Source organism: Epargyreus clarus, unplaced genomic scaffold, assembly GCF_041222505.1.
Source record: "Epargyreus clarus isolate Ecla_fem2 unplaced genomic scaffold, WU_Ecla_fem_2.2 ptg000002l, whole genome shotgun sequence".
NCBI classification, from domain to species: domain Eukaryota; kingdom Metazoa; phylum Arthropoda; class Insecta; order Lepidoptera; family Hesperiidae; genus Epargyreus; species Epargyreus clarus.
The window spans coordinates 9,541,683-9,685,861 of NW_027332210.1; the positions used below are offsets into that span (position 1 = coordinate 9,541,683).

The window sequence follows — 144,179 nt, forward strand, 5'->3', positions numbered from 1 at the left end:
ATAGTTAGTTACGAGTTACTTATTAGTAATATTTGGGAAACAGTGAAACAAATTAGCGGGTTAACTTCTAGTTAGAAGTTATTAGGAGTGGTGTAACTCGACTCGAAGGTCATGTTCGTGTTACGTGATGTATAAATATAAGTATTAACTTTGGGTCTTTAAGTAAGAATAAAAAGTGCTAAAAGATTTAAAACTTAATACAATGACACTATTATTTGTTTTAACAACTCACCAATTTTCAATGAATATTTCATGTGTGATAAAATTAAAATCTACCACAAATAGGATTTGGCTGTGAAATTTGACACATAATTATGTCATATCTTAGATACACTAAGCCATAGTCGAGTCGTAGATTGTTTGCTAGACGTTACTGCTAGAGTCACTAAAGGTAAGTTTGCAAAAAAAGATACTTACGATGTTTACATAAATAGAATAGAATTATCTGTGTCATGCCATGTCTATGACATAAATACACTCAAAGATGAATAAACATCCAGACCGAGAGCTGTTACGGAAATCTAGATGTTCCACTAAGAGGTTTTATGTTATTCATATTTTTATCTACAGATATACGCATGGTATTAATAATCAATCTGTCACATTTTATTTTCTTACCAAAGATAGAAATTTGAAAATGACTATAAAGAAATTGCCAAATTTATTTTGTTGATAATCAAAACTAGATAGATTGATTATTTAAAACGGGCAATAGTAGTTAAACTTCCGTTGCAAACTTCTATCGCCTGACAAGTGGTGTTTGAAATCAGTAGGAAACCATAACAAGTGAATGGACATTGTTACTTAAATAGAAGTAAATAAATTAGTAAGTAAGTACAAAACACGGCACATCGCATGAGAATCGTCAGTCAGAGGTTTATTTTGTTCCGTGACTGAATTTAATGGTTTGTAAAGCCTGTCGTAATATTATATTGTATGCCTAAAATAGCCCATTAATAAAATGTAAGGATAAAAGGTAAGTCACAGGTAAACGTTACTTATCTTTTGTTTGTTTTTGTTTCTTTTACCTTTAAGATTTGGATCTAACACAGATTTAAATAAATTATCTTGATGTTATATTTTTCAATATAAAATAAAAAGGGGCAAATAAGTGCTGTTAAAATAAATTAAAATTTTAAACTTTAGTTTATAAATTGATATCTTTTACTTAGTTAAATAAGTATGAGAAACCTTTAAATAAAGTTAACTATTATTTATATGGTCAAGTTAAAATATAAACTTATAATTTTGAAGAGGAAAGCTTACGGACAATATTTATAAAAAGTACAGTATTACTTATACGATAATATAATAAATAATTTAATCAATTCCTATTGTGATAGTGTTATCACCCGCTATCACTAGAAGCGTTATTGCTATAAGCTAGTCACTTATCAATTTTATTGCTAATGAAATTATTTGAGCAATTATATCTATATTTCTTATATCATACAATTATCCACATACTCATCCATTCTTTATATACAATTTTATGATACACTTCATTGACATAGCTGAAAAAAATAAATGATTTGGATTTAATACAGCGAAATTATTATCCTTACAACGTATTTTATGCTTACAATCGCAATTTTAGAAGTAAAACGAACGAAATCAGCCTTCAAAATGAACACATAACTTTGCTATGTAAAGTAATTTTACCGACTGGAAGGCATATTAATGTTGTATTTCCTTGTGCCTATATTTGCTGATTCTACAATGAGTGCGGTAATATTTCGCTGCAAAATGCTTCACATTAAAATGTTTTATAGTTTTTTAATGGCAAACATCTATAAGGTAATAATGATGATATCTTTTACCCTTATGTAACTGATAGACGGAAAGATATTGTTAAAAGTACTGACTTTATATCTTTTACTTTTTACATTTTATTTAAGTTAGATGTAATATTTGTTAACATGATTCATATAAGGCCTACGTAGTACATTTACTTTTTAATGCTACATTATTTTTTTATGTGATAGGTAAAAATGAATTAATCTATGCCTTATAGGCACATAACTTTGTAAATAAGATGCCTGGGATTTGAATCCCGGTCTTTTGAATCCAAATAACCTGCCATTAGGCTATTGTTAAACTTTGGGACCTAAAAATATAAGTAAAACAAGGTTTTTGATATCTTACGAATAAGTTCGAAGGTTCTATCTATATTAATGAGATACGGTAACATTACATTATTAACGCATGATTAAAACTGCCTTAGAAATTTAAACTAACAAGGAACGTATAAAATAACAAGTCGTTAACTCGAAACTTGGGATTAATTAACAAAGTCATCGAGATTTATGAGTTGAGTAGCAACTTACTACAGTGTTGCGATTTTAGTCGCGACTTCTTATTTTCTATAAGTAACAAAAGGAACTTGTTTAATTACTACTTACTTTTTAAACTAATTTCAATCTACAGTACTTATTTTTTGTGAAAAGAAATTAGCGTTTTTTAGTCGCATCTTAAAACTTAATTGCAAAATTGACTCCTACTATATAATACATTGTGATTATTATTAATACATTAGTTAATACATAATGTTAAACTATACACGTTGCGATTTTAGTCGCAATATTCACTTGCACTTGACATCAATATAAATAAAAGCAGTCTACACGAAATGCGCGTTGCTCGTGTCCTTCCAACAGCTGAAGCAACAAGGCAGCGCGCACATGAGCGTGTTTTTAAACGCGTCTCGAAAGTCGCGGTTGAAATACGCGTAGATGAGAGGGTTTAACGCTGAGTTGAAGTAACCTATCCAGAATAAAACGCCGACAACGACGTCAGGTGTGTCGCACGGCTCGCCACATACGTTTGTTGTTACGTACCTGTAAATAAAAAAATAATTTAGGATTCTTATAGATAATATAATATAGGATAACGCGTATAATAAAATGCTTGTTCTATCAACCCTTTGAGCAACGCAAATACAGTGGACAGGAAAATTTATTGGTATTTATTTACAGAATTATAATCATTTATGGAATTCGTTAAATTGCGAATAATATAAACATAACAAAAATAAAAAATAATAATTTCGAGTTCATGGCCAAGTTCAAAATAAGTTCAAGGAATACCGAAAAATGCTCAAAAAATTCAACAGTAAATGTATTTTTAACCATTCAATAATAAAAATGTGCACATCTTTTTTAACCGACTTCAAAAAGGAGGTGGTCATCAATTCGGCCGGTATCTTTTTTTTTTTATGTATGTACACCAATTACTCCGAAAAATATGATGAGGATTAAATATGATGAGGATTAGAGTGGGTGGAGACAAAATATGTAACTCCTCAACCGATGGGTATAATTGAGTTTTGTTTGAAGATATTTGGTGTAGGTTCTAATGAAATTACAAAGCCAGTTTATCATTGACTATTTAAGGGTCTGATAATGTGGCTCGGAGACAAAATATCTAACTCCTCAACCGATGGGAATAATTGAGTTTTGTTTGAAGATATTTGGTGTAGGTTCTAATGAAATTGCGAAGCCAGTTCATCATTGACTATTTAAGGGTCTGATAATGTGGCTCGGAGACAAAATATGTAACTCCTCAACCGATGGGAATAATTGAGTTGTGTTTGAAAATATTTGGTGTAGGTTCGAATAAAATTGCAAAGCCAGTTCATCATTGACTATTTAAGAGTCTGATAATGTGACTCGGAGACAAAATATGTAACTCCTTAACCGATGGGAATAATTGAGTTGTGTTTGAAGATATTTGGTGTAGGTTCTAACGAAATTGCAAAGCCAGTTCATCATTGACTATTTAAGGGTCTGATAATGTGGCTCGGAGACAAAATATGTAACTCCTTAACCGATAGGAATAACTTAGTTGTGTTTGAAGATATTTGGTGTAAGTTCTAATGAAATTGCAAAGCCAGTTCATCATTGACTATTTAGTTAGGTTAGGTTGGAACATATAAGACAATATAAAACTAAGCGAGCAGGGCGCGGCAGCGCCCTGCGAGCGGGCGGTTCCAATCAATGTAAATTCAGACCTTACCTTAATTCATGATCGCGTTTATACAATTTTATATTGTATTAATAGAAATGTTTTTATGTCATCACTAAAAAAGGGTGAAAAAAAATTTTTCGCTCAATATATTTCGTTGGATAACGATATAACAGCGTGTCTAATATGAGCGCCGACTTCAGAAATATGTACTAAACCAACATTTATTTGAATTATTTTTTACTTTGTAGTACATAGAAGTCGGTTGAATCTTTTGTTAAAAAAATTTTTAACTGTTGTATTTACTGCATTTGATACGCTAAACTACACGATAGTCGGCAATAAAATAACATTTTATTATTTCTATCATCCTAATACATCATATTTTAAATGATTGGATTGATATTCATGGACCTTTAAGGCAATGGATCTATTCCATATTCCGTAGGCAACATTTTAACGTCAAAATATTGACAGAGGTATAAAATTCATGTCTATATTGTACTTATTATTACATAAATATTATATAGACACATTTTTATTACACTGCGATAAAAATAGAAGGTCTCATGTTAGGCATTCTAAACCATCAAAAACTAACTTAAGTCCTCTTACGCACTAACGGTTAACCGCAGGGGTTGCTAACCGGGGTTGCAAGAATCTCTTCATTTTATGACGGTTAAGTGCGTACAATAACAAGCGGTTGCATATTAAAGCTGGAAAAGTGGTTAAAACTAACGGTGTATATCCCCCGTTGGTAACCGCTAGTGCGTAGGAGCGGTAACGGTTGTCTAGGACATTAAAGTACTAAATGTAACAATTTTACTGATATTTTTGTATCAATATATGTAAAAACAAATAGCAGTGATTAAGAAACTCGGCCTCACGACCGCGGGATCCAAGGTTCAAATCCCAGACACGCACCTCTGATTATTCCAAGTTAGGAGTATGTGCGTATTAGGAACTAATTATCACGAACTTTAACGGTGAAAAAAAACAACGTGAGGAATCCTGCTGACCTGAAAGATTTATAAAAAAAAATCTGAAAGGAATATGAAGTTATGAACTCTAGTATACGCACTTAGCCAGCGCGGTGGACTATGACCTAATCATTTTAATTCTGGGAGGAAATCCGTGTAAAGCAGTGGGACAATAATAGGTTGATGATGATCATGATATGTTAAATATATACGCATACTTACCACAGAAAAAATGGTAGCCAACACACAAGAAACGCGCCGACAATGATGCCTAGTGTACGAGCCGCCTTATGTTCTGCGCGCCAAGACTTGCCCGCTGCTCGCAGAGTGGCACCTAAAGAAAATAAAGAGTTAGAACTAGAGAATTGGTATAACGTATAGCCTATGTCACTTCCACAATTTGGACGAGTCCAACAATACCTCATATGTTAAAGTTCGCCCAGCTATATTGGCTGTAGGGTGTGCTAAAACCATATATTTACAGAATATGATGAAAATACCTTACTCTCCGCAGTCGCGTAAAAATAAAAATGAAAGAGCAAGGAAATGGAAGGACTTTCTCCGTCGAACCATATCTAGCTCTATCAGGCTCTATCGTATTTTTAAACGCTTTATATTAGCTTCACTTGTATGTTTGTCAGTGAGTAACGTTTTTCAGTAGAAAGAGATCAACATACTCGTACATTCTTATCTTACCCTGCATGTATGAAAGAATGAAATAGAAAACTTTTCTACTTTTTAGTTGATTTTATCATAAAAGCGAGTTTTTTAGTTTTTTGAACTATATTTATTATTACGTTATTTGTATTAAGTTTTCCTCTATTGAGTTCTGGTTTGTCTCAGGTTCAGACTTAATTTTTAGGTAGTTTATAGTATCAGGAGTTACTTTGCGGAAATCTGATTCTACGACATACTATTGGCGTTGAAAATATCCATACGGTGACTACTCTCTATCAGGTAACCCGTCAGCCATTTGTTAGGTTAACTGTAATAGTAGCGTTTCAAACCATTAGCTTATTACGCATCACTGCTTTTCGCATTAATAATATTAACATATATTTATGTTACAATCATGAGAGTTGAGTTTAATATTTACGTTATCCAAATTAATATCATATTCTGTTCCAAATAACTAAATAATAAATTAAGTAATAAGCGAAATGCAAGTGTGCTGAGCGTTTTGTTAGGTTTCAAAGTAAAATAGGAACAGGGAGGAAGTGGGGTGTAATATTTTAACTAACAGGCCATTTACACCGCGGTACGGTTAGTCGGAACGTTTTGTTTCTGATCCAGTGAGTCGTGTGATTACTTTACACTACATATTTTTCTTCAGTACTTTTAAAGTGACTTTCGGCTCTAGATTTTGGAGATCAAAATTTACGGGACCCGTCACTGGTTAACGAATTGATGTTACGGTAAATTGTAGATTGCATTATCGTGGAAAACCATTTCCAAAAGATTAACATGCCCTGGCAATGTATAATTTCTGCATTATAGACCAATTTCCTAACTTTCACATTAATATAATAGATTTTTATTTTATTTTATTGGATTAAGTATGATTTAATGTAGATATGTGATAGATAAAGTAAAACTTCGTTATGCCAGGACAGATAGAACAATCAATTCTAAAGGCTACACGCACTGCAAATTTTGTTTTTGAAATATAAATTCGTAGGTCTTGTGATTAACCCTTATTCTACGCGCAATCTATAATTCTCATTATATACCTAGATATTTCACGATACAAAATAGAAACAATAAAATCGGATCCGGAAAACGCACGGACAGTGTAAAGGGTCTCTTACTCGAAAGCCACGGAACTAGCGTAACGAGTTTGTGAAAACCGCACGTTTGTTTCGTGCATATGATGCGAAATTCCATTACGTTGAAAATTAAATATTTACGCTTGAAAACCTGCGAAACATATGTTGCTTAATATTTTTGGTTATAATTTTCTTTCTAATGAAACTATGTGGCGAATAAATTAATGTTTGTATACAGTGGTTACTTACTTTTAATATTTGCACGTAACTGTGTAATTTGTGTGTTAAAGATGGTACATTGACACAATAATTTGTGCTTCGGCTTTACTGGCACGAGGAGTCCAACGTTCATATCCTGGGCACACCTCTGATTTTTCAAAGTTATAAGCATATTAGAAATGAATTATCACTTGCTTTAACAGCGAAGGAAAACATCGTGAGGAATTCTGCATACTTGAGAGATTTGAAAAAAGACGTTCTCAACGGTACGTGAAGTCTACCAATACGCACTTGGCCAGCGCGGTGGACTATGGCCTAATCCTCGTTCTGAGAGGAGGCCCGTGCCCAGCAGTGGGACAATAACGGGTTGACAATGACAAAGTAGCGTAGTATAATACACACGTGCGATTGTACTATACAATTTACTCTTATTGTATTATATATGAATACATGTAGGTAACCAGTTATCCGAGTTCCAATTACTACAAAATCGTCCGGTTTGCACAAAATTTGCATACTGTGAACAGTTTGACATTCGGATCACTGCAATTCCGTTACTGATGGCTAGCTAAATTGGTTTAGTTCGAATATACAGTTGTATCTTTCTATACAGTAAAGCTAAATGTCCTCTGCAGTGGGACTAACGTTGAAAAGGTCATTTTAGAAGTGACTTATAAGCATGCAGCCTTCTGATTTTAAGTAATCAGTGCGCGTTTCCTTATTTCGGTGTTTTCGGTTCACTAACATCTCAAGATTATGTAGACGAACGTTTACTGTAGTCGAACTGTAGACGTTTTGAAGGTGGTAGAACCCTTTGTGGTTCGACTCCGGCGGCACCACCGCCACAACTATTTCTACCTAATGACAGCAGTGTTAGGGGCTGCTGTGTTCCGGTTTGAAGAGTGTGGTAAGGGAGACAGACTTTTCCGAGGCTTTCCAGCTTAGTCCTCAGGGGTAGCGGCACATCTGTGGCCGACCTTAGGTAGGATTATCTAAGCCTATCTGGGGTTAATTACAGATGTCCATGGGCGGCAGTGGCCACTTACCATCAGGTGGACTGAATGCTCGTCTGCTACTACTATATTATAAAAAAAGACGAACACGTAGTCTACCTGATGGTAAGTAATGGTACTGTAATACATTAACATCTACAATCAACCTCAGGTAAGATTAGATTCCTACTTGAGGTCGGCCCTAAATGCACCGCTACCCCTGGGGACTAAGCTGGAATACCTTGAAAAAGTATATTCCCTTACAACACCCTTCAAACCGGAAATCAGCAGCGCTTAACGCTGCTGTTATTAGGCAGTAATGAATACGTGATTTTAGTGTTTCAGTTAAACTTTCAGTTATACGAAAGATGACTTAGTGTGGACATTAAGTTGTAACTTCATTTGTGCATTATGGTTTAGTACGCCCCATACTCCCTTAGTTGTAAGGAGAGTTTCGTACCCAGGGATAGGACATAAAAAGGCTGGTAGCTAGCCCTTACTAACTCAATAGAATACCCTTAAATCAATTTGCTTTCAAACAATTCACATTCCCAAATATCGCAAAATCGTTGTCTTGCTCTGTTAGCGTCAAATTTGCATATTGGACTGCTGTGGCCTGGAAATATCGTTAGAGATTTGAATCTTCAGATATGCTTTAGTGCAAAGAATTTACCAATAACATGTAGTATGAAAGAGAACCATTCTACCTTTTTCTAGTGAGAAATAGCGTTTCGGTAGGAAGATATGGGTGTCACTTGATATTATGTGGTGATCGTGGGAGATCTCCTTAGCGGTAATGAATCTGTGATCGAAGACATAATTAAAGCAGTGATAGCTTATCGATTGAAGGCTTGGTCTATAAACCGAGGTCCGGGGTTCGAATATCAGACACTCACCTTAATTTTTTTAAAGTTACGTGTGTATCAGAAATTATCACTTGCCTAAATGATGGAGGAAGACATCTCGAAGAAACTTTTAAACTTGAGTATTCTTTAAGAAAAAAATGCAATGGTGTGTGAAGTGTACCAATTCACTTGACCAGTGCAATGAACTGTATCCTATCTCTTTTGCTCAGAGAGAAGACCCATGCCCAGCAGTGGGACAATGATGAATAGACTACGACCCGTGCATGTATAACCAAATGGTAATAGCATAACACCTCTAGAATTCATTACACTTCACTGTTTCGTAATACGACCTATTTTGAACCACAATACTACACAATAATACATATGTGTGTACAGATATCGGATTGAGGGTAATCCACGATTTATGGTTTGGAGTGACCCGATTGGGAATTGTATAAGTTAAGCACAGTGTGTTCAAGCTTACAAGATGTATCTACTACTATTTTTTATAATATAGGAGTAGCAGACGAGCATGCAGTTCACCTGATGGTAAGTGGCTACTGCCGCCTATGGAGACCTGTAATCAACCACACATAGAATAAGATATTCCTATCTGAGGTTGCCCATAGATGCGCCGCCACTCCTTAGGACTAAGCTGCAACGCGTCGGAAAAGTATGTCTCCCTTACCACAACCTTCAAACTAGAACACAGCAGCGTTTAACAATGCTGTTATGAGACAGAAATAGGTGTGGCGGTGGTGCCGCTGGAGTCGAACTACAAAACGTTTTACCACCTCCCATTTCTTTAAGGTTCTATCTATTTCTTTAAGGTCTATTATGTATAGATCGACTTTATTTCTGGAAAGCCTTTGTAGGGTATAACCTTTTAGTATAAGAATACGCCAATACATCAATGCACACACATGTAGGAGGTTATTTATTGGCATACTCCATCTTCCATTTGATAAACAAATTAACTTCATAATTCACAAATAATGAAACTTAATAAATACTTTAAATTTAAATTATTAAGAAGTAAAACTCTGCTATGTCGAAACCACGACGGCTGGAAAATATAGCATATGGTCACTTTATAGTTTAGACGAATCTCATATGTTAAAATTTGTCAAAGCCATATTTTGTCAAGTTTTTGTGTCATGAGACATACATACATACATACGTTTGGAAAACATTACCCTCTACGTCGGGTAAAAAATAGCTTTCGATCTGTCGGCTATGTCGTTTTTTTGTCGTCCCAATAAAGAAGAGCCCAATATTGGTTTCGCCGAAAAAACTTGAAGACTAATTAGGTGCCATGTTCTGTTACAATTCCAATATTTTTTACAGATAGTTATATGGAGAATTTGAAACAGAGTAAATATGGCAAAAAGTATTCGGTCACTATTGAAAGAACACAAGGGCCATAAGGTTTCTGTAGTGTTCCCGACTCAACGTCGGGATAGTAGTATCACTTAAACCCCATTTGGCTCGCTCACGCACCAACACGCCCGTCCTCACCGACGGTCTAGCATGACTGCCCCCCCCCCCCCACACAGTCCGCTCTCATTCCGTGTCGTATGCGCTAGAGACAAACTACCCACAAGGTGATACACTACAGTTTCCCTTGAAGGGCAGGTATCTTTAGAAAATCCCAAAGGGACCAGGCAACTTTATAATTTAGAAGCATTTTACTTCAAGAAGGGCAATGTATCTGTAATCGACAGATAGGTCTTAATCTACCTCTTCAAACTGTACCTAACGATATACCAAGATACATCAAACAAGTTCCACTTTTAAACAAAGTACACACTCCCGATACCAATTTGGAGCAAATCACGTTACCAATTTTGGAGCAAAACAAATGAACGTTTTGGAAACAAGGGAATCGCACAGCTGCACAATTTACAGATTTCAACCATCTGTACCGAATGCAATCAAAGTGAAACCGATTGTGTTTGTTCTGTAAAACGAAAATTCGAACACGGGCCATCTGATTGATAGATATTTATAGATACAACGGACGGAAAATAAACACACGAAATGAAAATTTCTACAGTGTAGTTCGACTGGGGAAATATCACCACTACACGTGTTTCTCGCATGAGTCAGTTCTATCAACCACAGTAATAAGATTAGATATTTCTACCTGAGGTCGGCCACAGATGCGCCACTACCCCTGAGGACTAAGCTGAAAGCTTCAAAAAAATATGTGTCGCTTGCCACACCCTTCAAACCAGAACACAGCAGCGCTTAACACTGCTGTTATGAGGCAGAAATAGGTGTGGCGGTGGTCCCGCCGGAGTCGTACCACAAAGGGTTCTACCACCTTCAGCCTTATACATAAGGTGACCATCTTAGTCGTCGGGAGCATGGGTAGAATAGCATAACTGTTCTACATGGAATTATACCTACAGGTGTCCGTGAGTGGCAGTGACTATTTACCATCAGAGAGAAGGAGTATATTGTTTAAACCATAGACCTAATCCTACATTGTGAGAGGAAACTAAATTAAAACCGAAACTAAGACAGAAGTTTCTACAACTTTAAAAGTGGTAGTGGTAGAATACAGAAGTGACTAAGACAGAAGTTTATATAACTTCAAACGTGATCTTATATAACTTTAAACGTGGTAGATGTTATGGTTTGATTGCGCGACTACAAGACTTAGTTCCTAAACTTTAGAATTTTGGAACTGTGAAACTCAAGTTTTACAATCCCCACTGGGTTTGTCTTGACGCCATGAGTGAAGATGACAAAGATGCCAAACACCTAATAAAGAAAATAAAAATAGAAATCAAAACTATATTTTATGGAATGGTGAGGATTATACTACCAGCTCGTCAACTAGTCTACAGTATTCAAATCAGCGTTGTATTTAAACAATTTCATAATTAAAATTCCTTTGAAAGTGCTAACTCGCAAATCCGCGATTATATCATTCCAACACGCTGCTTAAAATCTGTTCTATACCTTTGGTTAACTGGAACCTTAATTAATTAAAGATTAACTGATAGAAAACAAGTATCTGAGATTTGAGATGGTGAATGACAACTTGCTAATGGATTGGACGTGTGGTTTATCTAAATAAATTTAAGTAAGTAAGTAATGTTTGTCTGTAATTTCAGAATAGTTTCTTACAATAAATTTTACACTTCGAAGATTTTTTTCTGTATCATGTATTATGTATGTGTAGACATCTGTACGCATCTGTAGCCAACCTCAGGTAGGAATATCTAATCCTATCTGGAGTTGATTACAGATGTCCATGAGCGGCAGTAGCCACTTACCATCAGGTGAACTGCATGCTCCTTTGCTATTCGTATATTATAAAAAAAATACGTCGCTACCTTTGAAGACTAAGCGTCTCGGAAAAGTATGTCTTCCTTGCCACACCTTTCAAACTACAGCAGCGCTTAAAATTGCTGTAATTAGACGGAAATGGATGTGGCGGCGGTACAGCCGGAGTCAACCCACGGTGGATCCTACCACCTTTGGGTCCAGTGCTCACTGCTGTTATTGTACAAAAATGGGTGTGATAGTGATGCCACCAGAGTCGAACCACAAAGTAGGACCCATTATGTCCAGTGCTTCGGACCTTAAAAACGTATGGATTGTCGTACAGCTGTACTAAAAAGATTTTTATAATAGGGAACTGATGACCTCGACCGTTCATAATCAAACAATGCTTTAAATAAAACATCAAGGCCCCAATAAAATGCTTATAAAGGTCGCTTGAAGCAGTTCTCATATGGTTTCATGTATGTTTTTCATGTTGTTCAATGAAATTATATAACATCGTATTATCAGATTCGACGGTAACAATCCATTGTTTATTAAGTATTTCATATGTAAGCTTGGACTTTATAGTATGTATTGTTTCACAATGTATTGTAGAGTTTGGAGAAAGAAACCATGTCGAGCTATCTAAGGTAGCATTAGTACTTGTTTATCGACCTTTAAATAATAAAGCATTTGACATTTTTTCTTACAAAACATTGTGAAATTTTGATCGTTGGTAGTAAAAACTGTATAGATCCATTATTGATAATGGCCAAATATAAGTACGTAGATCATTGAAGTAAGAAACTGGGTTGATGTAACCCTGGTTAAAATATGATGCAAGACTAATTACACAGAGACTTATGGTATGTTCTAAAATATATTGCCCTGAAATACTCCGTAAGCCGCTATTTTAATAATCTGACTTAATAAAGTGAAATCTTTGCCATTAGCCATGCCCTACACCAGAATTGAAGTGGCATTAGTATTAAAGAGGCGGGGTTTACTGATCTATAAAATGTTGTGTATGTATCCAGTGACAAATAGTTATATTTACCTTGAGCATTTAGTTCCGTAGCTGCTTTAGCGAGGTCTCGTGATGCAATTGCAGAGGAACAGCTGGGTCTCCATCCACTGGGCGGTTGTCCACTTGAAGACCTCTTATTCGAACCCCCAGAGCAGTACCCAGAGCTTGCTGTATCACAGCTCACATTCACTGACTTTCGCGGACTAGCTTCTTTACTGGGACATATATCTCCCAACGCTAACACCACTTCTCCTCCGAACTCAGTTTCTTCTGGACCAACTTCTGTAAATGTGCTGTAGTTGGGGCTTATGTCTGACGGCCGTCTATCAGGATGCAAATAGTGTGAATGGTGGGCTGCGTGTGACGTATGTTTTATGTGGACAGAGTTGAGTAGGATATTGGATGAAGTTCTCGTCAGTGCCTCTCTTTGTCGAATTGCTTCCCTAAATATCTTACAATACATTGATATCATCACTAGACTCGGTATCCAGAACGACACACTGGAAGATATGATCGCATAAACCATGTTGGCTTTGAACATACACACATCGGGGTGAGCTTTCCGATACTCCCGATGCTGTTCTGTTGTGTACCACCCCATGAAAATTGGAACGAAACTGATAAAAGCGGGCCACAGCCAGACATTAGCGAGCATGAAGCAGACAGTTCTGTGCGTCATTGTGACAGGGTATTCCAAAGGTCGAACAATTGCATAGTATCTGTCGACAGAAATACAGCAGAGATGGAGAATCGAAGCGCTGGAGAAGTAGACATCGAGGGAGTTGAATACATCACAGACTCGAGGTCCAAAGAGCCAGGTATCCGTTAGCTCAGAACTTGCATTGAATGTCATCGCGCATAAGGCGACGAGCATATCCGCGACAGCGAGACTGACGACGTAGTAGTTCGTGAGAACTCGTAGCTTCCTGTGACGGTGAACCGATATGATGACCAGCGCGTTGCCGAGCAAGGCGCCGAGGATGATGATGATGAAGACCAGGCCTTTGAGGATGAGCACAAGAGTGTGCTCCCAGTGTTCGGGCGCGGCAGGTGGCAGCGTCGAGTGAAGTTCGTCGAGGAACGCTGACTCCGTGCCGCGCCCGCGCGATTCTACCTCTGCACGCAGGGCGCCATCTGCAGACAAAAAGAGGGATTAAACGTCATTAATATTCAAATGCGTTTGTGATAGACACAGTCACGTACCAGTACATGTAAATTATGATCCACGTCATAAAATGAATAAAATATTGGTAAAAAATATTCATCAATGATTTGTCCACAAAATAAAGACAACATTTTTCTTCGATAGTTATTATTTGAATATCAACACGTACGATTTCTATTTGAGGAAAAACACGTACTCAGAAGTGTGATCAACATTGTTGGTTATATTTAGAACATAAATATTAATAAAATGATGGATAAGCTCAGAAATAATAAAATTTTATTCTCATCAAAAAAATATTTTCTTTCCATTCAATGGACGATTAAATTCTTAAGAGCTTTTATCGTTCATTAATGAAATGATTTAATCTTAAGAGATCTTCAGTAAAATTTTAAGTAAGGAAAATATAACGAGATAGATTATACCTTTTATAGGTAATGAATTAATCGGTGAGAGGACTGTAATTGATTTTTGCAGCTCTTAATTGCAAATGAAAAGGGAATTTGAGATTCGAATAATTGTGCTGAACAAACAAATAAAATATGTACAAGTAAACAAAATTTAAGATTGCCTCTTCACAAGCATTTTGAAATCTTGTACAGTAATTAAAACAAAGTCTTAATCAGTCCGTCTTTACGGAATGACCTCAGAACCTCTGAAAGTCTAATTACTAGCCACTACGATTTTTATAATATTGAAGTAGCAAATAAGCATACAGTAGGTACACCTGATGATAAGTGACTTCTACCCATGGACTTCTGTGATTACCCCAGATAAGATAAGATTCTTACCTGAGGTCGACCACAAATGCTTTACTAGCCCTGAGAGCTAAGTTGGAACACCTCGGTTAAGTATATCTCTCTTATCACTCTCTTCCAACCACAAAGGGTTATAGCACATAAATGTACTTAATACTCTAAATTTATACGTGTAAGTTGCATGCTTAATCGCTGAATTATGCACGAACACGAGGGCATGCGGGTAGAATTACGAGGAAACTCTTCATAATTTCAATTCCCGATATCCCTCGACACTTTTGACTCAAGTTTTCCTTAACGACACCCAAATTATTTTTATTCAATGGAGATTTTCTTGAAAGTGTCAAATTTCCAAATTAAATCAGCAATTGCTTTGTGGAAACCTGTAATGATGTGCTGGATTTAATGTATTTCGACACGACGTTGTGGATCAAATGAATCGGGGGCGTCTGTGAATTTGACTCTTGGATTTCAATTTGTTTTTTTTTCATGCTTCGTTTATTTTGCGATCGGCGAAATTTTCCGAAGGTGGCAGTAATCTTTGAAGTTTGAATATGCTACCTACTTTAACTTTACAATCGAGGTTCGTTGCTTCTTAGCTCTATTAACCAGAAAAAAAGTCAACGATTCGATGTATTAATATACCCGTGTGTATGTAACTAGTTGACCCGGCAAACGTTGTGTCGTCATATAAATAGAAAAAATTAGCCGATTCTCAGACCTACTGAATATGCATATAAAATTTGATAAAAATCGTTAAAGCCGTTTCAGAGGTGTACGGTTACTGTTTTGTGACACGAGAATTTAATATATAAGATTTATTTCAGGGTAGGGCCGCGTATTAAAGTTCCTTTAACCCTATGGACATGGTGTCAAACGTGGAAAGGATGCAGCGAATACTGAACATTCTTCCATTTTATTAAAAACCCAGGTTTTAGAAATTGGAGTATGGTAACTTTGTAGGAAGATCCCGATTTCTGCATTAAATCCGTTAGCTGAATTTACAGCATCATATTTAACATAAGTCCAACAGACTTAATATCAAATAACCGAAATATCTACCACAAAAATCAAGGCTTCTAGATTTTTCAAGAAAAAAGGTTTTAATTTGAGTTTTTAATAAAAGCTTTCAGCCGTGAAAAATTCAAGGCAGCGAATAAGAAGTAAAAACTTTTGTAAGTAACTGAAAATAAACCAGTAATTCATCAATTCCTGAGCTTTATTTTGCAGATTATAACTTTTAACGATCTTTGTAGACGCCTGTTTTATTGGAGACGAGTATTTGGATATTTTTTGCTATCTTGGAAGAATGAAAATTATTTATTTATTTTTATAATATAGGAGAAGTAGACGAACATGCAGTCCACCTGATGGTGGTAGATCTGCCAAATAACAGCAGTGTTAAGCGTTGCTGATAAAGGAACCGGTAAAGGAGATACTTTTCCGAGGCCTTCCAGCTGGGTCCTTAGGGGTAGCGACGCATCTGTGGCTGAACTCAGGTAGGAATATCCAATCTTCTTTGAGGTTGATTCCTGATGGCGACAGTAGCTTAACATCAGGTGGGCAGTCCACCTGATGCTCGTCTGCTACTCCTATATTATAACAAAATAGTACAACTTTAATATCCTATTATCTCCTATCGTTATTTAGTGATAGTGAAACAAGTCCTTGAGTCTTTTAATAACTGCGATCAGTAATCGACATTGTAAGGACCTCTACGAGAATTTCCTTCGGCATTTTTCCCAAGAAATAAATACTTTTCTTTCTTTATTTCGGAGATTGAGACAGCCTTGGAAATAGCGTGATTTAAGATTGGCTTTCCGTTCACGCATATTGATACTGTTATATGGAAATTTATGTTTTTAATATACTATCTTCGAAATTATGTTATTAGGTTTCGGCTAAAGAATCTTTTGTTTTTATTCTTGCCGTTCATAAGGCGCGATTGTTTTCTTTGATAATTCATACGGGATTTCTTACACAATCCCTTTATATGCTTGTTTTGTGCTGTTCCATTTTTGTGCCTTGTATTTTTTCTTGTTCGCTCTACTCGTAATTCTTTGCGCATTTTATAAACAGTCTTTACTTTTTTTACTTACTACTGCAAAGTTAATATTTAGCGCCTAATATAATCTTTTTAATATCCTAACCTAATAAGAAGTTGGTTCTTGCCGTTATGAAAACAGGCAGATGAACTATGCTATTATTGTAAAAACAAATAACAAAATATAACTTTTTCATTCCCACAATTTAGACACATCCAAATACACCTCATATTTTAAAATTTAATGAGTGGTTTGGGCTGCAGGCATAGATTAGTAAAGATTACTCACTCCTAACAAAAAAATGTAACCACCGGTTTTGAGAATTGAATAGTTGCGTAAAAAAGTTATGCCACGTAAAAAAGTTATGCCTCCGTGCTAAAATGTCCTTTAAGTATTTGAAATACTTATTTATTTATTATATAAATTACGCAGTATTCGTTATTTATTCGTAACTTTTATCTAAAAATGTTTTTTATTTGTCAAGAATTAAAAAAATACTGACAATTCAGCCGTTTTTGGCTTCATTCAATTTCAAGGCAGCGAAGTATCTTTACTAATCTATGGCTGCAGGGCGTGCCAAATAATGAAACATACATACATACACTTGAACAACATTACCCTCTGCAGTCTGGTAAAAATACCTCCTTAAAAACTTACGGTTGTTGAATACGACGGCTTTTTGTTTCAGACACCCTTGAAATGTCCCTTGAAAATTGCCCCCTGCCCAAATTGTTAGGACCGGACGGTAATGATCCATATTTCAATTTTACTTGTCAATCGCACCACAGACAGACGTATGACGTCAATCCATTGGAATACCTTCCCTGCCACCACTGACCCTGGGGTCAAAGGGTGTATGCCAAGGTCAAGTGGATACTTAGTCGATTTATGTCAACTATGTGTCTTGAGGAAAATTGCCTCTACTAGTTTTGGAAACTTTTTTAGTTCATGCTATTGAAATAAGTTTACTTTTCGTTTTGATTTTTGGTATTTAGGTATTTTATAGGTCTGTACGATTAATGATGATTCTTGTGATTATCCATTAGAAGAAGTTTCTTGTGAAGCTACTTCTAATGGATTTAATTTTTAATCTATAGTCGGATTTAAAAAATTCAACAAGAGGTTATAGAACCCTTTGTGATTTGACTCCGGAGTCACTACCACCACCTCTATTAGTGCCTTATTACGTTTACGCTGGAAGTGCGTAGTAAGGCAAACATACGCCTTTTATCATCAAAACATAAACATCTTATCTGGGGTTTATTATAGATATCCATAGATGGCAGTGACTATGTACAACAGGTCAATTATATGCTCATCTAATACATATATAATATAAATAAACAGAATACATAAAAGCCAATGCCTTTTATAAGTAATTGATGCCAAAGGGATATTCGATCCATCTGATCTGATACATACATAATATAGATAACGGAGCACAGATATGTATAGAACGACAATAGCGTTTTGTCACTAACAGATACGAAACCCATTATCACGTCAATTTGTCGGAAATACACCTGCTCCTCATAGAATTATTTTGACAAAAATAAGGAAATGTGCCAAAATTACATAATAATTTGTAGGACGTGTGAAATTCTTTAGCAAAATGGAGATTTTCTAAACGAGGTGATTATACTCAGAGAGCGGAGCAGAGCTCCACTACTCCTTTTCGGAGCTTGTATATGTGCACAGTGCTTAGGAAACTTCGATATCCTGATTCATGATCATTTAAGGGGCCATTTATTACCATCGTCGCCCACTTCTGGGCACGGGTTTCCTCTCAGTATGAGAAGGATTAGGCCATGGATTACCGCGCTGGCCAAGTGCGTATTGGTAGACTTCACGTAAGTTTGAAAACTTTCTTTAAATATCTTTTAGGTATGTAGGTTTCCTCACAATGTTTTTCTTCACCGTAAAAGTGATAATTAACTTTTAATACGCACATAACTTAGAAAAATCAGAGGTGTGTGCCTGGGACTCAAAACCTGAACCCCACAATCGAAAGGCCATTTTCAACCACTAGGTAGGATCAGAGGACTCCGGTTGCGTTCCATAGGAGATCCCGGAGTCCTCTTGACAACCCTGAGGACGGCCACCGGGGGGGTTTTTGTGCGGTAAGAATCCCACATAACCCCGTGTCGCTCCCACGACACTGGGTACCTTTTGAAGGTTTTCCCACTCGTAAACAAAACAAAAAAGGTAGCCTGCTTAACCTATTATCGAGTTATCGTGATACGCCACACGTTACTTATCTTTATAACCTTCATTCACATATCTGCCATTTCATTTATTTGCTAACACGTCACTACTAACTGTTTGGTTTTTCGATGACGCCAACCGTTAAATCAAAAAGCTAGATCTTATCTGCGTGTCATCTACTCGGCGCTGTGTTTCAACAACCATATCGATTGGTATCGGCCAATCAAAATGCTTTTACTCTAATGGATATCTAAAACCAGGTTCAGGTACAGCAAGAGTTCTACCCAAAGTGGGTCAAATGCATTACTTTTTTTACAATATAGGAGCAGTATACGAGCATGCAGTCCACCTGATGGTAAGTGGCTACTGCCACCCATCTGTAATCAACTCCAGATGAGATTAGATATTCCGATCAGAGGTCGGCCTCAGATGCGCCGCTACCCTGAGAACTAAGCTGGAACGCCTCTAAAAAGTATGTCTCCCTTACCACACCATTCAAACCAGAACACAGCAGCGTTTAACACTGCTGTTATGAGGTAGAAATAGTTGTGGCGTTGGTGCTGCCGGAATCGAACCAGAAAGGGTTCTACCACCTTCAAAACCTGAAGTTTCATGAAGTGGGTCAATGGTATGGCTACCCTTTAACATTTAATTGAGGATTAACTCAGCTTCAAAGGTTAGGAACCACAATAACTCAATATCCCATCGGATGAATTAGTTTGTGGAGGGATTAGGTGGTTGACAAGTTTGATAGGAAGCGGCTTAGTTGCTTTAGCTTAGTTGACTTTAGCTTTAAACATCAAATTGTTTTGTAAACTGTTGCCCAGGCGGATAAAAAATGTACTAAGGTACGTAAAGATCTAAGTAAAAGTAAATATTTTTGCCAAGGAATACTGGAGAGTGTATTAGGACCGTTATTTTTCAGGATATTTAGGTTTTATGATATGTTGTATTACAATATTATAACAGATAGTAGCAAATAATGGTATCCTCAGAGTAATAAGGTGTTTTTTATATTCTTAAAAACATTTAATGTACCCCTTTCATTTTTTGAGATCATGAAAATGTTACTCACAGATATTTTTGAACTTCATTTTGTAAGGTTCTGTAACATTTATAAAAAAAAGAATCCATAGTTCTTTGGTTTCCTCATGGTAATTCCCTTTTAAAAATATTGATAAATTAGCAACTTTATTGCACATATTGGTCTGACGCGCAGAGGGTCCCGGGTTCGATCCCCGGCCAGACAGATATCTAAATGATGAATTTAGATTTCTGTTTCTGGGTCTGGGTTTTTGTGTATTTGTCTATGTGTGTGTCCATGACACCCACGACACACACTGGGATTCCCCCCAGTGTGGGCTGTGAGTGTAGAAAGTATTGCACATAATAATTATTAGTATCAATTTCAATTATCAAAACATTATTATTTCCAAAAAAAATCTCATTGTTCATTGGAAAAACCTTGAAATTTCTGTATTTCTCAAAAGAAACAGTAATTTCTAGGCATGTTCACCTCAAACACAATCTCCTTAACATATATAGATATCGTTATATACTAACAATACGTAAACTAAGGTTTAAGCTGTTCTAACAGTTAAGATGCATCTGTAACATATTATGCAGCCATTAATATATCACTGGTGATATATTGGTCAGTTTAATGGCTAGAAGCGGTATTTGATAGCAGTTGTGGCTTAATTAACTGCTTAAACCGTAATAAGCCGTTAAGCCGCAAATAGTTTGCGGTAAATGCCTATTTTCCGCTTAAACGATTGGAAGATTGATTGATGATTAAATACATATTTGTGATTGTTTTGGACCATTGATTGGAATGATTTATGAATGATCATGATTTTAAGTAAATATAGTTAATTGTGGTGGTTGACATTAAAATATTTTTATGCTGGAAAAGAAAAAAGGGAAATACTTATTTAGTTTTTTTAATACCAATATTTCTATGTGTTGTTGTGTTCTGTTTCTGGAAGTTATGGAAAATACAACGATACGAGTACGTGGCTTTCCTACTTAGTCTTCAGGAATAACAATATATCAGTGATCAACTCAGATAGAACTTTGGTACTACTTCGACAAAATAAAAATAATCTATTTCAAATCAAGATGTAACTGTAGTCCCATTGCTGGGCACGGATCTCCTCTCATAATGAGAAGGATTAGGGTATAATCCACCGCGCGGGCCAAGTGCGTATTGGTAGACTTCACATAGCTTTGAGATTATTTATTTTTATAAATCTCTCGGGCATGCAGGTTTCCTCACGATGTTTTCCTTTACCGTTTAGTTAGTGATAATTAATTTCTAATACGCGTATAACTTTGAGAAATCAGAGGTTGGGATTAGAACCTCGGCCCCTCGATCGAAAGGCCGAGCTTCTTAACCACTAGGCTATCACTGCTTTCTTAAATCGTAAATAAATGTAATCCGTAAACGACATTAAACAAATAAGTAATTGATTTGATCAAACGATATAAAATAATTTACGATGAAACAAGAGAAACAATTAAATAACTACAAATTGGATTACAAGTAGCTGAAACAATTAAATAACTACAAATTGGATTACAAATAGCTGAAACAATTAAATAACTACGAATTGGAACGGATTACACAAGTAGCTCAATAAACGGGTTATATTAAGTGTCATTCCAGTGGAATTGTATTGATACGTTGGCTGGGTGCCAGTACGGGTGTTAATGAAATATATAAGCTTTATAGTCTAAGGTCTGACTGTAATGTTAGTACTTGCATCTGTTTTTTGATCAAATAGATCGTTCAAGTATTTTATTCTAACACATAAATACGCTTCGGCAGGTATGCCTTTGCGCTTCATAGATAGTTATTATTCGAATTAATATTATAAATAAGAATGTGAATCTGTTAGTTTGTTTGCTTAGTATTAAGTACATAACTGATTGTCATGATATTTTGTACACACGCTGTCAGTGGTTCAGAAAAGGTCATAGAATACCTTGAATACTTTTATACCGAAAAATTACCGTTCCCGAGGGATAGATAAAAACCTCTGACAGCAAGCGAAATTGTGGGCAAAAGTTAGCTTATTATAAAATAAGAGAAACAATTAATAACTACAAATTGGATTACAAGTAGCTCAATAAACGGGTTTTATGGTATGGTTTTACGGCGAATACCCTTTTTCTGTATTCTATAAATCAAATCGGTATTTTTTATGCAACTGCCTATTATTTACATAAGCAACGACTGGAGTTAAAAATAAAGAAAAGCTTTTAAGGAAAAGTAACTCATAAAGTTCAATAATTCATAAAGTTCAATGATTGGTGCATATTATTTTGTATTTATTTCCTGTTTGATAAACCGGTAATCTTTTATTCGACTGCCTATTACTTACATAAACATCGACTGAAGTTCACAATAAGCAAGCGCTTATAAAGGCAAATAGATGCCCAATGATGCGCAGGTGAATAAACGATTCTGTGTATACTTTAAACCAAACTGGTAATCCTTTATGCGATTCCCTATTACTCATATAAGCAACGACTGAAGTTAACAATAAGCAAGCGCTTCTAAAGGCAAACTTATTCTCAATGATAGGTGTATATTATTCCTGTATTTATTTTCTGTTTGTTAAACCGGTAATCTTATTTTCCGACTGCCATTTAGTTATATAAGCAACGACGGAAGTTAACAATAAGCAAACGCTTATAAAGGTGATCAAATTCTCAATTATAGGTCAATATTCTTTCTGTATTTATTTCCCTGTTTGTTAAACCGGTAATCTTTTATGCGACTTCCTACTACTTATATAAGGAACGACTTAAGTTAACAATAAGCAAGCACTTATAATCATTCTCTTTATGGATTTGAATATACATATGGTACATACACCAAAATAAGTTTTTTTTAAACTTAAGATTGTCTGTCTGTTTACTCTGGCAAATCTCTGAAATAGTTGGACCGATTTTGACGAGACTTTTATTGACAGGTAGCTGATGTAATAAAGAGTAACTTAGGCTACCTATATTTTAGAACTAACTTTTTATTGTTTGATATTGTAAGATTTCTTTTTAACGTGGGTGAAACCACGGGGCACAGATATTTACTTATATAAGCAACGACTGAAGTTCACAATAAGCAAGCGCTTATAAAGGCAAACAGATGCCCAATGACGCGTGGGTTTCGCGCTCATTGGCTACGCTTATCGGCTGAGCAACAATCTGATTTTGTATAGGACATTAGGTTGTAAACCCTTAATCCTTTAAGCGAAGGGTGGGCTACTGTGCTTATTTGCATGACGAATTGTGGGGTGCTAAATAAAAATAATATTTTTTTAAGCAGTGTTAGTCTAGTGGTTTCGAAATTCACTTTTTCAAAGGGGTCTGGCTTCAATTTCCAGATATTCTCGTTTGTGAAGTTATGCGAGTCTTACAAATTCAGTAGAATGGTAAGCCACTGCCGCCCATGGACATTTGTAATTTAGTCCTTCCGCACAGAGTTGTACCACATTCAAATATATAAATATCCTGCTTTTACCTGCGATTCCGCTCGCTGTCAGTTGATGTCAATAATTGTTTTTTTATATGCCTCGGTAATAATACTTTTTCTGAATAAAAGTACCCTATATCCTTTTCTGGACTTCTGACAACATGCATACAAAGTTTCATGATAATCGGTTCAGTAGTTACGGCGTAAAGACGTAACAAACAAACAAACTCACTCTCGCATTTATAACACTACTTAGGAATAATCAGTTACAATCTATACAGGTGGAGGTATGCGTCAATAATTTGATATTTTATACACATTGGTTAATAACACCCCGCTCGGAGAAAACTGAAGGTCACCCCCACCCCTAGGGATGAACATCTGGACGCCTGCCAGATAGCATTTTTTTATCTCCGCAAACGCCATTTACCATTTACTATGTAGTTTAGAGTGTCTGCTATATTTTAATAATATTTCTTATACTAAACCAATAGATAGTGATTTTCAATTTGTATTAAAAAGAAAATAAGAATATTATATAGTGTTCTTTGAGCATAGAAAACAATACGAATTGGTTTTTGTTGGATCAAAATGAATTTAACCACTATATGAATTATATTTATAGAAAAATTGAGGATTTTTAATTGATAAGATCACATTATTAATAGTTACGAATCATAAAATAATATCGGTTGACGAAAAAAAGCTGAATTGTTTATTTTGAAGTTCGCTCAGTAGTTAAAAGTTGATTGTAATTATACTTTATTTAATTTAATTTCGTATTTTTTTATTTTTTATGAAGCGGTCACAGCTTAGTGGTTGAAACTCAGCCTGTCGATCGAGGGGTCCGAGGTTTGAATCCTAGGCACCTCTGATTCAAAAGTTATGTGCGTATTATAAGTTAATTATCATTTTCTTTAAAGTTGAATGAAAACATCGTCTAAACTTGCATACCTAAGAAATCTTAGGTTCTGTTTGCACGGACGATCTTGCCACGGACGTGTAAGATGTGGAATGAGCTTCCTCCCGAGGTATTTCCGCAGCGCTATGACATGGGGCTCTTCAAAAAAGGTGCAAAAAGAGCTCTCCTTCAAAGCCGGCGATGCATTGGCGACTCCTCTGGTGTTGCAAATGTCCATAGGCGACGTTAACTACTTTCCATCAGGTAGCACGTCTGCTTGACGATATCAGGTTCAAATATAAAAAAAAAATCTTAAAAATATTTTCTCAAAAGATGTGTAATCTTTACCAATTGGGATCTGGCCTGCGCGGTGGACTACTGTCTATTCCTTCTCATTCGGAAAGAAAATCCCTGCTGGGCATGGGTAGGAGGCAGTAGTATTAAGAGGTTGATGATGTGTTATTAGTTATTCATAAATATCTCATACAGGCATACACACACATAGAAAATCACGTCTCTTCAAAATTATTAAGATTATAAGATTATGGCACACGTTGACAACATAACAGTATTTCTAAAGGAAACCTAAAAATAGGCGGAGAAACTTATTTTCCCCTTCCGAGAACTTGTTTTAAGAATGAAAACTACTGCTTCAGAAACTTCCGATTCGAATCTTACTTGAAATTTCTTTACTTTACATGGAATTTCATATTATATTAATACTTCGTGCAAAGTTTGGAACTTTTTAATACTGTCATACAACTAACAGGTAAGCGATGTGTTTCGATTCGCTTGCAAGCAACGAGATAAAAAAATATATATGAATTTGTAATACTCATAATTTTATATTTTGTGCGCCCAAATTTAGTAATTTTATTAAGACAAATTTGTAGTTGAACAAATTAGCTACACAAATATAAATTAGATCACAAAATTTCATCACACATATTTTTTGTTTTCCTCTGTCCTACAATATATAATATTTTCACATTATAAATAATTTATTGAAACTGTGTTATTTCATAAATAATGACATTTATTATTGATTCTTTTATATGATTTGGTTTCCATATTATATGGAAAGGACGAGATAAATATGAATTGGAAATTTTCGTCTGCAATCCGCATACTACAAGTATTAAATATCATTCAGAATAAGAAAAAAATAATATACTTCTTTCTAATACAAGTACCCTTTAAAAAGGTGGTAGTGTTGATGATAGAAGAGCTTTGTAAATACTATTTCAAATTAAAAATTGCACTAGTAACTCACTTTTTACTTGCAGTTACTTCTTTCATCTACTATTCATTTCATCTACTACTACTAATGGTTTATTAATTATATGTTTAAAAAAAATGAAAAAGAGAATAATTATTTTTAAAATTCAAAAAGACAAACCCACTGAGTTTCTTACCGGATCTTCTCAGTAGAGGTCGCGTTGCGATCCGGTAGTAGTTTAAGAAAATTTTGTAACTAACAATTTGTAAGTGCTGCCGTTGGCCTATACAAAATAAATATATTTCATTTTATTACATTTCAACGCTCGTCACTCTCTTGGAGTCAGACAAGTGCCCTAATACGTCGGGAAACATTCTACATGCAGTGTAGGTTTCAGATTTGTCACGTTTGATGCACTAGTTTGAAAATACGTTGGTATCAACCAACGTAAGGAGATTTTTTACGTTAAAACATTATACGTGGTAAATTAATGTTTGGATGTCTTAGTGTGTGGAATCCTTCTTTTTTTTATTATCGAGGGGGAAACCTTCAAAAGGTACCCGACAACGTGGGAGCTACGCCGGGTTATGTGCGATTTTTACCACACTAAAACCCCCCCGGTGGCCGTCCTATGAGCTGCGTAGAGGGCTCCGGAATCTCCGAATGAACGCAACCGGAGTCCTCTTAGCGCATTGCCCCGTCGGGCTCCGCCCAGGTGAGCTTGACGCTCGCCATACCATCTGGTGTGTACGACGGTATGCGACCACACATACCGTCGTCCTTCCCGGGGCCGCTGGTCGGGCGGTTCGAGCTCCCACTCTTGCCGCCCACAACCCCAGAAGCCCCCTTTTAGTCGCCTCTTACGAAAGGCAGGGGATACCGTAGCCCTATTCTGGTCCTGGAACTACAGGGACACAGTGTGTGGAATCCTAGTGCTGAAATAACTCGGGTTGTAGAACTTTGTAGCGCGCAAAGATCTGAGGCTAGCGTAAATCATCTTTAGCTATGGTTGTGTTCCGACCCGGCAGTACGTATTTAAAAAAATATATTGTAACTAACGATATATTGTGCGCCTTAGGCATAGTGCTATTTATTGTATTGAAAAAAAAAACATTTTATTTTATTTTATCTCGACCGATCACAACACATCACGTCTCCTCTCATCACATCATATCCCGTCTTATCACATCTCATCTCATTTCATTGCATCACATTAAGCACATCACATCACATCTCATTTTATTGCATAACGTAAAATTTATTACTTTCGGGCGAATCCAAAACTTCGGCGACATTGACGAATGTACACAGACCTTCTGGTCCGTGGGCGGCCATTTATAAAATCCTGTTTTAAGTGGAAATCGATTGTGTAGGCCTCGCGTGTTAAGTGGAATATCCGTTTGTTATAAGGTTAAGTACAGAATAAAGACATTTCCGGGTTACTTCCCTTATTTTATTGCGGCTCATTAAGTCTATTTTGGTATTACCGTTTTATTTTAAACAAAAATCTTCTTATATATAAAATTCTCGTGTCACAATGTTAGTTACCGTACTCCTTCGAAACGGCTCTACCGATTTTCACCAAATTTTATATGCATATTCGGTAGGTCTGAGAATCGGCTACTATCTATTTTTCATACCCGTAAGTGATGAGGGTTGTTCACCCTTATTTTTTTTTTATTTATATGGCAACATAACGTTTGCGGCGTCAGCTAGTATTTATATAAAGTAGAGGTATTCAATATTTGTCTTCATCAAAAGTAAGTATATAATGAAGACATTGCCGGGATGCTTCCCCATTTTATTGTATCTAATTAAGGTTATTTTGATGCTTAAGAATAATGAATATAATTCACTTTTATTTTGAACAAAGTTATTTTCTCGTATATAAAATTGAATATTGAAATATTAACTTTGTCTCCGTAAGTATACAATGAAAACACTTACGAACCTCTATTTTATTGCGTCTAATTAAGGCTATTTTGGATCTCGGGTGAATTAATATACAGCTTTATTTTAAACCAAGTTAAGTATTTATATAAAATTCAGGACTTAAATATTTGTCTTCATTATAAAGGTGAGTATATAAAGAACACATTTCCGGACCCCTACTTTATTGCGCCTAATTAGGGCTTTCTTAGTTTTCGGGGTAAATCATCAGGTGAAACTGCATGCTCGTCTGTTACTCCTATACTATAAAAAACATCGCTTTTCAATATTGACAAGACATAATATGTAAAGTATTATGTTTGTCAGGTCGTTATCTTCAAAAAGTCTATGGATCCTCGATTATTCATCGATTGCGGTAACCACAACCGAGCTCGGTGACGGCGCCGCTTTCTGAGAAATTTAGGTGTCTAGACTAGGTACTAAGAACTGATTTGTAAGGTTAATTACTAATAAACTTCATAGAAGATCTCTTCCTATAACTAAGGAATAATTGGTGGAAATGAGCACTACATGGTCTAGCAGTACCTACTACCATAAAATTCATCAATCATTTTCTTTCCCACTTCCGAGCACAGATTTTCTCTCAGAATGAAAATCAGGCTAGCCAGTGCATTCATAGAATTCATATCATACAATTTTAAGAACATTTTTACTCTGCAGCAAGCATGTTCCCTCACGATATTTTAGCGTTAAAGCAAATGATAATAATTTCTATTCTAAAAATTCTATACTAGCGTATATAATACCAAGGTATTCTTCGCTGATGTGATATTATATTAAATCGAGCTCGATATTGCCCATCTCAGCGTCTTAAGAAGTCTTGTCTATCGATTACTCATACGATAAGGCAAGCATGGATGGGTGTCGAATGTGAAAATGTATGTGGATTTAAATTAAAATTCAGTCGATATAAAAAGTATTCAAAATGAATTGATGAATACAGACGGTTCTATTCTGTGCCGCGTTTTCGATTTTTTTTGTGTTCATTATGTCGGTGATCAATAAGTAAATTAAACAATTATGTAAAATATAAAATAAAAAAAAACCAATATCGAAACTTATATACGAAGGAAAATTTTATTTTGCTATACAATTAAACCATCTGTGTCAGCGCAATTCTCATTGTTGTGCTTACATTGCACAGAACATTACATTACATCACATCCAATGACAATATTGTGGCTTAGTGTTTGTCATGCTGGACGTTTTGCTTATATTACACAGAAAATAGAACATATTCAATACCAGTATAATTGCTTAGAAATACAGACCGTTATTTTATTTCCAATAGAAATAGGCATGTTTACGTCATGCTACACAATTGTCAGCGCTGTGCTTACATTACATAAGAATGCATCATTATAAATAACAATATTGTAGCTTAGAAATATAGACAGTTATTTATATTTCCATCTGTATCATGCAGCGCACTTCTCAACGATGTGCTTACTCGTACATTACACAGAAAATAGAACGTATTCAATAACAGTATTATTGCTTAGAAATACAGACCGTTATTTTATTTCCAATAGAAATAGGCATATTTACGTCATGCTACACAATTGTCAGCGCTGTGCTTACATTACATTAGAATGCATCATTATAAATAACAATATTGTAGCTTAGAAATATAGACAGTTATTTATATTTCCATCTGTATCATGCAGCGCACTTCTCAACGATGTGCTTACTCGTACATTACACAGAAAATAGAACGTATTCAATAACAGTATTATTGCTTAGAAATACAGACCGTTATTTTATTTCCAATAGAAAAAGGCATATCTGTGTCATGTAGCGCACTTCTCGCCGATGTGCTTACATTAGACAGAAAATAGAACGTATTCAATAACAGTATTATTGCTTAGAAATACAGACCGTTATTTTATTTCCAATAGAAATAGGCATATCTGTGTCGTATAGCGCACTTCTCGACGATATGCTTACATTACACAGAAAATAGAACGTATTCAATAACAGTATTATTGCTTAGAAATACAGACCGTTATTTTATTTCCAATAGAAATAGGCATATCTGTGTCATGTAGCGCACTTCTCGACGATGTGCTTACATTAGACAGAAAATAGAACATATCAATAACAGTATTCTTGCTTAGAAATACAGACCGTTATTTTATTTCCAATAGAAATAGGCACATCTGTGTCGTGTAGCGCACTTCTTGACGATATGCTTACATTAGACAGAAAATAGAACATATCAATAACAGTATTCTTGCTTAGAAATACAGACCGTTATTTTATTTCCAATAGAAATAGGCATATCTGTGTCATGTAGCGCACTTCTCGACGATGTGCTTACATTAGACAGAAAATAGAACATATCAATAACAGTATTCTTGCTTAGAAATACAGACCGTTATTTTATTTCCAATAGAAATAGGCACATCTGTGTCGTATAGCGCACTTCTTGACGATATGCTTACATTACACAGAAAATAGAACGTATTCAATAACAGTATTCTTGCTTAGAAATACAGACCGTTATTTTATTTCCAATAGAAATAGGCATATCTGTGTCGTATAGCGCACTTCTCGACGATATGCTTACATTACACAGAAAATAGAACGTATTCAATAACAGTATTCTTGCTTAGAAATACAGACCGTTATTTTATTTCCAATAGAAATAGGCACATCTGTGTCGTGCAGCGCAATTCTCAGCACTGTGCTTTATCAGCGCTGTACAATAGCACTTGAGTAAATACTCGAATAACTCTTGAATACAATATCAAATGGATGACGTTTCTCAGTGGGGTATTCATTGTTTGGTTTTTAAAGTGTTTTATTGCGATGGGCATTGAAATATCATTCAGAAAACTAAAAGCCGGATACTGTAAATGTAAGTAAAACAATTTAAACATAATGCATGTTTGTAATGTTACAAGTTTAAATATTACAAGTTCAAGTAATATTTATTTGCTGCCGGGATTAAGCATTATAATGTAACAAGCTTACCGGGCAAATGTTGTGTTGCCATATAAATAAAAAAAATGTTAAGGGTGAACCACACTTATCACTGATATGACAAATAGATAGTAGCCGATTCTCAGACTGCATATAAAATTTTGTGAAAATCGGTAAAGCCGTTTCGGAGGAGTACAGTAACTAACATTGTGACACGAGAATTTTATATATAAGTTTATACCGAAAGTATAGCAATCGAGTATTACAATGCGCACAATTGTAATGTTATGGTTTCGAAGATTAAAATAAGGAGTACTGTCATTGTGTGTATGAAATAGCTGGGAAAGCAACAACAACAACGTAATGTTACAATCTCCAACGTTACAATCATGATTGACTTAAAGATTAGTATGCACAGAATGTAACACATAGTGTGTTACATAAGTTAAAACTGTTTTTCTTATATTTAAGCAAGGGCATCGTTTATTTCATTTATTGTAAATTCAGTGAATTTTATGCTTATACATTTTCAATGCCGATAAAGCAATATTTCTGTATTTCTCTCAACTACTTACGGTGCTCAAGGGAATTTCAAAAAGAAATCCAAATACGTCGTTCAATTTCAATTTCGTCTTGTTGATATATGCTAGACATGCAAACACTTGTGTCACTGGTTTGTAGTTTTAAATCAAAGCTTTTAGCGAGAAATAAGAGAAGTGTAAATAAAATATAGGAACTTTCTTTGACAGTTGACCTCTGGAAATGCAATATGAAATGTTTCTTTGGAAGATACGCGAAAATTTTCAGTTTCAAACGGTTTGGAATGACTTGTTGCAAAATTATTTAAATTTCAATTGCAATTAAAAAAGGATTGGAGAAGAAAGATGATTTTCAGTATAGTAATATTGTGTAAGCAGTGACAGCTTATTGATTGAAACGCAGCTTCTCAACTGAGGAGTCCGAGTTTTAAATCCCAGACATCTTTGATTTTTAAAAGTATCAAGTTTGTGTGTATTAGAAATTAATTATTGCTTACCATAACGATGAAGAAAAACTTCGTGAAACTACCTGTGAGATCTTATAAAAAAATCTGATGTGTGTGAATTCTACTCGTACTCGGTCAGTGCAGTGAAATATGGCCTAATCCTTCTCATCCTAAAAGGAGATCGGTGAAATGAAACATTAATAATTTCTTACTGGTACAGACCAGAAATAGGTCGTAGGTTGCCCTAAAGTTCTCAAAGGTGTGATGTGAAGTGCACCTACCCGATCTGGATAAGGTCAAAAGTTTAAAGGAGCCTGAGTGGTTCAACTCCGGTTTAACAACTTCTATATTATACAACTATTACCTCATAATAGTAGTTCCAACCGCTGCTAAGTTTTGATATGAACAGTCTAGGACGTCTACACAATACATTCTTAAAACTTTTTAAGCCGAAACTTTTTAACGAAAATAAAGAGTGGTAGAAATAATTTGGTTCGACTGGGGAAGTACCACTGCCACTATTTGTAACGTGAAACAAGTCCGTGTTTCGATGGACGAGTGTGGATGCCTTACATAATCCCCGCACTCTTGCGACATTGAACGCGCTCATGGATCGTTATCCGAACTGTGATGTGCTTGCTGATGACTGGAAGCTGATCATGTCTGTATGCTTGGAGTTCTATGAGATGTCTGTGTGTTAGATCTGTCTAGTTAGTGTAAGTGGCCTCGGCCATTCTAATTAGATCAATAAAATAAATAAATATGCGGCAATCATCTTATTCCAGAATTGGCAATATATCTTTAGTCTTCAGGTAGCTCTTGTTCTAAACTTAGTTGGTCAGAGATGGGCGACAGTAGCAACTTACCTGCGTTTGACGACCCGCATGGTGGAGCGGTCACCATACCAGTGTAACGCTCAAAGGGTTCCTAGTTCGATCCCCCGTCAGACAGATATCGGAATTATGAATTTGGCCTGGGTCTGGGTACGATACTGAAGACGGCGCTCATATTGGACACGCTCTTTATGTCGCATTCCAACGAAGTATATTGTGCGCCGACTTCATAACTATGTACTAACTAGTTCTGAAGTTTTACCACCATTTATTTGAATTATTTTTTACTTTGTAGTGACATAGAAGTCGGTTCTATTTTTAACACGCTTTTATTAGCTTGGGTTGTATGCAAGTATGTATGTATGTATGTAACTATGTAACGAAATCTTTGATCCCGATTTCTATCCACTTTGAACTTTCAGTTTAATTCAAAATTTTGAAGAACTATCAGAAACCGATGATAATACACGATTTTAATAATTTTATACCATTGTCCTTATCAACATCCTCAGGATTAACGATTTTCGAGGCAAATTTGTTTTGTTTTTTTTTTCGGGTGTACTTGCACAACGAGCTTGCACGTTTTCTACTTCTTTATAAAACTCATGCTCAGTGGGAACAGTAAATTGACAATGTTGCGTAAAAAAGTAATTTATTCTTTGTTATTGAAACGTATCAAATATCTCATTTTGACAAATCCGTGCCTTTGAGATATTTCTGTAGGCTACGATTTATTTTAACCGCTCTTAGTGTCTCGCGACAAAAGATATTTTTCTAAGCCAAAAATACGAATCAAATCTGTAAGTCGTTTTGTGAGATAGGAACAACTTTATTTGACGGAGAATGTATTGAACTATTGTTGTTGTGTTGCTGTTGTTGAAAGGGATTTTCAATAACTAAAGTAGGTATTTCAACGTATTTTAGTAGTTGGGTTCGATTGTACATGTACATACTGTTGTCATACGCCTTTCTATATCAGGGGATCTGTAAGTTTTTTTTAACACGCTTTTATTAGCTTGGGTTGTACGTTTGTATGTATGTATGTCCGTAACAGTAACGGAATCTTTGAGCCCGATTTCTATCCACTTTGAACGTTCAGTTTAATTCAAAATTTTGAAGAATTATCAAAAACCGATGACAATACACGATTTTAATAATTTTGTACCATTGTCCTTATCAATATCCTCAGGATTAACGATTTTCGAGGCGAGAGAAAGCGCCTTATGGAGCGTTCAGGCAAAGTTACTAGATTGATTTTTAGCTTTGGAAAATAATAATGTTATTTCCCTATAACTCAAATGTACTGAAACATATCTATAATGCCATCTTGTAGAATGATTTTTAGGATTCCGTACTCAAAGAATAAAACGAAACCCTCCGATGTCTGTTCGTGAGTCACAGGGCTTTATCTCTTAAACCGTAATAGATAGACACTTGATTTTTTTACAGACAATGCATAATGATGGTCGCTATAACAACAAATACTAAAAATTAATAAAATAAATACAGTTCAAAAAACTAAAAAACACGCTTTTATGATAAAATCAACTAAAAAGTAGAAAATAATTTTCAATCTAGGAATCAATTAAGGAACAGTAAATTGTATAATTGTGGAAAAGGTGTGGGGTGCTTTTCGAAAATTGATAAGTGGAGCACTCCACGCTTTTTTTACAATTATACAATTTACTGTTCCTTAATTGATTCCTAGATTGAAAATTATTTTCTACTTTTTAGTTGATTTTATCATAAAAGCATGTTTTTTAGTTTTTGAACTGTATTTTTATATAGTTTTTTTTATAATATAGAAGTAGCAGACGAGCATGCAATCCAAATGATGATAAGCGGCTTCTGCCGCCTATAGACATCTGTCTCTGATAAGAGTCCAACCTGAAGTCTGCCGCAGGTGCCTTGCTAACCTTAAGGACTAAGTTGAAAGGCCTAGGCTATGTATGTTTCCCTTACTACATCCTTCAAACTGGAATACATCAGCGCTAAACACTGTTGTTAGATAGAATAGATGTGACGGTGGTGCCACCAAGAGACAAACCACAAAGGGTTCACCACACCTTTAAAACGTTGCCGCCAAATTATAAAAGAAAATTACTAACACTTTATATATAAGTTCTTGTCATATAAGTCAATATATGCTTAGTTTAATATAAGCAGCGGGACTCGTTGTATCATATAAGCAAGGGGGATATAGTCGAGATTTTACAACAGCCGGTATGGCTTATCGAGCGTAATGTTTCAATAGGCGCATACAATATGAATATTTTATAGCAAGTATCTTGTCACATTGCAGATGTATACGCGAATTGCGATAAAGTTTAGTAAAGTTAGTTTGTTGAAGTGAAGTTTTCCTTAGTACTGGTTTGATCTAAAATAATAAAGGGACACTGAAAAGTGTAGTATAGAATACTAAAAGGACGTAGTCCCAGTCGTCCCGGGACTAGAATAGGGCTACGGTATCCCCAGCCTGTCGTAAGAGGCGACTTAAAGGGGGCTTCCGGGGTTGCGGGCGGCAAGATTGAGAGGTCGAGCCGTCCGGCAAGCAACTCCGGGAAGGACGGCGGTGTGTGTGGTCGCATTCCGTCGTAAACACCAGACTGTGTGGCGAGTCCTGAAGCTCACCTAGGTGGAGCCCGAAGGGGCAACGCGTTCAGAGGACTCAGGTTGCGTTCCGTAGGAGATCCCGGAGTCCTCTGGGACTTTTAGAGGACGGCTACCGGGGGGGTTTTAGTGTGGTAAGAATCCCACATAACACTGTGTCGCTCCCACGGCACCGGGTACCTTTTGAAGGTTTCCCCCTCGTAAACAAAAAAAAAAGGATACTAAAAGGATGGAATGCAATTGTTACTGTTTTAAAGAGATTGAAGTTGGAAACAAGCGTGCAGTCCGTCTGATGATAAGTCGGTCATCATGGATATCTGTAACCAACTCTATACACAGCTAGCTCACACACACATACACAGCTCTAACCGAAGCTGATCAGAAATGCGTCGTCACTTCCGAGGTCTAAGATGGCCGCATCCTTTGTAAATCAGTCCTTTGTATATCAAAATACAAGGTTTTTATTACAATGTAGGAGTAGCGAACGAGCCTACAGCCCACCTGATCGTAAGTGGTTACTGCCTCCCATGGACATCTATAATCAACCCCAGGTTACATTAGATTTCAATCTGAACTCGGCTACAGACTCGCCGCTACCCCTGATTAGTAATCAGTAAACTGGAATGCCTAGGAAAAGTATGTCTTCCTTACCACACTCTTCAAACCAGAAGACAATAAGCGGTACTGTCTACATTGCTGTTATTAGGCAGAAATAGGTGTGGCGGTGGTGCCGCCGGTCGAACCATAGAGGTTTTTACTACTTAGGTATTTACTCGTTACTCGTTGTTCGCCGTTGTTCGAACAGGTTCTTATCTATTTTAATATACAACAGCGTAAGTGCACGTCGCATGCCGTAGATATTAATTTTGGCATACAATTAATAATACATTCCTCGCTTGATACTCACTACTTGCTCGCCGTTGTTCGAACATTTCCTTATCTATTTTAATATACAACAGCGAAAGTGCACGTCGTATGCCGTAGATATTAATTTTGGCGTACAATTAATAAAACATTCCTCGCTTGATACACACTTATTAGTTTCTCGCTGTTGTTCGAACACGTGGATATCTATTGGAATATATAACAGCGTAAGTGCACACTGCATGCCGTAGATAACGGCGTTTACATACTAAGCGGTGTTAATATGAAGTGTTGAACAAGTCCAATATGTAGGTCAGAGTATTGAAGTGATTTTATGTATTGTTATATAAATAGGACTATTTAAAAAACTTATTTTTTTCTCGAGTGCGGAGGGTAATGTGTTTTATGTGTATGCATTTTTTTTATACAGGCTTAGTAGATGGGCATGCAGTCCATTTCATGGTAAGTGGCTACTGCCGCCCATGGAACTCTGTAATCAACCCAGATACGATTAGATATTCCTACCTGAGGTCGGCCACAGATGCGCCGCTACCCTTAAGGGATAAGCTGGAACGCCTTGGAAAAGTATGGCTACCTTACTACACCCTTAAAACCAGAACACAGCAGCGCTTAACACTGCTGTTATGAGGCAGAAATAGGTGTAGCGGTGGTGCCACCAGTAGAACCACAAAGGGTTCCACCACCTTCGAAACATAATAAGCGGTATTAATATGAAGTCTTGAATAAATCCAATATGTAGGTCAGACTATTGAAGTGATTTATGTACTGTATTACACAAATATGACATTGTTTTAGAAAGCTTTTAAAAAATGAAGCTAATGTTTTTTGCGTATGCTTGTCTATGTATGTTTGTCTTTTTTTTTGCACGTTCTAAGGCTACGGCTCTTACGGCGAACGGTTTGGCGAATTTTAATTCGCACAAATCCGGAAGTCCAATCTGAGACTTCCGGACCACAATAATTCTTTTCTCTTTGAAGTTTTTTATATTACAAGGATGAGTTCTAAGAAGCAATTTTTGAGACCAGAGAGAGATTAGATTAGAGACTAAATTAGAGCGCTTCGGATAAGTAAGTCTCCTTTTCCACACCCTTCGAACCGGAACTCAGCAGCGCTTAATACTGTTGTTATCAGGTAGAATAATTAAGTGTGGCTGTGTAGGTTCCTAAGTCGAAGCAAAAAAGGTCCTATCACCTTTAAAATTTATGACATATAAGTTGGCTAAAAAGACAAATTTTGACTGCACCATCAGGTCTATTAGTAACTTGGTTTTCAAGAATACATAAAAAAATATTTAAATTGGTTGAGTGATATCGATGTTTAACGACTATTAGCATCAGGATCGCTACTCGCAACCATATCACAGTACCTTACATCAAACGAGACTTCTCTATCTCTAAACTTCAAAATTAAAAAAAAAAAATTGTTATATTAATTGGCAGCAAAAATATAATTTACTAGCATTACCATCGCTTCTCGCAATTGTCACAGTAGTACTTAATCTATGGGTAGTACACACACCTTACATCTAACAAGACTTCGGAAAACAAAACTAACTTTAATATTTAAAAATATATATTAAAACTAGCTGACCCGGCAAACGTTGTGTTGCCATATAAATAAAAAAATGTTATGGGTGAACAACCCTTATCACTTACGGGTTTGAAAAATAGACAGAATATTTGAAACTGCGACAGAAGTCTGTCGAATCCAATGTGAAACATTCCAGAATCAACAACTACTTACGAATTAAAAATTAATTAAAAAACCTTTTCCCACGGACTAAATTGTGAATCTAAATCATTCTCAAGTCCCCTTGAACAAACACAACAAATTTCATCAAAATCAGTCCAGTCGTTTAGGAGGAGTTCAGTGACATACACACGCACATAAGAAATATATATATAAAGATTACGGTAATAGGTAATTGCTAATAATATATTAATTCGTAACAAACACATGATGATTCACTAGCTTTACCATCGCTTCTCGCAATTACCACAGTAGAACACACACCTTACATCATAAGACTTCCCAAAACAAAACCCTCTGTAATTCCGTCGGCTGATCTAACATAATAAATCTTGTTCACGCTTCACCGATGACAAATTACGTGGTACGGCAAGCAAAACTATCCCTTAACGAACGTAAGGGCTACCTGAAATGGTTGGCGATAAATTAGTTCTTTCTCACGTAATTACAACGTGAGATGTTTTTATTTTGGTGGTCTATGGTTTTGTAGGTCTATGGTGTGTTTTGTCCCTGTAGTTCCGGGACTAGAATAGGGCCACGGTATCCCCTGCCTGTCGTAGGAGGCGACTAAAAGGGGGCTTCTCGAACCGTCCAGCAAGCGACCCTGGGAAGGATGGCGGTATATGTGGTCGCATACCGTCGTAAACACTACATGGTGTGGGCGGAGCGAAAACTGCTCCCCCAGGGTAGAGCCTGTTGGGCATCGCGCTTGGAGGGCTCCGGTTGTGTTCCATTGGAGATCCCGGAGTTCTCCAACAAGCGTTGAGGACGGCCACCGGGGAGGTTTTAGAGCGGTAAAAATCCCACATAACCCGGCGTCGCCCTCACGTCATCGGGTACCTTTTGAAGGTTTCCCCCTCGAGAAAAAAATATAAAAAAGGTCTATGGTGTGTTTATTTTTTGGGACTAAATTGGAATTACTGGTGTAATGGAAGCTTTTGATTTGAAGGGTATGGTAATTGGTGTCATAACTTGGATTGAAGCTGCAGCTGAGCTTAATACAGTTATTAAAACGGGAAAAAAATATGTGTGCCAGACACTCAATCAATACTTATTTACGTTGTTTTCATTTAATTAATTATTATCATTTTCAAGTAAATTCAAAATTATATCTGCAATAAATATTTTTATTCAATGTCGTATCTTTTTTATTCACTTTCCATTACTTCACTTCGCTTCGTTACACTTCGGTTTGCTTCACTTCACTTCGAGTCACTTAACGTCATTTAACTTCAACTCACTTTACGTCAACGTTATTACACGCCACGTCACTTCATATCATTTATATTGCTACATTCCCCAAAAAAAACTTCCACCTTTGGTTTATATCGCTAATTCAATAACTAAAACGTAAACCTTTACAATTAACTGATGGATTCTTAATATAAAACGGTATAAGATTAGAAGTATAGATTGTTATAAAAATAGTATGCACACGAAACTCACTGGCACGCTAGGTCCGGCCTTGGCCACGGCCTTGGGACCGACGCTAGGGCTGCCAGTCAAAGTTATCAGGCCGCTTTGAAATTTATTCGACAGTTTTAGTTTGAGCACTTAGAAACTTGAGAAAACTCTGGCCATGTGAATGTAATAAATTTAAGTATTAACAGTCGATTCCATTTAAATTATTATTTGGTTATTGGTATCGTTAAGTCACTTTGAACTATTACTTTAAGTATTACATTTTAATTATTACATTACATATATTATCAAAAGAAAAAATAAAACTGTGTATGTATTTTTGATAAACTACATGAAATTTTTAAAGCTATTTTTTACATGGAACGCCAGACATGATGCTTGTTATTTTTAAAGCCCAGCGTTCATTTTTAAAGTTGAACATGAACACTCTTAATAAGTGTATTTATTATTTAGTCCTATTTTTAAAAACTATTGCTAATTACTCACTATGCCTAGCCCTAAGCAAAAGCCCTAAGCCTAAATGATCGTAGAGGCCAAAAGATTAAATACAAACCGATAGGATTGTATCGTAGTGATTGGCATTCTTGGCAACCCTATTCGCTGTCCAATAGGTGTGCATTTTATCGTGACCCTAATTAGCCAACCACAAAAAATAGTAATAAAATAACGTATAAAAAGTAATCAGTAAATAAATTAAACCTAACAAATTGACAGAATAAATATCTATTAGTAAGTATGTACCTTATATTCAGTTAATTTATAAACTTATTATAAGCTAGCAAATTGGCAGAAGAAATATCTATTAGTAAGTAGGTATTTTTTGTTTAATATATAGGAGTAGCAGACGAGCATGCAGTCCACCTGATGGTAAGTGGCTACTGCCGCCCATGGACATCTGTAATCAACCCCAGATAGAATTAGATATTCCTACCTGAGGTCAGCCACAGATGCGCTGCTACCCCAGAGGACTAAGCTGGAACGCCTCGGAAAAGTCTGTCTCCCTTACCACACCCTTCAAACCGGAACACAGCAGCGCCTAACACTGCTGTTATTAGGTAGAAATAGGTGTGGCGGTGGTGCCACCGGAGTCGAACCACAAAGGGTTCTACCACCTTCAAAATACAGTTACGTCGTAATTTGTCAGCTGTTGTGATTTCGATTAAGTTTTATTGTCTTAGTGACGACCCTAGAGTATTTCTTAGCTATAGTTGGACGATATATGGCGCTGTCAACATTTAGTGATATATTTTTTATCAGAACATTCCTGGTCCTGGCAGAGGATAAGATCACTGTATCACTCTTTGACATAAATTTACTTAACATGTATGTATTTTACATTCAAATAATAATATTTCATCATTTTTTTCATTTCGCAGATATAAAAAACCGTCATTGGATCCGTAATTTTCGCCTTCCAACTTCACATTAAAAAAACTAATATGATCCCACATTTTAACTTCCTAGCAAATATTTTTACATATTAAAATTTTTTAATCATAAACATTGAACAAAATATTAAAATTATTTACAATATTATAATAACTTAAACTAAATTAATAAAACAAATAAAAATATTTACAGTAATCAAAAAATAACTAAAAGTTATAATAAATAGAATAAATGAGTCAGATCGCTGCTCCGCGGTAGTGTACCCAAGACACTAGCAGCATTACCTCGTTGTATTGCCAAACTTATTATTACAATATTTTTATATTATTAAAAAAATATAGTTTTACCAAAGGAATTATAAAATATTGTATCCACAGTCGCGTCTACGAAGGCCAGTGAGATCATTGGCATGCAATATCCGCCCTTGGCCCAGCCTTGCCGCGATCGATTCTAACAAAAGAAGTTTAATGTGTTGTAGAAAATTAGTTTTTGATCGATTTCGACATGAAAGAGTTGACATCTAAGTGTTTTTATTCGATATGTGATATTTATGAAGCAATATCTCTTTAATCTTTGTTTGCGATAGGACTATAGAAAAATCTCTTTCTACACTCACAGCCCCGCACTAAAATTCCGTGTGTCGTGGATGCCATGGACACACACAAAAACGTATACACGAAACACCCAGACCCAGAACAGGTATCTAAATTCATCATTAAGATATCTGTCAGAACGGTATGGTGACCGCTCTATCGCATCGCGCAAACATTTTCTATATTATTTTTTTCATTACATTTGCATAAATTAACATTTTATTTTGGTTTAGTTTTAGCTTAAATTATCTTTACCGACTTCAAAAAAGGAACTTATCTAACTGACACGTATGTATAAAATTGGGCCCGCGATATTCTCACATCAATGGTATATATCATCATATTATATGATACCTATCATGTATAAGATGATATATTAGGGCTCCCAAAAATATACTTTTCTTACATAATACACTTATCTTTATATTCTCCAAGAATTTATGATAAACTGAAACAGCCATCTGAAGTGTATCTATCTATAACGGTGAAGGTCAATATGGCGACATTTCGGCAGCCATATTGCCCTTGGCGAATAAAGTTTCTCCATAAAACTATCATTCTTATCTCCAATTAATATTGATGTCTTGATTAAATTGGATTGAACTTAACATATTCTATTGTATATAGCATATATAAGATAAATAATGTAAGTCATTTTTAAGAAGTTTTTCTAAATTAAGTAAATATTAATAAAAGAAAACATTTTACGTGATTTTAAGAAAGAAAACGTCTTAAGAACAATAACCAGAAAAAATATATGTTATGTGTGAAGATTTTTAATAAGCATAAAGTTATTTTAACAAATGAGGTATTGTTAGATTCGTATAAACTGTGGGAGTGACATAGACTATATTTTTAATCAGCCGAGTTTTCGTTTTAAATTAATTAAAATAATAATAAAACTATGCTCACCAAGTACTCATGCTCCAAGAGTATTAGTATTTGTGTCTGTTTCAAGAGTACCCCATCTTTCTCAAGTTTAGCACCATATGTGAACCACAAATAGGACTTTAATCTGACTTGATAAATGTTCACGGGTTCACCACTTAAGATCAAGTGAACTGCAAGTTACTTCTTTACAAAATTACGTAAGCTACTCGAATCTATCCAAACCGTTCTATCAATCGGCTACCGGTGAAGGTCATCCATTCTGGCACGCTACACCGCCCTTGGCAAAGAAAAGTTTCGCCATAAAACTATTATTTTTCTGTCCAACTTTTATTTATCGATGTCTTGATTAAATTGATTTAGTGTCTATAAACTAGTGTGGATATGGTGTTATTATGTCTAAACACGAACACAAATAGTAAACTTGACAAATAGTGAAATGAAAGAAAGGCTTTTTTATAATATAGGAGTAGCAGACGAGCATGCAGTCCACCTGATGGTAAGTGGCTACTGCCGCCCATGGACATCTGTAATCAACCCCAGATAGGATTAGATATTCCTACCTGAGGTCGGCCACAAATGCGCCGCTACCCCTGAGGACTACGCTGGAAAACCTTGGAAAGTATGTCTCCCTTACCACACCCTTCAAAACGGAATACAACAGCGCCTATCACTGCTGTTATCAGGCAGAAATAGGTCTGGCGGTGGTGCCGCCGGAGTCGGACCACAAAGGCTTCTACCACCTTCAAATGGCCTATTGGAAGAGTGGTGAAACATAAAGATCTATTTATTATAAACTAACTAAAAACTAGGTATGCTTGTTTAATTTTTGTAAAAACAAAATCTTGACTGCTTATAAAATAATTTACTGAAAAGAAAGGAAATGTAGCTTATGTCATTCCCACAATCAAATGAATCAAGCGACACCTCATATGTTAAAATCTTTTTGGATTTGGACTTCAGTGCGTGCCAAAGAATGAAACCTACATACATACATACAGACTCGCAAACGCTTGAACAACATTAGCCTACGCAGTCGTGTAATAAACTAAGTAGAACTAACTTCTAATGTCACTTATTTAAAAGCAATGTCCATATTACTTTTCCTCCCCAGTCTTCCCGGGTAAAGATCCCTACAATAATTCTCATTGACCTCTTTCATACATGACTGCGCATATTATGGTGAGGTCAACTGGATTTCCGGTTCCATATGATTGATTTGTATAAATAAATAGCCTACATCTCTCTCTAATAAATTCCGTATTAAATTATATCTTGACCTATGAATAATATAATTATTATTTGAAATGGCGAAGAAGCATGCATGTATAAATTATTTTTATCCGACTGCAAAGTAATATTTTTTGGTTGTATGTATGTATGTATGTATGTCTCATTTGGCACGACCTACAGCTCAAACGGCTTGACGAATTTTAACATATGAGGTGTCTTTGGATTCGTCTAAATCGTGGAAGTTGCTTAGATTATACTTTCATGACCACCATGCCGGTCTGACGCGCAAAGGGTCCCGGGTTCGATCCTTGGCCAGACAGATATATAAAATGATGAATTAAGATTTCTGTTTCTGGGTCTGGGTGTTTGTGTATTTGTCTATGTGTGTGTCCGTGGCACCCACGACACAGGGAATCCTAGTGTGGGGCAGTGAGTGTAGAAAGCGTTTATTTATTATTTATATTTATTATTTCATGCAGTCGGGTTTTATATTAATTGTCAACTTTTCTATCCGATTGGTACATCCAGACTTAAATGCGTTTGAACAAAAGAATACAGAAAAAAACCTTCCGTCATATATTTTGTACTTTATTCCAATTTAAACCAAAGGTTATAGTCCCAAAAATCCCTAAAGAATAAAAAAATAAAAATGATCAAAATAAATTGTGTCGGCGCCACCAAAATCATTTGATTTTGTATCAAACATCGTTTTCCCTATGGGACTATGAATGAAATAACATGAGAATTCCCCTTCGCTTTTCAAATTAATCCGTTATATTTGTAGACGGATTTACAGTAATTACTAACGGCATAATTACTGACGTAAAGCTCAGTAATTAAAGCGGATTGCAATTAACGTGATTGAATCACTACTAAAACTGTAAGATATACGGTTGACGTAGTAAATGAGTACCCGATACTTTTTTATTACATACACGTACGTATATGACACATATACATATTATACGAGTAATTATACATACATTAGTTATCAACCGAAACTTAGTTTTCAGCCAAATTGAAATAGAAACCGAAACTTATTTACGATTAGACAAATGAAATCTTCAACTATCTTCTAGGGCAGCTGGTGTTGTGGCTACCGATGCGGAAATACGCAAACTGCAGAAATATGCTAGTCTCAGTCGAGACTATATATTTCTGCCGTTTGGTGTAGAGACGATGGGGCCGTGGGGTTCTGACGCTCGATCTTTTTTTAAACACCTTTCAAGGCGTTTGATCGAGTGCACCCACGACCAAAGGGCTGGCGCTTACCTCGGGCAAAGAATTAGCTTTGCTATTCAGCGAGGTAATGTCGCCAGCGTTTTGGGGACTCTTCCAAGAGACAACAATTTGGATGAAGCTTATTATATTTAACTATTTTATTATAAGCATTTTTATAGCCTATTTCATATATTATTTTGTACTTTTTTTATTACGTTAATATTGTAAATGTAACTTGTAGAATTATTGAATAAAAAAGATTTAAATGTGTATGACAAATGAAAATTTAATAATTCCCATAAAATAAGAAATTTACAGACTCATAGAAGTTTTTGGACGGGTTATCTAATTTATATATTTAATTCAAAGTTACGTAAAAAAAATTAAAAAAAGTCTTCTGAGACTCGAGATGTCAATGGACTAAAGGTTAATTTCATATGCAAAGTAGATACAAAGCGATTGTTAGTCAAACGCCTGAGTATAGCCACAGTATAGTGTTTATATCCTTATACTGTGGTATAGCCGAATGCAATCGGAAAGTTCACGAACTTCACGCCAAATCCCAGGTAAGCACCTCTGATTTTTCGAAGTTATGTGCGTATTAAAAATTAAATATCACTTGCTGAACGGTGAAGGAAAACATCGTGAGGAAATCTGAATACCTGAGAATTCTTAAAAAAAAAAGTTTTCAAAGGTATGTGAAGTCTACCAATTCGCACTTGGCCAGCGCGGTGGACTATGGCCTTATCCTTTTCATGCAGAGAGGAGACCCGTGCCCAGTAGTGGGACAGTAATGGCTTGATGATGATGATGATGATCGAATCTTGGACAAAACGAATGAACGCAAATACGGCCAGACGGATGATCTTCTCCATAACGAAACACCTTGTGAAGTGGTAGTTATAGAATTAACATTCAAAGTAGTAGTGGTAGTATTAACATTCAAAAAGTGCTCTGTAAAGAACCTATTTTGAATAAAAATAAAATTATTTGATTTGAACGGACGAAGAGAAAAGACGAAACTAACTGAGGTTTCCTGAGGTAACTGAGGTTTCCTGAAGTATTTCCGGAGTGCTATGACATGGGCTCTTCAAAAAAGGTGCAAAAAGCGCTCTACTTCAAAGCCGGCGATGCATTGGCGACTCCTCTGGTGTTCTGACGACGTTGACTACTTTCCATGAGGTAGCACGTCTGCTTTATCGTTAGGCTCAAATATAAAAAAAAAACCTTAATGAACGAGACCCCGCGTAAGATTATGCAATCTCAATGACCACATATATTTAATTGTGATTAATTATTATATTCAAAATTAAATATAGTTCAAAATTCTGAATTAAACTGAACGTTCAAAGTGGATAGAAATCGGGTTCAAAGATTCCGTTACTCTGTTACGTACATACATACATACAACCCAAGCTAATAAAAGCGTGTTAATAAGAATTCATATGTACGTCGTACGTACGTCGAAGAGTTTTCATATAATTTTCTTGTTAATAAAGCTTGTAATACTGACTGACAGACAACGGTTTAAGCCTGTCGGTTTAGACATATGAAATTTTCCTCCTTACATAACGAACTTGGTTAGGCATTAAGAAAACTTTTTTAAATTTTAATAAGGAGAGTTTTATGCGGGATAAAGTTTATATACAGCAGTTATTTACCATCAAGTGGACTGAATACTCGTCTATTACTCGTAGAATAATAATAATTATTATAGTTGAAAAACTAATAAATACGCTAAAATCGCACAAGGAGAATCGTAAATCCTGATTCCTGATGATACTGATGAGGAGAATGGGATAAATTGATTAAAATTGTGTATTGTCATCGGTTTTTGATAATTGTTCAAATTTTTAAATTAATCGGACTGTTCGAAGTGGGTAAAAATCGAGTTCAAAGATTCCGTTACATACATACATATAAGTCAAGCTAATAACAGCGCGGTAAAAATAAACTCAGCTGAGTTATATATACTCTGGATAGACATCTCTGGACTATGGCCTAATCCTTCTCATTATGAGAGGAGACCCGTGCCCAGCAGTGGGACAGTAATGGGTTGATGATGAAGTGAAGACTAAATTAGTTTAAATCTTGAAAATAACAACTATAAAATAAACATATTAAAATAACAAATAAATAAAAATATTAACATATAATAAATATTTAACAACCAACTGTTTAAAAACCTCATATGTTATTTGTTAAGCAGTTTGCTGCAAGGCATTCAACACATACATACACACATACATACATACATAAATACATACAGATACATAACTAAATACGTGAAAAACATTACTCTCCACAGTGGGGTAAAAAGGCATAGCTAACACACCCTATTTACGCAAAGAAAATTGTGTTGACAAACACAATATACCCTTTGCATAAAAGATTTTACCCTCTGTGTATCTTGTCTCACTTGTATCTTTAGATCTCATTTATATTCTGGATTGCTCGACAAGTACGAACATAGACATTTGTATTATGCAGCCAATGATGCAGTGTTATAACTTTATTATATCGTTTAGCTATTTTTTCTATTTGCCTTATCCTACTCCACATTATACTGAGAGAATGAGACATACATACACTAAATAAAAATCAACGGGCTGCACTCCCGGAGTGCCGTCAGAAGTGAAAACTTTCGAAACCTAACCTGAATAATAAAATAAATAAAAAATGAAACTGATACCTATTGACATATTTTTTCCATGCTGACACCGGAAGACATCTTGACTTTTGCAGTTTTCTTGCAAAACGTGTCCTGTACCCTTACCAGGAGTTTTTACGTTTCGACAAGTATGACTGTTTTGGTATTTGTTTACGTATTTGCCCATACAAATTCCAATCAGCGCCCCTAGCGGATTGTGTCAGAACTAGGAAGTCGTACTAACGTGACTAAGTAACGTAAGGGTACTGACGTGACTTTATTTTTTCCAGCCATCACAAAAACTACACAACGCCGCTAAAGAACGTTTTCACTCCAAAAACCTGACCCTCCGCAGTCAGGTAAAATCCTATGATTACCAAGATCAAAGTACCTCCGTCTAGACGATATATTGCTGTGCAGTACTAAGTTTGCTTCTTGATTTTTCAAAAACGCTACGATACTTAATCATTCTTGACTTTTAATCTAATCGAAGCGACGTTCCCAAATTACGGGTGTCTGAAGCTATGGGTGATTTATGGCGAGAATTTGTACGCACGAGAAGTTATTACTCTTTAAATTTTTGCTTCTAGAATAATATATCGAATATTCTTAATATATATAGAATCTTCTATAAGTATCTATAAAACACGTGTGATTGAATGATTGCCTGGTTCATTATCGTAGAAGATAGACGAGTGAAATTTGGTCAATATATTCCTTTTATGACGTTAGCATGGTATGGGTATAGGAATGTTTTTTTGATATTGCACTCCTAACGGGGTTATATAGTGGTTGAATGTTTGCTAATCTACCAATTATAAAGCAAGCTCTATGAAAGGTTTTCCGATCAAAAACAACGAAACGCCTATTTATAACTTACGCGTACTAAATATATAAAAAGCTAGTTATTTCTAAGTCTGATATAGAACCAAGCCGGGACTAAGTTAGGGCTCTAAACTCAAGTCAAGTTTCAGATCAATACTGATACTCAAATCAAGACAGAGAGATTTAGTCTAGATCTAAATCCGGGGTCAAGTACATCTAAATCTGGGTCTGAAACGGGATAAGTCAGAAAAATAAGTCTTTCATTTTAGGACAAATGCTGATGTTGAAAAATTTGAAATGTAAATTTACTTGGTATATTTATGAGATCCCGAATAATCGAGTGGTAAAGTATAGTAACATATAATGTTATAATATATATTTTTCTCAAGATAACATCGTGAGGAAACCTGCATACCTCAGAGATTTATAAAAAAATCTCAAAGGTATGTGAAGTCTACCAATACGCACTTGGCCAGCGCGGTGGACTATGGCCTAATCCTTCTCATTATAAGACCAGCAATGGAAAAGTAATGGGTCGTTGATGATGTTGATTGTTTTTCCATACTTTGTGCCTTAGCTAGGCTTGCCACCAACCTCGCTAAAGTTGTGACGTTCTTTTTACCCGATTACGGAAGGTAATGTTATTCAATCGTATGTATGTACGTTTTGAAGGTGGTATAACCCTTTGTGGTACGACTCCGGCGGCACCACCGCCACACCTATTTCTACCTAATAACAGCAGTGTTAGGCGCCGCTGTGTTCCGGTTTAAAGGGTGTGGTAAGGGAGACAGACTTTTCCGAGGCGTTCCAGCTTGGTCCTCAGGGGTAGCGGCGCATCTGTGGCATACCTCAGGTAGAAATATCTAATCTTATCTGGGGTTGATTACATGTGTCCATGGGTGGCAGAACCCACTTACCATCAGGTGGACTGCATGCTCGTCTGCTGCTCCTATATTATAAAAAAAAATGTATGTATGTGTGTATGTATGTATGTCTCATTCTTTGGCACGTCCTGGAGCCCAAATAGGTTGACGGATTTTAGCATAATACGAGTATGAGGTATCATTGGTATCGTCTAAATTGTTCAAACATAGAAGTAGAATTTTGAGCATCGGGATTGTTTTAATAATATACTCTAGTTAAGGAGTCTTCTTTTAAGAAGCGCTGAATTGAGACTGAATTTAAGAAAGTTTTCTTTAAATTATCCACATTTTTACGGTGAACGATACTTATTTTCTATGATCAGAGCATCGTCTAAACATAACATAGTCTAGACGAAACGGATAATAACAATTTGAAGAAAATCCGTACAAAAATGGTTATTTCATCTAGATTTTCTTATAGAGCTACGATATTGGCTATAATAATATTTAAAGTTATTATTACGTGTATGGCGCGTGTTATTATTTCTAATTTTACTTCTAAGTTCATCATTGTTTTTACTACAATGTTATAATATTGGCCAGAATCATTTTAGCATCGCCTTTATGGTAATTTATCAAAAAATACATGAAGTTGTTAAATATTTTGGCTTTTTGGGTTATGGCTGGTATGGATGGTAACATCTGTGCGTTTATAGCAATTAATTATTTAAATTTTAGAAATCTGAAGTAATATTTCAGAGGAGAAAAAGTTTTTTTATAATTACAATTTGATATTGTTATTAAACGTTTAATTATTGATAATTATTTATTAAAAAGTTTCCCAAACGATTACAATTTTGAAAATGATACTACCTTTTTGTTTAAGTAATCTTCCGCTGTTCACATAACATAATATTAATACACCCGATTGTTACGAATAAAACCTTTTAATGACTTATGAACTCATTGTTAAAGTAATTAAAAGCGTAAGTAATAATTCATCCTCGGTTTCATTATTGTCACTTCGTTAAATGTGTTTACGCGGAAATGAGAAAGTTTTTGTTCCATAAATTTAGTTACAAGCGCTTTGGAACACCGAAGCAGATTGTTTACGTTATTATTAGAACGCCGAAGCAAAATGTTTATGTAATCATTAAACTGAAGTAACTAGAAGCATTTTGTTTATATCATCATTAATATCAGTTGGATTAAAGTCAGTCTCATTCCAGAGTGAGTGAAGTGCAGATTTATAGTTCGTACATGTTCGAGGGCATTTTTATTGCGAAGCACTTTGTTTATGAACTCATTCATTCCCAAAAAGAAGCACATCCTAACATAAGAAGAATCTAGACCGGTTGTAGAAAGGATCTAGGATCTATTATAGTAGCCTGCTACAATTTTTTTTCTATTACGACTCAATAGAAAATCCGAATAATACCAGTTCCTTATACGACGGGCATAAGAAACTTGCATTTTTCGGATTTTCGGTTTCCTTTATTAAAGAAAAATAGTTCAAAAAATAAAGGTTTATGATAGACAGCGAGGGTTTAGTAATAGGGTGCCGCTCTGTCACTTTTGGAACGGAACCCATTAAAGTGTCGCAGCTATCAGGCATGAGAATTAATCGTAGAATCAGAATCCTACATGAATACGACAGAATATACTATATTAAGCGCAAACAGTCAAGGTTAGGAAAGGTCTAACCTCAAGTGTTTATTTCTAGAGTGCTTGTGTAGATCGGCCGAGATTAGGTAATGTTGAGGCTGTATTGATTACGAACAAGTTGGCTTGGACGGTTTGTCAAGTACTAATTAGACCGCTGATCGAAATTAGCTTTGCGATAAATAGTAGTGGAGAGGTTTTACTTGTATTGTGGTCAAATGTTTTGTTCGAACTTGTCAATATAATGAAAATTAGTGATATTTTAAAAGAAACGTACTTAAATATTTGACTTACAAACTATTACAAGAGTTTACTCGTAATGCAAGTTTTCTGTAAATTTAAAGGTAGTAGAAGCCTCTTTGGTTCACCATCGCCACACCTATTTTTGTCCGAACGATAGCTGTGTTCTGGTTTAAAGGGTGTGCTAATAGAGACATACTTTATCGAGGCGGTCCAAAATAGTCATCATAGGTAGCATTGCATCTGTTGCCAATTTCAGACAGGAATCTAATCTTAACTGGGGTTAATTACAAATGTTCATGGGCGGCAGTCGCCACTTACCATCGTTGTGCCGTACCGTCATAGGTGGATTGCACGCTCGCTAAAATATTAAAAATAGTGAAAAGATGTTATTCTTGCTTTTAAGGTACCTGACGTCAACTGAAGATTTATCTCAGCTTGTTCAGGTCGCTCGGCCGGAATTAGGGATGTCGGTTGTAGGTATTGATCTCAGTTAACGCAACCAGGTCAAATGCTCGTATGATCGAAACGAACACTTTTGAATTGGTTAAGAAAACTTGTGATAGGTATTTGGTTTCTTCGCTTGGTGACAGAAGATTTCAGAGTTGTTACACGATATTAAGTTTATATGAAGCACTAAAGTAAAGGTACAGGAAATAAAAAAAAATATTTTAACTTACTTAGCGAAAAAAAACAAATACGCAATAAATGACTACTAAAAGAAATTCCAAATAATTAGCACAAAAAATACGAGTACATCGCTTTCGTTAAGGTCGTGATCTATCGTTTCTTCGTTTGTGACTAAAGATATAAAACTTAATGACACAGCGTGACTTTTAAATAGAGCATCAAGTCCCGATACACGAAATAAAGATGGGAAACTAATTGTAACTTATTTAACGAAAAAGAAAAACAAATACTCAATGAGTTACTTGAAAAAAATCTAAAGTACATAAAATATTTTTATTTTGATCTAATTCAGAACTTTTCCATTTGAGAAGTCGCGTGAAGAGACCACATTTATTAAATTTATATTATTTGATTCTTCTAGAAATGTATCTCTAAGGCCGTACATCACTAACGGTTGCGTACTGCTTTGGTTTAGCCTGAGATGTGACAGCGGTAGGGTCTCAAGTAATCCAATCCAATATTGTTCAGGATTGGTTCTACCCAAATCACTTGAACAAAAATGTATTAATAAAACTTCGCTCCCACATACAAAATTTTCTATCGAAGAAATTTTCCAGACAAGAAAAGAGTAAATAAAAGTTTAACATCAGTAGTTTAGTCTAGACGGCAAAAATAAGCAAGAAAATTACATCGCAATACATGGAAAAGTTTCTTTGCAGAGTTATCTATCTGTTTCTTAAATTTATTTTTATTCTCCATTATGTTTACTTTAACGTGTATAAATTTAATATACGTTCAACCTGTCTAGGTTTTTCCTTACGTTCCTTTCTTACTCGTATGTTTTACTGCGTTTTTTAATTATAATGCCAGCTACGCTAAATATGTCTAGGTTATAAGTATGCCACATCCCATAAAGTCCTGTTTTTGTAAAAGCCAAAATATCGCGCAAAGATACAATCAAAAATCTTTTTGTAGAGGATAAATCTTACAATTAAAATGGGAAATAACATTTCATACATTACAATAGAGACCACCCGAAAACAAAATACGTGTCAATATTAAAATTGACCATTTAATATACATTTAAATTTAGGGGCACGTACACCTCTAGTATATTTATCACCTAGTTATTACTAAACACGACTTTAATTATACACTAAAAATTTCAAGCAACACTTAAAATTGACCAAATTCTAATAAATGTTACACTCGCGTGCGAATTTAAATAACTAGCACTCGACATTCTTGGAACTAAGAACTTGTTTACCGTTAAATAAGAATTTCTACCTTTAAAGTACTTTAAAGTTAGAAACAAAAATTATATTGTGTAAACATCAAATAAATCCTTATTTGTCTTCTAAGTATTTTTAAGTGTGAATTAAATTTTATATCTAAGTTACAGCCCCTCAGGGGAAAGATGTTCAAAAATCTTTTCTTCGAGCTCGTCTACTTTGTATTGGGAATTTCTGTGTAAATTTTATATCGTTCTGTATTCCTACACCACAAATTTAATTAACTACACCAAAACATATTACCCTGTCACAATAGCACTCGGTCAAACCTCATTTTTTCTATCACAATGGTAGACAGCGTCGGTATTGCCCATTCCTTTCACAATAGAAAAAGTTTCGCAGTGTTCCCTATACTAATATTATAAATGTGACTTTGTTTATTGTGCTTTTGTTCTACTTTCACGGTTCGTCATCAAATCAATCTTCAACACGAAATAGTCATGGCAGAATTTGTACGTAAAAATATTTTTGTAGAAGGTTGAATAATATTACTCGTACATTATGTTCTTGGTATCTAAGGAGTAACTGTCTTCAACTCCTATTTATATCTACGGATAGTGTAGTGTACTGAAGTGTTAATGTATAACAGTTTGAAGGGCGTGGTATGGGAAACATACTTATACGAGGCATTCAATTTAGTCCAAGGATTGCATTAATGGCTAACATCAGGTAGGACTATAATATTATCTATGGTTGATTACAGATATCCATGGGCGGCAGTACTTAGACACTTACCATCAGGTGCACTGTACTTTCGTTTGGTACATCTATATTATTAAAAAATCAGTATGAGATAAAGCCGCTGACCATTTTCCAATGTTCATAGTTCAGCACAGTACCACGAGTACTTTAAGGGATTTACAGAAGAATAGACCACAATACCTGTAGCCCATTTGTGGTATTAACGTCTGAAGCCATTGAAATCTTGCAATACGTGGAACATTTCTTTTCAGGTATTAGTATTCTTTAAATGTATTTTTTGTGCGAATATGGACCTTAGAATGAGAAGGGATTAAGGACGCCTGTGTCTACTGCCAAGATCCAAAGTGCGAAACAGATATACTTCACACACTTAACATTTTTTTTAGAGAATTCTCAGGCATGTAGGTTTCCACACTATGTTACCATTTACTGTAAATACACGCAGATAATTCATTTCTAACATACACATAGCTACGTATTCGTACCCAGGGTTCCAAAACACCCCATGAGGTTATTACACTTTCCTAAAAGTCCTTCATAAGTTATGACACGAAGTTTCCGAAACTATAACTTATTTACAAAACTTTAGCCATATGCGCCGAAAACATTCAGTAGAGGTAAAAACAATTTAGGTAAATTCAATTACTGGCCAGGTAGGTAAAAGGTAAGGTTGGGAAGGTAAGCTAAAGTCAATTTTCAATACGATATCCCCTTCATCCGGGACCAGACGGCACGATATTCGACACCACACACGCAAAATTGAATTTCTATTCTGGAGCAGGTTATTAGGTTTTGGTCTATTACCATATTCCTTAGGTGAGCTACTGGCCTAGTTTAATTTGAAGGTGGTAGAACCCTTCGAGGTTCGAGTGTGAAGCAATTCTGTGTTTCGATGGAAGGTAGTGGATGCCGGTTGATCGATGTGGCAACCATCTTAGCCCGTAGGTGGCATTTTTGATTAGTTCGAGTATCAGGCTTAAAATATGTTCTATTTAAAGTTGGTTGAAAATGTACCTGGGCGGCAGTGACTACTTACCATCAGGTAGGTTGCATGCTCCTTTGTAAGTATAAAAATAAATCTGGGTTCAGTCATCGAGTCAGTGACTTGTGCCCAGCAGTCGGACAGTTATATGTTGAAGATATAAATAGATAAATAATAGTATATATACTCGTAGATAATGAATCGAAATATTGTCAATAAAGACATTAAAAAATAGTGTCGTACTAAGAACCCGTACATATCAAATTTTCATTCCGCGATAATTTAGTCTAAAATCTCAGTATACACAGATAAATGTTTACTTATATCACAACTTGACACAATTTCAAGATTAAAGTGCTAGAATGCTAAAATTAAAAATAAAAACATCTTCATAACGTAAAAGTCGCTGAGATAAAGCTCGACAACTTACTTTTAATTTTATTTTTAAGCACCCTTCGCTTGAGTGTGAAATTTACTACCGTCTTTGCTTCATACAAATTATAACGCGAATCTTAAACGATTTTCACACGGGAAAATCTCGCTTATTTATTTATGAGAGGAGATTCCGTTTATGCGGCGCTCCGTGACTCGTTAAGATCTGACTTATGTTATTATTTATTCATATATTTTTTATTTAATAATTTGCTTGTTTCTTTATTCGTGTATTCATAATTAGTGATTAATCAAAGTTTTGGTTTCGGTCAAGTTTCGGGCAAAAAGTCATTTCGGTCAGAATACGGCCGAACTTTTCGGCTTAGCCGGAACTCTGTGTTCATATTTATATATTTTTAATTAAAAAAATATTTTTTATATCGTTACTAAAACCCTATTGATTAAAAAAACATAAATTAATGGAAGTAACTGATAGGTCAGTAAATCACTAAATTCCAGGTAATTGTAAACATGTTATTTCTTCTTCATTATGACACAATGTCTTCAAAAGTTCGGGTCTGTATCGGCCAAAATTAGGACAGTTCCGGTCGATCACTTTTATTACTTCCGTTATTCATTCATTCATTATTAATCCATAATTAATGAATTATGGAATTCAATTCATCCATCAATTCACCAATTTAATTATTTGTTCATTCATTTGTTTTATTACTCATTCAATTTTCCATTCCCTCATCAATATATTCATTAATTTGTTCCAACATTTATTAATTGGAATCTACACAAATTATATCGTTTAGTGGTAATATTTCATTAATGATTAGGTTACAATAAAACCGATTTAATATAAATACCCAAATGAGATACGCGAGTTGAGACGTGACTGTTAGTGACTTAATGGTGTCAGGGAATTAACCTAAACTCTGGTTTAAGACCGGTATGGGCTCTTCTTTATTGAGACGACACGACAGCGGCATGGTAACGACAACAGCAATAACATAAGTGTCAGTGTGACACTAGCGAACGACAATATGTGTGACGTCCGAGTCGGTAAGAGTATGACGATATCGTGCCGGCATCACAAAAATTGCATGTGTATGCACAAACACAACCAGTGGATTTGTTTGTGCTTTCTTCTTCACATAATAAGTAACAAAATCAATTATCCTTGTGACTTAATAAATTCGTTTAAGAGTCAAACTTCTACCGTGCCGTGTCGGTGTCGATCAAAAATTACAAAATAACTGTCGGTGTCGTGCTCGACAATGTATCGTATCGCCCTGAGGAAAAACACTACGCTCTACGCTCACAGCCCCGCACTAGGATTCCCTCTATTGTGGGTGCCATGGACACACAGAGACAAATACACAAACACCCAGACCCAGAAACAGAAACCTTAATTCATAATTTAGATATCTGACTGGCCGTTGATCGAACCCGGGACCCTTTGCGCGTCAGACCGGTATGGTGACTGTTTAGAAGGAGTTCTATATGTGTATAAGAAGATATTATAGTCTTTGGTTTTGTCTTTGACTTTTAAAAATATCATATTGATTTTTTCTTGTTTTAAGAGTTCGAAATAATAAAGATCGGGACCAGTAAATGGAGATTGGATTTGGAGTAAAGGCGGAAATTTGAAGATCTGCTCTGGGTCATCGTATGTTTAAACCATACTTAATGTGAAGAAAATAGGCCTCAAGAGTTGGTTCTTCATTTTCTTTTGATTTCCACCCAACACTCATGTAATACTTACCATTAGTAGTTTCATGTTTAATGTTTACGGTTACACACCATTATTGTAAAAGTCAGTTATATTTACAATTGTAAATTCTGTCAAAATAATTACACTTACAATTGTTTTGTAAATGACGTCAAATAAGCCGATATTACATTATTTGGTCGTATTATATGTGTTAGTCGGTAACGTTGACAACTGATCAGGTGTTGTAATTGTTCATTATTTTAGGTAAGATTATATTTATATTACAAATTGTAATCGAATTTTCAGGTTGTCTCCATACTGGTCTCCCAAGATGCCTCTCAAAGTGCTTGTCAAAAAGCGAGCTAGTTATAAAAGGCAGTTAACCTTATTTTCAGAATTTATTAAAACTTTAGATGCTTCTTCATTGGACTCTTCTGAGATAAACGAATTGCAGATTCGAGTCAATCGGATGGAAACTTTATTCGAAAGGTACGATGAGGTACAGTTGGCCATCGAATGTCATGAAGATGACTTGGATCAGCAAATTATTGAACGTAATGATTTTGAAAATTTATATTATAAACTAATTTCTCAGGCAAAACAAATTATTAATAATTGTACTAAGGCTGAATGTACAGCAATTGAAGTAGGTCATGTTAGTGTTCGCAATAATATTAAATTACCTATTATTCAATTACCAAAATTTAGTGGCTCTTATGACAATTGGATGGAGTTCCATGATACATTTTTAAGCCTTATTCACAAGAATGACGATATAGACAACATTAGTAAGTTTCATTATTTGAGAGCTTCGTTGGAGGGTTCTGCTGCTATAGTCATTCAATCTATTGAATTCTCATCTGTCAACTATTCAATAGCTTGGCAGTCACTATGTGAACGTTATGAGAACAAAAGGATTTTAATTCAGAATCATGTATCCGCGTTATTTAATTTAGAAGCTTTCGGTAAGGAATCGTCATTTAATTTAAAACGCCTCATAGATCAAACAAATAAACATTTGCGTTCATTAGAGTCCTTAGGAGAACCAACCGTGCACTGGGATACACTCCTCATTCACATTATTACCCGTAAGCTTGACAATAAGACTTACCGTGAATGGGAGGAATTCAAAAGTAATTTTAGTCGAGATACCAAAATAACATTAGATATCTTTCTTAACTTTATTAAAAACCGTTCTGATTTACTCGAAACAATTGAAATGTCATCTGCCTCTAACACAAAGGTTTCAAACTTTACAGGCACCAATAAAACGAATACTAAAATGAAAACTTTCATTTCGGTTTCTGATAATTGTAACAAAAATAGTTCTCAACCTTTTAAATATTGTCCCAAGTGCAAGGGCGATCATAGGTTAATTCATTGCCCTGAATTCCTTGCTCTTTCTAATGAGTCTAGGCTTCAGTTACTACCTCAATACAAAGTAATTATGTTTTAATTGCTTTAATTTTGGTCATTATGCAAATAATTGTAATAAACCAGGTTGTAAAGTTTGCCGTCGAAAGCACAATGTACTGGTGCATGTATCCAAGATCGATAAAAGCGCTAGTAAAGCAAGTTCGTTTGATAATTCACTGAGCTTAGCTAATAATATTAATGTGTCTAATACCCCTTTACAGCAATTGTCTTCTCTACCGCCTGCGGTGCAAGCTAACTTATATTTAGCTGCTAGCGTCGATGAGGTTCCTCACTCTCATGTGTTGTTGTCAACCGCGTTAATTAAAGTATTAGGACGAGATAATAAATACCATGTTGTTCGTGCCTTATTAGACAACGGTAGCACATCATGTCTAATGACTGAGAGTATTTTTGAGAAGTTAGGGCTGCCAGTCAAAAATGTGAACAATTCTGTATTAGGTATTAATAATATTACTTCGAAAGTTAATAAGTTATGTCGGTTGAATATAACATCTTTAGATAATAGTTTTTCTTCTGATATACAATGCTTTGTTTTGTCATCGTTGACTAATTATATACCTTGTAGACAAGTTAATTTGTCAAATATTAATATTCCTTCGAATATTTGTCTTGCAGATCCTCATTTTTACGCGCCGGCTCCTGTTGATATTATTATCGGCGCTGATGTATTTTGGGAGATTTTAGGATCACGAAGACTTAAGTTAGGAGACGATCAACCAATACTCTGTGATACAAGACTTGGATGGCTTGTATCAGGTCCCATTAAAAGTGGCCATGTATTGTCGTCTCAAATTAAATGTAATTTTACAAATGTAACCTCTGATGAATGTGCAGATTAATTTAGTAAGCTTCAGAGTCAACTTAGTAGGTTTTGGCAAATCGAGGAAGTTAGTGTAGGTTCTCATTATTCTCGCGAAGAAAAGTTGTGTGAAAATCATTTCATATCAAATACTACACGTCTGAAAGATGGTCGTTTTTGTGTAAGAATACCTCTCAAACAATCATCTGATTTAATGGGTGATTCTTGGTCTCGAGCTAAGCTGTTTTCTTTCATTGGAACGTAGACTTAAAGCTAAACCTCAATTTTCTCAAATGTATGAGGAATTTATGTCGGAGTATGAAGCTTTAGGTCATATGACTAAATGTCAATCCATTGGTCCGATGACAGATGGGTATTACATACCTCATCATGGTGTTTTGCGTGAATCGAGTACTACTACTAAGTTGAGAGTAGTTTTTAATGCTAGTAGTCCCACTACTACGGGAATTTCGTTTAACCAACTTCAAATGGTTGGACCTGTAGTACAGGATGATTTATTGGCTATTATTCTTCGTTTTAGACAACATAAATATGTTATTGTAGCTGATGTAGAGAAAATGTATCGTCAGGTATGTGTGCACCCAGATGATCGACATCTACAACAAATTGTTTGGCGTGACGATCCGTCAAGTCAACTCCAAGTTTATCAATTGAATACCGTCACCTATGGTACGGCCAGCGCTCCATTCTTAGCGACGCGGTGTTTAAAACAATTGGGCTTGGAGAGTACAGACAAGAAGGTATCCGATGCTATTATTCATGATTTCTATGTTGACTATTAATGAAATTCGTATTCCACGTCGTGTCATTTATAATTCACCAAAACTATTGAATTTCATATTTTTTCTGATGCGTCGGAACGTGCATACGGTGCATGTCTGTATGTACGTAGCATTAGTGATGAAGGTGAGGTCTTAGTGCGTCTATTGGTGGCTAAAAGTCGTGTAGCTCCTCTCAAGTCGATGACTATACCCAGACTTGAGCTCTGTGGTGCATTAATTGGCACTCGGCTTTATGAAAAGGCCATTGCATCATTACGACTTCAAGTCGCACGTACAGTCTTCTGGACAGATTCCACTATTGTTTAGCATGGTTACAAACCGTACCAAATAAGTTGCAAGTTTTTGTCCGCAATAGAGTCGTGGATATTTTAGATAAAACCGGGAACTGTCAGTGGAGACATGTACCTACAGACCAAAACCCCGCGGATTACATATCTCGCGGAGTTGATATCGCATCGATTTCCACTCTAGACAAGTGGTGGTCAGGCCCATCATTTCTTTCGGAAGATATGTCATTGTGGCCGTCTAATCATTCTTACATGAATTGTGACACATTACCAGAATTGAAAGTAAATGTCGTTTTACATGGTACTGTTATTGTCAATCAAATAGATGTTGGTAGAGTTATTCAATTTGAGAGATTTTCAAATTATTTGAGACTTCAGCGCACTGTAGCATTTGTATTAAGGTTTATTAGTGGTTGCAGGAAACAATTAGTCTCAGGCACCCTCAGTTGTGAGGAGCTACAGTCAGCGTTACATTTAATCATTCAGATGTCTCAAAATGAATCTTTCCCTGAGTATAAAATGTTACTTCGTAATCAAGAATTGCCTAAGAAAAGTCCATTACTTAAGTTTAATGTTTTTCTCGACGACAATAAAATAATGCGAGTAGGTGGTCGTCTTAAAAATTCAAATTATTCCTACGATAAAAAATACCCTATTATTATACAGTCCGCTTATCAATTTACTAAAATATTATTTAATTTTGAACATAAACGATTAATGCATGCAGGGCCGCAGTTATTATTAGCTTCTATTAGAGAACAGGATTGGCCTATAGGTGGTCGTAATTTAGCCAGAAAATGTTGCCGTAATTGTGTACGTTGTTGTCGATTCAAAGGAAAAACTATATCTCCTATAATGGGTAACTTACCGCAGCAGCGCCTTCTAGCAGGCTTTCCTTTTGAAAGCGTTGGCTTAGACTACGCAGGTCCAATTCAGTCTATTTCACGTCAAGGTCGTGGAAGTAGGCGTGTTAAAGTCTATATCGCCATTTTTGTATGTTTCACTACAAAGGCTATTCATCTAGAATTAGTAGGCGACTTGACTAGTAACACTTTTTTAATGGGATTGCGTAGATTTATTTCGCGGCGAGGTAAACCTAAACATATTTTTTTTCGGACAACGGTACTTCATTTGTCGGAGCTTATAACGATCTGTCTAAATTCTTAAAAGATAACTGCAATTCTTTATCTGAGGAAATGGCCAATGAAGGAATTAAATTTTATTTTATACCCGCGTATTCTCCTCATTTTGCTGGCCTTGCGGAGGCTGGTGTGAAGTCAACAAAGCATCATTTGGTCAGAGTGTTGGGAAATTGTCATTTAACATATGAAGAGCTTAACACTACTCTAACTCAAATTGAGGCAATACTAAACTCCCGGCCATTGACACCGCTCTCACCAGACCCCGAAGACATGATGCCTTTAACTCCAGGACATTTTTTAATTGGACGTCCGTTGACATCTCTGCCTTCACAGGACTATCAGGAACGTCCTACAACTTCGTTATCTCGCTTCCAACGAATTGAACAATTACGCCAGCACTTTTGGGCTCGTTGGAGTAAGGAGTACATCTCAGAGCTTCAACTTCGTTCTAAGTGGCGATCGAGTAAGGGTGCTACTCTCAAATTAAATTCCCTGGTTCTTCTGAAAGAAGAGAATTTATCACCCTTACATTGGAAGCTTGGTCGAGTGGTTGCAGTATACCCTGGAGCAGACGGCGTTTCCAGAGTTGCAGATATTAAAACTGTCAGTATAAAAAGCGTTCTGCAGCGCAGATCGTTCTGTAAGATTTGCCCTCTCCCAGAAGATAAGGAGGGTTGAAAGACATCCTTTCAACGCCCGGGGGCATGTTTAGAAGGAGTTCTACATGTTATAAGAAGATATTATAGTCTTTGGTTTTGTCTTTGACTTTGTCTTTGACTTTTAAAAATATTATATTGATTTTTTCTTGTTTTAAGAGTTCGAAATAAAAATGGATTCAGCGACAGTTTGACATGTTTGTCTTCTTTTAATATTTTTTATAAATCCCCAACATATATCATCATATTATATGATACCTATCATATATTATATATTAGGGTTCCCAAAAATATACTTTTCTTATATGAAACATTTATCTTTATATTCTCCAAGACTTAATGATAAACTGAAACAGTCATCTGAAGTGTATCTATAACGGTGAAGGTCAATATGGCGACATTTTGGCAGCCATATTGCCCTTGGCGAATAAAGTTTCTCCATAAAACTATCATTCTTATCTCCAATTGATATTGATGTCTTGATTAAATTGGATTGAACTTAACATATTCTATTGTATATAGCATATATAAGATAAATAATGTAAGTAATTCGTAAGAAGTTTCTCTAAATTAAGTAAATATTAATAAAAGAAAACATTTTACGTGATTTTAAGAAAGAAAACGTCCTAATAACAATGATAAGAAAAATATATGTTATGTGTGAAGATTTTTAATAAACATAAAGTTATTTTAACAAATGAGGTATTGTTAGATTCGTATAAACTGTGGGAGTGACATAGGCTATATATTTAATCAGCCGAGTTTTCGTTTTAAATAAATTAAAATAATAATAAAACTATGCTCACCAAGTGCTCATGCTCTAAGAGTGTATTAGTATTTGTGTCTGTTTCAAGAGTACCCCATCTTTCTCAAGTTTAGCACCATGAATCACAAATAGGACTTTAATCTGGGTTGATAAATATCCACGGGTCCACCATTTACGATCAAGTGAACTGCAAGCCACTTCTTTATAAAATTACGTAAGCTACTCGAATCTATCCAAACCGTTCTATCAATCGGCTACCGGTGAAGGTCATCCATTCTGGCACGCTACACCGCCCTTGGCAAAGAAAAGTTTCGCCATAAAACTATTATTTTTCTGTCTAACTTTTATTTATCGATGTCTTGATTAAATTGATTTAGAGTCTATAAAGTAGTGTGGATATGGTAGATATTATTATGACGAAACACGAACACAAATAGTAAACTTGACAAATAGTGAACTGAAAGAAAGGCTCTTTTATAATATAGGAGTAGCAGACCAGCATGCAGTCCACCTGATGGTAAGTGGCTACTGCCGCCCATGGACATCTGTAATCAACCCCAGATAGGATTAGATATTCCTACCTGAGGTCGGCCACAAATGCGCCGCTACCCCTGAGGACTACGCTGGAAAACCTTGGAAAGTATGTCTCCCTTACCACACCCTTCAAAACGGAACACAACAGCGCCTATCACTGCTGTTATCAGGCAGAAATAGGTGTGGCGGTGGTGCCGCCGGAGTCGGACCACAAAGGCTTCTACCACCTTCAAATAGCCTATTGGAAGAGTGGTGAAACATAAAGATCTATTTATTATAAACTAACTAAAAACTAGGTATGCTTGTTTAATTTTTGTAAAAACAAAATCTTGACTGCTTATAAAATAATTTACTGAAAAGAAAGGAAATGTAGCTTATGTCATTCCCACAATCAAATGAATCAAGAGACACCTCATATGTTAAAATCTTTCAAGTAATTTGGACTTCAGTGCGTGCCAAAGAATGAAACATACATACAGACATACAGACTCGCAAACGCTCGAACAACATTAGTCTACGCAGTCGTGTAATAAACTAAGTAGAACTAACTTCTAATGTCACTTATTTAAAAGCAATGTCCATATTACTTTTCCTCCCCAGTCTTCCCGGGTAAAGATCCCTACAACAATTCTCATTGACCTCTTTCATACATGACTGCGCATATTATGGTGAGGTCAAACTGGATTTCCGGTTCCATATGATTGATTTGTATAAATAAATAGCCTACATCTCTCTCTAATAAATGCCGTGTTAACTTATATCTTGGCCTATGAATAATAAATTTATTATTTAAAGTGACGAAGTAGACATATATAAAATATTTTTATCCAACTGCAAATTAATATTTTTGAGTGTATGTACGTATGTCTCATTTGACACGCTCTACAGCTCAAACGGCATGATGAATTTTAACATATGAGGTATCGTTGGATTCGTCTAAATCGTGGAAGTTGCTTAGATTATACTTTCATGACGACCCGCGTGGCGGAGCGGTCACCATGCTGGTCTGACGCGCAAAGGGTCCCGGGTTCGGTCCTTGGCCAGACAGATATATAAAATGATGAATTAAGATTTCTGTTTCTAGGTCTGGGTGTTTGTGTATTTGTCTATGTGTGTGTTCATGGCAACCACGACACAGGGAATCCTAGTGTAGAAAGCGTTTATTTATTATTTATATTTATTATTTCATGCATTTCGGGTTTCATATTAATTATCAAATTTTCTATCCGATTGGTACAGCCAGACTTAAATGCGTTTGAACAAAAGAATACAGAAAAAAAGTTTCCGTTGTGTATTTTATACTTTATTCCAATTTAAACCTCACTTAATACAAGGTTATAGTCCCAAAATCCCTAAAGAATAAAAAATAAAAATGACCAAAATAAATTGTGTCGGCGCCACCAAAATTGAATTTATATCAAACATCGTTTTCCCTATGGGACTATGAATGAAACAACATGAGAATTCCCCTTCGCTTTTCAAATTAATCCGTTATATTTGTAGACGGATTTACAGTAATTACTAGTAGCATAATTACTGACGTAAAGCTCAGTAATTAAAGCGGATTGCAATTAACGTGATTGAATCACTACTAAAACTAAGATATATGGTTGAAGTAGTAAATGAGTACCCGATACATTTTATATTACATACACGTACGTATATGACACATATATATTATACGAGTAATTATACATACATTAGTTATCAACTGAATTTTGGTTTTTAGCCAAACTAAAATAGAAACCGAAACTTATTTACGATTAGACAAATGAAAATTTCATAATTCCCATAAAATAAGAGATTAACAGACTCATAGAAGTTTTTGGACGGGTTATCTAATTTATATATTTAATTCAAAGTTACGTAAAAAAAATTAAAAAAAGTCTTCTGAGACTCGAGATGTCAATGGACTAAAGGTTAATTTCATATGCAAAGTAGATACAAAACGATTGCAATCGGAAAGTTCACGAACTTCACGCAATTTTTTTTTTGGCCGAAGCTTCGGTCAAAACTGCACTTTTGGTTGAAACATTGCTGAAACCGAAACTTTGGTCGGTCACTAACAAACACACACAATCACGCAAGCAAGCAAGTACGCACGATCGCGAGGGAATGATCGAATCTTATCGAATATAGCAGTGATAGCTTAGTGGTTAAGGAACTCGGACCTCTGATTTTTCGAAGTTATGTGCGTATAACTTCGAAAAATCAGAGGTCCGAGTTCCTTAACCACTAAGCTAGAAATTAGTTCCGAGTTAGAAATTAATTATCACTTTCTTAAAACGGTGAAGGAAAACATCGTGAGGAAACCTGAATACCTAAGAACAATACGAATTCTTAAAAAAAAACGTTTTCAAAGGTATGTGAATACTACCAATTCGCACTTGGCCAGCGCAGTGGATTATGGCCTTATCCTTTTCATGCAGAGAGGAGTCCCGTGCCCAGAAGTGGGACAGTAATGGCTTGATGATGATCGAATCTTGGACAAAACGGATAAACGCAAATACAGCCAGACGGATGAACTTCTCCATAACGAAACACCTTGTGAAGTGGTAGTTGTATTAACATTCAAAAAGTGTTCTGTAAAGACCCTACTTTGAATAATAATAAAATTATTTGATTTGAACGGACGAAGAGAAAAGACGAAACTAACTGAGGTTTCCTGAGGTAACTGAGGTTTCCTGAGGTATTTCCGGAGCGCTATGACATGGGCTCTTCAAAAAAGGTGCAAAAAGCGCTCTACTTCAAAGCCGGCGATGCATTGGCGACTCCTCTGGTGTTCTGACGTTGACTACTTTCCATGAGGTAGCACGTCTGCTTTATCGTTAGGCTAATGAACGAGACCCCGCGTAAGATTAAGCAATCTCAATGACCACATATATTTAATTGTGATTAATTATTATATTCAAAATTAAATATAGTTCAAAATTCTGATTTAAACTGAACTTTCAAAGTGGATAGAAATCGGGTTCAAAGATTCCGTTACTCTATTACCTACATACATACATACAACCCAAGCTAATAAAAGCGTGTTAATAAGAATTCATATTATTATTTTACGTCGAAGAGTTTTCATATAATTTTCTTGTTAATAAAGCTTGTAATACTGACTGACAGACAACGGTTTAAGCCTGTCGGTTTAGACATATGAAATTTTCCTCCTACATAACGAACTTGGTTAGGTATTAAGAAAACATTTTTAAATTTTAATATGGAGAGTTTTATGCGGGGTAAAGTTTATGGACGGCAATAACTTACCATCAGGTGGTTGCCTTTCTGGTCTATTACTTGTAGAATAATAATTATAATTATAGTTGAAAAACTAATAACCACGCTAAAATCGCACAAGGAAAATCGTTAATCCTGATTCCTGATGATACTGATGAGGAGAATGGGATAAAATGATTAAAATTGTGTATTGTCGTCGGTTTTTGATAATTGTTCAAAATTTTAAATTAATCGAACTGTTCGAAGTGGGTAAAAATCGAGTTCAAAGATTCCGTTACATACATACATATAGGTCAAGCTAATAACAGCGCGGTAAAAATAATCTCAGCTGAGTTATATATACTCTGGATCATTGGACATCTCTGGACTATGGCCTAATCCTTCTCATTATGAGAGGAGACCCATGCCCAGCAGTGGGACAGTAATGGGTGGATGATGAAGTGGGAACTAAATTAGTTTAAATCTTGAAAATAAGAACTATAAAATAAACATATTAAAATAACAAATAAATAAAAATATTAACATATAATAAATATTTAACAACCAACTGTTTAAAAACCTCATATGTTATTTGTTAACACATACATACACACATACATACATACATAAATACATACAGGTACATAACTAAATACGTGAAAAACATTACTCTCCACAGTGGGGTAAAAAAGCATAGCTAACACATCCTATTTACGCAAAGAAAATTGTGTTGACAAACACAATATACCCTTTGCATAAAAGATTTTACCCTCTGTGTATCTTGTCTCACTTGTATCTTTAGATCTCATTTATATTCTGAATTGCTCGACAACTAAGAACATAGACATTTGTATTATGCAGCCAATGATGCAGTGTTATAACTTTATTATATCGTTTAGCTATTTTTTCTATTTGCCTTATCCTACTCCACATTATACTGAGAGAATGAGATATACATACACTAAATAAAAATAAACGGGCTGCACTCCCGGGTGCCGGCAGAAGTGAAAACTTTCGAAACCTAACCTGAATAATAAAATAAATAAAAAATGAAACTGATACCCATTGACATATTTTTTCCATGCTGACACCGGAAGACATCTTGACTTTTGCAGTTTTCTTGCAAAACGTGTCCTGTACCCTTACCAGGAGTTTTTACGTTTCGACAAATATGACTGTTTTGGTATTTGCTTACGTATTTGCCCATACAAATTCCAATCAGCGCCCCTAGCGGATTGTGTCAGAACTAGGAAGTCGTACTAACGTGACTAAGTAACGTAAGGGTACAGACGTGACTTTATTTTTTTCCAGCCATCACAAAAACTACACAACGCCGCTAAAGAACGTTTTCACTCCAAAAACCTGATCCTCCGCAGCCAGGTAAAATCCTAGGATTAACAAGATCAAAGTACCTCCGTCTAGACGATATATTGCTGTGCAGTACTAAGTTTGCTTCTTGATTTTTCAAAAACGCTACGATACTTAATCATTCTTGACTTTTAATCTAATCGAAGCGACGTTCCCAAATTACGGGTGTCTGAAGCTATGGGTGATTTATGGCGAGAATTTGTACGCACGAGAAGTTATTACTCTTTAAATTTTTGCTTCTAGAATAAAATATCGAATCTAATAAAATCACACGTGTTTTATAAATATATATAGAATCTTCTATAAGTATTTATAAAACACGTGTGATTTTGTTATACTCTGTAATAAATTGCAAGTATTCAGTAATCAAGGAACACATTTTAATAACATGTAACTAACACATGAATCTGGATATAGTACAAAAATATTGCAAAACATATATTTGTTATATAAAGTAAATAAAGAATATTCGATTATTTTCTTGTTTTTCTTGTTAAATATCCCTATTATATTTTATATTAAATAGGCGGCATCTGCTGTCAAACGTCAGAGTGCGTTTTGTTATTTCAGGTTCGTATTTTATTAGTATTATATCGTAATTTAGGAAATCTACCTTTTTATGTATAATTATGAATAAAGATTTGAAAAGGGCATAATATTACTTAAGCTAACACCATTAAAGTGTAATTAATAATTTATTTGACAATATTAAACATGAATCAGTTTTGTTGAAATGCAAAAACAGAACGCTTCAGAGGGACACATTTGCTTACTGAAGATAAGGAATCTATCTGACTGTAACTTTAACTGGCGTTGCGTTGGCGTTTTTATTGAGACGACAGTAACAGATAGTTTGAATGTCACAGAAAAACTCTGGTAGCTAACTGAGTTTAACTGTTAGTAGATTATTGAGATAGACGCGTGAAATTTGGTCAATATATTCCTTTTACGACGTAAGCATGGTATGGAACAAAAGGAATGTTTTTTTGATATTGCACTCCTAACGGGGTTATATAGGGGTTGAATGTTTGATAATCTACCAATTATGAAGCAAGCTCTATGAAAGGCTTTCCGATCAAAAATAATGAAACGCCTATTTCACCGATTTTTGGAAAATCAACCCATAGTTTATGTTATTTTATTTTATCACTTACGCGTACTAAATATATAAAAAGCTAGTTATTTCTAAGTCTGATATAGAACCAAGCCGGGACTAAGTTAGGGCTCTAAACCTAAGTCAAGTTTCAGATCAATACTGATACTTAAATCAAGACAGAGAGATTTAGTCTAGATCTAAATCCGGGGTCAAGTACATCTAAATATGGGTCTGAAACGGGATAAGTCAGAAAAATAAGTCTTTCATTTTAGGACAAATGCTGATGTTGAAAAATTTGAAATGTAAATTTACTTGGTATATTTATGAGATCCCGAATAATCGAGTGGTAAAGTATAGTAACATATTATGTTATAATATATATTTTTCTCAAGATAACATCGTGAGGAAACCTGCATACCTCAGAGATTTATAAAAAAATCTCAAAGGTATGTGAAGTCTACCAATACGCATTTGGCCAGCGCGGTGGACTATGGCCTAATCCTTTTCATTATAAGAGGACCAGCAATGGAAAAGTAATGGGTCGTTGATGATGTGGTTTTTTTTATATACTTTGTGCCTTAGCTAGGCTTGCCACCAACCTCGCTAAAGTTGTGAAGTTCTTTTTACCCGATTACGGAAGGTAATGTTATTCAATCGTATTTATGTACGTTTTGAAGGTGGTATAACCCTTTGTGGTACGACTCCGGCGGCACCACCGCCACACCTATTTCTACCTAATAACAGCAGTGTTAGGCGCTGCTGTGTTCCGGTTTGAAGGGTGTGGTAAGGGAGACAGACTTTTCCGAGGCGTTCCAGCTCCTCCAGGTCCTCAGGGGTAGCGGCGCATCTGTGGCCTACCTCAGGTAGAAATATCTAATCTTATCTGGGGTTGATTACATATGTCCATGGGTGGCAGTAGCCACTTACCATCCAGGTCCAGTCCAGGTGGACTGCATGCTCGTCTGCTGCTCCTATATTATAAAAAAAATGTATGTATGTGTGTATGTATGTATGTCTTCTTTTCTTTTAAGAAGCGCTGAATTGAGACTGAATTTAAGAAAGTTTTCTTTAAATTATCCACATTTTTACGGCGAACGATACTTATTTTCTATGATCAGAGTATCGTCTAAACATAACATAGTCTAGACGAAACGGATAATAACAATTTGAAGAAAATCCGTACAAAAATGGTTATTTCATCTAGATTTTCTTATAGAGCTACGATATTGGCTATTATAATATTTAAAGTTATTATTACGTGTATGGCGCGTGTTATTAATTCTAATTTTACTTCTAAGTTCATCATTGTTTTTACTACAATGTTATAATATTGGCCAGAATCATTTTAGCATCGCCTTTATGGTAATTTATCAAAAAATACATGAAGTTGTTAAATATTTTGGCTTTTTGGGTTATGGCTGGAATGGATGGTAATATCTGTGCGTTTATGGCAATTAATTATTTAAATTTTAGAAATCTGAAGTAATATTTCAGAGGAGAAAAAGTGTTTTTATAATTACAATTTGATATTGTTATTAAACGTTTAATTATTGATAATTATTTATTAAAAAGTTTCCCAAACGATTACAATTTTGAAAATGATACTACCTTTTTGTTTAAGTAATCTTCCGCTGTTCACATAACATAATATTAGTACACCCGATTGTTACGAATAAAACCTTTTAATGACTTATAAACTCATTGTTAAAGTAATTAAAAGCGTAAGTAATAATTCATCCGCGGTTTCATTATTGTCACTTCGTTAAATGTGTTTACGCGGAAATGAGAAAGTTTTTGTTCCATAAATTTAGTTACAAGCGCTTTGGAACACCGAAGCAGATTGTTTATGTTATTATTAGAACGCCGAAGCAAAATGTTTATGTAATCATTAAACTGAAGTAATTAGAAGCATTTTGTTTATATCATCATTAATATCAGTTGGATTAGTCAGTCTCATTCCAGAGTGAGTGAAGTGCAGATTTATAGTTCGTACATGTTCGAGGGCATTTTTATTGCGAAGCACCTTGTTTATGCTCATACATCATCATTGTATATACTCATTCATTCCCAAAAAGTTGCACATCCTAACATAAGAAGAATCTAGACCGGTTGTAGAAAGGATCTAGGATCTATTATAGTAGCCTGCTACATTTTCTTTCTATTACGACTCAATAGACAATCCGAATAATTCCAGTTCTTTATACGACGGGCATAAGAAACTTGCATTTTTCGGATTTTCGGTTTCCTTTATTAAAGAAAAATAGTTAAAAAAATAGAGGTCTATGATAGACAGCGAGGGTTTAGTAACATGGTGCCGCTCTGTCACTTTTGGCATGGAACCCATTAAAGTGTCGCAGCTATCAGGCATGAGAATTAATCGTAGAATCAGAATCCTACATGAATACGACAGAATATACTATATTAAGCGCAAACAGTCAAGGTTAGGAAAGGTCTAACCTCAAGTGTTTATTTCTAGAGTGCTTGTGTAGATCGGCCGAGATTAGGTAATGTTGAGGCTGTATTGATTACGAACAAGTTGGCTTGGACGGTTTGTCAAGTACTAATTAGACCGCTGATCGAAATTAGCTTTGCGATAAATAGTAGTGGAGAGGTTTTACTTGTATTGTGGTCAAATGTTTTGTTCGAACTTGTCAATATAATGAAAATGAGTGATATTTTTAAAGAAACGTACTTAAATATTTGACTTACAAACTATTACAAGAGTTTACTCGTAATACAAGTTTTTTGTAAATTTAAAGGAAGTAGAAATCTCTGTGGTTTGGCACCACCGTTTCAACCATAAATAGGTAAGCGTCAGTGTAATGAACATGAGTGATATTTTAAAAAAGCGTACTTAAATATTTAACTTCCAAACTATTACAAGAGTTTAATACAAATTTTCTGTAAATTTAAAGGAAGTAGAAGCCTCTGTGGTTCACCATCGCCACACCTATTTTTGTCCGAACGATAGCTGTGTAAAACGCTTCTGTGTTCTGGTTTAAAGGGTGTGCTAATAGAGACATACTTTATCGAGGCGGTCCAATATAGTCATCATAGGTAGCATTGCATGTGTTGCCAATTTCAGACAGGAATCTAATCTTAACTGGGGTTAATTACAAATGTTCATGGGCGGCAGTCGCCACTTACCATCAGGTGTATGCTTGCTGCTTTAATATTATAAAAAATAGTCAAAAGATGTTATTCTTGCTTTTAAGATACCTGACGTCAACTGAAGATTTATCTCAGCTTGTTCAGGTCGCTCGGCCGGAATTAGGGATGTCGGTTGTAGGTATTGATCTCAGTTAACGCAACCAGGTCAAATGCTCGTATGATCGAAACGAACACTTTTGAATTGGTTAAGAAAAATTGTGATATTGAGTTGTGTGGTTGGTTTCTTCGCTTAGTGACGGAAGATTTAAAGAGTTGTTACACGATATTAAGTTTATATGAAGCACTAAAGGTACAGGAAATAAAGAAAAATATTTTAACTTACTTAGCGAAAAAAAAACAAATACGCAATAAATGACTACTAAAAGAAATTACAAATAATTAGCGCAAAAAATACGAGTACATCGCTTTCGTTAAGGTCGTGATCTATCGTTTCTTCGTTTGTGACTAAAGATATAAAACTTGATGATACAGCGTGACTTTTAAATAGAACATCAAGTCCCGATACACGAAATAAAGATGGGAAACTAATTGTAACTTATTTAACGAAAAAGAAAAACAAATACTCAATGAGTTACTTGAAAAAAATCTAAAGTACATAAAATATTTTTATTTTGATCTAATTCAGAACTTTTCCATTTGAGAAGTCGCGTGAAGAGACCACATTGATTAAATTTATATTATTTGATTCTTCTAGAAATGTATCTCTAAGGCCGTAGATCACTAACGTTTGCGTACTGCTTTGGTTTAGCCTGAGATGTGACAGCGGTAGGGTCTCAAGTAATCCAATCCAATATTGTTCAGGATTGGTTCTACCCAAATCACTCGAACAAAAATGTATTAATAAAACTTCGCTCCCACATACAAAATTTTCTATCGATGAAATTTTCCAGACAAGAAAAGAGTAAATAAAAGTTTAACATCAGTAGTTTAGTCTAGACGGTAAAAATAAGCAAGAAAATTACATCGCAAAACATGGAAAAGTTTCTTTGCAGAGTTATCTATCTGTTTCTTAAATTTATTGTATTGTCCATTATGTTTACTTTAACATGCATAAATTTAAATTTAAATATTTCTAGGTTATAACTATGCCACATCCCATAAAGTCCTGTTTTTTGTAAAAGCCAAAATATCGCGCAAAGATACAATCAAAAATCTTTTTGTAGAGGATAAATCTTACAATTAAAATGGGAAATAACATTTCATACATTACAATAGAGACCACCCGAAAACAAAAAAATACGTGTCAATTTTAAAATTGACCATTTAATATACATTTAAATTTAGGGGCACGTACACCTCTAGTATATTTATCACCTAGTTATTACTAAACACGACTTTAATTATACACTAAAAAATTCAAGCAACACTTAAAATTTACCAAATTCTAATAAATGTTACACTCGCGTGCGAATTTAAATAACTAGCACTCGACATTCTTGGAACTAACTAAGAACTTGTTTACCGTTAAATAAGAATTTCTAGCTTTTAAGTACTTTAAAGTTAGAAACAAAAATTATATTGTGTAAACATCAAATAAATCCTTATTTGTCTTCTGAGTATTTTTAAGTGTGAATTAAATTTTATATCTAAGTTGCAGCCCTTCAGGGGATAGATGTTCAAAAATATTTTCTTAGAGCTCATCTTCTTTGTATTGGGAATTTCTGTGCAAATTTTATATCGTCCTGTATTCCTACACCACAAATTTAATTTACTACACCAAAACATATTACCCTGTCACAATAGCACTCGGTCAAACCTCATTTTTTCTATCACAATGGTAGACAGCGTCGGTATTTCCCATTCCTTTCACAATAGAAAAAGTTTCGCAGTGTTCCGTATACTAATATTATAAATGTGACTTTGTTTATTGTGCTTTTGTTCTACTTTCACGGCTCGTCATCAAATCAATCTTCAACACGAAATAGTCATGGCAGAATTTGTACGTAAAAATATTTTTGAAAAAGGTTGAATGATATTACTTGTACATTATGTTCTTGGTATCTAAGGAGTAATTGTCTTCAACACCTATTTATATCTACTGATAGTGTAGTGTACTGAAGTGTTAATGTATAACCGTTTGAAGGGCGTGGTATGGGAAACATACTTATACGAGGCATAGACATATACGTAGTCCAAGGATTTCACTAATGGCTAACATCAGGTAGGACTCTAATATTATCTATGGTTGATTACAGACATCCATGGGCGGCAGTACTTAGCCACTTACAATCAGGTGCACTGTACTTTCGTTTGGTACATCTATATTATTAAAAAATCAGTATGAGATAAAGCCGCTGACCATTTTCCAATGTCCATAGTTCATGACAGTGCTACGAGTACTTTAAGAGATTTACAGAAGAATAGACCACAATGCCCATTTGTGGTATTAACGTATGAAGCCATTGAAATCTTGCAATACGTGGAACATTTCTTTTCAGGTATTAGTATTCTTTAAATGTATTTTTTGTGCGATTATGGACCTTAGAATGAGAAGGGATTAAGGTTGCCTGTGTCTACTGCCAAGATCCAAAGTGCGAAACAGATATACTTCACACACCTAACAATTTTTTTAGAGAATTCTCAGGCATGTAGGTTTCCTCACTATATTACAATTTACTGTGAATGCACGCAGATAATTCATTTCTAACACGCACATAACTACGTTACTAGTGATTTATGCTTTAACCGTATCCGTACCCAGGGTTCCAAAAAACACCCCATGAGGTTATTACACTTTCCTAAAAGTCCTTCATAAGTTATGACACGAAGTTAAGTTCCGAAACTATAAGTTATTTGTAAAACTTTGGCCATACGAGTATGCGCCGAAAACATTCAGTAAGGGTAAAAACAATTTAGGTAAATTCAATTACAGGCCAGGTAGGTAAAAGGTAAGGGGAAGGTAAGCTAAAGTCAATTTTCAATACGATATCCCCTTCATCCGGGACCAGACGGCACGATATTCGACACCACACACGCAAAATTGAATTTATATTCTGGAGCAGGTTATTAGGTTTTGGTCTATTACCATATTCCTTAGGTGAGCTACTGGCCTAGTTTAATTTGAAGGTGGTAGAACCCTTTGTGGTTCTAGTGTGAAGCAATTCTGTGTTTCGATGGAAGGTGGATGCCGGTTGATTGATGTGGCAACCATCTTAGCCCGTAGGTGGCATTTTTCATTAGTTCGAGTACCAGGCTTATCTTATATATAAAATTCTCGTGTCACAATGTTAGTTACCGTACTCCTCCGAAACGGCTTTACCGATTTTCACCAAATTTTATATGCATATTAAGTAGGTCTGAGAATCGGCTACTATCTATTTTTTATACCCCTAAGTGATAAGGGCTGTTCACCCTTAACATTTTTTTATTTATACGGCAACACAACGTTTGCCGGGTCAGCTAGTAATATGTATTACATGGGCGGCAGTGCCTACTTACCATCAGGTAGGCTGCATGCTTTGTAACTACAATGGTATAAAAATAAATGTGGGTTCAGTTAGCGAGTCAGTGATTTGTGCCCAGCAGTGGGACAGTTACATGTTGATGAAGTTTATAACATAAGATAAATAAAAACACCTATCGTAAGTATAGTCCACGTAAAATTGCTAGTCTGCTCTGAATATAGAAATGAATCGCGTCCCCATATCAAATTGTATGACTCCACCTGCTCGCAACAACTTCAGAGCGGACTAGCAGTTTGGCGCGAAGTATACCCGTTACATATTAAATTTTCATTTCGCGATAATTTTGTCTAAAAATTACATTATACACAGATAAATGTTTACTTATATCACAACTTGACACAATTTCAAGATTAAAGTGCTAGAATGCTAAAATTAAAAATAAAAACATCTTCATAACGTAAAAGTCTCTGAGATAAAGCTCGACAACTTACTTTTAATTTTATTTTTAAGCGCCCTTCGCTTGAGTGTGAAATTTACTACCGTCTTTGCTTCATAAAAATTATAACGCGAATCTTAAACGATTTTCACACGGGAAAATCTCGCTTGTTTATTTATGAGAGGAGATTCCGTTTATGCGGCGCCCCGTGACTCTTGAAGATCTGACGTATGTTATTATTTATTAATATATTTTTCATTTAATAATTTGCTTGTTTCTTTAATTGTGTATTCATAATTAGTGATTAATCAAAGTTTTGGTTTCGGCCAAGTTCCGGCCAAAAAGTCGTTTCAGCCAGAAATCGGCCGAACTTTTCGGCTAAGCCAGAACATACATTTGTGAGCTCTCGGGTCTCTCGTGTCTGTGTAATTAAAAATATTTTTCATTTTGTTACAATATTTATTGATTAAATATAATTGTAGTTTAAAAACTAAAAACCACGCTAAAATCGCACACGGAAAATCGTTAATCCTTCCTGACTAGGATAAAATTAAAATCGTGTATTGTCATCGGTTCTTGATAATTGTTCAAAATTTTAACTTAATCGGACCGTTCAAAGTAGGTAAAAATCGAGTTCAAGGTTTCCGTTACATATACACATGCTTGGGTGGCATACATAGATGCCACCCAAGCTAATAAAAGCGTGGTAAAAACGTTAATTAATAGAGGTAACTGATATGTCAGTAAATTTCTAAATTCTAGGCAATTGTATACATTTTCAACGTCTTCAAAAATTTGGTTCGATTCCGGCCAAAATTAGGACAGTTCCAGTCGATCACTTTTATCATTTCCGTTATTCATTCATTCATAATTCCATAATTAATGAATTATGGAATTCAATTCATCCATCAATTCACTAATTTAATTATTTGTTCATTCATTTGCTTTATTACTCATTCAATTTTTCATTCCCTCATTAATATATTTGTTATTCGTTCCAGCATTTATTCATTGGAATCTACAAAAAATATTTAACTTAGTGGTAATAATTATTTCATTAATGATTAGGTTATAATAAAACCGATTTAATATAAGTACCCAAATGAGATTCGCGAGTTGAGAAGTGACATGAGACGTCAATCAAATAATCAATATAACAATGACTGTTAGTGACTTAATGGTGTTAGGGAATTAACCTAAACTCTGGTTTAAGACCGGTATGGGCTATTCTTTATTGAGACGACACGACACCGGCATGGTAACGACAACAGCAATAACATAAGTGTCAGTGTGACACTAGCGAACGACAATATGTATGACGTCCGAGTCGGTAAGAGTATGACGGTATCGTGCCGGCATCACAAAAATTGCATGTGTATGCACAAACACAACCAGTGGATTTGTTTGTGCTTTCTTCTTCACATAATAAATAAACGAAATCAATTATAATTATCCTTGTGACTTAATAAATTCGTTTAAGAGTCAAACTTCTACCGTGCCGTGTCGGTGTCGATCAAAAATTACAAAATAACTGTCGGTGTCGTGCTCGACAATGTATCGTATCGCCCTGAGGAAAAACACTATGCTCTACGCTCACAGCCCCGCACTAGGATTCCCTTTATCGTGGGTGCCATGGAGACAAATACACAAACACCCAGACCCAGAAACAGAAACCTAAATTCATAATTTAGATATCTGACTGGCCGGGGATCGAACCCGGGACCCTTTGCGCGTCAGACCGGTATGGTGACCGCTCCGCCACGCGGGTCGTCGATAAGTCGGGGTCGTCACATAAAAATACAGTTTACATACCAGCAGTCGTGTCACTAAGGAAAACCGTCCTCAGCCAATATTTAACTAATTTTATTACACTCAGCTCCCCTCTACAACCCCATTTTATGGGGGTGCGTTAAGAGGCCGTCTACACCATGTGTTTGAGTTAAGGGATTTTATAGCCCTAATGGTTTTTCCGTGAGCTTGCGCTATCGTGTTTGTTCATACTATTTATATACATGTCGGAGAAAGAGTCAGAGTTATTTAATATAGCTTTAGCTATACTGTTACTTTAGTATTTTAGTAATGTTATTGGTACTTGATCAATCGAAGAATTAATTGATTTAAATTATAATTAACATTCATTGTATAGCTTTCGTATTAGAATCAGAGCAGAGACTTTTAAGAGGTCTCTAGTGGAGTCGAGGTATGTGGCGGCGCGGTGGGAAAACATTGATAAGAACTGATGTGAGTGATCGAGGTGGATCATTATTTCGTTGTGCTTTGGAGCGTGTAGTCTCTACCTTGAACCTGCTGCTCAAATCCTTTGTTTGTAATAGTAGTAGTATAGTATATCTATTTTGTAAATCTGAAGTAATAAATGTTAAGAACAATAAATACTGTGATTACTGTATTTGTGCCTGCATCTACCCTATGACAACGCCCACAAAACCCATAGACTCTATCAATGATGTCGATGAGAGCCATCTTTCTCCGACATACATATAAATAGATTGTCACGTTTGCTTGTGATTACAAAAAAAAAATTTCAACTCTTTTTTATATGTGAAATAGCAAATGAGAGTGTTATTCGCCTCATGGTAAGTGGCTACTACCGCCCATGGACATCCGTAATCAATCTCAGATAGGATTAGATATTCCTACCAGAGGTCGGCTACAGATGTCCCGCTACCCCTGAAGACTAAGCTGGAACGCCTCAGAAAAGTATGTCTCTCTTACCACATCCTCCAACCGAAACGCTCAGGTGAATGCATACTAATCTGCTACGCTTATATTATAAAAAATATCAGGTAAATAATTATTTTTTGTCATAATATATTTTATCAGTCATGTACAATGTCTAATATGAATAAATATTCTTCAGAGTCTCACTTTAAAAGAATCTTCAAACAAATCAAGACTTTCGAATATGACTTACAAAACATAACTTTCTGATAACACGAGTTCATATTCGAAAAGTTTAAGAATTAGACTGAATTTTCACGCTTAAATTCCACAAAAGTTATATTATGATGAAAATGTAGGCCATATTTTCTTCATTTGTCACAAATATCAGTTTTGTTCTTTTAACTTTGTTCTTTCAAAGTTCGCGAGGCGTAGAGATTAAACAAGTGAAAATGGTACTCTTTGTGTCTCTTTGCAAAGTTTGTTTGTAATTTTTCAAGTTATGTCTCTTTAATATTATTGTGATAGGTTAATAAAAAATCTTTATATAAAATAGGAGTAGCAGACGAGCATGTACTACACCTGATGGTATGTGACAACTGCCGCCCATGGACATCTGTAATCAAACCCAGATAGGATTAGATATTCAGCCTGAAGTCGGTCACAGATGCACCACTACCCCTGAGGACTACGCTGGAATGCCTCGGAAAAGTATGTCTCCGTTACCACACCCTTCAAACCACAACACAGCAGCGCTTAATACTGCTGTCTTTAAGCAGAAATAGGTGTGGCGGTGCCGCTGGAGTCGAACTACAATGGGATCTACCACCATCAAATACCAGGTATCTATAGAAGCAATTGAATTGAGAGAGCCATAGGCCACCGCGCTAGCCAAGGGCGGATGAGTTATGGATGACTTCATACACCCGTGATATTTTTTTTAATTCTCAATATAATTTCTTTGTCATTTAAGCAATAATAATCGAGCATTTTTTATGCGCACATAACTTTGTATACTCTGCGGTGATTACCTGGCTTACGAAATTGCGAAAAAAACAAACAGGAATGTTTTTGGTATTTTTGTTCCATTTAATTTTGAAAATGGCTCAATCAAATTCGAATTTGATGGGACTGACATTGTCGAATACTATTTCTAGAGAGTCACATAAACATCGCTTTTACTTTCTTTAACCCGTAAATATCTAACACCTGTGTATCAAAATAAATATGTGCACGGGGGTGCGAAAGGCCTTTTTAAATAAATCAGATATAACCCGTTATGTACTACTTGCCAAACCAGGCGTGAATAGTCTGTTCATGCAAACCCTATTCCGTTGGAAGCAGTATTTCCGTCAACCGGTTGTTCATTGTGGTTCAGTCTAAGATATTCTAGAGCCTAGTCCAAGTCAAAGGCGCACGCGGGCTTACAGAAATTACTAAAAAAATCAAAAGAAAAAAATATTTTTAAAAACAAGCTTTTATTACCTATTTAATAAAAATAACTAAACAACATAAATTATTTAAACCTGATGTATTTAATATATCTGTTATTATGTCAGACACATTTTTTATAAATAAGAACCTGTTATTAATCGAGGTAACAAATAAAAAAAAAATCTGAAATGTTTTTGTGTTTATCACTAACTTTACGATGTAGATCTGTAAGAATTTCTATATTTTGTAATTTTGTGTATTTATTGAATTAATAAAGATCAATTAATAAATAAATAAGTAATGGTTTTTGAAATGAACTTGGACAACACAAATATGTCGTAAGCAAGATTCCAGCCCTTTGTTTGGGCAGCTCTGTCCTAGACAATCTTAATGTACGGTCTTCGTTAGTTCTGATTTATGATTCAAGGTTTCCTTCTCGGTTGTTGCTTACATATTAGATAAGAAATTGTATTGTGGTTAGTTACTAGTTCTAAACTAATCATTAATTATTCAAAATTTCTTATAGATTTAAAAAAGCGTTTATCGATTGGTTAACGTTTATGGAGAATTTACTGTTTAAGTCTGAGAGAAGACCCGTGCCCAGAAGTGAGATAAAAATGGGTTACTAATAATTTTAAAAGTATCATAATATATATTTTTATCGGTTCGAAAGCCTAAAAAGTCCATAAGACTGGAACCTATAAGTAGATTTTAAGCTCGTTAAATTACAAAATAAGCCGTTTCATTATCTCATATGTATTTTGTTAATTTTTAATTTTGAATAATTACGGTTTTTTCTGAATGAATTTTGTAAACGATTAAACCAAATTTAACGAGTCTTTTATTATTAAACTGTTAAAGGTACGTAATAGGTTCAGGGTAGGTAACTTACAAGTAGTAATGTTGTAGTATAATCTGAACCCTGCAAATATCTATGTGCAAAAGAAAAAAATAACCGTCAGGGGTCCGCGAGACCCGATCAAATATAAATCAGACATAACCCGTTCAGTTGTACTACTTACTTATTCAGGCGTTAATATCTATTTATACAAACGCTACTCCACTGAAACCGCTGATGTCCATTGTGTCGGTCTAAGATCTAGAATTTATGTTCTGAGCTAGCTAGTTTTGATTTATGTTACAGTTACTCGATGCCTACAGTCCAACATCTTATAATTATATTAAGTGTTGGTTTAATATACACTAGGGTAAATTTTACAAATGGGTCGTCAGGTCTAAATTGCAATCTGAATTCTGCGAAAAATGCTGAAAGGAGTTATGAGGCCGATTTTAATAAAAACTAAAACTGCATCATTACATTTCAAATGTATTTCCCTGCCCGGGAATCGAACAATCATTTTGAAAAAAAAACACACACCCTGTATTAATTCTACATCGGATAATGTCGCTTATAAGGATAAATCTGCGAAGTAACGATGAATGACAAACTAAAGAAAAAGGCTCATTTTGAAGAAAACATAATTACTTTCATACATTTTCAAGTCTTGTCTTGCTTTTGATACACAATATTTATACGAATCCAATGACACCTCATATTATGTTAAAATCCGTCAAGTCGTTTGAGCTGTAGTGTATGCCGAAATTGTAAATTAATTTTTATGTATAGGCCTACAATGGCACTTACAAATTGTCAGTGACAATATATTTTCTTAAACTACTACCGGATCGGAACGCGACCTCAACTGGGATGATCTGGTAAGAAACTCAGCGGGTTTGTCTTTTCTTAGCTTGGCTTGTATCTATCTATGTATGTATGTAACGGAATCTTTGAACATAATTTTCACCAACTTCCACAAGTCTGATTAATTTGAAACTTTGCACACTGCATTTTACTGCGGTTCATTACTATTCTCTCATAGATAATTGCCAATAGAATGATTGTAACATTTAAAATATCAAGCACCCCACGCTTTTTACAATTTTACGTATCATTCATCATCACCCCAACGTCATCTATTGTTGTTTCATATAACTAAGTATTGTTGAAAATAATAAAATGAATAAAAACAAGTAAAAATGAACATTTGGTGGTACGGCAGCCTCCATGTGCGAGTTAGACTCGTACTTGGCGAATTTTTTTAAACTATTATTTATTTTCCATAATAATTATGACTCTTTTTTTAGAAAATGAGACAAACATATGCTCGAAAAACATTACCCTCCGTAGTTTAAAAATTACAATCCTGCGAACACAAAATACATCATTTTCAACTATTCCACGTATTAAATAAGGTACAAGCGAGATTTAATCCCAAAATGTCTAGTTTTGCGGTTGTGGTAGCCTTAGTAATGCGGTGGGAACTTTAATTTACATTTAACCAATGCGAGGGAATCGGTTAGTATTCCTGTCAGCAACTCAGAATATTGTACTAACAAAGGAATTAGGTATTCTAACTAGAATAATAAATTAAGAGGTGGTAGACGCCTTTGTCGTTCGATTTTGAAGGTATCTTCTCGATATTATTAGTAAGCGCTGTTCTGGTTTCAAGCGTTTGGTTAAATAATTTCATAATACGAAGCGTTTCAATTTAGTTCTCAAGTGTGGAATTAGTCTGTGTTTGACTTAAGTTTTCTTCTTTATAATAGTAGTAGCAACGACTATGTGATGTGGCTACGGTCACCCATGTTAATCTGTAATCAACCTCCGATAAGATTAAAATCCTACTTTAGATCGGCCACATGGCGATACCTTAATTCGCAAATCAGCCAACTACACTTTTTGTCAAAAAATTTTTTTTAATTCATTTTGATTTCGTCCAACGCCATTTACTTTAAAATAAATAAAAATACAAACATTTTACTTACATACATATGTATTTCTACCCTTGAGGACTAAGTTGGAACCCCTCGGAAAAATATGTCTTCATTATTGTACTAACAAAGGAATTAGGTATTCTAACTAGAATAATAAATTAAGAGGTGGTAGACGCCTTTGTCTTTCGATGTCGAAGGTATCTTGTAGATGTTATTAGTAAGCGCTGTTCTAGTTTGAGGCGTTTGGTTCAATAGTTAGGTAATACGAAGCGTTTCAATTTAGTTTCACAAGTGTGGAATTAGTCTGTGATTGATTTAAGCTGTCTTTTTATAATAATAGTAGAAATGACTATGTAATCGATCTGTTGTGAAGTGGTTACTGCCGCCCAAGTTAATCTGTAATCAACCCCTGATAAGATTAAAATCCTACTCTAGATCAGCCGCAGATGTATACTAATCTTGAGAATTAAGTCGGAACGCCTCGGAAAATAATGTCTTCATTATTGTACTTACAAAGTCATTAGGTATTCTAACTAGAATAATAAATTAGAAGGTGGTAGACGCCTTTGTCAATCGATTTCGAAGGTATCTTGTCGATGTTATTAGTAAGCGCTGTTCTAGTTTGAAGCATTTGGTTCAATAGTTTGGTAATACGAAGCGTTCCAACTTAGTTCTTAAGGGTGCAATGGTGTGTGATTGATTGAAAATGTCTTTTTTATAATAGTAATATTAGGTTTCAACTACTATTGTATTGTTGTTGTAGTGTGTAGTGTGTAGTGGCTACTGTCGCCCAGGTTGATCTGTAATCAAGCGCCGACAACATTGGAGTCCTAACTTAGATCGGCCACAAATATATTTCTACCGTCAATGACTAAACTGGAACGCCTCGGATAAGTTTGTCTTCCTAATTGCATTCTGAAAACAGATGTGTAAATAGGTGTGGCGGTGGTTCCTCCCGAGGAAACACTAAGGGTCCTGCCACTTTCAAAGTTCAATTAGTGGAAGTGAGCTAAGCGGGAATCTTTGAAATCATATCGGTAAATTTCGTCAGATGTCTAACCTAATGTTAGACATCATCATCACAGTGTAAAAACCCGACACCTTATTACACTTAGAGAAGGGTAATTATTTAAACATAATTTCATTTTCATTTATATACTGAAGGCCTATTTGAAAAATTCACCCTGTATACACAATGCACACATGACGCGACTATTTTAGTACTGAGAAGTGGCACACTATCTGTACTTGTGTTCAGGCAGGTTATGTTGAGTTGATTACAAATCTCCTTGTGGGACAGTGACCAGTTACTATCAGATGGCCTGCATACTCGTTTGCTATTTCAGTCTTATAAAAATAAAGAGAATACTGTCATGGTCAGTAAAAATCAGTATCACGGCACTACACCGAAGAAAATCAAACAAAAAAACGTTGTGACCGAAGTGCTATTGAATAGCCTTTCAAAGACTTTTCATCGTGTCTCGAACAGAACTCTCTGAGGTCTAATGAACCAATGGCTCCCAGTTTTCCCGTTTTTATAATAAAACTAAGGATTTTTTGAAAGACAAACGAAATCGCCAAATAGATATTTTTGAATTTTCTTTTCTATGAAAGTCGTCTAATTATTTGCTTTAATGAATATTTAAAAATGTTTTTTACTGAAATTAATGAGCGTTATTTGTACGTTACAAAAATTATTCACTTTTAAAGTCAAAATTAAGATTTTAAATGTGAAAGCTTTTAAGTCATAGAATCATTTAATTAAAATTATATAATGGGTGTTAGCTAAAAATATTATAGCCGTTGATTGATTGATATGAAGCTTGATTTGAGACGTAAAATTTGAACATATAGGTATGTTCAAATTTTACGTCTCAAATCAAGTATTCATCATCATCATCATCAACTCATTACTGTCCCGCTGGGCACAGGTTTCCTCTCAGAGTCAGAAGGATTAGGCCATAGTCATCCGCGCTGGCCAAGTGCGAAATGATAGACTTCACATACCTTTGAGAACTTTTTTCAATTCAAGTATAAGCAAGCCCACAAAAAGATTTTGAATGTGAGTACGTAAAAATATTGTTAAGCAATCTTATATAGATGTTTTAGGGAATATTTTTATAATATCAAATGAACTAACTGTGCATCTGATATTACACTTCGTCTGTAACTCACCCAACATACGAGAAGTCTCGTATGAGGTTGATACAGATACCAATTAGAATTGATTGAAGACTTATTATTTGAATTACTACTTAAATACCGGTTTGACGCGCAAACGGTTTCGGGTTCGAATATCAAACATATATGTTCTGGGTCTGGGTGTTTGTGTAGTCTTTGTGTGTGTCCGCGGCACCCACACTACAATCTACAGTCCTAGTATAGAGCTGTGAGAAGAAAGCGTTTAAACTAGAACTCTGCTGTTATAAAGCAGACATAAGGGTAGCGGAGACTCGCGTTCTATTTTCTCAGAATTTTCTTCAACTTACGAGTCTATTTGATTTCTTCATCTACATTTCTTGCCTTTCAATTAATTTCATACCGGAACAATAAAACGAAGTTAACTGTTTCGTCTGAATAATAAATGGCCACTTAGCGCGATGAATTATGCAAATCTCGTGAAAAGGACTTTTTATTCCACACGTAGGATTCGTTTTAATCTGAGGTTAATACTAATATAAATTTAATCTCTTGATTAACGGTCGACAAAACCATCGTGAGTTTTTAAGTAGAACTCTTGGTGGCCACACATACCGCCATCATTCCCAGGGTAGTTTACTGGTCGGTTCGAGCTCCCACTCTTGCCGCCCGCAACCCTGGAAGCTCCCTTGTAGTTGCCTCTTACGACAGGCAGGGGATACCGTAGCCCTATTCTAGTCCTGGAACTACAAGGACAGACATAACATCTCCTAAATGAATTTAGATAGATGTGAGTCTTTGTATCTGTGTCTTCGTCTATGTATGTCCACTGCATCCACAACACAGGGAATCCTAGCGTGGAGCTATGAGTGTACAAAGCATCTTTAATGGGTAGTAAGGTTCCTTAAACCTTGATGCAGACCGTGTGAAAAGGGAGAACTTCCAACACTCTTCGGGATCTTGCCAGTAGCTTTCTCTACCAATCTGCATCGGAGCAGCGTGGAGTCTGCTCCAGGTCTCCCACAGATGTGGGCAAAGATCAGTGCCCAGCAGTCGGCACACTCACACACTATTATAAAGCAGAAATAGACGTGATAATGGCACTCTAGAAATCCAAGTGTGAAGCTATGAACAGCGACAGCATCTTTTAGTTTTTTTGCTATGAGACTCAATGAACTGAAAAATCTAGGACGAGTACATGTATGCATATGAGATGTGCTGTATGTCTATTTTTGAACGAGATAGATATACTTGTACCATGCGTTTTTACTTAGTGCTCATTGCTAGCAATGCATCTGGAGGCGACCTTAGGTAGGACTATTACCTTATCTGGGGTTGATTTTCTTTTATAGTATAAGAGTAGCAGGCGAGCATGCAGTCTACCTGATGATACGTGGCTACTACCGCCCATGGATATCTGCAATCAACCCCAGATAAGAATAACTTACTACCTTAGTTCGCACACAGATGCGCCGATATCCTTGACTAAACTGGAACGCCTTGGAAAAGTATGTCTCCTTTACGACACCCTTTAAACCAGAACACAACAGCGTTTAACACTGCTGTTATTAGGAAAAAAATAGTGTGGAGAACAAATTTAATTTCTATTTGTAATAACCTCAGATTAAAACGAATCCTATGCCCCTACAAGTGGAAATAAAAGCAGGTGTAGCGGTGGCGACGCCGAAGTCGAACCACATCGGATTCTACCACCTGTGTGTACCTGTATACCTGTATGTAAAGCAATGTCAAGCTTATAAAAACTTGGTAAAAATTGAACTATTTAACAACACTACCACAACTGTAACTTGAGTTACACGTGTTAAGCTTACTTTGTCATTTGAATACAATTTGATTACTAGACCTCATTTCAAAGGCATTGTTCAAGTTCTTAGTAAGAAACAAGAGTTAACGTTAATTGTATTTTGCGACGACGATTGCAACAAGTGCAGCCTAATTACTTGGGCACGTGTAACTGACTTGTCTGATTGGAAATGGATTAAATTATTTTTTTAAATTAAACGCTTTCTACACTCACAGCCTCACACTAGGATTCCCTGTATCGTGGGTGCTATGGACACACACAGAGACAAATACACAAACACCCAGACCCAGAAACAGAAACTAAATTCATCATTTAGATATCTGTCTGGCCGGGGATCGAACCCGGGACTCTCTGCGCGTCAGACCGGCATGGTGACCGCACCGCCACGCGGTTCGTCGGGTTAATATGAAGTTATAAGCGAACTTGAGACAATGAGATATTTTATTTTGTAAATCGATCAAGCGTGAGTTGGGCTCGCGCCATAAAACCCGAACAGAACAAAACACGACACGATTTTTATTTTATTTTTTATGTATGTATAAGTATACATACATAAATACATACTGCCTTATCATTAAGTAATGATAAGGCAGACGGGCTACCTGATGGAAAGCAGTCACCGTCGCCTATGGACATTAGCAACGCCAGAGGAGTCGCCAATGCATCGCCGGCCTTGATGTCGAGTTCTAACCGACTTCCCAAAGGACGAGAGGTTATCTATTCGTCGCGTATACATATAATTAAATTATAACTAGACCTTATTTCACAGCATTGTTCAAGTTCTTAGTAAAAAGAAACAAGAGTGAAAGTTAATTGTATTTTACAACGTCGTGAGTATTGCAACAAGACTAATTTCTTGGGCACGTGTAACTGACTTGTCTGATTGCAAATTGATTAATATGAAGCGATAAGCGACCATTTAGGTTTATGTTTAGGTTTAATAATAATAATCATTTATTTCAGACAATATAAACAAAGATACAAAAGTATAATTGAATACAGAGGTCCATATCATATATACCTTACAGACTAACATACATACTAATATATACTTATAACTTTAAGAATCTTTATTTTTCATAAGACTTTTACGTCGCTAAGAATGAAAAACTTAAAAATAATTATAATTATTATATGTGTCCGGTATGCCTGGTTTTATCTGGAGCCGATAACAGATAAGTTGCTCGTCTTGAGAACCAAGATACCATATAATTATGTAAGTACACAAAATTGGCAGGCAACGGACAGCAGTGACCGTAAGGTGGAATACAAAAAAAAACAAAAATCAAAATGTTTTATTAAAAATTAGTCTTTACAGACGTTTTTGGACGTCACAAATGTTCACGTCATAACGCACATCCTTTCATCTTAGAATCTTTCAATTTAAATCAAAAGCTCTTTTCTCAATCTCGGTAAAAAAACTACCTTATTAATCAGGGCCAGTTTTAGGTGGGACTCGGCCATATTTCAGTCTGTATATCGCTGTAGTATGCCAATTTATGTTACCAATTTGTATAATCATATAATTTGTATGACAGAATAATTTGATCGTAAAATTATATCACGAACAGGCAAGCCGCCTTTGAGATTAAATGTAGTGTGTAATTATGATGATGCTGAACAAACAAAAAGCACGCCCAGTAATTTTTGTGTACATTTTGTATATACAATAAATAATTCAATGTTTATTACATTAGTATTTCCTGAGTTGTAGCTACGTACATAATATTTAAATAGTAGAATCAATATTCTACGATCCGTCACCACCAAATTTTATATAGATTTCCATTTGTGGTAGTTTCCACTTATTATCAAGTGTATTGCATTTTACCAGACCTTGTATTGGCTCGGCTTGTATATGCTCTTCATCACCTGAAGGCTAAGCGTGGTTTGTAAGACTTCATACACCCTTGAGAACTTTTCTAACTCTCAAACGTGCTCTAACCATTAGCCGACTTTTTGGAGACTATTATCAGGTTGAAAATATAATAAACTAAAATATTACAAAAGTTCAAAACTAAAGCCGACAAATCCCAAATTTTAATGAACCCCATTCTCTTTCAGATCGAAGCCATAACGAACTATAAAGCTGGATAGATAAGGATATTCCTTTCAAATTCAAATTTGACTCAAAGAGCGTACTTCAATTAATTCAGAGATAAAATTGTTCTGTCGGCAATTAGAAATTGTGCGGAATCTGAATAGAACCCAGTATTTTAAGGCAGTACCAACTCATTGTTCGGGTAATGTCGTTAGGGATTCGTTTAAGTCACTCGCAGCCTTTGATCGTAATTGTGTTATATGTTGGAATAATTCTATTAATATGTGTAGATTCTCATTCACATTTATGGTGTAGAACCCATTGTGGTTCGTCGCTAATGGACGTTTGTAATCAACCCTAGATAGGATTAGATATTCCTGAGGTCGGTCATAGATGCGCCACTACCGCTGAGGTCTAAGCTGGAACGCGTCGGAAAAATATATCTCCCTTACCACACCTTTCAAGCCAGGACATAGCAGCGCTTAATGCTGTTGTTATGAAGCAGAAATAGACGTAGCGGTGATGCCGCCGGAGTTTAACCAAAAAGGGTTCTACCACCTAAATTAAGTGCGAACATAGACTTTCATTGCGAAATAAAAAAAGAATTCTAAATTTACGTAAATTTGACATACAACTTTTTTTATCGGTACGTTCTTGATATTTAAAAATAATGGTCTTAACAACCTATATTTAAAAAAAATGGTTAGATTCAATATGCCAATAGTATTTATATACTACATATATCCTTAATTAATTCCATACGAATAATACAAAACACCATTTATTGACTCCTACGGGGTAAGTAGACCAGAGTGGATTACATACAATATAACATTTGTAGGACCCTAAGGGGCAAACAGACCATAACTCTGCGAACTTAATTTGCTTCTTAATTAAAGCATCTGTTTATGTAGAGCGTTTAATGGAATTGATGAATGAGTATGTGGTATGATCTGTATAGCGTCATGGTCAGGTATACTATGTTTGACCGGCCATAATATACCAGTGTGGTCAGGCTTCCTTTAAATAATCTTTATTAAAAATCTATGACAATGTTATCTACAATACTCAAGAACCTAGCGATAAAATATTAGACCATAAATATATAATATAATAACATTAAAAAAAATGTTATTTTGTTTTATCAACTTTCTGAATAAAATGAATCGCATTATAAATTAATATAAGCGGAACTTTGAAATATAATGTAAAATGTAACATTTATTCAAATTTAAATGAGTATCTGTACTATCTGTAAATGTAACGTATTTTAAATGTAATACATTTATATGTAGTATGTTATGTAATAGTAACTTTAATGGACATGTGTAGAAGCCGAAAGAAGTTGACATTTCATTGTAATACTCACGATTTATACTCATTTTCTTAAGGCTTTTATCTTCTATGTAAAACATTGTGTAGATACTTATGTAGTATGTAGTTTGTATATAAATGATGGCACTTCTATCTTTTCTAGTTCTAAAACAATATATTACAAAATAAATACATATATTTACAAATAACACACGTGTGTACATATATAAGTATAAATACCGAACACTACATAAAATAATATGTAACACCTTGAGTATAATATTAAAATGTAATAAAGTATAATATTAAATATTTATAAATTTCGAAATGTAGAAATATTTATATCTAATGTAAATTAAGTAATAATTATATTGAAATAAAAAAACATGAAAAATAATATTTTATTTTTATTTTTAAGGCTCCGTATAATTCTAAAACGTAATGCAAATTAATTTAAAGTTATAATATTATAACAAATATCAAAAAGAAAAATGATAAAACAAATTCTATTTACAATTAAGTATGCGTCAAAATCCACAGATAAACTTTCGCAAAAGTTTTAACAAGAGTTCAAACTACACTTCACGAACAACTAACCGCATATAAGGTTTATACTACGACCAAAATAAGTAAAACGTGTTCAAAATTTATATTAAAGGTCTCGGAAACAAAATTGAGTCATTTCCGACAGAATAATCATCATACCTTCATCCAATCCCAAATATCCGCTCCCATTCCCTCTCACTATGATATTGTACGTTGGGTGTTCGGCCAAAAACTTATCCACTTTTTACATTACAATATTCACTTTACATAAAACGATACTATATTCACTCATACCCGTAATTTACGAAATGTAATATTACAACCGAATATCGTAGCCGTAGACGTGCTACGGACGGGAGCTACGAGCGAGCACTGCCGTAGTCGTGCTACGCGTCTACGACGTAGGCCGTCTCATTCGTTCCGTATGAATTAACGTATGTTTGTCCCTGTCACTAAATACGGTATCTCAATAGTGGATGTACCCTACTGTTTGTTGAAGGCTTCAGTGCGAATCATTGTTGCCATTTTGGCGTTAAGAATTTTCTTTTGTTGAGCGCGTGTGATTGTGTACGTGCAGAAGGGTTCATATGGTTGTCACGTTCAATATTGCTGTAAGGGTATAAGAAGAAAAGTATTAGACATTTTATAAATATTACTTTTATATCAAAAGCAAATACTCATACATAACAGACCTTATAAATAATATATAATTGATTGTAATAATTATTTTTTCTCAGCGCTATATAAATCCTTGTATTTATAAAATTAATAAAAAATAAATTGATTCAGAAGATTCAGAAGATACATAGTCTTATAACGGGTGCTTAAATATTTTCGTAAGCTGTTGTAACGTAGCAGATTTATAAAAAATCAGCAAACAATTTCTACAATATACAAGAAATAAAACAATAATTAACAAAACAAAATAAAATTCGCAAATCTAAAAAGACAACTGTAATTAACAAATGAAACAATGAAACAAAACAACGAATGAAAAAACAATTCCAGTACAGAATCAAACAAAAGCCGAAGAGGTAAAAAGAAAAATAAAATAATAAATATTATTCATAAATAGAAGAAAAATCGATTATATTTAATAAAAGAATGAGGCAAACAATAAAGAGATCCAGTAAATTTTCCTTGATAAACTAAGAAATTAAAAAAAAGAATAAATGAATAAATAAAACAAACACACCGAGTATTGACGTGAAACAAGGCTCGAGTATTTCAAAGTGACTATCTGGGAACCGCTGCCGAGCGCTCGAAACGCTTAATTAATCTGGTTAGTTACAATTGCGAGTTGTACGAGTGTCTATATAAAGTTATTTTATTTTGTGTATGAATTAACGTATTACTGTTTAAGTATAATTTGCAATTTATTGTGTGTGATATGTGTTTTTTATGACATAGAAGTTATAAGCGGTAGTGGCATTCCTGTTATAGAAGCCCGTGACATCAATGGGTATTTTTGATAAACCCGAGATTTAAGGACCGTTCATGTTAGGATGTCATTGGTGTTCAAAGATAGTGCACAAGACAGTAAAAAAAATATCTTGCAGCCCCCATTTTTTTCCTTATACTATTTTTATAATATTGAAGTATAAGTAAAATGAGCATGTAGTCCACCGGATAGTAAGTAGTTAATACCACCCATGGGCATCTCTATTATTTGGGTTTGACATATAATCAACCCCAGATGAGATTAGATTTTGACCAGAGATTGGGCACAGATGTGTTGCTACCCCTGAGGATTAAGTTGATATCTCGGATAAGTATGTTTCTTACCACACCCTTCTAAGCGGAACACAGTAGCGTTTAACACTGCTGTTAATCAAAAATAGGTGTGACAGTGGGGCTAGCGGAGTTGAACCACAAAATATTCTACTACCCTATAAATATTCTATAAAACATACTGGGAGAAAAGTCTGGAAAGTAATATAGAAGTTATTGTTTTATACTTTCACACACCAAGAGCGAAGTAAAGCTTCTGTCACGTCCCTCCATTAAATGAGAAGTCAGATGTCAGCTTGGCTTTGTATCACGTTGTGGAGTGTACGGGATATAGAAGTAACAGTACAAAAATATTATTCTTGTCTTATTTCGTAAAAAAAATAGTCAGATTTAGTTGATATTTAAGAAAAAATTGTCAATCGTCTTGGACTTAGATAAATGGTATTTTTTTTTATAATTCGTATATTTTGATATCCTGCACATATTGCGTCCTAATCAGTCATAGTAATTCATGATGTTATGATGACAAACCTCGGATTTACAATTACGATACCGAATTTTAAATCACTATACTAGCTTAGTTTAAAACCAATCATATTATAAACAAAATAAAAAGCTACCAGGCAAACTAAAAATCATGAAAATCGGCTGATAAACAGAAGAGAAAAATCTTAATTGTTTTATCTTAACAAACATTGATAGCCTAGGTTAAGAAATTCGGCCTCTTGATCGAGAAGTTCCAGGTCTCAGGCACGCACCTCTGATTTATCATAGTCATGTCATCATCATCATCATCAACAGCCCATTACTGTCCCACTGCTGGGCACGGGTCTCCCCTCATAATGAATTCTAATTCTGAGAGAGGACCCATGCCCAGCAGTGGGAGTACTAAAGGGTTGATGATGATGATTTTATCATAACCTATTTAAATGATGATGATAAATTTAAACCCAATCTTTATTTACGTAGTTAAACTATAAGTTTTAACTATTCTCATTATACCGAGTCGAAGTCAGGGCCGACTCATAATCTCAGGCATATTTTATTCATAGCCTTCGGTCCGTCACAGAAAGTGCATTAAGCGCGGCGAGAGCTTTCAGGCTTTTGAGCTTTTTCATGAATGTCTTTGAAGATTTTTAAAGATGCAAAACGAAATATCTGTGATGAATTCAAAAGGTTATAGAAATGATTTTACATTACTGATACGCATATTTTTTATTTTTCTCCGAATGTATGTATGTATGTATGAATGAATGTATGTATGTTTGTTTCGAAGGTGAACCTTGTGAACCTTTTTGGTTTTATCTACCGTCATACGTTTTTATGCTTTACAACAGCAGTGTTAAACGCTGCTGTGTTCCGATTAGAAGGGTGCGGTTAGGGAGACATACTTTTCCTAAGCGTTCCAAATTAGTCCTCAGAGGTCGCGACGCATGTGTGGTCAATCTCAAGTAAGAATCTAATCTTATCTGGGTTTGATTATAGATTTTTTTCATATTTAAACCTAAACGATGAGGCAGATTACCTGATGGAAAGCAGTCACCGTCGCCAAAGGACATTTGCAACACCAGAGGAATCGCCGGCTTTGGAGGAGAGCTCTTTTTTACACCTTTTTTGAAGAGCCCCATGCCATGTCATAGACATTCATGGACGACAGTTGTTAATAATTCAGATATACTGTATGCTCGTTATTACATTATTATAAAAAAAAATCTAAAGAATTAGTAAACGAGAATGTAGTCTACCTGATGGTAAATGGCTACTACTGCTACACGTTAAGCTGCTGTAAGTTATTTGCTCATTATACACCACCGTAAAAACACACACGGTCGAAATCTACCATAGTTGTGAAATATTTGCTGAAAAGCTCACTTTAAATGCTACTTACGCCCACGCGTCAATCAACAGATGTTTCTACTGGAAAGGAATAGTTAATGTACTTGTCTCACCACAAGCGGTTAAGCTTTAAGCGATATTTGCTACTGGAAAAGTAGTAGATAGCTAAGTCCTAATGAGGATTAAGGCAGTTAGTTTGTAACAACGATGCTTATTGGATGGTGGAGTGGTGATAGCTTACCAGCTAGCCAGCCAAGTTTCCTATGGGCTTAACCACAAAATGTAATCTAGACGTATGGCCGTGCGTCCACCAAATTCAAGGAATGCTCATTTATTATAAAAGTTTAGTTAAATATTCGGCGAACGACTGTTAATCAATCCAATGTTGCCTTTCAAAAATTAACATTTGACAACTTTTGCGCACTAGATTTTGTTAAATTAGGAAAAAATGTATACATTGAATATAACTAACAAGAGTTAATCCATCTCTTTCTATCTATTCTATCATACTTGACCAATACCTAATTATATTTTCTCGGTTCCTAAAACATTCGCTTATAGCTTCTCTCTATCGATGAATAGCATACCTTACATCTTTCTTTTCACTTCCAACTAGTATTTCTGAAGCAAGCAAAGAATGGAAATGCATTTCATGCTGTTTTGCATCATGAGTACACACTTGGAGCGTTGCTTCAAAACCCAAGCTGAAAATGTAACTTGAAAATTGTCTACCGATTTATCTTTCTTTAAATGGTTTTGTATATTATTTTATTTATTTTATAATATAGGAGTAGCAGACGAGCATACAGTCCACCTGATGTCAAGTGGCTACTGCCGCCCACGGACATCTGTAATAAATCCCAGATAGGATTAGATATTCCTACCTGAGGTCGGCCACAGGTGCGCCGCTAACCCTGAGGACTAAGCTGGAACGCCTCGGAAAAGTATGTCTCCCTTACCACACCCGTCAAACCAGAACACAGCAGTGTTTAACACTGCTCTTATCAGGCAGAAATAGGTGTGTTGGTGGTGCCACCGAACCACAAAGGGTTCTACCACCTTTAAATTTTAAAGTTATATATGTTTCAAAGTTGCGGAAAAATATTTGTGATTTTAAAAGTAGGTACACACTGTCATGTAGTCATGTAGATATAGTCATCAAGTCATTACTGTCACACTGCTAAGTTACCTCTTAAAGTGAGCGAGGTTTAGGACATAAACCACCAAATGCGGATTGGTTGATTTCACGCGACCTTCAAAAATTTTCTTAAAAAGGTAGTAGGTATTTAGTAGTTTCTTCACGATATTAACCGTCGCCGTTTAAGTAAATAATCATTAATTTCTAACGAATTAATGATATTTCATGTGAATCATTAATAATTAATTAAATTAATTTATTTAATTCATTCAATTCATGCGATTTCAACAGGTTTTATGACCTAAGATTAATATGTAAAACATTGATGTTATTTTTTTATTTGTTTTTATTGCTTTTGTACATTCTAATTGTTATTGATTTTTAATGTTTACATTTTGTTGTATATTGTGTGTTTTATTATATTTCTGCAATAAAACGTTTTGTTCGTCTATTTCAGTTAATATGATAATAATTGGTGATTAATTTCTAAATTAATAATGATAATTTTAAAGTAATATAAAACGGCGTATTTAATTCGTAATAAAAATAATAAAAAGTACTTAACTAATCTTTATCGATATAAAATTAGTTAAGGTTGGTTAGTTAAGTGGTAAAATAACATTTTTAACTGTTTTGAAAAATCATACAAGGTCAGTGATCCGAACGTAAACTTGCTAAAGGTTCTTGTGAAAATTATTATTAATTGACTCCCTATGTCAATAACATCGCTTAATTTGATTATAGGTAAAATTTAAACCATAATACAATTATCGTAACCCTTAATTGAGAACTATAATTCACTCCGATGGCTTACTAGCCTAGAATTGATTGGTAAATTTTGCAATTACTTAGTGAGTAATTATAGATTTATTAGATTTTTTCAAAACATATATTTACGAGAGAATTATTATAAAACACTACTAGTTCCTGCGGCTTCGCCCGCGTTTTGAAAAAAAATAACATCACATACATATAGCTGAAAAATTGTACGTTCATTGGAATGAGTGCCGACATCGATCGAAAGTTAGTCGTACGAACTCAGAAACCTTTGGCTCATGCACAACAACTTTGCTAAAGATCATCACATGATAAAATGCATAGTTTACGATTCTATAAAGGACGTACAGACTAACATTCATTTATCTTTATATATATATATATATATATATTTATTATGTGTGTGTGTATGTCACTGAACTCCTCCTAAACGACTGGACTGATTTTGATGAAATTTGTTGTGTGTGTTCAAGGGGACTTGAGAATGGCTTAGATTCACAACTTAGTCCGTGGGAAAAGGTTTTTTTAATTAATTTTTAATTCGTAAGTAGTTGTTGATTTTGGAATGTTTCACATTGGATTCGACAGACTTCGCTATCATCGCAGTTTCAAATATTATATCTATTTTTCAAACCCGTAAGTGATAAGGGTTGTTCACCCTTTACATTTTTTTATTTATATGGCAACACAACGTTTGCCGGGTCAGCTAGTATAATATATAGAAAAAGCAGAATGGTTTAAAATATAGCCTATGTCATCCTACAATTAAAATGAATCCAACGACACCTAATATGTTGAAATTAGTCATGCCACCTGCCATGTCAAAGATTAAAACATACTTAATAGTGTAGAACCCTTCGTGGTTCGACTCCGACGGCACCACCGCCCCACCTATGTCTGCCTTACAACAGCAGTGTTAAGCGCTGCTGTGTTCTGGTTTGAAGGGTGTGGTAAGAGAGACATACTTTTACGAGGCGTTCTAGCTTAGTCCTCAGGGGTAGCGGCGCATCTGTGACCGACCTCCGGTACGAATATCTAATCCTGTCTGGGGTCGATTACAGATGTCCATGGGCGGCAGTAGCCACTTACCATCAGGTGGACTGCATGCTCGTCTGCTACTCCATATTATAAAAAAATACATGCATATGCGAGCAAAAATACAAAAATAGTTTTATTTCATTTAAAATGAACAATATCGTATCATTATTGGTAGCCTTAAGGCTTTTGTACAATAGCGATTTTATGCTGGCGTAGCCTCAAATAGCTGTCTAAATGAATTTCAGCTTATTCCGTTAAGCAGAAATATTTTCAGCATACAATATTGTGTTATGCTGCCTTTATTAATTTTGTGGTTGAAAAATTTCAGTTTTCATGAAGCTGAAAAGAAAGAAATGAAATCTTGTAGTATCGTAATGTTATCTTTTTAAATTCAATAAGCATTAATTATTCACGATGTTTAGGGTTCTTACAATTTTTTTGTGCATTACAAATTAAATGTTACATATATTATATGGTTGTAATCATAGATAGGTATAGATATGTCACCGCCTTGTAGTTGAAGGAAGCCATCAAATGACAGCCTTAAAACGGCTGATAGAAGCGTCAGCCGTTAAAAGGCTGTCATGGTGTAATTTACGCAGAGCAATGCCAACATGCTCAGTATATGTTTTTAATATTTTTCAAACATGAAAGTAGATGACAGTGACAATTTCAATTGTCAAAACTGCTTACATTTTCTTGTTAGGAGTGAGTAATCTTTACTAATCTATGGTTGTAAGAATATGTTGGTGTGTTTAAGTCGAGATACCAATATGGTGGTCATTAGGCGTATTGGTAAGTTTCGAAAGATTAATTATATACAATTTTGCTATTTGGTTACCTATATACATTTTAATTTTATAAGTATTTAATCATCATCATCAACCTATTACTGTCTCACTGCCGGGCACGGGTCTTCTCTCAGAATGAGAAGGATTAGGCCATAGTCCACCGCGCTGGCCTAGTGCATATTGGTTCACTTCACATACCTTTGATATTTTTTTTAATAAATCTCTTAGATGTGCATGTTTCCTCACGACGTTTTCTTTCACCGTTTAAGCAAGTAACAATTAATTTCTAATATGCACTTTGAAAAATCAGAGGCGTGCCTGAGATTTGAACCTCGGACCCCTCGATCGAGAGACTGAGTTTCTTAACCACTAGGCTATCACTGCTTTTTATATTATTTAATATATTCATCTAATTTCAATAATTGTTATATGCCACGAAATAGTAATACTTGAACTATGCTATAAAGTCGTACATTAAAAAAACCTCTTTGCTAGACGTTTCTATTTCCAGCCATTTCCAAGAAAACTAAGCTTATTACGTGTCATAAAATATTTTATATTTATAATGATTCCTTTACACACAAGATGTTTGTATCATAGTAGAAAATGCAGTTTAAAATATAATCCCCCTTTTCACAGCTTAGTTCAAAAATACCAGCCGTGTCTCGATCGATCAACTAATTAATAGTTAATAATGGATTGCTCTCCTGTGCTGTACTTTGTGGTAAGGGAGACTGCATTCAATGAACCATTTTCTCATTTAAATATAGTGACGGAGCCTAAAATAATTAATGTCTAATTAGTTTGAATGTCAATAAGAGTTAATGCCCTCAACTAACTGGTATAGTCGTAGAGGGCGTCGCGACGCATCTCCGGCCAACCTCTGGTAGGAATATGTAATCCTGGCTGGGGTTGATTACAGATGTCTATGGGCGGCACTAGCCATTTACCATCAGGTGGACTGCATGCTCGTCTGGTACTTCTACATTATAAAAAAACATGTCAGGCAGGAGGTCCCGCTAAGAGGACTCCGGTTGCGTTCCTTTGGAGATCCCGGAGTCCCCTACGCAGCGCCGAGGACGGCCACTGGGGGGTTTTAGTGCGGTAAGAATCCCACATAACCCCTCGCTCCCACGGCATAGGGTACCTTTTGAAGGTTTCCCCCTCGTAAACAAAAAAAAAAGGAGGTCGGTGAAACAGAGTCTCTGAATACTTCATTTTCAACCCATAACTGTGGCAGTGCTGGGCATGGGTCAGGAATAAATATAATAACGAGTAGACTACTCACACTTTTGAAACCTTTATAGGAACTATGGAACGTTAAGTTTTTTCACGATATATTTTCGTAGTTATAGCAAGTGATGATTAATCTAAATATATATAACTCAAAGGTGACTGACTGACATAGTGATCTATCAACGCACAGCCCAAACCACTGGACGGATCGGGCTGAAATTTGGCATGCAGGTAGATGTTTTGATGAATTCTACCCCGAAGGGGATAAAATAGGGGACGAAAGTTTATATAAATGTTCTTAGTTAATAATATTACTTCGTAACGCGAGCGAAGCCGCGGGCAAAAGCTCGTCTAATATAGGCTTATGTTTGAAGCTCCAAATCGCCGATTGATAAGGCGGTTTCGACCGCCAAGACATCACCGCATCATGCCGTACCCACGTAGTAATAAAAAGTAATCAAATATTATATTTTACAACACTATATATATTATAGTTTTCTATATTTAAAAGACTTAAAACCACAGAAAATTCAAATTTTTAGCTTTCTATTATTTCTATACGATACAGGTATATATAGATATATTGTATTTTGTACCGAAATATTGAAATTCTATAGCAAACCTCAATTGTTAGAGTGCCTCATTAGTGGTGTCAAAGTATTCACAAAAGATAAAATAAAAGGAAAGCCCAAAACTAGTCCGTATCTTTTGAAGCAAAATCTCTAGGATAATGATGTCAAGTGATATCTTGCCCTTTGATTATATAAAGAACTTTCCAGAAATATATAATGATATTTTTAGACGGGTCTTGTTTAGAACTGCGTGAAGAAGCGGTGAGGCGTGATTTTGAAGGTGGCAGAACTCATTGTGGTTCGAATCCGGAGACATCATCGTCACACCTATTTCTGCCTTAACTGTAGTGTTAAGCGCTGCTGTGTTCTGGTTTGAAGGATGTGGTAAGGGAGACATACTTTTCCGAGGCGTTCCAGCTTAGTCCTCAGGGGTAGCGGTGCATCTTTGGCCGACCTCAGGTAGGAATATCTAATCCTATCTAGGGTTGATTACTGATATCCATGAGCGGCAGTAGCCATTCACCATAAGGTAGACTGCATGCTTGTCTGCTACTCCTATATAATAAAAAAAAACAACTTCGAAGGCACCATTGCCACACCAACTTTTCTTGTGACAGCAATGTTAAGCGCTGCTGTGTTTAGGATTGAAGAAAATGGTTAGACATGCCGTTTTTTTATTCGCGGCATTCCATCTTAGTCCGGGGTAACAACACATTTGTGGCCGACCTCAGATAGAGCTCAGACTTTAATTCGTCGGGGATTTATTATAAATCTCCAGGCGGTAGTAACCACTTACCATTAGGTGGGCTGCATGCTCATTTGCTCAAACGCAGGCGACGATAACATTCGAATTATTACGAATTTTGAAAATTTCTTTGACTTAATATGCATGAAAGATGCCCGCGGTTCCGCCAACTCACTGTACCCACATCATGTCGGTGTCGATAGTCATTTGTCACTGAATTGTACGAATATCTTGAGAGAATATGTGAATATGTGCGATAGGTAGAAAAATCCACTTATCGTGAGTACTCGTTACATATAAAATATAAGTAATGTAAGATTTTTCCGATTGAGGAGGGTAATGTTTTTCGGGCGTATATTTCTACCTAATAACAGCAGCGTTAGCCGCTGCAGTGTTCCGGTTTGAAGGGTGTGGTAAGGGAGACAGACTTTTCCGAGGCGTTTCAGCTTAGTCCTCAGGGGTAGCGGCGCATCTGCGGCTGACCTCAGGTAGGAATATCGAATCCTATCTGGCGTTGATTACAGATGTCCATGGGCGGCAGTAGCCACTTACCATCAGGTGGACTGCATGCTCGTCTGCTACTCTTATATTATAAAAAAAGGATATATGTATGTATATGTATGTATGTATGAATGTCTCAGTCCTTGGCAAGCCCTGCAGGCCAAAAGGCTTGACGGAATTTCATTAGTTGTGGTTGGATGCCTCTAAATTGTAGGAGTAACCGGAACAGTGGTCTATAGTTTTAAGCATTCGATTTTTTTTTTATTTTTTGTATTACACTTTATTGACCAATAAAAACAAGTGGTACAATAGGCGGACTTAATGCTAAGTAGCATTTTCTACCAGTTAACCTTAAGGATGTGCAGAAAATATAAAGGCGGCACAAAATACATTTAAATATTAAAATAATTAAAAGAAGAAAAAATATATAAAAATAGGAAAAAAACAGAAAAGGATAGAAAGAGAAAGTCAAACATGATTATTGTTATTTTTTATATTTCTTTAGTTTTGTTATTCTGTATTGTCGTAGTTCCGATACGGTCCACGAGGGCGCTGTATCAGCGAATTAGTAAACGTTGAACGTTTTCGAGCACACGTAAAAACTCATACTAAGGGTAGAGCACCGCTTCACACAAAGGCAGATATGACTGACAGCTATGCCACCGAAATCGAGAAACGAAGGGTTTTGCCGTCTCTTAAAATGAATTTAAATATTCTTTTGTACCGAACCACGTGCGTTAATGTTTTTTAGTGATGATTTTAGATTTTATGTTCTACTACCTTCAAAATTTCTGTTCTGAGTCTGGGCATTTGTATGTATCGAAGGCATCAACGACACAGGTAATCCTAGTGTAGGGCTGTGAGTGTACAAAGCGTCTAATTTTTACTGATTAACAATTTGTCAAAAAACAATTTACTACTAAAATCGAAGTACCATATCCTTTCAAGAATATATAACCTTAAAAACATAGTCTGTGCATGTATCGCATCGTCATCATACCCACATCATGTAATGTGTCGAAGGCTCCACCATTTGTCACTTCCCTAGCGAGCTTTCTGTACTCTTCTGAAAGGAAAATGCGAATTAAAACTCGAGTATGTGCAAATACTTGGAAGTGATGGGGTTTAAGATGCTGCGAGTGTGGAAGGGATGTTTGAGTATGGAATATATTGAAGGAAGGAGTTTTGACCAGGACCCTTACCATGAGATTTTACGTTTTGACAAATAGTAAATAGTAAATTCTCAGATACATTGTCCGCGTCTTCTCTCTAAGCTCTCCTTTAGAATACCCGTCAACATGCCTCGCAAACCGATTCAACTCTTCGTACCTCCCCATTGTAAAACTAAATTGGGATCAAACTCTCCTATTGCAAGACTGTCCATACTCTATAATAAGCGTAGTGAATCCACAGACATCGACATTAATAATATGTGTCTAGCTGCTTTTAGGAAGGCTGTATCTAAATTATAATTAGTGTTTCAATTTAATGTTTAATTTACTTGTACTATTTTTTTTTCTCTTTTTTGTGTTGTTTTAGTTTTTGGTTTATAAAGTTTGTTATTCTATTTTCATTACCACGTTTAGATCTGTATTGCATGTGATTTTTACCTCTAAGTGGTTGTACATTTATTGCTTGTATTGTAACTAGATTTAATTTAAAAATATGTATAATGTTACAACCGTTGGTGAACTTAATAAAATAAATAAATAAATAAATAAATATGACTGTTTTAGTATTTATTTACGTATTGTCCATACAATTTCCAATCAGCGCCCCTAGCGGATTGTATCAGAACTATAGTGTCAGTAACGTAACATTAAATGTCTAAATTGACAAAATGGCGCTTTATGTTTTGTCTCTCTTTTTTGCAAACATGTGAGGCAGACTAAAAGACTTGAGCACTTACTTATTGTTACGTTTACTCAGTCTACTAAGCAAACGGAAGATAATAATGGATTGATTAAACGTAACGTAAAATTGTGGGATGTTTTGAAAACTCATAGTAAGGGTACAAAATATTTACGTTATGTTTAGGTATAAACAGTTTAGCGTTTATGTATGTTATTTTGGACTAACCAATAGAGAGACATAAAAATTGCGTGAGTCAATGTGTTGGTATAAGAAGAAACTATTAAATAACAAAAAATAAAAAAAAACCATTAGTAGATTTGTATATATCCATATCACATCGCAATGACGTCACATCATATCGTATTCGTATCGCATCGAACCGTATTATATTATACTAGTTGACCCGGCAAACGTTGTGTTGCCATATACATAAAAAATGTTAAGGGTGAAGGTGGTAGAACCCTTTGTGGTTCGACTCCGCCGGCACCACCGCCACACCTATTTAATAATAGCCGCCTAATAACAGCAGTGCTAGGCGCTTCTGTGTTCCGTTTTGAAGGGTGTGGTAAGGGAGACATACTTTTCCGAGGCGTTCCAGCTTAGTAGTAGCGGTAGTAAGCGCATCTGTGGCCGACCTCAGCTAGGAATATTTGATCCTATCTGGGATTGTTTACAGATGTCCATGGGCGGCAGTAGCCACTTACCATCAGGTGGACTGCATGCTCGTCTGCTACTCCTATATTATGTAAAAAAAAACCCTTATCACTTAGGAGTATGAAAAATAGATAGTATCCGATTCTCAGACCTACTGAATATGCTTATAAAATTTGGTGAAAATCGGTAAAGCCGATTCGGAGGAGTACGGTAACTAACATTGTGACACGAAAATTTTATGTATAAGATTTGTAAATGGATAATAATCGTAAGATATTCTTATCGAAACATATCTTCGCAGCCTAACTTTTGCAGTTTAATCTTTACATCAATACTATCTTCCACATACCACTCTCGAAAATACTACGTCACGGTAGTGACCGTTGTCCTTAGCAAATAAAAATTAACTTTTAAACCATAGATTACTAAAGATACTTCGCCGCCTTGAAATTGAATGAAGCCACAAACGGCTTATTTTAGTAAGATCTTTTTTTGAAATCTTGACAAATAGAAACATTTTTAGAGAAAATTTACGAATAAATAACTAATACTACGTAATTTACGTAATAAATAAATAATTATTTCAAATATTTTAGGGACATTTTAGCACGGGGACGTGGCGAAACTTTTTTACGCTACTATTTCAATTCTTAAAACTGGGTACATTTTTTTGTTAGGAGTGAGTAATCTTTACTAATCCATGTTTTAAACTACTAATATCATATTCCGCGCAAATTCAGTTTTCGATTACAAAATTTTACAGCTCAGCTGATCTCGTGGATGACCTACAAGCAAGCACTTCCGAGACAATGAAGCGAAGGCTACATCCAAGTTCAAGCAACGCAAGGGCGAGTTAATGAAATATGCAAAGTGGCGAATAATCAATGCAGTTACTGTTATAGCAGGAACTTGGTACACTTGTGGAGTTTCCATCGCTATTTGGGATGCGAAGGGAAATGTGGTATGGTGAAGGGTAATTTCGCGTAGGCATGTATTTTTGTGTGTATCTGTGTATGTGTGTGTATATATGTGTGTGTATGCTTGTATGTGTGTATATATGTCTCATTCTGTAGTCCAAACGACTTGATGAATTCTAACATATGAGGTGTCGTTGGATTCGTCTAAATTGTAGGAGTGACATAGGCTATGTTTTTGAGCAGTCGCTTTTTTTTTATTAATTTAATTTAATTAATAATTTTCAATGTTTATAATAATGGTATTATAACAGCAGTGTTAAGCGTTGTGTTGTTTATTGGAGGGTATGCGAGAGAAGTTGTAATCGACTTTAGATAGGACTCAAATCCTATTTGGAGTTAATCACAGATAGCCATAGGTCACAGTGATCACTTACCATTAATTGGACTATATGCTAACTTCCTTATTTTAATTTTGAAAATACGTTTCATATAAGTTACGTTACTACGAACGTAAACTTTAAGGTTTTAATTTTCCTTCTATTATTAGCTACTACAATTCTACGAAATGTTAAGGTTAATTGTACGTTCATGTTTGGTAAGGAAGGAGGTAGGCGTTTAAATTATTCACATTGAGACATGTAATAAACGCAGAATTTTCTTGCCGTAGGTGGTAGGAAATCAACAACAGGTGTACAATAACATTTGCAATTCGAAATTAGATTTTAAAATAGCATGAGAACATCGTTTAATTTTAAATAATGATTATGAATCACAAATTAAATTACTAAGCAGTATAATTTTCTCTTTTATTTTAATTAACTTCTTTTTTTTTGTAAAAATTGTTGAAATTTGGGCAAAATAAAGGACCTTTTAAGTTATATCTAATCAATTTAATATTAATTTTACTTATCTTAGTGTATACCACGTAATATGGCATAAATGAGAAAATATAAAAGACTAATAATAAATTATGCGTACTGGAAAAGCTATAGCTCAATCCTAAAGTAGATAATTTGAAAAAAGAAAAGACATAAAATATACTATTTATTAGATTCCATGAATCAATGTTATGGAGGTCAATTCTAAGTTCCAGTGATGGTAGTAAGGGCAAGCGTAATGAAATATTCATGAAGGCCTCGTATATGGAACGCCTTCGAATTTTAAAATATCAATTTTATAATGAAAATCGTGTATTAAAATTAATTTTGTAAATTGTTATTCAGAATTTATTAAATTGAAGTGTAATTTTTCTTTTTAAAAATCCAGACTAATATGTACCTAAGGGCGTATTTTTAAATTTTATTAAATTGTATTAAAGCTTTCTGTGTTTGTGCTTAAAGTTCCGAAATTTTACTTTTTACCACGCTTTTATTGGCTTGACCTGTAGGTATGTATGTATGTAACGGAATCTTTGAACTCGATTTTTACCCACTTTGAACGGTTCGATTAATTAAAAAATTTGGACAATTTTCAAGAACCGATGGTAATACATGGTTTTAATAATTTTATCCCATTCTTCTCACCAGGAACGTCAGAATTTAGGATTAACTATTCCTTTGTTAAATTTTAGCATGGTTTTTAGTTTATAAACCATAATTAATATAACTAAATAGGTAACCATTATCACATAATCTATGTGTACTAGTTTAATGTAACATAAAACAGCCGTATAAGTAATAACACAAAATCTTGAATGTTATACTACTCTACACAGTATTTAAATAGTAGCAGCATATTTCCCTTATTCCATATTTAAAACCTCTTCTTGCTTTTTGAAACGCTATTTTAAGCGCTACATTTGAATTTTCACGGCTGATATTCAGTAAACTAGGTTTATACAATGCTTTAGCCACCAGGGGTTACAGTTTTCCGCGGTTCTACGTATTTCCCACTGAAATATATGTTGAAATTTTGTTAATACGTTACTTTGTTCAAAATTGTTCAGAATTTTGGACAATATTGCAAATGCAAATTATTCATATTGTTCTGTAAGTTAACATTTATATCCAGTGAGGTTATTCGAAATTCATGTTTGAACACAATACTTAATGAGAATTCGTAACATTTTAATGATTCTGAAATTTTATAGCATATTTATAAATTTTAAATATATTATTTAGTACAATACCGAAAGAGCTGCCAATGAAAAATATCCATTTTTGCATTAATTTACTTGTTGTGTTAAGTTTTGTTTATGGCTTTTTACATTGTATAGAAATAGTATAGGGCTCCACCTAATGGTAAGTGGGTATTGCCACCCATGAACATCTGCAATAAATAGTTAATTGTATCAGGCGTTACTTTGCGGAAATCCATGCTATTAAGTTAAGATTAAAACTACTTCGCAACAATAGCTAAGCGATTAACCGTCGTAGAGTCAACTTACCCTGATGATGCTCCGTTTTGGAGCGAAACACGTGTTGGTGGTGGTATGTATGGTGGTGTATATTTTTAATTTTTGCATCTGCATGCATCCTTTGAGGGAGGGAGGGTGGTACATACTGCATGGTTTAAAATATATACCATTATACATATTTGTAGCGGATTGTTGCGAAGTAGTTTTAATCTTAACTTAATCTGCAATAAAAGCCAGATTAGATTAGATTCCTATCAAAAATCGGCTACAGATGCGATGCGTTGCTAGGAATAAATTGCAACGTCTCGGATATGTATGTCACCCATATCACGCTTTTCAAACCGGAACATAGTAGCGGTACTGCTCTTAATAGGTAGAATTACGTAAGGCAGGGTCCCTTCGGAGTCGAACCACAAAGGACCCTGTAAGTGACAATTTAATGTTTAATTGGGAAAACGACTAGTATCCCATAGAATCAAATTAAATATTTTCTAGTTGGCATGTGTATTATTTTGTAAAAAAAGAAACAAATAAAATTAAACAACTGCCCAAAATCGTTGATCATCCTGTCAATTAGTTTCATAAACAAATTTAAAAAATAAAATTTTGAAATTCGGCTACGAAGTGTTCATATCAATCAAAATTGAAAGATATTTAATTTAAAGTTTCTAATGGAGGGTCTTTATTAAATTAATATTTTGTATGTAATGGTCTCACCATTAACCAATGTTATCGAATACAAAGGCTTCGAAAATTCAATAACTATATAGATTTTTTTAAGATTCTACAAATTATGAAATTTACAAAATTATAAAATTTTATACACATTTTCTGCGTTCGTTTTTAATTAAATATATTTTTTAAAGTAATTATTTGTAGAGCCTTAAAATATGCTTTAAAAATTTAAAATTATAACCTATACGAAACGAAAGTAGCTCCTGACATTAATAATTATTTCAATAGGCAACTCATCATAATTGTATTCAGTTTTGGTGAAGTACTCGTATTTTTGAAAATACACCTTGAAACAGACGGTCAAAGAAAATGGCGTGTTTTCTGGACCTCATACTACACATTTTACACATTATCGCTTGGGGATGACGTCCGGAAATGATATTTTCGGGACGAAGTCTTATTACTTTAAAAACTAATTTTCGTCTGGAGGTCGAAACTCAACCATGATCACTATAGAAAATTTTATTTAATCTAACATCAGTGATGGTCTAGTGGTTGCAACTTGGCCTCTCGATCGGGGGTCCGACAGTCAAATCCCAGGCATCTCTGATTTTTCGAAGTTATATGCCTTTTAGAATATATTATCACTTTATTAAACGGCGAAGGGATTATCCTGAGGAAACCTATACAACTTATCGACCTAAAAAAAGTTCTCAAAGTTATGTGTAATCTACCAATACGCACTGGGCCAGTGGGGTGGACTTTGACCTAATCTTTCTCATTCAAAATGAGCAGACCCGTGCTCAACAGTGGGACAGTAATGGGTTGACGACAACATATTATTATGAACGGCTACAAAAAATCTATTGACAAACAAAAACGAAAAAAATGCTACGAATTGCAGTACGCCCAGTATTCAAAATTATATGAAAGATAACTCGAGAGCTCTCTAAACTAAAGAGTTATTACGACAACAAAATACTTGATTACTTTAAAATATGTCATTCCTACGATTTAAATGAATCTAACGACACTTTACATGAGTGTTGATATTGATAAAAACAATATTTAAAATTCTTCAAGTCATTTAGTTTGTAAAGTGTGCAGATGAACCAGAGAGATATAAGCCAAACCTACCTACTGCCTACTGCAAAAGGTGTGCGAATTCTACCAATCGCATTGGAAACTGGTGTACTATATGCCAAAAACCTACTGATTTTGAAAAAAGGACAGGACAGGACAGTGGGACAATAACAAGTTAATGATGATCCAAATGTATTTATAGCCTCCCAAAATCTCTAAATCTAATAAAATCAATGATTTTCCATTCCGCCTTTGTTAGAGATAACTTAATTCCAAAATCAAAGTAAAACATGAAGATTTCAAAACATTTTATGCCGCGCGAATAAAATTTTATTACCAACTCACAATTTTAAAATAAATTTTCAAATTGAAAGCATATACTCTGTTCCAAGGGAATAAATTTCAAATTTGTCCAGATTACGTTTTCGTCGAAGGAAATGACGCTAGTCTGTGATCGAGAGTTGAACCTTTAAGGAAAAGTAAATTGACTCTTAAGACGATTAAAACAAAGATCAAAAATATTTAAATCCGCTAAATGTCAAGGAGGGAAGTCAAGTTTTCTGAGTTACATACAATTGAGGGATTGAATATAAAGATAAAGGCTTTGAATTTGAAGGCTTGTGCTTTCGCTGACCAATGGTTAGGAAATTTTCATGTATTAGGTTTGTGCTTAAGGTTCCGAAGAATATGTTGAATACGATACAATTGTTTATTTTCCAGAATTTTAGTTTTCCAATTTATTATTATTAAAGCAGTGATAGCCTAGTGGTTAAGAAACTCGGCCTTCTCGATCGAGGGGTCTGAGTTTCAAATCCCAGACACGCACCTCTGATTTTTCAAAGTTATGTGCGTATTAGAAATTAATTATCATTTGCTAAAACGGTGAAGGAAAACACCGTGAGGAAACCTGCATATCTAAGAGATTTATAAAAAAAATCTCAAAGGTATGTGAAGTCTACCAATATGCATTTGGCCAGCACGGTGGACTATGGCCTAATCCTTCTCATTCTGAGAGACCCGTGCCCAGCAGTGGGACAGTAATGGGTTGATGACGATGATGATGATGATGATGTACTGAGACGCTATCAATTTTCTGCTTCTCTTCTAAAAATAAGTTTTAGTACTTTCTAGAATATGCTACCAAATAGCTGCAAACCCAACGGACTAAATATTCAAACTTGTGCCTCTAATTATTCAACGTTAGGGCGTCTCTTTAAACGGGTAGTTTAATTTAGTCTAAAACTTTAGCCCTGTCAGTTTAGTGCCGTTAGTGACGTCTGACTAAATTAGCCAAAGTTTATCATTATGGTAATTAAGAGAAAGGATAAAAGTTTGGCTTTGGGACAACACTATTACTTATCTTTTTTTGCCTTATGACATCTTTAAGCGCTGCTGTGTTTTGGTTTTAAGGGTTGAAACTTGGCTTCTCAATTGAGCGCTTAAGTTATGTGCGTTTTAGAAATTAACCATCTCTCACGTAAATTTAGAAAACCATCGTAAGCTTAAAGACGACGGGAAGGTTACTCTAATATAAGATGTTATAACTTAGTCTCCAGGGTTATGGTAGGGGAGCCCACGATGCTAAATGTGAAGAAACTCGAGCGTCAATGGGACCTATACGACTGTGTAGATTAGACATTAGAATAAAGAAAAGGTTATATGATATTTTTCGATTCAGCGGGGGGCTTTCTTATTCTGACGATTTGAAAAAAAAATGTAAGAGAATGTATAAAGAATAATGTATTTTCCTAAAAATGAGCCTTTTCCTTTAGTTTGTGATGCATCATTACTTCCCAGGGATTCATGCTAATAAGTAACACTATCAGATAGCATAATAATACAGGATTTTTTTTTCAAAATGACTTTTTTCACTACTTCGACGTGTGGTAATCGGCAGGTTATGATGTTTCCCGTTTTCTAGCATTATTTCCTTTATATTAAAAAGAAAATTGACCACGCTCGAGCATGTCCAGTGATCGATTTTTTTGATTCTGCAAACCCCGAACAAAGAAAGCTCATTTATGGTTTAGGATACTCTATAGGGTGTAAGGTGTCTCCCATATCTTAGTCTGACGCGACCGAGACACTACCAAAATCCCCTCTTGGGCTCCCCAAATATTAGTAACGTATTTGTGACCTTAGTACGACTCTAATCCTATTTGGCGCTAGTGTTAATTACCATCAGGTGGACTTTGTACCTAACTTCTACGTATACTTCACAAAATAACTGCAAATTCGTACTGGAACAGGGTGGCGCAGTGTGCTCAAAATTAGTTAATTTACATTTATTACCCAAACCCCGGAATAAAAGAAGATTGAGTAATAAAAAATACAATTTACGTATATTTCCCGGATATAGATATATGAATTCTATCTCCCTTGAATAGCACCATTATTCTCGACATTTACTCTTTCCTCTTTCAGTCTCAGACCAAAATATTGTAGATACACAGCCTTTCAAATAAGATATTAAGGCGTAATAAATTTGCGTAATATACAAGAATTACGCATGCATACAATACAAATCATGCTGATTCAGTACAAATCATAATGTTTAATGAGTTACAATATTTTATGATATTAGAAAACAAATTTATTTTATGCGGACATTGCTTTTGATATTTGTATATTTTAACCAGATGTTCTTTTTTACGTTATTCTTATTTTAAAGTAGGTACTGTAATTTATGTCACTTATTATTATAATTAGCGACTATTTAGTGCAATTGCTATCCATGTTAATTGACAAAATAAATAAAACCTAAATGACAACAATTCGCATAACCAACGAAGCCATTCCGGCGCTCACTCATCAATGCAACTTACATAAATTCGAGGCGGTATCTTTCTTTTTGGTCTCAGTCCCCATTTCGTCAGCGCTAAATCGAAACAAAACAAATAAATTTCCGTCTACACTGCTATTCACTTCTCTTTCGTAAACTTTAAATTGGAAAGCGTGGTTAATAGCCTTTTGGAAACGAAAAGAGGAATTTAATAATGAAGTTTCCTTGGAGCTTATACGGGAGCTTCCATTTTCAATAAAATCGATTTCTGATTGCATGCTATTCTGTTTTATTGTTCTTTAAACTCGATATTGACATTCAATTCATTTTTAATTCGTGTTTATTTTGACGGTAACAGATTCGGCTTTTTCGAGTGTAAAAAAATTTAATGTAGTGTAAGGGATTGGCCCTTAAATTGTCTAAGGACAGGAGTAGAGTTACAGTATCTCCTAATTATCGTAAGGTGCTTCCAGAGTTGCGGGAAACGCTTCTTACCCTCACAGCCCCACACTAGGATTCCCTGTACCATGGGCGCCATGCACATACACAGAGACAAACACCCAGACCCAGAAACAGAAATCTAAATTCATCATGTAGAAATCTGTCTGGCCAGGGATCGAACCCGGGACCCTCTGCGCGTCAGACCGGCATGGTGACCGCTCCGCCACGCAGGTCGTCAAACAACAAACAACAACAACAAACAAAACAAGAGTAGAAGCTCTAACTGCCAAAGCGACCGTTAAGTGCGATGGTATGTGTGACGTATCGTAATACCTGAAAGTGGTGTGAGCGTAAATGCTCACTAAGGCAGAGCCCGACCGGCACGGCACTCGGAGGAATCCGGTCGCGTTCCTTAGTAGATACTGAATCCTCTTCGTAACGCTGAAGAACACAGCAGAGTTTAAGTGGGTAAAAATCCTACAAAATTCTTGTCACTATGCCGGCACACATATATACCTAATGCATTGCCATATCTAAGATGGTCTAAGGGTAATAACATACGACAGAAAACTAATATAGGAGTGATCACGACCGATGACAAAACACGATCATAAAACGAATTGACTAATCAAATACATATTAGTACTTTTAACACGCTTTTAATAACTTGGGTTGTATGTTTGTATGTATGTATGTACGTAACAGTAACGGAATCTTTGAACCCGATTTCTATCCACTTTGAACGTTCAGCTTAATTCAAAATTTTGAAAAATTATCAAAAACCAATGACAATACACGATTTTAATAATTTTCTACCATTGTCCTTATCAACATCCTCAGGATTAACGATTTTCGAGGCGCGAGAAAGCACCTTATGGAGAGTTCACGCAAAGTTACTAGATTGATTTTTAGCTTTGGAAAATAATAATGTTATTTCCCTATAACTCAAATGTACTGAAACATATCTATAATGCCATCTTGTAGAATGATTTTTAGGATTCCGTACTCAAAGGATAAAATGAAACCCTCCGCTGTCTGTTCGTGAGTCACAGGGCTTTATCTCTTAAACCGTAATAGATAGACATTTGATTTTTTTACAGACGATGCATAATGATGGTCGCTATAACAAGAAATACTAAAAATTAATAAAATAAATATAGTTCAAGAAACTAAAAAACACGGGGTGCTTTTTGAAAATTAATAGTGTAGCACTCAACGCTTTTTCACAATTATACAATTTACTGTTCCTTAATTCCTAGATTGAAAATATTTTCTACTTTTTTATCATAAAAGCGTGTTTTTTATTTTTTTGAACTATATTTATTTAGAAAAAGTAATGCCTGGGATACGAACCTCGGAACTCGTACATACCTTACAAAATAACATAAGTTTTATATGTCAGTATAGTTGAACAGTTTATTCTTAACAGATCACAGACCCTAAGGGTTACTTGCGGTTTCCCGACCCTCGGGCATTCGGACATCAAACGAAAAATACTGTGTACCTTTGAAATAACTTTTAGTTTTGCCGCGGTTTGGCTTTCAATCATCTTTGATTGCAGCTTTTATTAAGTTACCGCTAAAGCTTTATTTATACAAGTTACTGTGCTTTGTAAAGTTAACGTGGTATTTTTTTTCATTAACCCATTACTGTCCCACTGCTGGGCACGGGTCTCCTCTCATAATTAGAAGGATTAGGCCATAGTCCACCGCACTGGCCAAGTGCGTATTGGCAGACTTCACATAAATTTGAGTTCTTTTTTTATAAATCTCTCAGGTATGCAGGTTTCCTCACGATTTTCCTTCACCGTTTAGCAAGTGATAATTAATTTCTAATTCCTAATACGCACATAACTTTGAAAAATCAGAAGTGCGTGCCTAGGATTTGAATCTCGGATCCTTCGATCGAGTGGCCGAGTTTCTTAACCACTAGGCTATTACTGCTTATTTTTAAGTTAGAAGTAGTAAGTTAGAAGTAGAAGAAGTATTATTTTTAAATTAGATTTAATTTAAGAAATTAAATAACAATTGTGATATACATGTATTGAAAAAAAATAAGACTGACATAGTATTTCGAGCATGAATGCTGACGGTAAGTGGCCACTGTCGTCCATGGACATCTGTAATCAACCCCAGATAGGATTAGATATTCCTACCCGAGGTCGGTCACGGATGCGCCGCTGCCCCTGAGGACTAAGTTGGAACGCCTCGGAAAAGTATGTCTCCCTTACTACACTACCACACATATTGACCATTTAAATTGAAGAAAATTTCTTTTTTAATCTATGTGTCTATTATTCAAGCAAATAAAATAATTCGCCAAGTACAAGTAGAATTCTCACATGGAGGCTTCCGTGCCACTAAATGTTCATATTTTTTTATTCATTTCATTTCATTCATTCATTCAAATATTTATTCATTTTATTATTTTCGACAATACTTAGTTATATGAAATAACAATAGATGGCGTTGGGGTGACGATGAATGATACGTAATAAACGTATAATAAAATTAAATAAACTGTATTTAAATATGTTTTATAGTTCTTATTTGTATTTATTATAAAACCAGTTATAGTATTAAACGGATTGTTAACATTTCAACCATCTTCCTAGTACGGTTTAACAGTTAGATCGAAAAATGCCGAAAATACCGGTTTGTTTTATGGAGACCCCCTTTAATATTCAACTTTTTTAATTTTTAGTATTTGTTGTTATAGCGGCCACCGTTATGCATCCTCTGTAAAAAATGCATGTGTTTATCTGTTACGGTTCCGGAGATGACAGACGACAGACGTAGTCCCTGTGACAGAGACAGACGGACAGACAGCGAAGTCTTAGTAATAGGTTTCCGTTTTTACCCTGTGGGTACGGAACCCTAAAAACGGTTAAAGGAATTTGGTTTAATTCGTAAACTTGTTATTGCAAAATGTAAGACAATAATTGGGTACTTGACAGTTATAACAATAAAATATGAAATATGTTGGATATGATAGCTTATAAGTAAACATAAATTATGCAGTATTTCGTTTATTTTTTAATACGTTCTAAGTATTTTAATTTTTAAAAAGAAATTTTCGATTTTTTATCTGTGGATTTTTAATCCCAAAACGGCGACAGTGCTGCCTCTAATGTCATGTGACGTCACTACATCGAAACCAAACAAGACAAAATACAAATAATAAAAATAATAATTAAATCGTTTGCTGTTAGAGTTGGTTGAATTTATAATATGTTGTGAACCAAAATGAAGCCATACTATATTAAAGCTGATAGCGTGAACCTGCTTAAAGAATCTCCATATATGCAGTGCAATAAATCAAAATGGATACAAAAACTTCCGTGAGATAACCTATGGAAATATCAAATAAACAACGTAAGTAAAACATTCTTTATATTTACATTTAATCATATCGGACAATTAAAACATTTCTTAACTGACTTCAGACAGAAGAAAGGTTGTCTTCAAGTGATTATTAAGATTTTTTTAAATATACTTATATTCTTATGTGAACTGTTTTAAGGTTATTAATTGGTTATATTTATATTTACAGATCTTCCCGACAATCGTATAGTGACGACGTTATAGAGTATGTGCAGTTTAAGAGGAAGGCAAGTTTGTGTTTATGAAAAGTAAAAGTTGTCCTGAACACAAGGTACATCAATGGAAATGAAAATGTGATGACTGTCCTGCCTAGAAGAAGTGAGGAGCCAAAAGTTTCGAAAGTGGGCACCAGTCTGAAATACATAAAGTAAAGTACACGGGAAATAGTACTTCTTTACTTGCGTAACCTACCCAACAAGATGAAGGAAGAAAAGTGACCATACAGTTCCTAATTCCTATTATTGCATTGCAATTAAATTCTGAAAATGACAGTGATAAAAATATATATCCATTTGTTACGGAAAATAATTTTAGTAATGAAGAAAAGCAGACACGCAAGCAGCACAAAAATTTAGCTTAGGTGATCTGTAGTAATTATTGTAACTGTAACATATGATAAATACACTCCTTTGCAAAAAAAACGGGCGGGTTTGATTTTTTAACATTATTGGTAATAATTTAGTTCTTCAGAGGTTTTAATAGCCAAACTATGTTACTGGCACTTAATAAAGAGTCTGGGTATGAAAAAAAGTTCATTCCAAATTCAAAACTTTTGTTTTTTAAATTATTAATCCCTTTTTCATTTTGTGACACTTTTCGCGGGTTTGCGGTTAAAAGGTTATCAAGCAACTAAAAGTAACTTTTCGTTATTTTTAGTACAACAATTTATGTTTATCGCATAATTCTGCCTTATTGTGACTTAAAACAGATATCTTTGTGTCTATCGTAATGGCAGAAAAAGCAATGAGAGCTAGTAAAATTATAGCGCTGCTGGAAGAGGGGTGTAGCCAATGTTACGTCTCACAGCGGTTAAACGTGAGTCGTTCAACCGTACAAAGAACCTGGACTCGATACCAAGAGACAGGTTCCGTTCAGAGAAGGCAAGGTTCTGGGAGAAAACGTTGCACACAGCCGCGAGACGATCGCTTTTTAGTGACTCAGGCGCTGAGGAACCGCAAATGCAGTTACATAGACCTCAAAAGAAACCTTGAAGAGGTACGAGGAGCACAAGTTAGCCTATGGACTGTGAGGAGAAGACTTTTAGCTGCTGATATACGTAGTCGACGACCAGCGCGGGCCCCCAAGTTACTCCGTGAGCACCGGATTGCGCGGTTGAGGTTCGCTAGAAATTGCCTATCTTGGACACCAGGTAACTGGAGTAGCGTACTCTTCTCCGATGAGGCTCGAATTTGTCTGCATGGTGAGGACCGACGTCGGCGAGTGTTACGAAGACCAGGGGAACGCTATGCCGATGTGTGTTTTGAAGAAATCACCCCTTATGGTGGAGGGTCCGTTATGTTTTGGGCGGGCGTAACTTCCAACTATCGTACCGAGATAGTATTCATAGAAAATGGCTCACTAAATGCGCATAGGTACATAACAGAAATCCTTTCTCAAAATGCACAACCCGCACTGACTGTAATTGGTGAAGATGCCATTTACATGGACGATAATGCTCGGGCCCACCGTTCTGGCGACGTAGATGCTTATATGCAAGAGGTCGGTATTCGTCGTTTGGATTGGCCAGCGCGGAGCCCCGACCTTAACCCCATTGAGCATGTTTGGGACCTCCTAAAAAGGCGAGTACGATCTGTCCAACCACCTCCACAAAACATCAGAGAGCTTAAACGTGTAATCTCGACTGAGTGGGAACACATTCCACAGGACACCATCAAAAGCCTGGTGGGAAGCATGCCAAGACGATTACATGCCGTAATCGCTGCAAGAGGAGGTCATACTCGTTATTAATTTTTATTTTTTAATGTCTCTTTTATTAAAATACCATAAAAATACTCGTAGTCTTAATTTCATTATACCCATAAAAATGTCCATTTTAACACGGCTCTCTGTTTACATTGACTAAAACACCGATACCAGGATAAAAGTGTTAAAAAACTAGATTCTCATTGATAATAAGAAATTTCTAGTCATCCAAGCTAATGACATACTAAAAATATAATAATATTTACCCATAGAAAAGCTAAGGTAAAGTGTGTGTGTAAGGTGCCCGTTTTTTTTGCAAAGGAGTTTATATACAAAAGTTCTACTGTGTGTACTCACTAATAGAACCATATAATCCAAATAAACAAAGAAATCGGTTAATAAAATACTAATATTAGCAAATCATGTATTTTTAATTATACAGTCCTGTAACTTAATCAGTGCACATGCACCATCAATAATAACACAGTCATGAAATATTTTAATTGTGTCCTATTAATTACAGAATGGGCCCTTAAAATAGAATTCTCATAGACGTCTTATAATTCTATTCTTATCATAGACATCTATATAATATATTAAATATATGAATACTTCCACTTGCTGTTTTGTTTTGATTACGTCCCGTTCCAATGATTTGGAATTGACGAATCACTCGAGAGTTACTAAATTTATTCCTTTTTTTCAATAATACTTCTCTTACATAGATAGTATAAAATGTCATTGCTTGCAAACAGAGGATTTAAACATATAAGAATCTGCAAGTTCTTTAACGTTTATGAGATTTGGGTTTAGGAACTTGTATAAGCAAATTTGTTAGGATATTTAGCGATCGTACTTGAACACATCGTCACTGCACATGCCTTGTAATTTGACATTCTTGCAATTGTACTAATAAAAGTTAAATAATTCCCAAGATTTCCCCTGAAGTATGTGTAGTGTCGAAGTTTATTTCTATATTTTCAATGTGTTGACGTCACTCTACGAAATGACACTTGACCGCCTGTTTTGGCGTAACGTTCCGTTTACCGTAATAAAAATATGTTTTTTATTAATATATAGCCCTTTTTTCGAAAAAATGATCAATGAAAGGCATATATAATACGTATATGAATTCATTAAAACAGTTTCCCAAAAAGTGTCAAGTAGCCAATTTAGTAAATAATAAATAAAAACATAAATAAAAAGCACTTCGTTAACTATCTTACTGTATTTTAACTCAGTAATTAATCCTGAACTTTAAAACTCGTGTTGGTTTAACTGGGTGAAGTTTTAATTAAACTTTTTCTAAGATGAAGTGTTGTTGCAGAGCCCTACAGCTGTTTTTCTATGCAATTATTTTGTTTTAATTAATGATACAAGCATCTTAGACGTCTCACTTAATTGTCTTATGAATTGAAGTAACTTGCATGCAGTCCATCTGATGGTTCATGACCACTGCTACTCATTTTTTATAATATAGGTGTAGCAGACGAGCACGCAGTCCATCTGATGGTAAGTGGCTACTGCCGCCCATGGACATCTATAATCAACCCCAGGATTAGATATTCTTACCCGAGGTGGGCCATTAAAGCGCTGCTACCCCCGAGGACTAAGCTGGAACGCCTCGATGGTCACGGACATTTATAACTAACTCCATATGGAACAGCGGTTCTACCTAAAGCTGATTGCATATGCGTTGGCACTCCTGAGGAACGTATTACTTACAAGCTTAAAAGACTTTAAAGGTGGTACAACCCTCTTTGGTTCGACTCCGGCGGCATTACTGCCACAGGTATTTTCTTTGTCCCTGTAGTCCCGGGACTAGAATAGGGCTACGGTATCCCCTGCCTATTGTAAGAGGCGACTAAAATGAGGCTTCCGGGGTTACGGGCGGCAAGAGTGGGAGCTCGAACCGTCCAGCAAGCAACCCCGAGAAGGACGGCGGTACGTGTGGTCGCTTCTCATCGTAAACACCAGATGGTGTGGGAGGAACGGAAATTGTTCCCCCAGGGCAGAGCCCGATCGGAGCATCGCGCTTGGAGGACTCCGGTTGTGTTCCGTCAGAGATCCCGGAGTTCTCCACCAAGCGTCGAGTACGGCTACCGGGGGGTTTTAGTGCGGTAAAAATCCCACATAACCCGGCGCCGCTCCCACGTCGTCGGGTACCTTTTGAAGGTTTCCCCTCGTAAACAAAAAAAAAGGTATTTCTGCTTAAAAACAGTAATTTTAAACGTTGCTGTTTTTTGTTTGAAGGGTATTGTAAGGGAGACAAAAAGTATATCCAAGGCATTACAGCTTAACCCGCAAGAGTAGCGGTGCGTCAGTGGCCGAGTTCGCCCAGGAATCTAACCTAGTCAGGGTAGATAACAGGTGTCTACGGGCCGCAGTAGCCACTTACAATCAGGTGGACTGCATGCTCGTCTGCTACTCGTATATTATAAAAAATCGTGTTGATTCTACCACATTTTCGAATATCAAATTAAAAAACCAAAAATGGCCAACATGGCTATTTATAATGTTATCGTACTAAACATAAAAATACTAAAAATATCTGGGCTCTACCATTCTCTTGACCTTTTTTGTCTCGCCCTTTAAGAATCCACTCAATATTATATTAAGATCCCATCACTCAAAGTATAAGGGTCTGAAAAATTATGGGGTCTGACAGCTTGTTTATTCAAAGATATATTGACATGCGAATATTTCATAAGAATTTCCCCAAAGCGGTAGGGTCCCAAAGCCATTCGAATACATATTTTGTAATATGACATATTTCCTAACTTTATATGGCTATAAAATTGTTATACCGTGTCGTCCTGCTAAGGAATAAACGATATTTTAAACGATAATTAAATTTGGAGGTAGAACCCTTTGTGGTTCGACTGCGGCGACACCACCGCCACACCTATTTCTGCCTAATAACAGCAGTGTTAGGCTGCTGTGTTTCGTTTTGAAGGGTGTGGTAAGGGAGACATACTTTTCTGAGGCGTTCCAGCTTAGTCCTCAGGGGTAGCGGCGCATCTGTAGCCGACCACAGGTAGGAATATCCAACCCTATCTGTGGTTGATTACAGATGTCCATGGGCGGCAGTAGCCACTTACCATCAGGAGGACTGCATGCTCATCTGCTACTCCATATTATATTAAAAAAATAAAAAAGGGAGACATACTTTTTCGAGACGTTCCAAATAGCTTTCAAAGGTGGCAAGGCATTTGTAGCCAACCTCGGGTCGGATTTACTCGTATCTTACGTGGGGTTGATTATAGATATCCATGAACGGTAGTAGCCACTAAACAACAGATGAACTGCATTAACGTTTGCTACGTCTATCTTATATATAAAATTATCGTGTCACAATGTTAGTTACCGTACTCCTCTGAAAGGGCTTTACCGATTTTCACTGAATTTTATATGCATATTCAGTAGGTCTGAAAATCGGCTACTATCTATTTTTCATACTCCTAAGTGACAAGGGTTGTTCACCCTTAATTTTTTTTTATTTATATGGCAACACAACGTTTGCCGGGTCAGCTAGTATTATATAAATGGCACGACAGCTCAAGTCGTCTCATAAAATATTCTCTGCAACGGTAGTTACTTGTTAAATTTCACTTAATGGCACTTTTAGTGTGGTTATTATATGCTCAGTTAACAATATCTACTTGATGACAAGAACACAAAGCGAAGCTCGGTCACTTAAATAGTATAATAATATTTTATTACTTTAATTAAGCAAAATTAAATACCATGAAAAGTTAAACTTTACAAATCGCATTTAATTCAAATACAAAGTTTTAAATTTGATTCGCAAATGTATTTTAAAATCTGTTGTTAAAACTTTTTGCGGTACTTTGTATCTACACTAAAATAAAACTTTGTTTCAATAATATAACCACATTTTGAAATAACTGTGGACACAGTCCTGCGTCATTAAATTGCATGCAGTGAAAATGTAATTTTCGGCAATTTGCAAGAGCTGCGGTTACTAGCTCTGAACGTTACAAATAAATTTAACGAATTGTATATAGTGTTGTATCTGCTCTATAAACTTTCTGGTTATGCGCTGTGCGTTATCGTTAAAATGTTAACGTATTAGGCTTCAAATAGTTGAAACTGTTTGCAGTTTATTCGACATCACTTATTCATTCTTCGACAATTGCCTGACTGGTTTATGCAATTGCAATTGTATTTTATGTGATTTAAAATCTGTTAAGATAAGTATTTTAGGTATTTTGTAGCAACACTAAAATAAAATCATATTTCTATTACCACTTTCAAATAATTGACACATCCATGGATCATGAAATTTCATGCAGTGAAAATTTAATTTCCAGTAAGTTGAAAGAGCTGTGGTTATTACAAGCTATTTGTGTTAACGCTGCAACGGAACATTGAGAATAATTTAAACGAGTTGTTAAATTGTGTTGTAACTACTCTATAAATTTTCTCATTATTCGTTATCTATCTGTTTAAGCTACAAGTGGCTTAGCAGTTTCTAATTTATTGAATGGGCCTCAGAAGTGTATTCCAGCCAAAAAGAGAATTTCTTACAATCTTATAGGTATAAATAATTTATGACTCTAGATCTGCCAGTGTTGATCACTAACGCGTGTTGTCTACCTGTCACTAACACCAACTTTTTTTTGTAATATAGGAGTAGCAGACGAGCATGCAGTCCACCTGATGGTAAGTGGTTACTGCCACCCATGGACATATGTAATCAACCCCAGATAGGATACGATATTTCTACCTGAGGTCGGCCACAGATGCGCTGCCACTCCTGAGGACTAAGCTTGAACGTCTCGGAAAAGTATGTCTTCCTTACCACACCCTTCAAACCAGAACACAGCAGCGGTTAACACTGCTGTTATGAGGCCGAAATAGGTGTGGCGGTGGTGCCGCCGGAGTCGAACCACAATTCTACCTTCAAAAATAATTTTATTAATAATAAATCTTCCAATTTTCGTCTACCAAGGATCGAAATTTGACATTTTCTGCCTATTCAAATTCGAACCGAACAGTAAGTCCTAATAAAGCCTACATTTGATACGCGAATTAATATTGCAGTACTAAAACAAACACATTATGTCTACTAGTTACGTTATATGTGTGAGAAAGAGAACTTACCCTTGTTGATTTAAACGAAGTGTTAATTTACTTCAAACTTCAATGTGTAGCAAGTGTGGTTAAGAAAGCGGATATATTCTCGAAACATGGACTTAAATCATTGATGCCATTTGTCATAGAGTGTAACGAAGTTTTGATATTTTTGTTTAGACAGTACAGTCACTAAAGAATACTTATGGACACGAAAAATATAAAAGAATAATAGAATTTGTAAAATGTATTTTTATATTTTAATTATTATATCATTGGCCATATACGAGTATGTTATTGTTTGTAAAAATGTTGAGGAGGGTAAAGGAAAAAAAATACGCTTTTTAACCGACTGCTAAGTGTAATGTAACGTTTTTTTAATACACGGCTGTAACATTATTTTAAAAACATATGAGATGTCCTTTGATTCGTCCAAATTGTGGGAGTGATACTTGCTTTATTTTTAATCAATTGTTTTGTATAAAGTTAAATACTTTACTCATACACCATACGCGTTAAGATTTCCTCAATTTTTAATGCCAAGGTCACATAGCTTCTCTCTGAAAAATATGTTCCACTGTATCGCATTAAATTTTACGTCAAGTTATGTTTCTATTTTTTAACCGACTTCAAAAAGGAGTTGGTTATCAATTCGGCCGGTATATTTTTTTTTTTTTTTTTATTGAAGTCGTATCCATACAATCTAACTCTTTGTTTCCAAAGCAAACTTTACACGCGCGTGTTAAATTACACTGAACGTGTTATCGCTGAACTTGTCCTGAACACGTGTAGTGCAATGTTGTTTTATTAAGTCCTAACTTGTCTAATGAATACGGGATTCAGGATACCTGTTAGAGTTTTATGTCAAAAATCCTATGCATGTTAAAAATATTATGTCACAAAGCGTCATTTTTTTATAATATAGGAGTAGCAAACGAACATGCAGTCCACCTGATGGTAAGTGGCTACTGCCGCTCATGGAGATCTGTAATCAAACCCAGATAGGATTAGATATTCCTACCTGATGTCGGTCACAGATGTACCGCTACTCCTGAGGACTAATCAGGAATGCCTCGGAAAAGTATGTCTCCCTCACAACCTTTTGACCTAGAACACAGTACGCTTAACACTGCTATATAGAAATAGGTGTAGCGGTGGTGCCACTGGGGTCAAACCGCAAAGGGTTCTACCACCTTCAAAAAGTCTGTATTATGGAGCTTTTATTTAAAGCCTTATGTCGACATCCATACAACGTTATATGCAAGCGAAACTGAAGTGCTTTCCACAATTCTGAGAAAACTTTCTACTGTATTATGTTTACCTGTTTACCTCTTAAAATAAAAATCTTAGGCCAAAGCTTATTTTGCTGCATCAAGCTAATATAAATGTATGAGTCGATATCGACATTTCTATCCACAACTTTGCTATAAATATATAAAATATAAATAAATGTATGACTTTGGAATGATACAAGACTTCTTATGATTTGTAAAACAAAGCTATGTAATTGGGCAGTAGCTACTTATCATGTGGTGGACTGCATGCCTTAAAAATAGCCTATATTACTCCCACATTTTAGACGAATCCAACGATACCTCATTTATGTTAAAATTCGTCAACCTGTTTTGACTGAAGGATACACTAATGAATAATACATATATGCACACATGTGTACATACTAAAAACTTTATACTCCCTAGTCTGATAAAAAATATAAAAAGAAATGTTTGATGAATAAGAATTCATAATTTAATTACAACATAAAAAATGAATAACTTAACCTACAACTGTAATAACAAAGTAATGAACTATGCAAAAAGCTCCAATAAAGCTCCCGTTCACCTTGACTCTGACCCTGAGAGCAGACAGAGAGGCGTCGGGAAACTCTGCCAAGTTTCCTCGTGTACCTCAGATCAAAAATGAAAGACTGTACAAATCATTAATTTCTGTCATCTTAATTTATTTATAGTATAAGAGTAGCAGACGAACATGCAGTCCACCTTATACTAAGTGGCTACTGCCGCTCATGGACATTTGTAATCAACCCTAGATATGATTAGATATTCCTACCTGAGGACTACGGACTAAGCTGGAACGCCTCGGAAAAGTATGTCTCCCTTACCACACCTTTCAAATCAGAACACAGCAGCGCTTAACACTGCTGTTATGAGGCAGATATAGGTGTGACGATGGTGCCGCCGGAGTCGAACCACAAAGGGTTCTACCACCTTCAAATATTATGAGATTACATATCTCTAATAAAATAGAAAGCTACCAAAATTGTATTCATCTTAAAGAATTAATGTCTTTGTGTCTTTAATAAATATTGAAGACCAAATTTTGATTTTGTGTGGATAATGGTACATACAATTCAATAGGAAGTATAGGAAGATAGATTCGAGGATTCTTTACTTCTTCTTCTTTGTCGTTACACTCTTGGCAGAGCGAATGTGGTCATAATGTCCCTTTTCTTTCCTGGGGGCCTGATATAGCTCACGATGTCTAGTCATTTCTCGCGACTAGCCGATATTGTGCGCTCATGACATGGGCCGTCCACAGCTGACGTGATTTGGTCAGTCCATCGCGTGGGTGACCTCGTGCTCTGATGCAGCTGATAAATTTAAATAACTATTTTGGAAGAATATATCTAAAAAAATTAACGGGTTGCACTCCGGGAATGCCTGCAGAAGTGAAAACTTTAATAATATCATTGTACATTTTTGATATTTTGGAATGGTTAGGGAATAATTTAGCACGAATTGCTTTAATTATCAGTATAAAAATACTATCATTTATGTGGTAAAATACAATATTCATTTATTGCGCTATCGTACACAAACATAAATTTATACACTAGCTGACCCGGCAAACGTTGTGTTGCCATATAAATAAAAAATGTTTAGGGTGAACAATCCTTATCATTTAGGCGTATGAAAAATAGATAGTAGCCGATTCTCAGACCTACTGAATATGCATATAAAATCTGGTGAAAATCGGTAAAGCCGTTTCGGAGGACGGTAACTAACATTGGGACGCGAGATTATTATATACAAAATTAAAAAAATAATACTTTAGAACTACGAGTATTATAATGTCTTACGAATTTTCGATCAGGTCACGTGTCTTGACGCGAGTTTAACATTTTTTACTCATCACAAAAAGTGCGCAACGCTGTTAAAGTTTTCACTTCAATAATTCTAGGAATAAAATATCCAAATAAGATCTATGTTAGTCAATGTAGTAAATGTTTCAATTCACCTCGACAATGCCCCTGACTCTCTGCGGTGTGTAGACAAGATGGCGTCGCATCCCGCTGCCAAAGTTTCATGGTTGTTATGGAGGTTTTCCGACTTTTCTGTAACAAATGCTGAGTTGAGCTCTATTTATAGAATCGCAGTTTTTGGCACGTGTAACCTAATATGCTTTGAAAGCTTATCACGATTGTATTAAACAATTTAGCCAGTGAATCTTCTGTGGTTGACCTGAGGTAGCAATATCTAATCCTATTTGGGATTGACTACAGATAGCCACTTACCATCAGGTGGGCTGTATAGTCGTCTGCTACTCTTACATTATAAAAAAATTGTAATCAACCCCAGATATGATACATTCCTATCTTAGGTCGGCTTCAGACGTATAGCTACCTTGAGGATCAAGTTGAAATGCCTCAGATAAGTAACTTCCTTACCATACCCTTCAAACCAGAACACAGCAGCGCTTAACACTGATGTTATTAGGCAGAAACGTTGGCATTGATGGCCCCTGAGTCGAACTATAAAGGGTTCTACCACCTCCAAAAATGTACTACGAACTACTGTTTTCATTGGCTTATCAATCAAAACTCTCTATGAATCAAAGTAACACAACACAAATCATCATTAGCAAGAACCCTAAAATTAAGTCTTCATCGTGTGCAAAAGCCTTAAATCGTCAAACAGACGCGTACAATGAGTCTTTGTTCTGCAAAATATTGTTCTCCAGATAGAACAATGGTATCACAATACAACGAATGCATGAAAGCATTCGTCGCTTTAATTACTGTTTAATAAGGCGGCTAGGCTAGTCATTTAATGGGCGGTGAAAGTGAAAGTTCTGCGAATTTGTAGATAGTAAATTTGCACGTCCATTTTGCTTAGAAGCAGGAATTTCAAAAGAAATGAGATAAAGAATGGTTTTCTACGGATTTTTCTTGTTTCATGGTTCGACTTGCCTTTTCGTTTAATGGGTAAGGGAGATAAAATGACTCTAAATATTCTTCCTTCGTATAAGTCTATGGCCTTCGGTAGGACTCAAATCCCGAGGTTGATTACCAGCTCCCGAGACTACTTTTTTTAAAAGAGTTGTGTCTCCATAACGAAACACCTTGTGAAGTGGTGGTAGTTGTATTGACATTCAAAAAGCGCTCTGTAAAGAACCTATTTTGAATAAAAAAATTGATTTGATTTGATTTGATTTGATACTATTTTAATATCAGGTGGACTGCATTTTTCTAATAATACTGTAATAGACAGTTATTTCATGTGTGTGAGTGAAACGCGCGTGTGGGCGTAAGCAGGTAATAAGAACTGACAGACTAATCTAATTGCTTAAAATATTTATTTATTTATTATATTGTGTCACTCACACAATTTAGACGAATTCAACGACACCTCATATGTTAAATGGTCAAGCCGTTTGGGCTATATGCCATGCCAATAAATGAGACATACATACATATACACACACAGAACATTACCCTCCGCATTCGGCTAAAAAGAGTGATATTTAGAAAACTTTATAGCAATTAAGCTTTGAAAGCTTCGCGGTCGATAAAACGCACTTTAGCAAGAACAACATTGAAATCAGAATTGACTTTTTAAAAAGCTTACCCGGCGCTCCCCCGGGGTCATTCAATTTGTTTCCGAGATTCCACTTAATCATGTTACTTTGTGACATTTGAAGTCAGTTTTGTTGAAATATAATCTAGAATTATGATCCGAAACATTTTATTTATCTAGTAAATAATAGACGGCATTCAATAATATGTTACAAAAACGAAAGTGCTACAATGAAGAGCAAGTTTTTAGTTAATTTACTACTGGATCTTTCTAATTCACTGATTGGAACGAATCTTTATATTATCCTAAATTACATAATCCTAAATTGCTGAGAAATTTGTTTATTATTCAGCTTTTTATTATTTAGGATTATTAGATGAACATGCAGTCCACCTGATGGTAAGTGACTACTGCCGCCCTTGGACATATGTAATCAACCACAGATAAGATTAGATTCATACTTGAGATCGGTTACAGATACGCCGCTACCCCTGAGAAGAAAGTAATGACTCGGAAAAGGATGACTCCCTTACCACACCCTTTAAACCAGAACACAGCAGCGCTTGATACGGTTATTAGGTAGTAATCGGTGTGGCGGTGGTGCCGTTGTCGAACACAATTTTCCACCTTCAATCGCTGTCGTTTAAGCTTAAACAAAGTTCCTTAAAAGCATTTTCTCAAATACTCAGAGTTTTTAAGTCCTTACATTCACTAAGTTCCCTAGAGAGTCATTCGATTTGTTCCCCTTAGTTTGTTCTAAGTGATTCCGGCCAAAACAAGATTTTGAGGAAAAACAACTGGGATTGAAATGGAATGTTCCTGTAATACATTTACGTCCTTACTTTTGCCCGAAGATATCTAATCTTCATCGTTAACTTAGTTCTTTACTCCACGATACAAGTTTTATAGCCATAATTTATAAAAGCAGTGATATCCTAGCGGATGGAACTCGGACTCTCGATCGAAAGGTCCGAAATTCGAATCCCAGGCATGCACATGCACCTTATTTTGGAAAGTTATATGTTGTGTATTAGAAATTAATTATCACTTGCTTTAACGGTAAAGAAAAACATCGGGAAGAATAGAACATACCTGAGAGATTTAAAAAAAAAATTCTTCACGGTATAGTAAGTCTACTAATGGCCATTGCGGTAGACTATGGCCTAACCCTTCTCATTCTGAGAGGAGACCCGCGCCCAGTAGTTGGACAGTAATGCGCTGTCGACTGTAGTTTATTACGTCCAACAAGTGCAAGATTATTCTAAATCCCTCCCTGAGCAATGAGACAGTACTAGGTTGACGACGAAAGCAAATAGATTTAGTAGTGTCAACACAGTCAAACCGCAGAAAACTCTTTTACCTCTCAATTCTCATTGAAGTCAATGTTTGAAAACTGTTGCACAATTTAATATTAATTAAATACTGAAGTTTGATCAGGACAAAGAAGAAATGAAAAGAGATGGTCCGAATCCAATTAGCGGAGGTTTGGTGCGGTTCGTCGGTTCTCAGTCAAAAAGGACTTTCTACGAAGTTAACCGCAAAATTTTTTGCCCTCCTTTTGTAGATAGGAGGGAAATTTGGAACGAATCCCTGAAATCTTTAAGGGTATTAATGTAAAGGCTATCAAATGACAACCGCAAACAGAATTATATTTTGTCGACTATATCATTGTTAAGACAGGTCGAAACAGAGTTATATTCGGAATTATGGTCCACCTGATAAGTCATTATTGAATACCGTTAATTTTTTAAATTGATACTGAATCCTATTCTGAATTTTACTTGTAGAATTTCACAAATTGCTTCCTTTCTGCTTGTAGTATGTCATGCTGGGAATATATCAGCATTACATATTGCTGCTATAACAGGTGAAATAGGCTGCAATAACGGATGGTGTGGTTTACCGGTTGATTTACTTATTATGTGGGACCGTCTTAGTTCTTGAGAGTGGCAAAACATCTACGATCGGCTTCATGTTTCTACATGACTTTCTCCCCAGTTCTATATGGAACTGGTTGCAGTGACAACTTATCATTAGAAGTACTTTCGTCAAATAATCTAGAGGAAATGGTGAAATCCACCTGTAATTGTTACATTGCGCCATCACTGCTCTATCCGTTCTTGCGTAAAAATAACAGTGTGAAGTACAGTTGAACCACTTGGTTTCTTGGCACAGGATTTATTCAGAGGGTTACGAGGTAACTGGGTTATCGAGTGCAGGGTTAACTGCTGAGCCAAGTGACATTGCCAATGTCTTGTTATGATGACCGTGACACAGCTAAAGATTTTGAAAATGACCTTTATCTCTTTAATTAATATAGCGGTATTGGCAGATAAGCTTCTTGGGGTATCGGCAATTCGCGTTTTGGAAATTACAGCTGCATCAAATTTTGGCGATTCGTATTCGATCGTCGAAATGCACGTTTTATAGATAGCAGTGAGTGTATACAGTTCAGTTCCTAAATCGAGCTTCAAAAAGTTTTGCAACTGTAGCATGTTGAAGGTAGTAGAACTCTTTGTGGTTCGACTCCTGCCACACCTATATCTGCCTCTTAACAGCAGTGTTAAGTGCTGCAGTGTTTTGAAGGGAGAAATACTTTTCCAAGTCGTTCCAGTAACCACTTACCATAAGGTGGACTGCAGCTCGTCTGCTACTCCCACATCCGCATCTAGCTCTCTAAATAAACTGGATGATCGATCGCCGAAATTAAATCATGTTCGCAGGAGCGCATATTGAATAAAGCAACTGTTATTTCTACTTTGGCTTAGAAGCAACATTTGTTGTACATTACTTTTGGGGATGTGTTAAGCGGAAAACTAGTAAGGTGGCGACCAGTTTGTCTTTATGTTAAGTAATACATTGGTATTAAATTTTAGGTAGGACTGTTCTATGTAGAGTCAATTACATAACTTCGTATTGAAGTTTGGAAATGACGTTTGCCGATTTTATTATCACAAAGAAGGAACTATAGTCCATATAATATTACAAACTTTTATTATAAACTCATTTCTACTTTCAAAATAAATGGCCATGATTCTCATCAACCAGCCCTTGAGCTGAAGGTAAATCTTCAACGTAATAAAATCTATCTGCATTTGTTCCAAAACTCGAACCTTCTGATTTGAGGCTTATCGCTGAAGTGCATTGCGGGGAGACGATTGCCAAAACCAAAGTTCAAGGGCATGGATAGGGTGACAGTGATCTTTATATTTTTGAGTTAGAAAATTTCAAATTTGGAACCAATTAGAAGAAGCAACGCATCTGTGGGCTTTAAAGATAAAGATAAAGATAAAGATAATTTATTTGCTTTGAACAGTGAGAAAAGTTGTTACATACAATATTAATAGTCTCTTATTCAGCCTTTTCAAGCATGCAAATTGAATTAAATGAAATGAAATTACATTATATAAAATTAAATTAAATCAAATTAAATTAACTATACAACCCACATTAAATTAAATGGTTTGAAATTTTAATTATTTAGATTAAATTATTATACATTATACAAGGGAATACATTAATTACAATTAATTTAAATGTCAACATCATCATTCAAAAATTCTTTTATATCATAATAAACTGCTGTCAAGAGAAATTGTTTCAGTTTTATTCTAAATTTATTTATTGGCAGTTTTTTGACATAGTCAGGTATTTTATTAAATATTTTAACACACATGCCATATGCATTTCGTTGAAGCAATGAAGTACGTTGTGGTCTATCCAAAACTAGTCTTTGAGTATTTCTAGTGCTGCGTGCATAAACTTGATCTGCTGTTTTAAACAGATTTGTATGTTTTCTTACAAACATGCATACTTCCAAAATGTACATACTAGTCAATGTTAGTATTTTAAGTTTTTGAAATAATGGTTTACACGGCTCATGTGGGGGAACACCTAATATCGCTCGAATACATTTTTTTTGAGCTATAAATACTCTTTGTATATGTGCAGATGAGCCCCATAGTAACAACCCGTATCTGAGATTCGAGGCTATGTAACCGTGATATGCCAGAAGTGCTATCTCAGTTGATGCAGATTGTTGGAGCCTAAAAAGGACATATCTAAATCTATTGAGTTTATTGCAAACCATTTCTATATGATTATACCAGGTTAGACAAGAATCGACCGTTATACCTAGAAATGTGCTATTTTGTACTTCTTTTATTGAGCTTCCTTTGTAATTTATGTTTAGATTTATGTCACGTTTATTTTTGGTCTTGAATCTGATATAATTAGTTTTAGATAGGTTAATATTTAAATTATTATTTGTCAGCCATTTTATTATTACGTCAATAGTTTTGTTAATGTCATATTCAAATTTATTAGTGTCAAAATTACTTTTAGATGTTATAATAATGGAGATGTCATCCGCAAAAAGTATACTACGATGCAATGTTACATTGGGAAGGTCATTGATATATAAGAGAAAAAGTAAGGGCCCTAGTACACTTCCTTGAGGTACGCCACGATTGACATACTTGTAGGATGATTTATATTTTATTAGCTCGTTATTTTCATTTATATTTGTTATTTCAACACATTGTAATCGTTCGGTAATATAAGAAACCATCCATTGTAGCGCATGCCCTCTTATTCCACATTTCTCGAGTTTATGTATTAATATATCATGAGAAACAGAGTCAAAGGCTTTGGACATATCAAGAAATAGAACGATTACATCTTGTTTCATGTCAAGTTTTTTTATAATTTCATTTATCAGATTAAATCCTGCTAACGTGGTTGATTTATTTTTTTGGAATCCATTTTGATCACAATTAATAACATTATTTTTTGTCCAGTAGTTGTCTATCCTAGTGTACATGCATTTTTCGAATATTTTTGCAAATATTGGTGCTAGAGTTATTGGCCTGTAATTATCTAGACTTGTTTTGTCACCTTTTTTGAATATTGGCTTTACTACTGATCTTTGAGTTATCATTACGTCATTATTAGGCATGTGTCTCCTCTCAGAATGAGAAATATTACGGCTATATAGTACCGGGTTTACCGTGCTAGCCAAGTGCGTATTGGTAGACTTCGCATCCCTCTAGTCAACTCACTACTACCACCATTAGGTTTTTTTTTCTCATATTAACGTCACAAAAAAATCCAGAACATCTTCACAAAATGTATGTACATGGTCACACTATTCCAATGTACCATCGCCAACAGAGGATGAGTCGGTTAAGCGAACGTAACTTAAGTTATTGGCATGCGATTCTAGCGCTTAAGACAGGGCTATAGATGGTAAATTGGCATACAGAGTATACTCTATTAAAATGTTAAGTTGTAATATATCCGGCATATTGACATACGAGCATAAGTTTGAAGGTGATAAAACCCTTTGTGGTTTGAGGCACTACCGTCATATCTCAACCTAATAACAAACAGTGTCAAGTGTTGCTATGTTCCGGTTTGAAGGGTGTGGTAAGGGAAACTTTCTACGAGGCGTTCCAACTTAGTCCTCAGGGAAATGTATATGTGGCCAACGTCATGTAGCCATCTAATCTGATCTAAGGGGCAAACTTTGTATGCATTTTGAAGTGTATTGAACCTGTCGTTTTTACGTGACGGTGATAAATATTCACTCTAATCCTTATGCTTTAGCGCTAGAAGTATTATATCAAAGAATATTATTAAGCTATTGCATAGCTTTTATCGCGGGCTTTGAGCGCGGCGACCGAATCGAGAAATTCCGTAACGAAAATAAGTAACACCTTTCAACAACTCGGTTGCCTGGAGACTTGATATCCAACTATCAAGTCTCCAGGCAACCGAGTTGTTGACTGTCAATAGAAAAATATGGATATAATTGAATAAAGTATTATTTTACATTCCTTATTATTTTATTTGATATTGGCGACGAGATGTCGAATGAACTAAAAAATACGTGTGGCACTCGGAGACTGCCGCGGTAAAGCTATTGCATAGCATTTTTTATGCTGTGAAAACGCTCAGAAGGAATTCCAGAAATACAATATATTCTTCCATAATCATCAACATTTACATTAATACATCTTTATCCACTATTTTATCATATCTCCATTATATAAGACATTGCAAATATCAGCTGACATTTCATAACTCCAAGCAAGACTGAACATTCTAAAATATAAAATAGAAAAGTATTTAATAAGTGACATAAAGTATTAACAACCAGCAATATAAATGGATCAATGCGATGTGCCTATGACATTTGGCCGAATGTTACAGGTACATCGCATTTTTCATTAATAAATGCACTTTGTTTATTCATATTTAGAACACTTTGTACACAAATTATTTGTACCCTAAATCATAATGGCGTTTTGATTTTGTGCTGTCAAGTCTGTCAGTTGTAATTGTACGTTTAAAAATAACAAACACTCTTTTACGTTATTTTATCAATCCAGAATTCAACATAGCTTATGTTGATAAAACATATTATTTGGATAATATGGTAATATAATTTTGAATTTTATAATGGGAATATAAAATATACTTCACGCAATTTTAAGATTTCTGCACGGATTATAAAAAAATGTGTATTACTGCCATCTGTGTTCAAGTTGACGAATTAAGGTTATCAAATAAAATAATAAGGAATGTAAAATAATACTTTATTCAATTATATCCATATTTTTCTATTGACAGTCAACAACTCGGTTGCCTGGAGACTTGATAACCAACAGTCCTCCACCGCTATTTTCACTTACACCACCAGGGGCGCCGGCAGCATTTGGTCAAGGTGACGGCGCACCAGTATGCCATTTTCAGTTCTAACTTCATAATGGAGTCTACCTAATCTTCGGATGACGACTCCGAACTCCCATTTAACTCTTGGGTTGGTGTAACTGCGGACTTGTACCTTATCACCTTGTCCGAACTCCTGCGTTGGCGGTGCATTGTAATGTAATCTGGATAGTGGGGCGGATTTCTTAAATAAGGCATGCATATAGGTTCTTAGTGTTCTTACCTCTCTGCCGAACATTAACTGATAAGGTGATAACTCTTTTGTATTAGGTGTACGTCTCAAGCGTGCCTTGACAGTTAACAGTTTATCAAATAAACTTCCGCTCTTGCTGATATAAAAGAACATTCAGGTATTAGCCGATTATTTTCTTTTTGTACATTAAAAATTTAAATTTTAGCTTTGTATATATTTCTTCAAATTCGTACCTGTATTTTATTTCCTCTTCTAAATTTTCTTCTTCTGTAAGCCATTCAATTTTTTCTTGAATCGCGTAGAATTTGTTCAAATTTTCTTGTAAAGAATTCAGTCGTATATTTATTTCTTCAATGTCAATTTTTTCTATTCCCGAAATGTAATTTTCGGTTCGTTTCATTAACCCACATAATGTGGCTCGTATTTCCTTATTGTTTTTTAGTTCATTCGACATTCGTCGCCAATATCAAATAAAATAATAAGGAATGTAAAATAATACTTTATTCAATTATATCCATATTTTTCTATTGACAGTCAACAACTCGGTTGCCTGGAGACTTGATAGTTGGATATCAAGTCTCCAGGCAACCGAGTTGTTGAAAGGTGTTACTTATTTTCGTTACGGAATTTCTCGATTCGGTCGCCGCGCTCAAAGCCCGCGATAAAAGCTATGCAATAGCTTAAAAACAATAAGGAAATACGAGCCACATTACGTGGGTTAATGAAACGAACCGAAAATTACATTTCGGGAATAGAAAAAATTGACATTGAAGAAATAAATATACGACTGAATTCTTTACAAGAAAATTTGAACAAATTCTACGCGATTCAAGAAAAAATTGAATGGCTTACAGAAGAAGAAAATTTAGAAGAGGAAATAAAATACAGGTACGAATTTGAAGAAATATATACAAAGCTAAAATTTAAATTTTTGAATGTACAAAAAGAAAATAATCGGCTAATACCTGAATGTTCTTTTATATCAGCAAGAGCGGAAGTTTTTTGATAAACTGTTAACTGTCAAGGCACGCTTGAGACGTAGTACACCTAATACAAAAGAGTTATCACCTTATCAGTTAATGTTCGGCAGAGAGGTAAGAACCTATATGCCTGCCTTATTTAAGAAATCCGCCCCACTATCCAGATTACATTACAATGCACCGCCAACGCAGGAGTTCGGACAAGGTGATAAGGTACAAGTCCGCAGTTACACCAACCCAAGAGTTAAATGGGAGTTCGGAGTCGTCATCCGAAGATTAGGTAGACTCCATTATGAAGTCAGAACTGAAAATGGCATACTGGTGCGCCGTCACCTTGACCAAATGCTGCCGGCGCCCCTGGTGGTGTAAGTGAAAATAGCGGTGGAGGACTGTTGGATATCAAGTCTCCAGGCAACCGAGTTGTTGACTGTCAATAGAAAAATATGGATATAATTGAATAAAGTATTATTTTACATTCCTTATTATTTTATTTGATAACCTTAATTCGTCAACTTGAACACAGATGGCAGTAATACACATTTTTTTATAATCCGTGCAGAAATCTTAAAATTGCGTGAAGTATATTTTATATTCCATTATAAAATTCAAAATTATATTACCATATTATCCAAATAATATGTTTTATCAACATAAGCTATGTTGAATTCTGGATTGATAAAATAACGTAAAAGAGTGTTTGTTATTTTTAAACGTACAATTACAACTGACAGACTTGACAGCACAAAATCAAAACGCCATTATGATTTATGGTACAAATAATTTGTGTACAAAGTGTTTTAAATATGAATAAACAAAGTGCATTTATTAATGAAAAATGCGATGTACCTGTAACATTCAGCCAAATGTCACAGGCACATCGCATTGATCCATTTATATTGCTGGTTGTTAATACTTTACGTCACTTATTAAATACTTTTCTATTTTATATTTTAGAATGTTCAGTCTTGCTTGGAGTTATGAAATGTCAGCTAATATTTACAATGTCTTATATAATAGAGATATGATAAAATAGTGGATAAAGATGTATTAATGTAAATGTTGATGATTATGGAAGAATATATTGTATTTCTGGAATTCCCTCTGAGCGTTTTCATAGCATAAAAAATGCTATGCAATAGCTTTACCGCGGCAGTCTCCGAGTGCCACACGTATTTTTTTTAAATTACAGCCTACCTAAGAATTTAAACAGAATAACTTATGCCAATAATAATTGTAATTTAAAATGGCATTTCTATTTCCTTCTCGCTCACTTTCTCTAATATGTGAGCGAAAAAAATGCTGTTATTTTGAATACATTCTTTATTGCAACAAGTGGTACTCATAAACATTCTGAGCATGAAGCAATTTTTTTTGACAAATGACTGTCGACTACATGCTTAATACAGTCACGTTTTGCAAAGTTGTCCAAGGTACCCACATTCATTCGTATTCGTATGAAATCTTCTTGGGTAACAAGTTTAAATAAAGGTTCGGTGAAACTAACGCGAACTTTGTCGCTACAAGAATATACTTTTAAGAAAAATTGTATAAGTATTATATTATTATTATTCATCTGGCTCATTTTTTCGATCGTTTTCGAGTTTAGCGATTTAATTTAATTAGTAGTATAACTTAAAGAAATTGAAAAATTAATTTAGTGAATAGTAGAAGGATAATAATTAGACGCATTGAAGGATATAATGAGTATATAAGGCGTTCTAGCTTACGAATAGTCCACAGTAGGAGCACGGAAACACTGGTCAACCATAGGATTCTAATATTATAATCAATTCCAGATTAGAAAGTGGATTCCACATACTATTAATAAAAATACGTCCTCATTTTTCCCGACAGCGGAGGGTAATGATTTTCGAACGTATGCACAATGCACATATGTGTATGTCGCATTCTTTCGCACACCCTAAATCTCAAAGAGCAAATTTTTTTTAATTTTATTGTGTAAAGCATTTAGTACACTAGGTCAATAACAATACATACAGTTCAATTAAATGCTACATTTACAGGTGTTACACATGTCAAACATAAATAATAGTTAGGATTAATAATAAAGTATTAAAGGTAACTGATATTGAGATTAAGACGAATGCAATTATGTCGAAATTAACAATCAATAATAATAATAATAATCAAGTCATTATATAATAATAATAATAATAAGGAAAATTATGACAATTTTTATCATCAAAGTACTCTTTAATCGTATAGAAGCATTTTTTAGCTGGCTAATTTTTGACTAAATTCCTGAATTTTATATAGTTGTGGCCTTTAAAGTCATCCGGAATTTTATTATATATGTTAATAGCCATATTAAAACTATTTTTGGCAGTCACTGATAGTTTTGTCATGGGTCGATATAATCTATGGATGTTCAGTGTCCGCGCTTTCCGAGTGTACATATTTTTCTCTTCCTGGAAGAGTACTTTGTGTTTGTAGACGAACGAACAGACGTCTAAAATGTATAAACATGTTAGGGTTAATATTTTGTATTTCAGAAATAATGGGCGGCATGAGTCTGCTTTTTATTGCATTTTAAAGAGAGTTTCATAAAAAAACAGTATAAGAAATATCCTTTCCGCTTGAAGTTAGCGTTCAGTTGAACAGAGCTTTAACAGCATCGTTAAAAATATTGCACACTGAAACCCAAAATAGAGTTTTAACACAATATAAAAACTTCGGGAACGAAATGGCAACCATTTCCATTTTGTGTGGAAGATAAAAAGTACTTATTGCATTTCTCGATTTCATTACGAATTCATTATTTTAATTGCAGTTTCTGAAATATTTTATCGTGTAATATGAAGGAGCTTTTTGAAAATATAATGTATATTGGATATTTAAATTAATATTTCTGATTTACGGTTGTATTAATGTGTAAAAATATTATTTATTTACTGGTTTTTTGCATAGTATAACTTTTTTACAGTATCTTGTACCCCTTGCTTCGTTCGATAAGATGACGTACTCATATGTGTGTTTTAAGGTAGGGACAAATATGTATCCCGCGTCGAACAAATGCGTATTGGTAGACTTCACATACCTTTGAAAATTTTTGTAAGATTGCTCAGGTACGCAGATAATTAATTTCTGATACGCACATAACTTTTCAATATCAGTGCGTGCCTGAGAATTGAACCTTGAATCCCTCGATCAAAAGACCGAGTTTCTTAACCACTAGGCTATCTTACCTTTTACTCTAAAATCATGGAATAAAGAAATTAAAACAGCGAAAATGTGCCTAAGAAAGAATTGCTAGCGTTCATAACGTGACGTCACTAACACTGGTTCGATTTGTTCCATACAAATTAAAAATACAGACTAATATATAAACGTTGTTCATGCCTATAATTGGCACTCATACGAACCTTATATTATTAATACTACTATAGTGTACTTTTAAGTACTATATAATGTATTGTGTGTGTTGCTGTTGGCATGTAAATAAATAAATAAATAAATAAACACTGAACTTGGTTTGGACGTGTTCCAACTCATAAATATTTAACCAGCAAGGTTACTCCAAGTTGTAGTCAATGGCCACGCAATCTACTTGGTATTTAGCCTGTATTTTTAGCCTGGATTAAGTTACTCAAAGCACTGCGTGGAACGTAAAAATCTAGACGAAAGTATTGTGTAGTCATAAAAATTTAGACAGAAATTCCCTGGGAGCTATGACGTCATAGTCATATATGAAGTTAAGGAGTTGTATGGGTTGTCCTTGTAGTTCCGAGACCAGAATAGGGCTACGGTATCCCCTGCCTGTAGTAAGAGGCGACTAAAAGGGAGCTTCCGGGGTTGTAGGCGGCAAGATTGGGAGGTCAGCCGTCCGGCAAGCAACTTTGGGAAGGACGGCGGTGTGTGTGGTCGCATACCGTTGTAATTACCAAATGTGTGGCGTGACCTGAAGCTCACTGAGAGGCGGAGCCCGAAAGAGCAACGCGTTCAGAGGCCTCTGGTTGCGTTCCGTAGGAGATCCCGGAGTCCTCTTGGCAACGTAGAGGACGGCCACGGGTTTTAGTGTGGTAAGAATCCCACGTAACACTGTGTTTCCCACGGCACCGGGTACCTAGTACCTAGTATGGGAGTGGTATCTTAAAGGTGGTAGAACCCTTTGTGGTTCGACTTCGGCGGCACCACCGCCATACCTATTTCTACCTCATAGCAGCAGTGTCAAGCGCTGCTATGTCCTGGTCTGAAGGGTGTGATAAGGGATTCATACTTTTCCGAGGCGTTCCAGCATAGTCCTCACGGGTAGTAGCGTACCTGTGGCCGACCTCAGGTATAAATATCTATACCTACCTGGGGTTGATTACAGATGTCCATGGGCGGCAGTTACTTACCATCAGGTGGACCGCATCTGGTCTGCTATTCCTATATTATATAAAAAACACCTCCCTGTTCAAACCATACTTTTCTATCACATTTCATTTGCTGCTTCAATGGTTAAAAAATACTGCTTCATTTTTCACTCTTTGCTTTCAAGCCTTAAAAAGTCAAAGAATTAACGTAAGATAATTAGCAGCCATCAGCTGACCCGTGACGTCAGCTTAACGAAGCCTTTCTGGACGTATTCCAACTGGCAAATTGCAGTCAAGGGTGATTTGGAGGGTTGTGTATAATTCTCTCTTTAATAATATTGTTTGTTACATTTGATCTTGATGTAACACATGTATTTGTACATTTGACATGTTACATTTGAGCAAACAACCAATTGCTGTCCCACTGCTGGGCAGAAGTCTCCTCTCACTGTGAAAGGGGAGTAGGCTATAGTCCGTCGTTCTGGCTAAGTGCAAATTAACTTCATGACATGACATAAAGACATGTGAAGACTTTATGTCATGTCATGTATTCCATGTCGTTTATGACATGTAGAAATTAATTATCACCTGCTTAAACGGTGAAAGAAAACATCGTGAGGAAACCTGCATACCTTAGAGATTTATAAAAAAAAAGTCTTAAAGGTATTTGAAGTCTACCAATACGCACTTGGCCAGCGCGGTGGACTGCACTGGAGTGGATCTAATCCTTCTCATTCTGAGAGGACCCGTGCCCAGTAGTGGGACAATAATGGGTTGATGATGATGATAATGTCTGTAAGAATTTGTTTTTGAAACAGGCTACCGTTGAGAACCCGAAAAGCATAACTTAAAATGCAATTTTTAATTTTTCCTTCAATATATAAGCTTGTACTCTGGGCCACATTGATTTTTTTAAAATACAAACGGACAGATACTGATTGAGGCCTCCAGTGACCCCAGAGCTGGAGCTTATCTCGGCCAGCAAATTAGTTTGTCAATTCAGCGAGGTAATGCTGCTACTATCTTGGGTACACTTCCTTGGGACAGCGATTTGGCTCATTTATTTTTATTATAAAATATTTGTGTTAATCTTAGTAGTTTTAGTTTAAATATTGTTTAATTGTATTGTAGTTTAGTTTAGTTTTACTGTATGGTATTGTATTGTATTGTACCTCTGAATAAATAAACTTAACAGAGTTAAAACAGACTGACAGTAATTTTAATTGGAGGTACGCGGGCGATGTATTGAAGCTCCGGATGCGAGCTAAGAATTGCGACCCGAGCTAAGTATTTTCATAACATATCTTAGTCACTTACATTCGAACTCGCTTATTAATAATTATGCTTATTAATAACCAATATTTTGGTTACCAGCGATTGATGTTTACCAACTTATGCGTACGAGAAATTGACAAATTTTGATCTTAGGTGGGCAAAATGGCATCTGTGAAAAGTATTCAAGCGCTTTATATAAGAGTGAGGAAAAGCTCTCCGACCTAACATTGAATTTAAACTTAGCCTCACCTCAGAATCCACTTCCACTACCTTCAGTTGCCTGTAGTGGATGCCAAGGTTCATAGCTCACGGCCCTTTAGGTCGAGCCATGGTTCGAGTCGCCCTTGGCATCTGCTGCGAGCGTTCATTCACCTATCGATTTTGTTGACCGAGTCGTATGTCATAGACTGTGGTACAGAGATGCTACTTTGTTTTCGTATGTAGGGTGAAATACTTTTGTTATAATGTCTATTTTCGCCCATAAGTTTGAGTGGAATTTAGATTAAGTATGAGTTAAATAAGGTTTTGTAAATACTATATAAACTTGTACAATATTTAATTTTTAAGATGTAAATTTGCTCACGTATGGAGTTTCTTTCGGCGCTAGATAGATTGCTGACGATTAAAAATATATCTACATTAATCGATTTTGAATAAATGTGGTTTGAATTTGAATAAGTCGATAGAACTATAATGGGTCGAGCGGCGAGGTACCATAGTCACATTTATTTAACGTGAAACAATTGACGCTGCGTTTCTAGGGTGTGGATGTCGACTGACTTACATGAGGCGATCTTAGTGCCCAGTACCCTTACCATGAGTTTTTACGTTTTCACAAATATGACTGTTATGGCATTTACGTATTTGCCCATACAATTTCCAATCAGCGCCCCTAGCTCTCTGTATTGCGAACATGTGAGGTAGACAAAAATACTTGAGCACTTACTTATTGTTACGTTTACTCAGTCTACTAAGCAAACGGAACAGAAGAATGGATTGAATTAATGTATTGATTGAATTGGATTAATTATTTTCCGATTAGAGGAGTTAAGCAAAATGATTTCGTCCTCCATGAGGATCTATCGATGCAGGCTTTAAACCACATCTCGTCTTTCATAATCTATGTACAGTGACCTATTTAAGGCCAAGCTTTGAACAGATTGGATATCACTGCGGAGCGGAAATAAATCTCTAATAATAGAAAATATGGTTCGATTCTTCGTAACTCTGATATAGTATTTTGGTTTCCTTTAATAAAGAAGACAAAATAATACGTTATGTTATATATTAGCTAACTAGTACTTTACTAGGAAAACTTACAGCAGGTTTCAAGTTCAATCTTACATTATGGAGGTCTGGGAATCCAGCACCTAATTTTTCAGTCATGCTCCTTTAGGAATAATTATCAAATTTGTACGGCCGTTATTATTAACCAATCTATCCAATGTTTTGGCCGAAGACCGACATTTGACAATTATGTTCCGTTTACTAGAAATTGTCAAATTAAGATCACTTGTCTACAAAAAATAAGGGATTGGTTATTAATAAACAGCGTAAGTGGAGAAAGAACTAAAAGATGTGATTGTTATCAATCCGCAATGTGCCAGCGCATCCTGCTACACAATTTTAATTTTGGAGCACATTCTACTACGCTCCTGTACCCTTACCAGGAGTTTTTACGATTCAATAAATATGACTGTTTTGGTATTTGTTTACGTATGTGGCCAATACGATTTCCTAGTTCTGACACAATCCGCTAGGGGCGCTGATTGAAATTTGTATGAGCAAATACGTAAACAAATACCAAAACAGTCATATTTATCGAAACGTAAAAACTCCTGGTAAGGCCAGAGTGGTAAGAGTACTGTAAAGCGATTTTTTCATATATAAGTACATTCATTTTGGAAATATATCTATAAACATTTTGTTCCCAAAATACAATAGCGGTTCCTTTCAACAGCGAAGATTATTTGGCTGAATGAATAAGCTTCTGAAAGCTCAAGTTCAATATGTCTTGGAAAGCTTCCAACGAAGCAAGTTCAGTGTTACGAAGGCTTCGCTGCGATGAATGAGTAGCTGCGATACCCTGACATTGATTTTGGTTACACAAGCAAAAGATATAACTTTGTTCTGAATACTTTTTGTCTAAACAAGGTAATAATTTCTGAGTGTATGTATGTATTTGGTTTTTTCATTAATATAGGAGCAGCAGACGAGCATGTAGTCTACCTGATGGTAAGTGGCTACTGACGCCCATGGACACCTGTAATCAACCCCACGTAGGATTGGATTTTCTTACCTGAGGTCGGTCATAGATGCGCCGCTATGTCTGAGGACTAAGCTGGAACGCCTTAGATAAGTATGTCTCCCTTACAACACCCTTCAAACCAGAACACAGCAGCGCTTAACACTGCTGTTATTAGGCAGAAATAGGTGTGGCGCCGGAGTCGAACTACCTTCAACACTTGAAACGCCATCCACGCAAGGGTACACGTGCCAGTTATAGAGAAAAACCTAATAGGTTTTGAATATAGGTCACAAAACATAGTGTAAAGAATTCTAGTTTACAACATTAATACAGTTCAAGAAAACTCGGTCACACAAAAACCAGTGTAAACGAGAAAAACGAGAAAACTCGTCTTTTTTCCCGCTTTCTAGAATTGAATTCTGGATTTTCCTTGCTTTCACTATTTTCCGCTTTTCGTCATGCTTTATTTTTCATATACACTCTTCGTTGTAGGAAAGATTTCAGGCAAAATAATTCGAGATTCCAATTTATGAAGGAACATTTTTTTAACATCAAAATTTCGATCTGGAAAACATGTGATTCGTATGTGCCGCTGTAAACATCTTTGAAAGGTGTGTAAGGAGACATTATTTCAACTTAATATTAGGGATAGTAACAACGCATCTGTGGCCAACCTCAGGTAGGTGTCTGATCTTATCTGGGGTTGAATACAGATGTCTGCAGTACTACTTACCATCAGGTGGACTGTTTGCTCGTCTGCTATTCATATATTATTAAAAAAATCGATTTGAAAATGAAGAACTATACTATTTCCATTTCTTTATTTTCTTGATGACAGTTCTTTGTAGTGTTGTGACCAAATAAGCAATGATATCGATCACATATATTTATGATATGTATTTTGAACGACGACACATACAACAAAGCTTACGGCGTAACGTAAGAAAAATAAGTCAATTTACTGACGTTAATAAATGTTGAGAAGAGCTCATCGATTGACAGTGACGATTCATCAAATTTTGATTAAAATAAATAAATAAAGATTACCTGTCGTAATAATTATTTCGCTTCATTGTTGAGTACCTACCTATATCTACTTATTTTACAACAGCAAATTTTAAAGAAGTAGGCATTATCAATGAAAAATTTATAAGTGTAACATCTTAAAATGAAATATCTTTATATATATATATATACGAGTATATTTCTTATGTACGTGTGTATGTCACTGAACTCCTCCTAAACAACTGGACTGATTTTGATGAAATTTGTTGTGTGTGTTCAAGGGGACTTGAGAATGGTTTAGATTAACAATTTAGTCCGTGGGAAAAGGTTTTTTTAATTAATTTTTAATTCATAAGTAGTTATAGAATCGGAAACTATGCATTCGATCAAGTGATGATCTTTAGCAAAGTTGTTGTCCAAGAGCGCACGAGGGTTTGGGAGTTGGTAAGACCAATTTTCGACAGATGGCACCACTGTCATTCCAATGCAGGTACAAATTTTCCGTTTTATGTATGTCATATTATTTCTTTTAAATGAGGGCGAAGCCGCGGGCACCACTAGTAATGTTATAAGTATATGTAATACTAGCTGACCCGGCAAACTTTGTCAAAATCTATTTATCAAATATATTTCATATAAAATATTGCCTATGTTACTCGTGGATAATGTAGCTTTCGAATGGTGAAAGAATTTTTAAAATCGGTCCAGTACTTTTTGAGCCTATTCATTACAAACAAACAAACAAACAAA

At 35.3% G+C, this 144,179-nt stretch overlaps 1 protein-coding gene across 1 annotated transcript; it reads right to left on the reverse strand.

Moving 5' to 3' along the window:
• Positions 1-2,618: 2,618 nt before the first annotated feature.
• Positions 2,619-102,082, reverse strand: LOC140744717 (octopamine receptor beta-2R-like). Its single transcript, XM_073076361.1, has 6 exons — positions 102,028-102,082; positions 101,699-101,764; positions 90,493-90,573; positions 13,105-14,208; positions 5,166-5,277; positions 2,619-2,837 (listed from the first exon to the last, which is right to left on the reverse strand). The coding sequence occupies exons 1-6, from the start codon at positions 102,080-102,082 to the stop codon at positions 2,621-2,623; spliced, it is 1,635 nt and encodes a 544-aa protein (XP_072932462.1). The 3' UTR covers positions 2,619-2,620.
• Positions 102,083-144,179: the final 42,097 nt, after the last annotated feature.

Coding starts and splice junctions, on each gene's coding strand:
- LOC140744717 (XM_073076361.1), bottom strand. CDS start 102,082: ATGGACAGTCTTGCAATAGGAGAGTTTGATCCCAATTTAGTTTTACAA. Junction 101,765..102,027: donor TTTAGTTTTACAATGGGGAG/GTACGAAGAGTT, acceptor TTTTCCTTTCAG/AAGAGTACAGAAAGCTCGCT. Junction 14,209..90,492: donor ATATTTGGGATTGGATGAAG/GTATGATGATTA, acceptor TTTTGTCTGCAG/ATGGCGCCCTGCGTGCAGAG.